Source organism: Manis javanica, chromosome 2 (assembly GCF_040802235.1).
Source record: "Manis javanica isolate MJ-LG chromosome 2, MJ_LKY, whole genome shotgun sequence".
NCBI lineage: Eukaryota > Metazoa > Chordata > Mammalia > Pholidota > Manidae > Manis > Manis javanica.
In genome coordinates this window covers 223983722-224099039 of record NC_133157.1, presented here as the reverse complement: position 1 = coordinate 224099039, position 115318 = coordinate 223983722, and the positions used below count along the sequence as shown (strand labels likewise).

Sequence of the window (115318 nt, the reverse complement as noted above, 5' to 3'; positions counted from 1 at the left end):
ATCTTAACCCATTTAAGCCTTATAGCAGCTCTAGGAGATAGTTATTACTATCACCCCATTTTACCAGTGAGGACACTGAGGACCAGAGAGGGTAACCAGCCCGATGGTGCAGAGCTAATAAGAGGCAGTGAGAGGTGAACTCAAGTGGCCCAGCTCCAGAGACCCCCTCATCCCTGCTACACTGCTGCCTCTGTTGGGGCCACTTCTTCAAACCGGAGAGCATCTGACCTGTACAGTATATTCCCTGGGTTCCTATTTTAAGGCTAAGCAGTGGCTGGGAGGAAATAGATAAGGAATTTGTGCTGCCTGGAGCCTGGATCTGCAGAACCTCCCATCAGCATGGATCGGGGCAACCCTGAGCAGCAGATGAGTGAAGTCTGAAAGAGGTCCAGGGGCCCCTGGGGCGGGCTCCCTTCCCATCTGCACACTGGCACGCGGAAACTACTGACTAGCCATCAAAATACACACGCCATGGAACCACATGGAATAGTCACGTGGAAACACACCACAAGAGGACCGGGCTCAAATGTAGCTACAAACCAAAGTCAGGCAGGTAGTCTAAGTCAGCGCCCTGCCACTGCCGCTTGCCCTGAAGGACGCACATGGCAGAGGGCCCAGTGCAGGAGGGAACAGAGTAGCTATTCAGAAGCACTTGCTCCTTTTTCTCTTAAATAATTAATGTGAGTTCAGTGAGCGGGTGTGTCTGGCCAGGGAAGCCTCCAAACCGGGGCCTTGTAACCCTGGCAGTGAAGGGCCTGCTGTCAGCTGCAGGAGCGTCCACACCCCGCCCGCTTCAGGGGACGGCCCGGCTCCGCCCAGCACCGGCTCAGTGGCCTCAACCCTCAGGACCCCTGTTTCCCCATCTGGCGTGAAGGGCCTGCGGGCATGTGGCAGCTGCTCCCCATCAAGACTGGTCGTCACTGTGGCCACAAGCTGTTCCTTCAGGTCTTGAGGGTGTACTGGCGTGTAGGGTGGGGTAGAATCTGGTCAGACTGGGGTGGGGGCAGAAGAAGAATTTCCAGCAGGGCCTCAGACTTGAGGGTTGTTTTCCAGGGGCCGGAGAGGCCAAGGAAACGCCGGGTGCCTTCCTGTGCTGGGCAAGCGCTCACAGACGCTGTGGTGCACACCTCTGGGGCCTGGCCCCCTAGCCTGCTCCTGCCGCCCTGATGGATGAGCAGGGCCATGCTCACAGGGTGCGGCCAGCCAGGCTCAGGCCCACCCTGTCTGGGCAGAGGGCCAGCTTCCTGGTCCCATCACAGAGGGCCTGAGCCCAGAAGGGGACCCTGTGATTGGGGTTCACTGATCTGCGGTCACCGTCTTGAAATTCTTAATAATTCTGTCTTCGAATCTGTGTTGATAAATGAAGTCCGGGCACAGTGCAGCACTCTTGACAGGGAGCTTGGAGCCTCTGCTGACACACGCCGTCCCCACTATCTCTTCCAGCTTCCTGCCTCCTCTCCCTGGGTCCAGTCAGCCTCTCCTCTGCAACCCCCTGGGGCTGCAGCCCTCCACCCTTGCCCTCCCAGACGGGCCACAACCTTCAACTGTCCCCCTGCAGGAGGCGACAGCTCTCCTGGGCCCCTTTGCCTTTCTTCAGAGCAACTGCATGGTATGGAGACCATGTGGCTCATGCCACAAAACCCCAGCCTCTGCTTGGACCCACGATCCACCAATGTCCACATGCAGAGGATATTTCCTAGAGGATATGGCAACGAAGCAGAATCTCCCAGGACAAGCAGGGCTGGGCACGGCGCTTTGTGCAGGAGAAACAGCCTTTGCTAAGATTCCTAAGCACTGAACTATCTTGATGTTCAGGGGATTTGGGTGTAGGGCAGGCTGAGAATGAAGGTTTGGCTGCAGCTGAGGGACTGGAGGAGAACAGGGCCAGAATAGCCTTGCACAAGAGCCACAGAAGTGTGCATTTTATCTTTTTGGCCAGCCCTCAAACTGTACAGGGCAGCCAAGAAAAGAGGCCCAAGTTGCTTTACTGAAGCAAGACATTTCCTTGAAGTGTCTTATCATCTCCTTACAATATATGTGAACAGCATTGTGCACGGGAGTCATGTTTAACTTTATGAAAATATTTCAGAAGACACCCAGGACCAGATGCTGATGCGTCCCTTCTTCTGTGAAACATCTTCTCCTAGGGCTGGTCCAGGGGGAGGAGCCCAGAGAAGGGCAGGGGAGGGAGGTGAATGAATGCTCGATCAGTTAGGAAGCAGTGCAGTCACAAACAGGCATTTTAAAACGCCTACACAGATGTGCAAAGATGTACAAGACACAGACCCCCCTTGGAACTCTCACTTCTAGTAAAGGAACAACCCCATGTATGCTGGTTCTGTTAGTTTCCACAGCTGCTCAACAGAGAGCCACAAATGTGGTGGCTTAAAACAATACGAATCTGTTCCCTTACAGGTCCAGGGGTCAGAGGTCTGACATGGATCCCATGGGCGGAAATCAAGGTGTTGGCAGAGCTGATCCCTTCTGGAGGCTCCAGGGGAGCATCTTTCCTCGGCCTTCCGGCCTCCAGAGGTGCCACCCTCCTTGGCTCACAGCCCCTCTTCTAACCCCAAAATGCATCCCCCAGCTTCCGATGCTGTCCTCACCTGCCCGCTCTGACTCTGGCCCTCTTGCCTCCGTCTTACAAGGACCCCTGTGACTACATGGGCACACTAGCTAAGCCAGGGTGATCTGCCCCTCAAGGTCCTTAATTTAATCACATCTGCAAGTCCCTTTGGCCATGGAAGGTCACACATTCACAGGATCCAGGGATTAGGGCATAGACAGCTTCAAGGGACCGTACTTTGTTTACCACACTCATCATTACAAGTCAAAGTGCCAAAGTGGGACAAAGGGATTTAGTGGTCCAAGAAGGGACAGGTGACATTTGGCTGTGGTGATCTGGTAGCGCCCCATCAAGGAGGTGGCACCTCAGCTGGGGTGACAGAGCGGGGAGCATTCCAGGCAGAAGGCAGCCACGAACAGAGGTGCTGAGGCAGGGAAGGCCAGCGTGCTGTGGGGGTTGAGGTGTTGACTGGTATATCGGGCATAGACACACCCATCATGGTGCCTGTACCCCCTTCCCTTCCCAGGGACACTGTCGCAGGTGCCCCTCACAGCAGGAGGGCCCTGGCCTCACCAAGGCCCCAGCTGGGGAGACAAGCCTGTGGGCTGGCCGTGCTGATGCCCTGGCTGTACCAGAGAAGCAGGGGGAGCCAGCACGATCGGCCAGCTGATCCATGCCAGGAATTTGGACTGGGATATACTGGAGAGAATCCTGGAGGTGCTGGTGGGAGCAGAAGTTCAGGGACACACAGGAAGAAGCCCTGAAGCAGGAGGGGCCAGGAGGGGCCAGGCTCGCAGAGGGGACAAGAGTTCTGAGCGGGCAAGAGGACACTGTGGGCAGCCCAAGTATGCGGAAGCCAAAGCTCCGAGCTGGCTGAGGGCTGCAGGCCCCCCGGGAGAGACCCTGAGTGCCCATGAGGCCAGGGACTGAGGAAGGGGGGACTGCTGGCCACGGACGGGGGAGTGGCCAACAGGTGGGCAGGGAGCAGCTGGCACGGGCCTCACCAGCTTGCCTCTCAGACAAGTCCCTTCCAGCTCCATCCAGTGACCCCCAGCTACCTCTCTGGACAGACTCTCCATATCAAAAATGGGCCAGTGAGCTTATGTACACCTCCTCGCCCACTCATCTGGCTCCTGGCTGTCCTCCACGCCTGGTAGCTGCAAGCAGTACCCCCAGAGTCAAGCAGCAGGAGCCAGCTGACCAGGCATCCCCCGAATAAAGTGTGAATGGGGACCTCGGGGATGCTTCAGAGCTGCCTTTTGTGGGTAATTATCACCATCCCCAAGTTACAGGCTAGGAAGTCGGGCTGGGCCACCTTCCCAAGGCCACATGGCAGGGAACAACTCTCCCTGCAACCAACCTGCTCTGAAACTCCACCACGATTTCAGAATACACCTAGTTGCTGATTTCTTTCTCCACTATTACTAGCACCTACAGTGAGCTGGTGTGGAGATAAATGCATGTCACATACACACTAGGGAGCTTGTGTAGATTGTTTCAGACCCTGCCAAGCCCTAGAAGGAAACAACATAGGGCCTTGTAATGGTGATGGACTGTAGGGGGTAGGTAGGGGTCAGGAAAAGTCTCTCTGAAAAGATAGCTTTCGAGCAGAAGCCAGAATGCTGAGAATGAGCCAGCCATGTGAACCTGCAGAGAGAACCTCACAGGCAGGCTGTTAGACATGTACACACTCACTTATTAGAGGCACAGTGTGAAAGGAGCAGCATTGAATTCCTGGGCTGCATGTACACTGACTCTGGGACAGTGGTAGGAAGTGGCTAGAAACGTTCGCGAAGGTGGATCGCACTGTAACACGGACACGTAAATGCATATACAATAGCACCAAAACTACTGGCTTCGGAGAGTTGCCAGCCCACCGCCTCCCCTACCCACTAGGGAGAATTCTCCCTTGGCCCATGCACTCTGCTCTCCTTCCCCACCCTCAAGGCAGATATTCTCTGACCAGGTGGAGCCCTTAAGGCTTTCCAGAGTCAGATGAAAATGAGAAGGGGATGCAGGAAGAGGCAGGCAGGCAGGAAGAGGGTTGAGCACAGGTAAACAACAGCCTCCGGGGTGAGCGCGGGAGAGGAGAGGCAAGAGAAAGTGGCTTTCAGAGGCGCAGCCAAGCGCTCTGGGGCACCTTCCTGCTACATGACAAATACAGGTAAATGGCTGTAGCGGAGTGAAACCGCCAGTGGAGGCTGGCCTATGCTCTTCCGGCCATGACGCACGTCTGCGACTGGGTTTGCGGGTCACAGCTTTGCAGATGGAGCCAGGGGAGGGAGTCTGGGTTGTATTTTGGAGGCAATTGCAGGCCATTGTAGAGGCCATGGAATGTAGGAGAGATGTAATGTCATTTGTGGTTTAAACACACAACCCGACCGCATGGGCGCTCTGGCTGCTGGGGAGGGGCAGGCATGGACGGTAGGAGCCTAGGCAGAAGGCCGACCATCTGCTCCCCTGCGCCTCTGGCCTGCACTGCTGAGGTCCCCGCATGCTGTGAGCCACCCCCACCCAATTTGCGCTATGCAAGATGTCCCTGTCCGCCCCAGCCCCCAGCGCAGGTGCAGAGCCCAGCCCCACCCGCCCACGTTCTGCAGCCTCCTTTATTCTCTCTGCCACAGTCTTCCCGCCTCCTCCTGCAAGGCTCTGGAGGGGTGCTCCAGAAGCGGGCGAGAAGCACGATTGTCTTGGCACATGCACCAACGCCATGGCAACGGCAACTCCGTGACAACAGCAACTCCGTGACAACAGCAAGTGAAGCCAGCCTCGAATCTGGCAGCCCAAAGCACCGCCCGTCTGTGAGGCTGCACAGAACTCTGCAAACATTGTCTGTTCTCAGCGCTCATCTCAGTCCGGCTTTGGCACACAGCAGAGGTGACACCTAAGTGACATAAGAACAGATCGTGGGTACACATGAAATCTCTTTGAAGTGTGTATTTTTCTTCCCCAAAGTGACCAAGGAAAAGAAGCTAAAGGACCTGGATGTGAGCTGGCGGGCGAGGTAAGTTTCAGTGATGGGACCGTTACATCATCCATTAGAGGACACAGCCTCATATGAAAAACAGTCCAGTTAGTTCACATCCATGGTTCCACTTTCAAACCCACCGATCTTTTAGAAGTCTACTTTGAAGAGAGGCAAAAATCTGTGTATATTTGAATCGAAGGCCTGGATCAATTTAACCCTCTAGGGCTTGAATTTTCATTGATTCGCCTTTCATTCTAATAATAATGATGATGATAGTTTTCCTACAGAATATATAACCTCTGCTAGGAACTGTGCTGAGCCCTTCGTGTGTATGATCTCATTTACTCTTTGCAACAAACTTAGAAGGAAGTAACACAATTGTTTTCTTTACAAGGAAGAGAAAAGGTGCTGAGAGATGTTAGGTGCCCAGGGTCCTCCAGCTAGCAGGTGATGCAGCCAGCCGACAGCTGTCCATCTTCACTAAAAGGTCAAAGCAGCCTGACTGATGCACTGGGTCAAATGCTGGCTCCCTCCTGTGAGCTCTATGGGGCTCTCACACTAGGTACTAGGTGCCACCCAGGGGGGTCTGCTCTGGTCCAGAGGTCTTGCAGGCTTGAAGCCCAGCCTAACAGACCATGAGGCCCTGGCACATATCGTAAAGGGTCAGAGCAAGAACGCTGTGGAGGAGGGTCGGCTGGAACACGTTCATGGCACGATCCCCAGCATTTGTTGCCCCAACGTTGTGCCGCAAGCTCCTTCTGCCCACCTGTCATTCTGCACACAGCTCTCCTGGAGCCCAAGGCCCAGGGCCTACGTGGAGTCTCTCCCATCACCTTTCTCTAGTCTGAGTCCTACTACCAGCTGCCCCGCTGAGAAGGGAAGAAGGTGAGAGGAAGATGCGAGCTCCAGGCTCAGTTTACTTCTTATGCAAAATGGGTGGGGGACCATCACAGGGGGAGAGTCACACTCCTCTGTGTGATCTTTGAATGCACTGTGACCCACCCACCGGGCATATGGCCCCGGACCTGAATGGGAGAAGCACTGCAGAGGGCCAGTCAACATATATGGAAACTGGACATCGAGGTTCAGAACAGGGGACTGAGAAGGACCTGGCCTCCCCTACCCCACCTGGAGGACGACCAGGGTCTGAGGTCAGGAAGTGTCCTGAGGGGTGTGGAGGTGGAGGAGCGTCTGGGGGGGCGTCCACCTCTGGGTGCCAAGTGTGGGTGGGACAGCCATCCAGAACCCCTTGGGGACCTGGGGCCCAATAGCCACTGCAGCGCCAAGTGAAGCCTGGGGGTCAAGGGTCATGAGAATCACAGGCTCAGAGCTTGATGGAGGCAGGAGAGAGAGAAATGAGTTTTCTTTTATCTGCTGCCTAAATCCACAAAGGCTTTGAGAGGACACTTGGGGGCACATGAAAGTAAAGCTCGAGACAAGGGTTAGAGGGAGGGCTGCCCTGAGGGTAGGGGGCAGGGCAGGGGCAGGCCCTGTCAGAAGGGCCAGTGACAGGGACAGGAGAATGAGGCTATGGATTTGGCTAAGGTGGCAGAGGGGACCAAGCCCACGGCCGTGCGTGTGCCCTGGGTGCTCAGGAGAGAGGTCAGATGTGGCCAGGAGCCATCGGTCCGAGGTGACGACAGGTGTTCTTGACAGATCTCTGAAGAACTCCTCTGGGACCTGCCCTGCCCCTCCAGGTGGGGTCAGTTGTCCCAGCCCCACGTCCCCAAGACACACTCATCATGTACGGGGCAGGCCTGGGCCTCTCTCCCTCCTCCCTGCCTGACCTGGAGCTCCTGGACCCCTTGGGCTGCACCCAGTCCATCTCTGCAACCCCAGCTCCTGGCTGGGCCACTGGCCGCAGCATGCACGGGGGCCTCTCCCAGGCACTGGGGCTCCCCAACAGCTCCTTGCTTCCGGCTCACCCAGGCCCGACCCATTCACTGCCTTAGCTCAGTGGCCGTCACAGAATGTCATAGCCTGGGCAGCTTAAAAACAGGTATTTATTTCTCACAGCTATGGGGGCTGGAAGGCCCCAAATCAACACTGTTAGCAGTGTTCGGCCTCTGGCGCGGGCCTCTTCCTGGCCTGCGGACAGCCCACTTCCCGCCATGTCCTCACAGGCAGAGAGAGCTCTGGGGTCTCTTCCTCTTCTTATGAAGACACTAGTGCTGTCAGGTCAGAGCTTGACTCGTATGACCTCTCTTAACTCTCTCATCTCCTTAAAGGCCCTGCCTCCACTGCATGGGGTTTAGGGCTCTACATGCGATTTTGAGGGGCACACAGTCAGCCCACGACTCCCCATCTAAGCAGTAATAAGTGCTGTTGGTCTGCCTCTCTGTTGGCAGCTGAAATGGTCCTCCAGGCACCTGTAAATGAGACCTTATTTGGAAATAGTATCTGCAGACCGAATCAGGTGGTTTGAGTAGGGTGGGTCCTGGTGCAGTATGACTGGTGTCCTTATAAGAGACTCAGATGCGCAGGGAGAATGTCATGTGACACCAGGGGCATAGGTTGGAGTGACACAGCTGTAAGCCAAGAAATGCCAGGGTTGTCACATGGCTGAAACTGGAAGAGGCAGGAAATGCCCCCCACCCCTACCCCACCCCCCGTGCACCCAGAGCCTTCAGCAGAGTGAGCACCTCCCTACCAACACCCACGTTTCATACTTATGGCCTCCAAAACTGTGAGACGATAAATTTCTGTTGTTTTAAGCAGCCAGGTGTGTGGCGCTTTGTTAGGGCAGCCCCAGGAGGTGGGGTAACCCACATCTGTTTCCATCCCCGCCCCAGAACTCCCCGCTGCAGCCAGGCCTTCCCTTTCTCCTTCCAACCTGCAACCCTGCAAGGCCTGCAGGCTGTCCCCTGGGCGCGCCCAAGGGCTCTGGGCTGTCCCACACCTTTGCCCACACTATTAACGCTGCCCTCCCTCTTGGAGAACTCCTTCTCATCCTTAAAAACCCAGAGCAAAGGTCATCTCCTTCCTGGGACCATGACTTAGGAGTAAAGCCCACCATTCCTGCCACAATCCCTCCTCTCAGCTCACCTCTTCCTTCACAGTTTTGTGCTGCAGTTTTTCTGCAGTTTAATTGCTCGTTTTTTCTATGTATCTCTTCCTCCGATTCTAAGCCTGGGACCCGAGAGCAAGGACTCCATCCCCTGGCGGGGCCTCTGTAACCTAGGTTGGTTGAATGCACAGAGGGCCAGCTGGCTGGTCAGATGACAGGAAACGCAGGGACCTCTCACAGCAAGTGGCTCTGTGAGCAGTGGGCTCTGTGCTGTGCCCTGGTATCAGCAGGGAGGGGGGACAGTGATCCGACCTAGCCTCCTGGAGGGAGGGAGGGGGGATGAGGAGGCACAGGGGGCCTAGCAGCTGCTCTGTGGCTGCAGGGGCTGGGGGGATGGGGCTCAATCCCCTTGCAGCAGCTACCCAGCCCAGAGAGAGCACACGTGGGGCCCACAAGCACATGGTCACCTGCCCAATGCCTTCACAATTTGAGGGAGGGTGTCCTTTAAGGAAAAGAATACAAAAGCGGGTATGGGGGTTTTAGCTGGGGTCTGCCTGAGTGAGGGGTGCTGCAGTTCCATCAGCATCAGGGCGTACTCACCTTGGGAAAGCAAAGTTGTGGGTTCAGTTGCAAGAGGAGTGCCCCAGAGGGCCCCAGGGCTGGTCACAGGCACTTAGCCACTGTCGCACCTCCCCACTTCCTCCTGGCTCTGACCGCTGACCGCAGAGAGCACTTTCCCCCCAAGATTGCTTCCCCTTGTGTTCGTGGGTCTGAGGAGGCGCAGCACGCGGCCTGAGCAGCCTGGCTTTCTCCGGGGCAGGGCTGCGGCCGCACCAGCCACAGCCTGCAGGGTGCACAATACCAGTCGCCCCTCCTTCTACTCGCCAAGGGCTGCCCCCTGGCCAGGGGGAAGGGATGCCAGAAGTGGAGGCGAGGAGTTCAGCGTGGCCCTAAGGAAGGACCGCCAACAGGGGCTTAAAACAGCAGGGAGGTCCTCTCCCTCAGCCCCAGGGGCCAGGCCTGGGCTGCCCGGGGGCTCTCGGGGGGGGGGGGGTCCTGCCCGCCCCTTCCAGCGCCTGCGGGCTCCTGGCTGTCCTCGGTCCTTGGCGTGGGGTGATGTCTTTCCCCCAGTCTCTGCCCCCATCCCCAGGTGGCTTCTCCTCTGTGTCCTCCCTCTTCTTACAGGGACACTTGTCACTGGATTTCAGTCTCACCCTGAACCCAGGACGATCTCACCTCCAGATCCTTAACTTACATCTGCAAAGACTTTTTCCAAATAAGGTCACTTTCACAGGAACTGGGGGTTGGGACCTGAACCTACTTTTGGGGGGACACAATTCTTCCCACTGCAAGGAGACAGCACTTGGACCTAGCCTCCTGGTTGGAGGAAGGGAGTGGGGTGGAGACTCAGGGGGGCCTCGTGGTTGCTCTGTGGCTGCAGGGGTTGGGGAGAAGGGGCTCGATCCCCCTGCAGCAGCTGCCCAACTCAGAGGGAGCACACTCAGGGGCCCACAGGCACGTGGTCACCTGCCCTGGAGGCCTGTCTGCCTCTTTCCTCCTGTGTGTCTGCGCAGGGAGCATCTCGCAGCGGCCGGCGTCCCCACCTCCACCTGGGCGCACAGGAGCCCCAGCCCCCAGCTGCTCCGGCTCTCACCTCGCCCCTCCTCCCTCCCTCAGGCTCACTAGGCGCTGCGTCCCTGGGCTCTCTCCCTTCTCTCCCCCTCCTCAGCTGCCCCACTCTTCCCTGTGCCCCAACATTTTCTGACTCCTCTTCCTGGCCGTTCCCCTCTTTCTAGCTCCAAGCAGAGGGTGGTGGTTATCTGCGAGGTTCCCTCTTGGGAGGACCCCTAAATGGCAGTGAAGGATGGCCAGAAAGCACCCCGTCCTGAGCCTCCGCCACAGAGGAGGCTACACCTGGTCGCCAGCTCCCTGGGATGACCCCATGTGGGGGCGAGCTCCCAGCCTGCCCCTCTGCCATCGGCTTGGCAGCTGCCACAGTGACCTCACGTCCTGCCTTAGTCTGCACACCAGTCCTCCATGGAGGCTCCTCCCTCGGTCCACACCCTCTCTCTGGAAAAGGCCCCTTGCACACCCCAGGTTCTGCCCTGTCGCCCTGTTCCCACCTCCCCCTGCCCCTGCCCCCTCCAGTCCTCAGCCCCCTGTTGCTGGTGGGAAGCCTCTCCCGGCTCCTCAGGGTCCATGGAGGCAAGTGATTCTGACATTGGGGTGTGGCCTGAGCGTCCCTCCACTGCCTTCCTGGGCAGCAGGCGCACGTGCTCCCCACTGGGGGCCCTAGGCAGACTCTCCTTCCCTGGGAGGTGGCTACGCAGAATGCAGGTGCGCTGTCTGGTTCTGACTCTGAACTGCCCCATCAGCTTCTCATTTCACTCTCCAGCAACAGAGGTGACATTTTGGTCCTTACCTGCCTCCTGACCTGATTTATAAATTGACTCAGAACACAGATGGGCAGGGGCAAGATAAATGCACACCCTCAACCGCCCCATGCTGGGATTCGGGGCGGCTTATTTTCGTTTGTCTTTGTTTATCATGGTCTTTCTCCACAGGAGAGCAATGAGGCAGTGAGGGTCTGCGTCTGGGTGGGTTGCACTGCCCTGGGCTCCTTGATGATTACGGAATGACAGACACGGAGGTTCAAGGCGCATGCCACAGGTGGGGAGCCGGGTGCAACAGCTCAAGGAGACAGGCCGGTTGGTCCCCCCCAAACCCGTGGCCTTTGGTGCCTAGGGGCCAATTGGCATGGAGGGGGTCCAGGACTCCCTTACCCCTGCCCTTCTCCTTCTCAGCCCCTCCCCCTCTGGCTCCTTTGGAAGCCCCTGCTGGGTATCACTTCCTGTGGAGGAAACCTCCATTGTCCCTGGAAGTGTAAACCTGGCTGGGAGCTGGCTGGCCTCTTGGGGGCTATTGTCTGGCACTTCCTTCCTGGCACTGGGCCCTGGTTCCAGAGCCACACCCACCGGCTCCTGCCTCCTCCCCTGCTGGGCTACCCAGGGTCTGGGCTCTCCCAGAGGCCCAGGGCTGGGATTGTACTGCAGAAGCAGCCAGACAGACAGTCAGATCCTCAAGGGGGCTCTGAGATCTCCATGACTCAGTTCCTGCCCCCAAGGAGGTATGGGTGTGGTGAGGCACCCCAGCCAGACCGCTCAGAACCACGCTGCTGGCCCTTCCTGAACTCCACACCACAGAAACTGAGAGGTAATGAAATAGCTGTGGTTTTTGTTTTAATTGTGGTAAAATACAAATAGCATGAAATGTACCATCTTAACCATGTTTTAAGAGCAGAGTTCTGTGGCATTAAGCACATTCACATACTTGTGTAGCCACTATCACCATCTTCTCCAAAATGTTATCTTCCCAAACCGAACTTCTGTCCCCATTAAACACCGACTCGCCAAGCCCTGGCACACATCCTTCTCCCTTCTGTCTATGAACCTGACTTCTCTAGGGACAGCATGTAAGTGGGATCAAACAGTATTCGTCCTGTTGCTGTTGTTGGGCAGCTGCGTCTGGGAAGGGCTCTCCCTGCACACCAGGTGGAACCTCAACCTGGGCAGGGGAGGGTTCCTGACTCTGAGCGAGAAAGAATTCTCAAGCAGGACAGAGGAGTGTAGGTGAAGAAGGAATTCATTAAAGCAAGAATATCAGAGAACGGCAGCAGCTGTGCAGGCAGCAGAGCGCCAGGAGGAGCTGAGGGAGGGGAGGGAAGCTCCCCGAGCTCCTGGTCAGCAGAGGGCAGATGCCCTGCCAACTCCTGAAGCCAGGCTCACCTGGTGTCCAGTGTCTGCTTGAATCTGCACAGTGTCAGAACAAAGTCCCTCCCACCCCAGGAGTTGGGGGAGCCACAGAGCACTGGATGGAGTGCGATTATGTTCTGAGAACTTACAAAGCGAAGAAAGGAGATGTTTGGGCAGGCCACTAAGGGGTATGATCGCACAGCCACAGTCCTGTGCAGGTCACCCGGTGATGGGGGAACCTGCAGGCCCAGATCGGAGCTCTCAGCAGCCCTTCCCTGCTTATCTGGACTAGAACAAAGACAGAGTGAAGGCTTGTGCTTAAGTCTAGGAAATAGAATGAAATAACAAAGTAACAAAGACATTGCTGGAAGAGCACAGAGACCAAATGCAGGAAGTTGAGCAGAGAGAAGTCTTTATTTAAGAAGTACACACTCGAAGAAAGGGGAGTGCGGGCAACCTCAAAGAGGAGGTGCACTTAAGGGTTTAGGATTCTGTCATTTAAGGCTCTCAAGAACGGGACACAGGGTGGGGGGGAGTTGTGGGCTTGACATGTGGTCTCATGATGTCTCTCCAGTGAGAGACATTATGTTACCATCCACAATCAGTCCCGTAGATAATTCTCTAAGATAAACAAAGAATTCACTGATCCTGTTCTTCTCCAAGATTTAGTTTCCCTCCAGCACTGGGAACACATCAGTTAGGGCTGCTTGCCCTGCCTTAACATAGGTCATTGGCTGATTACCAAAGAATATGTTAGGAATCTTACCTCCTAACCTCCTGGCTTTTAAAATGGAATCTTGGCCTTAAGATGGGGTCTCTCCTGTTCTTACCATACTGTTTATATCTCACATTTTTCATCAGAGGCAGGAAAAGTCAGTCATGATGCTTGTCCCATGTCCCCGTCCTGCCTCATTGTGACTGGCTTTTATCACTGAGCATAATGTCCACAAGTCTCCTCCATGTTGGAGCAGGTGTCAGAATGTCCCTCCTTTTTAAGGCTGAATAATATTCCTTCATGTAGATGGACCACGTGTGGTATTATCCATCCGTCCACAGACATGTGGGCTGCTTCCACCTTTAGCTACTGTGAATACTAAGGTTCTGAATGTGGGTGTGCAAATACCTCTTTCAGACTCTGCCGTTACTTCTTTTGAGTATATACCCATCAGCAGGACTGCTGGGTCTGAGGGGGAAATAGAGACAGAAACAAAGATGGAGAGAGAAACAGAGTAAGACACAGAGAGAGAAATGGACAGAGATGAATTAGAGATAGAGAAAGGGAGAGACATACACACACACAAACAGAAGAGAGACAGACAGGACACAGAGAGAGACAGACAGAGAGAAACACAGGCAGACAGATGGTGCCCTTCCTGTTGACTTGGGAGGTGATGGTGAGAGAATAATTTTAATATTAAAACCAGGCCTTGTTTGTACCTTAAGCTGGTAAAGTTGGTCAAAACTGTTTAGATAAATAAATACCTTACACGTTGGTATAAGAATTATTAATCAAAATGTGGAGAGTGTGAACCATCCCTGGCTCGAGGGGCACCCAGCAGACGTGTGTCCTTTCCATTGCTTCTCTCAGCCCCCACCAGCTGGAGAATCCGGTCTGCGCTCCCAGGGCCCAGCCACAGGCAGCCTGGGCCCTGACCATCTCCGAATCCAGTGGGGATGAGCTGGGGCCCTGGGTGCCCACCTGGAGCCAGCCTTGAGCCAGGCCTGGTTTTCGAGCTCCTGCCTGGCCCCAGGCGCAGAGAGAGAGGTGGTGGAAGAGGGAGGGAGACAGAGACCGGGCGCTGAGCAGTCCAAGAGGGACGGAGGGGGGCCTCTGCCCGCTCAGGGCCGTGCTCGTCAGCCTTGGTGGGAAGGACCTTTGGTTTTCAGCTCCTTCACTTGTTAAACTATAAAAAGACCCCATCTGTGCCTCTGGGGTGGGAGGCAGGGGTCTCAGTGTGGGATACAATGTGATGACACCAGGTTTGGTGCAGAGAAAACAACCTAGAGAAGCCAGCTGGGTGTCAGATCAGCACCAGGTCGTCACCTGTGAACCCTTGTGGCTAAGGTTTGAGCAGCTTCCACGGAACTCAAGTTGTTCGGCTTAAGAGATGTGCTCGTGCCTCTGTGCATGTGTGTGTGTGTGAGTGCATGGACTGTGCGAGATGTATGTGTGATGTGTGTGTTTGTGTGTAGAGCGAGTGAGTGCATGGCCTGTGTGCGTGTGAATGTGTGGTACGTGCGTATGTTATGGTGCTGTGTGTGGTGTGTGTATGTGTGGTGCGTGTGGCTGTTTGTGGCCCACAGGGCATAGCCAGGCTCTGATTCCACCCCACTCACCAGACACGTGGCAGCTCCCAGTAGGTGGGGCTTTCCCACGTCCAAACCCTTTCTGTGTTGATTACCTAACTGGAGCATCACAGCCTCAGGACATGGCTTTCATTGAGGGTTTGTGGATGGAGAACAGCAGCTTAAAGAGCTAGGTTCACATCATAGTGCTGGGACATGGCGGTCAGGCCGGGAGCACGAGCTTTGGAGTCCAGCTGCTCTTTCTTGCACACTATGCAGAAACATCCTTCCAGGTGCTCAGCTGAGAAACAGAGCAATGGATGGGTGCACCTGATTCTCTGGGAGACAGTGAGTGTTAACTGTGGCAAGGAGAGAGCCAACCCTGTGTAAGAACACAGAGCCCAGCTTGAATGTGCCAGGGAATCCAGGAAGGCTTGCTGAAGGAGGCGTCCTGTGAACTGGTCTTTGTGCTAATTAGGATTTCTGTCAGTTGCTGGTACCAGCAAGCAGTCATAGCAGCTTCACCAGTAGGGGTTTATCTTCCTCACAGAACAAGAAGGCTGGGAGGAGGCAGCCCAGGGAGGGAGCAACCACGTGGGGCGCTCACGGAGGCTCCATCTGGCTTCCTGCCCTGCCGTCTTCAGAGCATAGAGTTCGTCTTCATGGTTGCAAGATAGAAGCTCTGTCTCCAAGCTTTGTGTCCAGTCCAGGAAGGTAGAAGGGAAGTGTGGCTGTCAAAGAGCAGAAAGCGCATACAGTGGGGGTGGGGGGAGCCAGCACTTCCCGTCAGGAGCAAAGGGGTGCTTGGGGACCCCACAGCCACCTTCCAAACAGAGCCTGGCCACCCTTGCTGTGAAGGAGTTTTCTCTTGGCACATGGTCCCCCAGAAAGTGTCTGGGCCCCCTCAGTAAGGCAGAGGGGAGGGGGATATGGAGAGGGCATTGAAGGGTGAGTTGGGGGTACTCAGCAGTCAGTTGGCAGGTGACAGGCAGAGTCTGGAGCCCAGGTGACAGGAAAGGGAGGGGTGCAGGTGACTCCCTGGGAATAGGAGGTGGTTCACTGTGGTCAGAGGGATGGGCATTTCTGTGCATACACGAGCGTGAGTGTTTGCACACATGTGCATGTTGCCACGATGGGGTGGTGACTGGTGGGGATGAGGAATGATGAGCTCTGCTGTGAAGGCCTTGAGAGGGCAGGCTGATTCCATTCCGAGTGCCACCCACCATCTCAGGGGAGCTTCTCTGGGGGGCTGCAGGGGCAGCATGTGAGACTGAGACGAAGAGGAGCCTGCAGCCAGGAGACTGGTGAGGGGGCTGTTAGGATGGGGCAGGTCAGAGCCACAAACTGAATGCCACCAATAGCGCCCTCAGAAGTGTGGCTCCAGGTAGGAGGACCCAGGCGTCTTTCTTGCAGGTGGCCGGGGAGACAGGATGGCATGGCTGCCAAACCTGTGGCCTTGGGGTCAGGCTGCCTAGGTTCTGGTTGCAGCTCTACCACGTCATCCATGGCTAGTCATTTAATTCTCTCTGCCTTATTCTCTTCGTGTGCAAAGCAGAAGTAATCAGCTTGCCAACACACAGAGGATGCAGATGACATTACATGATCAGTGACTGGGCACCGAGCAAGCATTGAATAAACACTAGCATGATAAGAGGGATGCAAAGGCCCCGTTTTCACTCACGGTTTGTTTTGAGGCGCTGTCCTGCCTGCTCCTCTGCAGGCCCACGTGCATGCCGTATGCCCAGGCACAAGCTCGTGATCCCCCTCCTGCAGGCAGGATGAGTGAACCCTTGGGCCTGGGAATCCCTGAGCCACTGCTCTGAAGCTGGGGTGGCCGGCTGGACCCTGGTCAGAATGCCCTGAAAAGTCATTTCTAAGAGTCATTCATACAAAATCCAAGAGGCTGGCATGGTTGTACAGCATAAATGCAGTCAGCTGGGTGAGTGCCACAGTGGGGCTTGCTGGTAGGAGGGCGCCTAACCCAGCCTTAAGCTCAGAGGAGACTTCCTGAGGGACTCAGAGCCTGCCCCTAGGGGCCCAACAGTCCAGCGGGGGACGCAGGCGTCTACAACACTGTGTGGGGTAGCTTACATCAAAACAGCGCTCCTGAAGAGAACAACTATGAAGCCTGGAAAAAATACAAAATAAAATCGAGCTGAGAGCTGTGCAGCAGAACGAAGACCACATGGGATTCAGGGCCATGATCCTAGAAAGGGAGCAACATGCAAAAGTAGCGAGACCTTGTCCACTCCCCTGCCCCTGCCCCGGCATAAGCCAGTTCAAAGTGGGACACATTACGGTGGACATTACGCACCTACAGCTTCTGCAGCCTCATGATGGCACCGAGCCCAGGGCTACCAAGGCAGCTGGGGCTCAAAGAGCCCTGAGAAAAGGAAGCTGAAGAGAAACGAGCCTGACATTCCGTGTGGCTGTTGCTCTCAAGCCGAATCCTGAGCTGCTCGGAGGTGAGAGGCTAGGAAACCAGGAAAAAGGAGGCTGATAAGAGGCACAGAGGGTAAGCTGAGCTTTCGGCAGTCTCTAGATGCCGAGGGAGAAGAAAACGGAGTTTAAAGCCAATCGGGAAAGATGGGCCTTAGTGAACACTCCCAGTTTTCATTTCTGACCCCTGCAGAGGGGTCAGAGCCTGAATCCAATCTTAGTTTCTTTCAGTTCCTTATGGTACCAAGTGGTTTTGTCCTACTCTCACTGCCGGCCAGAAGAAAACCAAACCCTCTCTGGAGGAAAACAAAATCCTGCAGAGTCTCTGAGATATTTTCAAACATAAAGTCTGGCACTTAATACCAAAATAACCAGGCATAACATCATTGGTGAATGGACACTATGGAAGAAGAAACAAAGAAAGCAAAACAAGAAACGAAGGCAATAGCAAGAAACCCACAGGTGATGCAAATATTGGATTTGAAAATGTGATTAAAATTGTTGACATACAGATATCAACATGGAGAATTTCAGAAAACTGGAACTTGCAAAAAAGAACCAAGGAGAAGTCACAGAACTGAACAACATCATAACTAAAGCTAATGGGTCAATAGATTATTTAAAAGCAGGTAGATACAGCAGAAAATGAGTGAACAAGAATTTAGGTTTGTAGGAAATGCTCAGGCTGAAGCATAGAAGGAAGAAATAGGATGAATCCTATTTTACGGGGGCTCCGTTAAATCCCCAGCATATACTGAAGCCAAAAGAAAAGGACATTAGAGACATCCGAGGCCTGGTGTTAACAAATGTGAAATTGCACTCCTAAAAGGGAAGGAGAGAATACGCTGGAAGCATTACTTGAAGAAACGGCTGGGCATTTCCAAGCTGACAGAAGGCATCAAGCCACATATTCAAGAAATTCTAATAACCCAAATCAGGAGAATAAAAAGATGATCATACCTAGGCACATCATTGCCAAACTGGTGACATAAAATCAATGATAAAATTTTAAAAATAGCTAGTGAAAAAGGTATAATTACTTTAAATGGAACAAGAATAAAACAAGGGATGACTTCTCAAAAGGAATGATAGAAGCCAGAAGACAGTCTTCAGATTTCTGAAACCCAAGTATTTATAGGCTAGAGTGTTACAGTAGGCAGAAATATACTTCACAAGTGAATATGAAATAAAAATATTTTCAGATTAATAAAATCTGCCATGGTTTGTCACTAGCAGACCCACAATCAAAGAAACACTGAAGGTACTTCATCAGAAAGAAAGAAAATTATCCCAGATGAAGTAGCAATGTAGCAATGAATAAAGAGTGTTAGAACATGTAAATAAGTAAACAAAACTAAATAAATGTTAACTGTTTAAAATTATAGTAATAATTTCTCATGGAGTTTAAAAGATACATAGGATACAAATGATTAGAACAGTGTAAAAGTCAGGAAAGGGGCTCATGGAGTTAAAGTATAAGGTTCTTCTATTGTCTGGGAAGTGATACATGAAAAAATTATAGTGAACTCTAAAAAGTCCAAGATTCATGTTGTAATTTCTAGAGTAACTACTAAAAGGTAAATGGTAGAATTAATAATTAACATAATAAAGGAGAAATAAAATAATAAAAATATTTGAATAATCAAATCAAAGGCAAGAAAGGAGAAAAGGGGGAGAAAGAACAGGTGGGACAAATAGAAAACAAGTAATAATATGATAAATTTAAACTCAAATGTATCAGTAATTGCACTAAATGTAAATGAACTAAATACTCCAATGAAAAGACAAAGATTGCCAGACTAGATTTAAAAAAAGCTAAACTATAGGGCTACTTCTAAGAGACACATTTTAAATTTAAAGACAAAGATTGAAAGTAAAAAATGGAAAAGATATTCCATTCAAACACATACACATACAGAAAAAACAAAGAAGGTGGTGTAGTTAAACTATCAGACAGAAAGTTAAGCAGACTTGATTATGTTATCAATATTGGCCTTAAGAGATAAAGAGGGACATTTCAAGATAATAAAAGGGAGATTCCAACAATAAGATATAAAATCCTAAATTTTCACTTACTTGATAAGATAGCTTCAAAAGATATAAAGCAAAAACTGACAACTTACTGGGTTAAGGACTATAATATAGGTCAGAGGGGCCAGCAACTGATTACTGCTAGGAAGTTAACAGGGGCTTCACTGAAGAGGAGACATTTCAGTTGAGTCTTCAAGAATGAGTAGAAGTTTTCTAGGTGGAAACGGCAGCAGGAATAGTAAGAACCAGTATTTCCTGATTTCCTGAACTACCTCATTTCACTCAACTCTTACAACAATCCTATGATGTGGACTCCGTTAAATCCCCAGCATATACTGAGGCCAAAAGAGGTGAAGTAGTTTGACTAAGATGATAAAGCCGATGAATGATGGACCTGAGATTTGAACTCAGGCCTGTCTGCTTCCAAAGCCTGAGTTTTTACTAGGACCCCCTGACTCTTGTGGAGGCATCATGTTTCCTTATTAAGTTGCTTGGCTTGTGTCTGAAGTATTTATTTGAATACGACAAAAACGTAGCCTTGATTAGGTAATCAATTGTAATGTTCCCACTTTTAATGTATATCTGTATCTATAGATATAAATATAGATATGAGAACTTATATCTATATTTAGTAATATCTTATATCTTATATCTATCTGTAGTAAAAATCTTCTGAGACATGACAAAATGCATACCTCACAGAATAGTGATGTCCCTACTGCCACCTAGTGGCAGAATCTAATAATTGCAGAGAAAGTATAAACCGAGAAAGCTTACCAAGTGTAGTAGTCAAAGCTCTAAAGTTACAGGATGACAGTAGCCTAAATCTTTCTTGCTCAACAAACCTTTCTTGAATGAACTATTGCCAAGCTGTTCGGTAAGCTGCTATTGTCCCACATCTCCATGATTTTTTTCCTCTTATTTTAAAAGTAAAGTTGCTTTCCCTTGCTTTTAGAAATTAAAAAAGTAGAAAAAACAATCATCCATGGTTTAGTACTGTTTCCAGAATTAACCCTGGTTAACAATCTTATATGTCTTCTTTATATCTTTTTAAGGAAAAAAAGTCACATTAAAAAAGTTAAAGTGATACCTTTTGATTATAAAGAATTGAAAACATGCTGAAAATCCCAAAGATGGAAGTGAAAAACCAGCCCAAATCTCATCAGCCAGAAATAACCAGTAACATTAGGTGAACATCACTTTGCCGACCCTATATGCAAATGCACAAACAGAAGGATAGGTGAGGAGCGGATGGATAGAAATACTTTCATAAAAACAGAAGAATCCAATTTGGGATACTTTTTAAAATTTAATTTTACTTAAATTTAACAGAAGCAAAAAATGGAAGTTTGTGGAATTGCTGAATTCATATAAATATTTCTTCTATACAAGAGATATTTTCCCTGAAATACCCCTTCAAGTTTAGAAAAGAAACTGTAGGAATATAAAAAGGTTAAAGTCATTATGATTTTTTTCAAGAACTTATTTTTATTTTTTTTTATACAGACTGTTTGCTGTGAAAGATGAGTTAAATGGCCCAACTGCACTGGCATGAACATAGAGTTTTGAATATACTGAAATCCCACCGTACCAGTTGGCGAATACCAGCTTCTAGACTCTCTCCCCAGGGCTCTCCCTGATTCACCTGCCAGGACCAGCCCCAGTGGCCATCTCCCCAGGGTCCAGAGCTGCAGGGCAAAGGGTCTCTGGGCCCTTCCCTCAGGCCACCTTCACCATACCCTGCTTCAAGCAAAGTAGCTCAGCTTCTATCTGTCTGATTTACTGGACATCCACATAAGGGGCTGTTTGAAGAAACTATTAAGCAACCAGGGGGGTTGAACACAGTCTAAAGAGCACAGGTCCAGGTTAGCCCTCAGGCCCATGCAGTGTGTATGTCCTGAGTCTCAGAGAACAGAGACCCTGCTGCCTAAGCATGCAGAGCTCATTAAGACGTCAAAGTGCACGTCTGTAATCTCAGTACAATTAGCTTGATCTTCGTTGGCAGCGGACACACGGACCTTCGGGTATGGAAACTCCCCTGTGAGTTGGCTCCAAATAGGATGAGGCAGAAGGTGGCCCGCCCAGGCTCAGGGAGGCGGCGTGACAGAAGTGAGCTGTGCTGGGGCTCTGGCTCCCCACCTGCCCTGTGCCTGGACTTCCTCGGATACTGTGAGAGGCGTCCTCTGGCTCACAGGCAGGAAACCGAGGCTTACAGAAGCACGTGCTTGCCCGAGACCTCGGGCAACCTGGATGTGAGCCCAGGTGTGTCTTATTCCCCCTGCCTGTGGCAGGCCTCTGTAGGCACCCTGTTCTGCACGGAGGGGGCAGGGAAAGGCACAAGGGCCAGAGGCAGGGACTGGAGCCAGGGACACAGGGCACACCTTCATGCCGCCTCTTGGAGGCAAGCACCTGGAAACGTGACCCCATACCTTTGGGTCCCTGAGTGTGGTGAGCGGGGCACTGGAGGTTATGGGTGGATGAGTGGAGGAACTTTGGGGAGGATCAACCCCAGCCTGTGCTGACAGAGGCAGGGATGGTCCCCGCTCTGCCCCTTATCTCTGTGGCCTCAGGCGGATCACTGTCCTCTCAGAGCTTCAGCTTCGCTCTATACCATGGCAGTGGTTAGGGGGTGCATCCTGTACCCCCAGCAGGGACTCAGCCAGTGGCAATGGTCATTATTTTTTGAGCCTGGAAACTTGGCAAGTTGGGCTTCTGTTTACTCTTTTTCCCCAAGCTAAGCATGTGTGTGTGTGTGTGTGTGTGTGTGTGTGTGTGTGTGTGTGTGTGTGTGTGTGTCAGAGTGGGGAGGGGTGTCTAACTGCCCCACCCAGCAACCTCAGCTCTGGCCGTGAGTGTGGAAGGGGAGAAGCCCTGAGGCGGGATTTACCCAGAGAAACAGATACAAACAAGGGATGGTCACGGGCATCCGACCTCACCCAGCCAAGGGGGCAGCTGGCAGTCTCTGCGACACTGCCCTGAGTCTGATGCTGGAGCCCTACGCCCACAGGACAGGTAGTCTGGGAGGAACAAGGGGTGAGAGATGGGCCAGAGCAAGAAGCCAAACCCACAGCCCGAGCTGGAGCTTGGGGGGTGGGGCGCTAAAGCCCTGCAGCCTGTGACCTCAGTGGTGTGGGTCCCTGCAGAACCTGGGGGCACTCTCAAGTAGCCAAACACACCTATGTGGCCGGGGAGTGGGACGAGGGAAAAGAGGGCCAGTGGTGCCCAGCCATGCCTCACGCCCAGAAGGGAAGGTCTGCAGGTCGGGGGCAGCATGACTGAGACATCAGACGGCTCCCATGTGCCCTCCACCCCAGCTCCTCCGGGAGAGGCCCATCCCGCCGCAGTGATCCGGACACAGGTCATAGGCGACACAGTGCGGCCTTGAGCAGCAGACACATTCCAGGGGCACAAGAAACTGCGAGGTGGGCCTGGGACGGAGGAGCTCCAGGCAGGCCAGCACCCCATCCTGCCCGGACACAGGAGGCCCTGAGGTGGTGTCCCCTGAGCTGGCACAGAGGGGCAGAACTAGATGGCATGGTTCAGCCACTGGTCCCTGCCTGTCCCCAGCCTGGATGCTTCCCCCATGCTAGGCCCAGCCCAGCCCCTTCTCTCCACCCCCTCCTGCCCTACTCGGCCACCACGTCCTCCTCCCTGACCCCATCTCATTCTCACACTGGCTCAGCTGGACCCTGTCACTCTCCTGCTCTCACACTGTCAGTAACCCCCAGATTCAGCAGTCATGCCAACCCTGGGGTCCCTCAGAACCAGCTGGGAGCTTTTCAGTGCTGGTTTATGGGTCAGAGCCCAGAGGCAAAAGTCATGCCCTTGGTAAGCAAGCCCAAAATCATTGGCCCAAAGGAAAATCTGTGAGTCCCTAGCTTGGCATCCAGGCACTTTATGATTTGGGTTCCTCCCCCACATCTGGCCTGATCTACTGCCTCCAGCCCTGCCCCACACCCACATTTCACTGACCTCAAACTCCTCCTGGCACCTGGATCACATACCATATTGGAGCTCACACTCTTCCTGCCACCTGGACATCCTCTCCCTGCCACTTTCCTTCTGACAAACTCCTCTTCATGCTCCAAGGCCCTATTCAAAGGTCACATCCTCTGTGAAGCCCTCCCTGATTGCTCCCACATCCACACTCATACACCACATTGTTCCTCCGTACTGACCATTTTTTTATGTGGTGTGTGGTCCTCGCACCTGTCTTCCTATTAGATGGAAGCTTTCAGGGGGGCACAGGCCTCACACAGAGTACTGTACAAAGGAGTGACTGAATGGACACATGGCCACCTTCAAGAGCAGGGCCTGCCTGTGGGATGTGTTCACAAGGTGGGCTGAAGGCTGGCAGAAGATGGAGTTTCTGGGGGCTTTGTCACCACCACTCAGTGGTACAGAAGGTTCCAGGGAGGGCAGAGACCTTGGGGTCATCAGATAATAATTTTCTTTTCATTAAAAATGAAAAAATATGTATATATAATTCATGCACATGGTAAAAATTCATTAATCAGGGAATTGAGCCCTGTGAGCCCTTTGCATAGACAGTCCTGCCTACAATCCACTCTCTGGTTTCAGAAGTGACTCCACTGGGGATATTTGTTTTCAGTGGAAAGTTTTGGGAGCCTGACGGGTCTGACCGTTTTTCCCCCACTTGAGCTGGGGCGCAGCGTGTGGGGGCCATCAAGGGGAACAGGCAGTGACCTTTCTCCACAGCACCATTGCCCTCCAGCTGGGGTCCTCTCAGCCCTCTGTCCCGGCTGCCAGCCCCACACTTGCGGGCTCTGGGCACACTCTGCTCTGGGTGCCTGGCCCAGGCAGACTGGCCCCATGGCAGCACGGAGTCGGCCCAGGCCACCAACATCGCCTCCCTGACCCTCAGTCTCTTTAGTTCTTTCATCTGTAGCTCTTCAACTTGACTGCCAGGGTGGTCATGGGGCTGACTGAGGTGTGGGCATAAACACGCAGCTCAGGGCCTTGAGAAATATTCATACTTTACCCCCTTTATCCACCTCAACCCCACCCCAGGACAGGCTTAGAAGCAGGCCTGCCTATGCTCAGACTCCTGGAGAAGTTTCCATGAGTGATGTCATTATTAAAGATTCCTGAATCCAACAAGAACCTGTTGTTCATTAGTTTATTCATCCATCCATCCATCCATCCATCCAACCCTTTCCTCTGTCCTTCCCACCTCCCTGCCTGCCTTCCCTGTTTCCTTACTACCCGTGCTCTGATCACCCACTCTGGACCCTCAGAGAACAGAGCCCAGTGAGACGGACCCTGGGGAAGGGGCCTGTCATAGGCCAGGAGTCTGGTAGGCCACCCAGGGCTGGGGTCTGTGCTGGGGAGCCGGTGGCCAAGGGGGAGAGGTGCTGGGTCCGTTGTGAAGGCGGGAGGATGACCGTGCGGGCTCACATCTCATCAGCTCCCTCCCTTCTCTATTTACTGAGCATCTGCCTTGCCCAGGCACTGGGGACACAGGGGTGGAAAGGTGAAGTTTGTACCCCAAGACCTCACAGCCCCTGAGGGAGGGCACCAGGAAGAAGATGGCTGTAATGAGGGCAGCTGCAGAGTCCGGGGGCCCCGAAGACGCGGGGAAGGCTTCCCAGTGGGCTCAAAGCCAGAGTTGGGGCCCCAAGGCTGATGGAGGACATTCCAGGTGGAGGGAACTGCCTGAGAGGAGGCTCGGGGGCAGGGAAGCACCTGCCTGGTCTGAGAACAGCAGGGCCCTTCCCCGTGGGAGGGCGGAGGTCCAGGAAGCGGCTTGGGGGCTGGGGTCCAGTCACTCATTTCCTGCACCCTCTGCCTCCGTGTACTCTCCTGCTCCCGGCTGCTGACCTGGCCCTGGCCTCGGGCCACAGAAGGAGGCTTCAATGCTGGAGGGCGGGGCTGAGAGAGGAGGGGGAGGGCGTATTTTTGGATGTGACTCAGGAATCTGCCCCTCCTCCATCACGGCTGTCCCGCAGCCGCCCGCTGGGAGCCCCAGAGAGCTGCGGAGCTGAGGGTTCGCCCAGGGGGCAGATCTCTTGTTCACTTCCAGCTGCCCAGCCCAGCTCTGGCCCTGGGCAAGCCGCCCCCTGCTGGGAGCCTCAGTTCGGGCATCTGTCATGTGGGGTTACCATGCAGCACCAGCGGGACTGGAAGCTGCTGCCAGCCCAGGTCCTCGAAGCAGATGCCAGGCAGGATTACTCTCGGTTAGGGCTGGGACACTGTTTGGGGCTGGGCCAGCCTCCCGAAACCCTGCAGCCGCGGGTCCAGCAAGGCCGTGGGGAAGTCCTCGAGCCAGTGGCCCATCGGGGAGGCCTGCACCTCTCACCAGCAGGCCTTCCTGGCAGCTCAGTCACTGCCCGGGAGCACCCAGAGGAGAGAGGGCAGCGGCCGGAACGCAGGGACGGGTTCCAGGGCAGGTAGCCAGGGCCTTAGTCAGCACCCCTGGCTGGAGGTCTGAGTGGAGGTCCGGGGCCACCCCCCTGCACAAACCCCCCTCCCTCTGCCAACATACTTGGTCTCTGCTATTGCCAGAACTCAGCAAAGGGCTGAGGGGACATAAGGAAGGGGGCTGAGCCTTGTGTCTGTTAGCTGGGGCTGCTGTGAACACAACTGGCTTTTACAAAATAAGGAAATAGACTCTCCCCCAGTCCTGGGGGCCAGACTCTGAAATCGGGGTGTGGCAGGGCTGTGCTCCCTCCGCAGGCTCTAGGGGAGGGTCCTTCCTGCCTCTTCTAGCTTCTGGGGGCCCCAGGTGTCCCTTGGCTTATGGCCGCATCCTTCAATCTCTGCCTCCGTACTCACGGGGCCTCTCCCCACATCCCTGAGTCCCCTCTTCCTACCAGACACCAGCCATTGGAATAGGGACCCCCTACTCCAGGATGACCTCTTGGTGAATCACATCTGCAAAGAGCCTGTTTGCAGGGAAGGGCACATTCCGGGGTTGTGGTGAACATGAATTTTGGGGGACATCCTTCAACTCACACAAGCCGTTTGGACAGTTTGGGTGGGGAAGTGGGTTAGTGTTAAGAGAGGACCCTGGGGAGGGGTATTGGGGTGGCAATCAGGGGTCCCAGAGGCCTGGCTGGGTTTGTGGCCTCAGGTGGCTGTGGGTCAGTGTCGGGGAGAATCGGCAGAAGGCAGATGGTACTGAGCCTGGTGATCAGGGTCCCTGCTGCCCACCCCCCCCCCAAGTCTCAGTCCTGCTGTCCCTCTGGCCTTCTCTCAGGACCCAGTGCCTGCAGAAGGTCCTGCCCAGCATCCCTGGGCCTCAGAAATGTGGGCTTCCCTAGCCTGGTGGCCTCGGCACTCTCACCTGCACGGGGCGGATGGTGGGTGATGGGGTGAGGCTCCGTCTCAGCTGCGCTCTCACTGGTCCCCACCTGCCCTCTCGGAGTGTCAGTGGCTGCCTCAGAGAAATGGGGTAACCCAGCCGGCCACAAGGCTGTGAAGGGGCATGACTCCAGTGCTGGGCCCATGTGCTGTCCCCTGGCTCAGCCCAGGAGGGGCTAAGGTGGGATGGGCTATGAGGAATGAATGGCCGGAGAGCAGGGGTGGGGTTGCCCAGCTCCTGGGAGGAGGGGCAGAGCCCTGCACTGGGTTCCAGGGCCCCTCGGGCAAGCCTGACTTGCCCTGGAGTTGGCCTCCTGGCCGTGCACTCCACACACACCCGCTCACATACACACAGACTCACACTTCTTACACACTGTCAAACACACCCTTACATGCTCCCACCCACCTGCTCACCATTCCCTGTGGCCACACACACACACTGACCACTCCCTGGAGCCATTCAGGCCAGACCCCGAGGCAGCAAGTCTAGACACAGCCCTTTCCTGGACACCAGGCCTCCCTGCCCCTCCCCCCACCTCCTCCTCTCTGTCTGGGCCTCCCACCCTCTCCCTCTGCCCCAGTTTTTGGGTCATTCCAGTGGAGCTCTGAGAACAGGCAGGCCCACCCACCTGCCTTTTCCCAGAAGGTTGGGGAACCAGGTAGAGGGAGACCAGCGTGGAAGCAGGATGGAGCCGGGCAGAGACAGAGGCCCGCACACAGTGGTAGGGCCTCAGGGGCCCAGCTCTTGGCTGCCAGGCCCCTCCTGGGCTGAGTTTATTTGGGGAGGCAGGGGCGCCCCAGGTTCTAAGCAGGTGTCCCCTTGTCCCCTCCCCACTCCCTGTTCCTTCTGGACAGATGCTCCCTCCCCTGGTCAAGGGTCCTGGTTATCCTTCAATGAGCAGGACAGCAGCCTCACCAGATGTCTGCCATTCGGGCCCTGGGCCCACCACCATCCTGTGGGCTGGTGGCACCTTCTTGTCCTGAAAGCCACTCTCCATTGCTCCTGTGCAAGGAGGGATGGCCTGTGGAAGCCCAGGCCCAGGTCCCACTCCCACACCCACCTCTGAGCCCACATCCTGGTCATGGGGCAGTTGAGGCATTCTTCACCTGCAGGCACAGGACCCGGCAAACACCACGCCAGCCCGGGATGCCCTCTGTCCTCGTCCCGGGGTCTCCCCAGAAGAGCTGACTGAGCAAGGCAGCTCAAGGAGACAAAGGAAGGCACTCACAGTGACTTAGGAAAAGGATCTGATGAAATACAGTTCTGGTGGTTATACAGGAAAAGGTAACACTGCATAAAAACCAACTTGTTTTGATATTTGATTCAGACATCTGGGTCACATAAATTTCTCAGCCTCCAAGATGACCTCCAATTGTCCCTGCTTCCTGGTACTCACAGCCTGTAGTCTCATCCCACGTGGAGCAGGCTGACTACTCATCCGGTAGGATGCTGGGGAAATGACAGTGTGACTTCTAATGCTAAGGCATGACGTACCGGCTTTGTCTTGCTCTCCCACATCACGGCTCTTGGGGAAGCCAGCTGCCACGCTGTGAGGATGCTCATGCCTCTCTATGGAGAGGGCCACATGATGAGAAACTGAGGCCTCCTGCCAGCAGCCACGTGTGTGGGATGGCTTGAAAGAGGATCCTCCAGGCCCAGTTAGGCCTTCAGACGCTGCAGCCCTGCCTGACATCTTGACTCAACGCACGAGTGACCTTGAGCCAGGAGCACCCAATTGGGTTGCTCCCAAATTCCTGAATCTCAGAAATAGGAGATAAACGCTTATTGTTGGGGTAGTTTGTTACACAGCAACAGACAACTAATACATGTAGATTGCATTATCCCTTTTCCACTGTCCAGGAAAATTGTTCCTGAACAGTATTCCCCTGGATACAGCTCCCCAATGGGCTCACTTTCTGTGGGTGTCCACAAGAGAAACTGCTGTTATTCTTGTCTTCACTGTATTCTGATTTCAACTGGACCGAATGGTGGCTCTAAGCCAAGGAACCAAGAATAATCTGTTCTGCGACTGCCAGCGTGGTGTGGAGGTGCCCAGAGCATGCTGGGAGATGTTTGTCAGGGTCCTGGAGGCGGGGCCTGTGGCGCTGACCTGGGCACAGGCAGCTCTTGGCACCTGATCTCAGGGAGCAGGGGTGCAGAAGAACCAGGGTCCCGCGTGGCTGCATAGTGAGCGTCTGGGTCTCTGTCCAGCCGCAGCTCCCCTGGAGCCTCTGAATGCACCTGCTTGGGGACCAGGGGGCAGCATTTACCCACTGGCTTCTCCTCTGGCCAAGCGGTCAAGGGTGGCCACGTGCACACACCTCCCCTGAGCTTCTAGACTGACATGGGTCTAGTGATATGTGACATGCTTTGTATGGAGCTGGTCCCAAGGCCACCCACCCTGGAAGAAGCCTTGGGGAGGAAACAGGAGGCATGCAACCCGGGCCCAGGTGACGGGCTGTCAGATCACACCTTCAGGTGGGCACCTGCACAGGACTGGTCACCAGCAGTGGCCGGAGTGAGAGAGGCGGGGCTGAGATGTGAGCTGGCATCAGGAGAAGTCCAATCCAGTCACCCACCCCATCCCTACACTGCCGTGGCACATGTCCTGGTGAATGACCTTTAGGATACACGGGCTTGAACATCCTCCTTGCAGGAGGTACATGGAAAAGAATTCCACTTTTATCCAACTTTTTGCTGAAAGGATGTATTAAAGTATTTTTTTATTACAGTATCATTGATCTATAGTCTTATGAAGGTTTCACATAACAACATTGTGGTTTCAACATTCACCCATATAATCAAGTCCCCCACCCCACCCCATTACAGTCACTGTCCATCAGTGTAGTAAGATGCTGTTGAGTCACTACTTGTCTTCTCTGTGCTGTACTTCCTTCCCCATGACCTACCTATATTGTTTTAATGCCCCTTAATCCCCTTCTCCCTCCCTTCCCACCCGTCCTCCCCAATCCCTTTCCCTTTGGTAACCGTTAGTCCCTTCTTGGGTTCTGTGAGTCTGCTGCTGTTTTGTTCCTTCAGTTTTTTTTCTTTGTTCTTATACTCCACAGATGAGTGAAATCATTTGGTACTTGTCTTTCTCCGCCTGGCTTATTTCACTGAGCATAATACCCTCCAGCTCCATCCATGTTGTTGCAAATGGTAGGATTTGTTTTCTTCTTATTCCATTGTGTATATGTACCACATCTTCTTTATCCATTCATCTACTGATGGACACTTAGGTTGCTTCCATATCTTGGTTATGGTAAATAGTGCTGTGATATTGTAAACAGGGGTGCATATGTCTTTTCAAGTCAGGGATCTTGTTTTCTTGGGGTATATTCCTAGAGCTAGAAATGGGATTACTGGGTCAAATGGTATTTCTACTTTTAGTTTTTTGAGGAACCTCCATGTTGCTTTCCACAACGGTTGAACTAATCTACATTCCCACCAGCAGTGTAGGAGGGTTTCCCTTTCTCCACATCCTTGCCAGCATTTGCTGTGCATTAAAATATTTTTTATAGTAAAAAAGCCTTTGGAAAAAAATTGTCTAGTGAATTCTTTACCAGCTCAAGCTAACTAAGTGAGTTCAAATGCCTACTGTGGGGAAGGCACCTGTTTCACCTTGTGTACCAACTCTGACCTTTGCTGGCGGCTGCCCAGAGTGTGGGAGTAAGAAGGCTTCTGAGGCCACATGCAGGCTCAGCGGACCAAGCGCTGCGCTCTGTCACACAGGACAACCACAGGCAAGGGCGGCGCAGCCCTGCTCTGTGCGCTGTGGTAGGCTGGTGCCAGGCCCTAATCCCTGAAAGCTGTGAGCATTACCTTTAGCAAAAGAGACATGTAGATGTGATTCCGTTAAGGATCTTGAGCTGGGAGGATCATCCTAGATTGTCCAGACTGGCCTTAAATGCAATCTCAGGTATCCTCACAAGACACACCGGTGGGCACCTGACCCCAGGAAAAGCCTTCGTTCGGTGCATGGAGTCTGAACCGAGTCAGGCCCCTCATTGCGCCCCAGAGATGGACGGACACGCAGAAGCAGCCCGTGTGTATTCCAAAAGCCACATTACACGTTCAGTGGAGAATGCCCACTGACAGCTGCATCTTCGCGCCTGAGGTGAGGCCCAGCTCGGGTGGCCTCCATGTTCTGTTTCAGGGATGCTGCCTCTCCCATCGGCTCTTCTAAGTGGCATCTCACACTTGTCAGCAGTCCCTTTGCCAAAGTCCATCCAGAAAACCGTTTGCGCGTGCCGTCTACTTCCTGCTGGGACCATGAGGAGAGCAGAGGCCGGGCCCAGAGCCTGACGGAGGACGTGCAGAGGGGCACTGTCTGCAGCCCCGCAGGGCTCAAGGGAGCACAGAAGGGGGGCTGTGACTAGGGAGGGGAAGGCCCTTGGGGCAGGCAGGACACACAGAGTCACCCGCGCTCCCTTCAGGAGCACTGTGGCCCATTTTATAGGGGAGGCCACTGCAGCACAGAGAGGGAAAGTGACTTCCCTGAGAGCACACAGCAGGAAAGAGCAGAACTGGGAATGGAACCTGCCCTGCCCGTGGCCCGTGTGGCCTTTCCTGGTGATCTCTGGACAAGTGCTCGGGCACCTGCAGCTGCTCGCTCTGACGGCAGCACCCTCCCGCCCCCCAGCACAGATACAGGCCCTGTCATTACCTCAGTGCACCTCCTATCCCCTGGTCCCCCCAACCGCTGAGCGTGTGACCCTGACTTAACCTTCAGAGAGAGCCCGGTCAAATCAAGATAAGCCCTGTGTTCTGTCCTAACCGTTAGGGTTCAGAAGCACCAGGGCTCTGGGTTGGAGCATGCCTTGCCCCGGGCCCTGCAGGGGCCCCCCACCCTGGCACCCTCTCCCCCAGCCTGTGGCCTTGGAGGGGCCATGCTGTACCAGGGGCCTTCCCTCGCCGTCTGTGGTGTAGATGACAGAGCGCCATGATTCATTCTTTGTCTGGCTGCCGCCCGCCTTCCTTCCTTGGCAAATCTTTCTTTTTATACCTTGAAAAGAAAATTGATTGAGGGTTCTGCAAACCACCCAACTGATTTCCTGCACTAACTCGGTGAGTAATGGAACTGTGGGGCGGGGTGCCACCTGATGCCAGCTCCCTGACGTGGCTGGCCTCCGCAGCAGCGCCCCCTGGAGGGAGGACCTCCCTGAGTGCACAGAGCCCCCCAGGACTCCCTCTGCAGCCTGAAGGACCCTGCTGACCCCTGAACCCCGTCCTGTCCCCAGCTGTCCAAGTCCTGCCTATGGACCATGCGTCCTCAAGCCAGTCTGGGAGGGTAAGTGTGGAGGCCTGATAGACACAGGGGTGCTGATGCCAGGTGGGCACACAGCCCCCCAGAACCCCTTGAGCTGCGGACAGCCCTGGAAGGCACTGCTAGCTGCAGTGTAGTCACTGGGTAGAGAGTGGGCAGGACATGGGCTGAGGGGCTCTGACATTGACAGGTAGTGGGCCAGGATCCCTGGTGTGAGGATGGGTGCAGGGGAAGGGACTCGGAAGTGGGGGGACCCAAAGGAACCCAATCCAAAAGTGTCCTGTCGACATTCCAGGCTGAGCTCTGTGTGCTGGGGACCTCGGGGAAGTCACAGCAGGTGTAGCCAGAGCACAGAATCACCTGTAGGTGCCCACAGGTGCGGGGAGCTGCTGGTGGCTGGAGAGAGGGGCAGGGGGGTCAGGGCCACCTTACTTGGGGGTGCATGTGGCCTGCAAATTCGTCAGGGAAAGGGAGGAGGGGATGGTTGGTCATCCGAAAGGCACTGTAGCTGCCCCATGGACGGGAGGGCGAGGGGCAGGGTCCTGGGGCAGGACCCAGGGGAGGTAACAGGGGGCCTGAGTGAGGCCTGGCGATGGGATGCGGGGTAGGGTGGCAACGCATCCCACTTCCACTGAGGGCCCCACAGCCTGGGTTACAGCCCCCTGGGGTCGGATCTAGCTCCCCTGCTGGCACCCTGGTCAGATAGCTTACCTCTCAGTGCCCCAGTTTCCCTGTCAGTACCAAGGGGCTAATAACAGCACCAATGCCATGGGACTGCAGTGGGCCCAGATAAGTGACTGACTGAGAGCAGAGCTCTCTGCCATGCCCTCCTGTAAGGGTGGGTGCTGGCAGTTGTCCCCCTCTCCCTAGATGGAGGGACCTGAGCCACACCCGTGGGTCTGGCCCATGCCCATTCCCCATCTCTCCAAGGAAAGGGTCTGGGACATTCGAGACCTGCGTGTCGACACTATGCTGAGGCTGCTCCAGGCAGTGTCCAGCTGGCTCCGTGGCCAGGCGTGACCTTTGGGTCAGGAGGCCCGGGTGATGGGATCAGAACCGACATCGAGAGAGTCATGCTCACAGGAAGCCAAACTGGCTCTCTAGATCACCATGGTGACAAACCTCTAGCCAGGCTGACATCCCTGCTCCCCTAAGGCCTGGGATTCAGCTGGGTTCACCTGTGTACCGGGCACTATGAAGAGGGATGCCCGTCTCATAGGTGAGGGTGGGTGCTGGAGGGACATGGAGGAGGAGCCCTCAGGAGCAGCCTTCCTTCTGGCCAAGGAAGAACAGGCCCCCAACAGGCGCCCGGGCCGCGCCCCTCCACCTGCCCCACCCTCTAGGGTGTGCAAGCGCTGCCCCTTCTCAGTCTCGTTGACCTTCACAGCAGCCCTGGGAGGAGGCCACCAGCACCCCTGTGTCAGGGACAAGAGGCCAGGGAGGCCGGGCTGTCCCGAGGTCACAGGTCGAGTTCAGTCTTGGTCCTGGGGTCTGCCCATTTGCCCTTCGACTTTTGGATGAAAGCATTACTTTTAGCCATTCTCGGGGAAATTGATTTCTTGAAAAGGAAGAAGGCAGCTTCTGGACAAAGAAGCCGATGCATCAGGACCAGGAGATGGGAGGGGATAAAGGAGGAAGGCTGTCTTGGGGAGTATGCTTTGCGGAGAAGTGCCGTGCCGAGAAAGTTCCGGGCTGCACTGTTACCGCACCCTGGGTTCAAGTATTTGTTCTGCCACACAAGCGCGAGAGCCTGGGCACGTGTCCTCAGCTCTCCGTGGTCTCCATGCCTATGAAATGGGGTTTGCTTACTCAGCACAGTTTTAGATGTTGGGGTACAGCAGCAAGCAGGGCAAGAACAGACCCAGGCTCACAGTCCAGGGGGTGAGCACACTCAGTGTTCTGGGTGTTGTTACCTTTACCCTGAAAGGTACATATTATCTCCACTTTTCAGATGAGGAGATGGGTTTCAGAGAACTTAAATATTTTGCCCAGGGTCACACAGGTGCTAAGTTTTTAAAAAATGATCTGTTGCTGCGTAACAGACCACCACACAGCTCAGTGGCTTAAAACATTTCATAAGTCATTTTATTTTGTTCCCAAACCTGCAGTTGGGGCAAGACTCGCCTGTGCAGACTTCTGTTACTGGCCACCCAGGGAGGCTGGCCGGGGAGCCTGCTCGCAGTGGCCTGGGCCTTCTGCTGGCCTCTTCGCTGGCTTTCCTGCCTCCCTCTCCCAGGCCACAGGGAAGGTGCAAATGCACACCTGACCTTGCCAGTCCTGTGCTCAGCCCTCCGTGGTTCCCCTCGATCTGGCCCCTACTGGCCCTTGCACCCTCCTTCCTCTGAAGCTCCTCTGAACAACTGCCCCTCTGCCTGCCTGCCCACAAGCCCACACCTCTGGGCCTCTGTTCATGCAGTTCCCTTCCTCTCCCTTTCATCTGACAACTTCTGCTTGGGTATCACCCTGCCCAGCCGGGACGCCGGGGGGCTCCATCCCGGTGTAGGGCATGGCGGAGAGAGAGCGGCTGTTGCCACATCACCAGGGCTCTCGTCCCTCTGCCACTTCCAGCTGTGTGGCCTCGGGTGAGCTCCTGATGTCCCCTGTGTCTCCGTTCCCTCCTGGGCAGCAGGGGCTGCTGGGAGGATTGAGTGGGTCAATCCAGGACACGGGGAGATCTGAAAGGCAGGAGGTCCCATCACCATCAGAGCCGCATGGCCTTGGCTGGCACTGCCTGTGGCTCTGCAAGATGCCCCTGAACAGTGACCTCCCTGGGGGCAGAAACCAGAACCACCCAGCACGTCCCCGGAGCCTGGTCCTGGGCCTGCTCAGCCCGCAGCCTCCCAGCCCAGGCTGGCCCTGTCCTGGAGCTCTGCTGGGGCACCCGTGGGCAGTGGAGAGGCGGAGTGGGCCTCCTAGAGCAGCTGGCAGCACCCGGCGACCAGGCCTAGTCAGCCTCCTACCCACTTCAGGCCGCGTAATCAACCCGGCGCCGCTTTGCACCACCGAGGCTCCGCCTGCCGCTTCGGAGGCGGCGGTGTCCGCCCCCTGCTGGCCGGTGTCGTTACTGCAGGACGGAGAGCGGCAGCTCCTGCCCATCAAGTGCCCCCTGGAGCCCCCATTTCACAGGTACAGAACCAGGGCTCAGCACTTCCGGGCCGCTCCGCTGGAAAGCAGCAGAGCCTGGATCTGGAATCAAGACTGTGTCCCCAGCTGACGTGTTTCAACACAGCGTGGTCCCCAGGGACGGGCTCTCGTCCCCCTCTCCGCCCTCCCTCCTGTCAAGTGCTCCCAGCCCCAAGCCCCACCCACCCGGGGAAAAGACCTTTGAGTCACAAACCTTGGCTGGACATGTACCCGTTGAGCCTGGGACAGGGCTGCGAGGGGCTCCTGGGGACCAGGGGGCCCCACCACCAGAGAAAGATGAGGTTCTGTCCTGCCCCTGGGGCCACGTTCTGGTGAACAAGTCAGTGCAAAGGCTGCTCAGTAAATGCTTGTTGAGTGAATGCATGACTAAATAAATGTACTCAGTGAGTGGCCCTGTGAGTGGCTCTCTTTCCCTCTCTCCTTCCTCTGCACGCATCTCGATCCTTTTGACATCTCTGTCTCAGACTTCCAGCCTCCAGAACTGTGAGAAAGTGAATTTCTGTTGTTTAGCTGCCCCCACCCCAGCCTGTGATGGCAGCCCCAGCGGACCGACGGACACAGCTGCGTCTCATTGTGGTCTGTACTTACATTTCCTTGATGACTGTGATGTTGAGCATCTTTCCATGTGCTGTTTGCCATTTCCGTATCTTCTTTGAAGAAATGTATATTCAGATCCTTTGCCCATTTTTAAATTTGGTTACCTGCCTTTAAATTTTTTAATTTAAGTGTTCTTTATATGTTCTGGATGTAAGTCTTTATCAGATATATGGCTTGCGAATATTCTTTCCCTTTTTGCAGGTTGTTTTTTTACTTTCTTGATGATGTCCTTTGAAGAATAAAAGTTTTTACTTTTAATGAAGTCCCGTTTACCTATTCTTTTCTTTTATTACCTGTACTTTTGGGGTTAAGAACCTATCGCTGAGTCCAGTATCATAAAGATTCACCTCTATGTTTTCTTCTAAGAATTTTATAGTTTTAGCCCTTACTTTTAGATCTGTGATCCATTTTGAGCTAATTTTTGCATATGGTGTTAGGTAGGGGATCCAAGCTCATTCATTTGCATGTGGATACCCAGTAGCCCCAGCCCATTGGGTGAAGATCACTCTTTCCCTCATTCGACCGTTTTGGCACCCTTACCAAACCAACTGACCGCGAATGGGAGGCTTACCTCAGGGCTGCCAGTTCTGTTTCCTTGGCCTATTCCTCTCTCCTTATGCCAGTACCACACAGCCAGGATTACCGTAACTGTATAGTAACTGTTGAAATAGAGAATGTGTGTCCTTCTGTTTTCAAGATTGTTTTAGCTCTATTGGGTCACTTCAATTTCCATGTGAATTTTTGGATCAGCTTGTCAACGTCTGCAAAGAAGGTAGTTCTGGGAGGTGTGAGTTCCTAGCCATTTCTGATGTTCTACACGTGTAGGCAAAGCAGCCTCGGGGGCCAAAGGACTCCCTTGGCCGGGGGTTTTGAATAGCAACTGTATAGAATCTGTAGACCAACTCAGAGTGTTGCCATCCTAACAATGTTAAGTGGTCTGATCCATGTACCTGGCAAGATTGATTTTAGTGTCATCTTATTTTTTGAGTAGGTAAAAGGTATACATGGTGGAAATGTTTAAGAGAAAATATAGAAGGGTGACAAGGAGGTAAGTCCCTTGCCCTGTCCCTGCCTCCTGGGGCCTCCTGCAAAGGCAGCCACCAGTGTCAGAGTCACCGTGCTCCCTAGAAGCGAGCCGTTCCGGTATGTATTCAGCTGCCTTCCTCTGGGCCAGAGGGCATCTCCGCAGGTGGTTCCGCACTAGCGTGTTTCCCATAATGACTGTAACAGACAATATTGCTGCTCTGCCCCAGTCCCTTCAGACTGTGAGGTGTGTGCATGCACCCCTATTTGGCCTTGGGGTGCTTTCTCTCCCAGGAGCAGGCACCTGAGGCTCTTGTAGACCTGACCTTGGGCTACCAAGGTCAGCTTTGTGTCAGACGTGGCTAGGAAGCCACATGTCCCCAGAGCCACCCTTAGCCAATGACCAAGAGATGGGGGGACAAATACCCTGCTCCTTTGCCACAGGGGGAGCATGACTTACCCTGCTGAGTCCTTAGAGGGTCAGGACCGGCTTCCTCCTGCAGCCTGACCTGACAGCCCTCCCTGCAGGGTGCGCCCCTTCCCCTCTCCCAGGAATCCCCATCTAGGACGGCTGCTGGGACTGAGCTAAGACAACAACTCAGCACAGCTCCCTCCAGCCCAGTTCCAGAAGAGCTTGCTCACTTCTTCAGGCTGCCTAGCATTCCTGTTATATCCATTAGATCATTCGGCATCATTTATTTAATCAGTGGATAACATACCTATGTCAACTCACCATCTCACACATGTGTGCTTGAATGTGTTTAAATTGCTAGAAGTGGTATGTCAGGGTAAGGGGGCACGTGCCTGTGTAGCCAAACACGTTCTGTTACCTCTGCAGAGAACGCCTGGTAGGGAGAGACAAACAGGCAGAAACGGCTTCGTTAAGGGGCGCGGAGGTAACCGAGAGCCCTGAGGCCGGCTTCATGGGGGCCAGAGGTCCCCCCTGGAACCCTTTCCCTGGCTTCCTCTAGGGGGCGCACACAGCACGCTGCGCGGGAGAGCGGGTTGGGCTCCAGGGTTCCGGTTGTGGGAAGTCGAGGCCTGGAGCCTGGAAGGTCAGCAGGGCGGGGGGATGCACTTAGTTTTCACATGGGGAAACTGAGGCACAGGGTGAAGGGACTTCCTGTGTCTGTGTTCTGCTTTCCTGCACTGTCCACGCCTGTGACATGAGCCTCTTAACGTCACACGCAGCCCAGGCTGTTGTCTCTCCTGCAATGACCTTCCTGGCCTCCATCTTGACCTTGATCTCCTCAGTGTCCCCTCCAGGGTGTGCTGGTGGTGGGCTGTACGTGAGGCTGAGTGAACGAATGTGCAGAGGAATAGCCACAGCCACCATCGGTGGTCTGTTGTGAGTGAGCTAAAATGGTAAGAGCAGCCGGGTCTTCCTGCCCCCCAGGGGTGTCTGAACTCAGGGTCTGAGGGCTCGCGGGGGCTCGTCCCAGCCCTTTCACTCCTGCTGGCTTGGCATGGTGTTTTCGGTTTGCTAGTTAATGCCATTCTGTATTTAAAAAAAAACATTATTTAAAACTTATATCATTGGTATTTTGAATAAAAACTAATATAATTAATAATACTAATAAAACAAACTTTTGAATTTTGTTGCTCACCTTTATATCGTGTAGTGCCAGTTTTATATGCAAAGCATTTGGCTTGTATAAGGACTCACAGACTACACAGTTCATACTTGGTGGTTTGTACGCCTGGACACGCTCGGCTCGCAGCCGGGAGCAGATGACTGGCCCAACCCGGCTTGGCGCCCACCTGGACTCTCGCTGAGCTCCGACGCGCCGTGGGTGTGCCAGCCTCTGCTCTCCGTGGCATCATGTAGCCCATGCGCACATGGGGCATGGGCATTGCCCTGGTCTCCACTGTTCACATGCTCCTTCACTGTCCCATCAGTCTCTACATACAAAACACAAGTTTAAAGATAAATTATTGGCAATTTCATGATGGTGACAGCAGAGCATTAATCAAGCAGGGGGCCCTTCTGAGGGCGGGTCTGCATGACCACACACACTGGTGTCCATGCCACTGGCCCCACCCCTGCAATGTCCAGAGGGGCGGCCAACATTCCCAAGACAGAAGGTGCTGGGAGTCAGGGGAAGGCGCAGGGTAGGGATATAGATGTGGGATCCACTGACATCTAGACTCAGGGAAGGCAGGTAGGTTGCGTGTGTGTGAAGAAAGGCACAGAGCACAGAGAAACAGGAAGAGCCTGGACTTGAAGCCAGACCCTTGCCAGCTCGGCCACTGACAAGTCCTGAATAGGCGATTTAAACTCTCACCCATTTCCTCAACCACCCCTCTATCTACCGATTCACCTATCCCACCCGTCCACCCACTCATCCATCTATCCAGCATCTACCAGCCAGCCAGCGCCCCCCCACCTTTCCGTCCTTCCATCCATATCCATGCATCCATCATTGATCCATTCAGTCATCCACCCACCCATCCATCCCGTCTGTCCATCCATGCATCCAACCAATATTTTTTGAAGTCTACCAGGAGCCAGACATTGTGGTGACCGTGCGGTAAACGTGGTCTCGTCTGCAGGGACAGGAAGACTTACTTGTAACATTATAACAAGGTTACATTGGTAAGATGTCCGGCACACAGCAGGAGTTTGACATGTAATGGGCCCAAACTCCGAAGTTCTGCTCCACTTTTACCCTCTTCTCTCAAGTCACGAAGAGATAAAACAGGCACTACCATGATTCAAGCTGTGGGTGCTTGCTTCGTGAAAGAACAGCAGCTCAGGGCCCCCCCCCCTCTGCCACCAGGGGACTGGGGGAGGGAAAGGGCAGCAGAGGCTGGAGGCGGAGCTAGAGGCCCACGTGGGGGCAGGGGCTGGGGCTGAGGTCCCCTGGGCACAGCTGTCCATTGAAAGAGTGAGCCCCCTCAAGGACACTAGGGGGCGCCCTGCTGCCCTGCTGTGCCCACGTTATGGGTTGGGGGTTGCCCACAGCTGAGTGGCTGAGCTAAGACCTGGCCCAGGCCCAGGGATCCAGCCTTGTTTGCCGAGGACCCTCACTCACTCTGAGAGCCCTGAGGCCGGCTTCAGGGGACCAGAAGGTCCCTCCCTGGGGGCTGGGTGCTCCAGGCTCTGACCTCACTGACAGTAAACACACATCAGCAAAGTCTTGCTTAACCCTGCAAGCTGCCGGGCAGCAGAAAGGGAAGGAAATGAGGCCATCCCAGCACACGGCGGTGCCAGGCCCGGGGAGAGCAGCAGTCACTTCTCACGGCAGCCAGAGGTCTGGGCCATCACCCCTTTTTACAGACAGCAAACCGAGGCTCCAGGAGGCGAAGCGAGCTGCTCTGCAGTCCTGGCACCTCCACGCCCACTTCTGTGACCAGCCCCACCCTCACCACACCCACCTTCCTGAATTTGATCGATTGCCCCAGCAGTGTGATAACCAGAGGGAAACGAAAGAAGAAAGCCCCACCCCAGCCGCCCGGCCTGGTTCTTTCCAGGACCCATCCACAGGGTGGCCACTCGTAGATGTCATGCTGCTCAGTGTGGCCCCAGGGGAGGCTCACGGCTGCTTTCGGCCAAAAGCCCCTTCATTTCCCTGTGGACTGAAAAGGTTTTGAAATAACTGTTTTTTTTCCTTGTATTAGAAATTCTATATAATTATTGCAGAAAAATAAAAAAACAAGCAAAAAAAGTCACCTCTGTGCACCCCCAGCAGATATCCTTTGTTCATTTATTTGTTGAGCACCTACTGTGTGCCAGGCAATGTGAAACCCGGGGGATGAACATGAGCAAAACAAAAGTTTGCAGAGATGGACGAGCTTCATGCCTGAGGCTCCATCCCCTGCTCACCCCCAGCAAGTTGCGGTGTGGCTGTCTACACTGAGGTATCTCCAAATAGCACCCCTCCAGGGCGTCCCTCATGAATGCCATGTAGACAGGGGTAGAGAGGCTGTCCATACTGCAAATTTTCTGGCTGAGCCCATGAAATACATCCCTATATCCAGCCCAGAGCAGAAGCTTTGCTGCCAGGGTGAGTCTGGTGTGCAGCTGATGGGGGTGGACTGCCCACTCTCTGGGCCCCAGCTGCCCATCCTGGGCCCTTCCCTGCTCTGCCTACCGGAGGGGCACCGCCTCTCTTGCCTGGCCTGTTTCTGCGGCCAAGTGCTTCATCTCCACACACAGTGGGCTTCCTGGGCTCCCCCGGCAGAACAGTCCCTGGCTCAGCCCGGCAGGGTGGGCGTGGTGAAGGCCAGCCCTGAGGACCAAGGCTCTGGCAGATACCGGGGAGGCGGATGAACAAAGGGCAGCCGGGGAGGGGTGTGCAGTTTTTCTGGGTAGGAGGCAGCTTGTGTGCTTGTAGGGAGCCCCCCAGCCCCATGGCAACTTCTGAGTGAGGCACTTTGGTTCTCTCTTCACAGATGTAGACTTGGAGCCGGGGTCCTGAGTCCCTGACTGTATGGTCCCCCCCTGGGCTGATGCACCGCTGCCACCCCGTCTAGGAGAATGAATGAAAGGATGAACGAATGGGCCATCTCTGGGCCCGTCTGCGGGGACTCAGCAGGAAGATGGCAGTAGGAGAAGGACTCTCCTCGCCTCCTGTCACTCTGCACTGGTCACCATCCAACATGATATTTATTTCGTGTACATCACAGACTGTGGCTTCTAGTCCATGTGCCCTCAGGCCAGCCAGTTCCCAGTTTGGTGGTGGTGGTGGTAGACACTGAGGTGGGGACCTGTTCTCTGAGACCCTAGTCACATCACCCTACTTCCTCTGGCCCTGGAGTCCTCGTCTGTCACGTGGGCGTGACAAGGCTTCCTGGGCTCTCGGGAGGATTGAGTGGGACGCCTCCACGGCCCCAGCACAGTGCCCGGCGTGCAGGAGGCTCCGCAGATGCTTGCTGAGGTCTGGTGCTCATCGGTTCCCTTGCTGCCCAGGGTGGTCTCCAAGGGCCTGGCCAGGCCTCGTGGCTCCTGGGGCCAGAGGAGTAAGACAGAGGAGATTCGAACCTGCCTCACGTGCCGAGAAGGACCCCAGGTGCAACAAGTCAAGGCAAGTCCCCTGGGGAGCAGAGTCCAGCCCCAAGACCCACGCTCGGCAACGCATGCAGACACACATATATACACGTATGTATACTCACACACCCTTGGGGACACACATACATGTACACATAGACACAAATAGGTAACACGTATGTACACTCCCCTGTGCTGTGACTCTGCACTTGTCACCGTCCTGCACACTATTCATGTCATGCCAGTCACAGACTGGGTTCAGACTTCCCGGCTTTATTGCCTGGCTTGGCCACTGTCTCCGTCAGCTCACGCTGCTGCAATACAGGGGAGCCCTGGGCAGCTGAGACGACAAACATCTGTTCCTCACGGTCTGGAGGCTGGGTGCCAGTGGGGTGGGTTCTGATGAGAGCACCCTGGCTCCCAGTCTCCTCCTGTGTCTCAGGCAGTGGAGACAAGGGGCCGGCTTTTCCTCTTCCAGGTGTGAGGGTGGATGGGCCGCCCAGGGGTGCTACAGCAGGCGGAGGGAGGGGAGGGTGGGGGCTGTACGTCCTTCCCTTCTGGAATCCCTGGGAGGCAGGGCCTCTCAGAGCTCACCAGGCCTCAGTCCCACCCCCTGCTCCAGAGAGGGCCCAGGCCTCCCCAGGAAGTGTCCTCCCGACAGTGGCCAGCACCTTCTCTTGGCCTCAGAGCCCCTGGGGCTGTCCAGAACTTATTGCCACATCTGGACCAGCCAGGAGGGTGGCCTGGGGCTCATGGGCTAAGTTCTAGGCTCAGGGAATCCCTGGGTCAGACATCAGTGCCCCCACAATCTTGCTGGGCGACCTGAGGACATCGCTCAGCTTCTCGGTCTGTCAAGCACAGCAAGCCCACTCTTCTGTTTAACCAGAGGGGGTTTCTAGCTCTGCAAACCTTCGCCAGGCTCTAGAGCTCCAGAGCCTAACTGTCTGGCTTGCTCTCAGTTCCTCCGGGGCCACCCCTCTGTCTTGGGCTCTGTGCGGACCCAGGCTGTGGGCTGCATGGAGGTGGTGTCTGTGACCCTCCAGTCGTCCCCTGTCTGTGCTGACAGAGGTGGCCCATTCCCATCACATCTGGGCATCAGCTGTGCAGGGAATGGCTGTGTGCTCCGTCTTCCTGCTGGTCTGCCCGCTGCCGTGCCACTCTGGGGCCCGCGGGGAGCCTGCTCCGCCTCACCCTGATGCAGAGCTCTCCCTGAGGCTGTGCTGGGCCTGGAGTGGGGGCTCTAGTCCACCCTGTCCTCAATTTCTTCGAGCTGTGTGGGGTTCCATCCTCCTGCCCCACTGTCCCAGGGCACGTGGCTGGGGGGCAAGGGCAGGGCTGCCCTCCCTCTGTCGAGCACCGTGTGGGTGTGGGCTTGGAGCGTGGCAGGGGCTGCCTCTCATCGCAGGTCCCTACTGTAGCCTGGAGATGGGAAACTCTTGGATCCGGCTCTTCCGCTCTTTGAATTGCTCTGTCACCTCTCCCTGATCAGGAGCTCCTAACACTCACCCCCTCCGGGGCTGGATCTGGGAAGTGTTGTGGGCGGCAGCAAGTCTGGCGAAACCCACAGTAGCTCCTGTCTCAGGAACATCTACCCGCTCCGCACCCGCTCTGCTGTGGTCAGAGGGATAGAAGCGGGCGAGAGAGTCTGAACACCGGGCCAAGGCACCGGCCCGCTCCTGCCAGGGTGGGGAGCCCTGGAGGGCTCTGGCTGCTATGGGCTTGGGTGGGTGTCGGGAAAAGTGCGCGCATGATTCCATCCCGGGAGAGGTGGTGCAGACCCGAATCTGGGCAGCGGCGGTCAGCTGGGTGACTGCGTGCAGAATAGCCAGGTGGTGGGGGCCCCAGCCTGGGTGAATCGGAGCCTTCCCCACCCCCGCCGCAGCACAGCACCTGGCATGTGTGCGTGCTCAGCACGTGAGGGAGGCCGCTGCTCCCTGGTGTCAGTGCCTGTGCCAGGTGCCTTCACGGCGCAGGTGTCATCTCAGGAGACGGCCCCACCTGCCATGTCCCGGCACAGAGCCCTGGGCGAGCTTCTTCACTGCTCCAGCCTGTCACATGGTAAGATGATCCCAGCCTCCCGGGCTGCTGGGAAGCTGAAAGGGAAGAGGTGAGCAGACACAATGGTTTGGAGAGTTCTGGGAGGATGGCCGCTGTGAGGGCAGCACAGGTTAAGTACCCCTGAGTCCCTGCATAAGAAAGAACGAGTAGCAAAACCAGGAACAGCATTTATGACACAACTTGGCTAGAGGCACCCCATGAACCCCAAATACAAGGAGGTGGGGCTAAATCTAGGCTTTCAGGTTCTACCCAGGAAAGGGGCTCACGTCCCACTGATCCCAGTATCCCAAGTTACCCACCCACCTTTGTGGGCCTCGGCCTTCAGGGTGAGTAGGCCAGGCCGGGCCTCCCCAGGGAGTTTCAGACCTGCATGTCAGGTACCTACATCTGTGGGAGGCACCAAGTCACCCTGGGACAACGGAGGGACCCGAGACAGGAGAGCCCCAGGTGGCCACAGGGGTGCCCTGGCAGGATGGGCAGCCACCGACGGCCGCCTGGACTCACCCACTGGGAGGCGGTGTGTGCAGCGGCTGCAGGGAGGTGTCAGGGCTGAGACCCCGCAGATCCTCCAAACCACCAGGACAGGGCCCACAGTGGGAGGAGGGTGGGAGTAAAGTCAGAGTGGAGCAGGATACTGGTGACAGAGACAAGAAAGAGCAGGGCCGGGTAAAGGTGGGGGAGGGGGCCAGGGCCTGTAAATCGTAAAGTAAGCCGCCTGCACTGGAGCGGGAGCAGGGGACCAGCCCCACGGGGTGTCCCAGGCCCTCCGGCCCACTTCACCTGATGGCCTGCTGTTGACCCAAAGCCCTACTGATAACATTATTGATCAACACATACTTTGCATGTTGTATGTATTATATATCGTGTTCTTACAATAACATAAGCTAGAGAAAAGGGGTTTTCAAATTGTTGCAAATCTTCAAAAAATTTCCAATGCATTTATAATAAAAGTCCACTTTATGTGTCGCCAAGCGGTTCAAACCCATGTTATTCAAGTGTCAGCTGTGGAAAACAAAACCCAGTGAAGTTATGTCTGTAGAGGTTTGGGTCGCAGTCCTATAAGGTCACGTAGGGCCCTTCTGTCTTGCAGCACGTCGGGTGGCTCCAGGGGGACAGAGGGCGGTGAGGGGGCCGCTCCCTGACAGTCACGGCACTGAACTTGGGTTTGGTGTTTCTCTGCAGATGGGTTTTCATGTTACAGTACAAAGGTGACCAAGTAAAGGAATGACACGGGTAGATGCTCTTCCCCTTGGGAGAGGGTCGCTGCTCTAACAACTTCCAAGAACATTGGAAGACCTGATTGAAGGTCCATAGGAATAAATAATGACCGACAGCAGAGCAGGGGTGGCTTCCTGGAGGAGGTGGGATTGAAACAGGCTCTGCAGGGTGGATGGGCTTTGGTTTAGACCAGGTCTTCTCCCCCTTGACATGAAGAGAATTCTCTGTGGTGGGGGCCGCCCGCAAACTGCAGGATGTCCGACAGCGCCCTGGTCTGTATCCATCAGAGGCCAGTGGCGCTGCTCCCCCAGTGGCATAACTCTGGCTTCAGGAACCTTGAGAAGGTCAGAAATGAACTGACAGCCAGGACTTCTGGAGGGCCGCCTCTCCTTCCCTTAGATCCACAGCCAGGAAAGGTGGGGTGTAGGGGGTGCTGCAGGCCCAGGCCCCACAGGAGTCTGTTTCCTGCCTGACCCTGGGCCCTCCTGCAGGCTGCCAGAGCCCAGGCTGGGGCCCATCTCCTGTGAGACCCATGGCCCTGGCTGTGGCCAGAGTTCGGATGCAGGAGGGTCACCCAGTGTCAGAGTGCATGACCCCATCCTTGCCAGCTGGAGGGGAACCTGGCGGTGGAGGGAAGCGTCCTGCCTGCAGCCACACAGAGGCCAGCCAGAACCGGTACTCCTGACCCCCACCCCACAGAACCCGTGTATGACAGCAGGGAGCACAGCCTCTGTGCTGGAGGGCACTGAGCTCAGGCCCCTCATTTACTGGAGGGGAAACTGAGACGGGGGGGAAGCACCTGCTGGTTACCCCCAGAACTGACTCCTGTGCAAAATGGGACTCTGAATCATTATCAGGCACCTACTGTGTCCTAAGAAGTTTCTTCTGTTAGCCATTGTTGAACATCTCCAGCTGCTTAGCCCTGGGCTCAGACCAGTCTCTACACCACTTCACTGAATTCTGTTGAGCCCCATGTGGAGGTTCCTTGAAAGGGCAGCGGACCAGAGGGGAGGGTGACAGCACCCTGGACAGACTGCAGACCAGAGGTGGGCATGAAGTAGGTGGGAAGGTGACAGACAGCCAAGGCCCTTGCTGAGGTCATTGACGGTTTTAGGAGAGATGCACAAGACCAGACCAGGGAGAACTGTTTCCTCGGGGGCCCCCGTCCAAGGGCAGCCATGGCAGGAAGGGCACGGGAAGGTCACTCTGGTTCCCCACCCCAGTTCCACTTGGGTTAGCCTAAGATTTCATTTGAAACAAAGAATTCTATTGTTTAAAAAACTTCTCAAACCACAAATCTACATTATCTATGATTAAGGACCAAAAGGCATGCTTGTTAGAGCAAACAACTCCCTCGGGCCATCTGGCACATGAGGACACCTGGGGCAGGCGGGCAGAGGGAACCAGTATAATGGCTGGTGGCTGACCACCTGGGGCTGCACGCAAACCACCCAGAGCCAGCCACCGTGCTGCTATGCTCAGGGATTCTCAACTCTGCTGCATTACATCCGCAGTCTTGGCTGGGGCCTTGGCTGGGGCAACTCCAAAGACGGGGGACGGTTCAGACAGCTGAGGCTGCGACTGGAGGCCTTCTCCTCCCGGGCCTGCACCCGGGTTGGGGTGCCTTGAAGACGGCTCCGCTAGGACTGCTGGTTGGAGGCCCTCATGTGGGACTCCCTGTGGAGCCTGGGCTTCCTCACAACATGGCAGCCACATTCCACAGGGAGCACCCCAAGGGGAGCATTGAGAGCAGCGTGCCAGTGGCGTCCTGGCAGTTGCAGCCATGCAGCGTGACCTGTGCTGTGCAGCGGTCAGCGTGCTCACCAAGTAGCTGGATCCCAGGGGAGGGGATACAGGCCCCTGCTGCCAACAAGAGGGGTGCCAAAGATTCTGCAGTCATTTTTGCAAAACCACACGTTGACATTTATTGAACACCTGCTCTGTGCTAGACATTGCGTAATGCATGTCCTGCCTAATCCCAGGTCATGCTCACTGAAAGCACTGGAAGTGGTTTCTGAAAATGGTCCCATCTTGCAGAAGAGGGAACCATAGCACAGAGAGGTTAAGGATGGTCTAGAGCAAGGCTGGTAAAGAGAAGAGGCCATGTCCTGACCCACGTCACTCCCTTAGCTGAAAACCACCTATTTCTGCCCACTGCACTTAGAATAAAAGCAGCTCCCCTGCCCTGACCGGTAAGGCCTTGCATCATCTGGCCCTGCGGTCACTGGGCATAACTTGTCCCATTCCTTCTGCCCATCACAGTCTCCAGCCACACTGGACATGACAAGCGGCCCCTCAGGGTCTTTGCCCTGCAGATGCCCCCCCCCTTCTCATCCTCTTGGGTCACCTTGGGTGTCCCTCCCTTGGTCACTCCCCACTGCATCCCAGCCCTTGGCACGAACCAGATGACTTCCCTGACGTATTTGTTTGATTGTTGGCCTCTGCCGGCTGGGATGTGGGGTCCAGAAGAGAGGACACAGCGCCTTTCTCCCTCCTGGCAGTCCTTCAGCACCTCGCCCGGGGCCTGGTGCATAGTAGGTGCTCAGTGAATACAGGTGAGTGAGTGAGTGTGTGAGCATCTGACTCAGCGCCCAGCTGCTCTGCCACTGGGCGATTCTGCGCTTCTGCCCTGAGGGCCTCCATTCACTGCATGCCTACTGTGTACAGACCAGGGCGGAAGATTTATGTGTATTTGTTACTGGATTCAACTAGAACATGTATGGTTCTAGAGCTAGAGGGGCCTCCGGGCTCATGCTGTTGTTTCACTCTGGTCCAAGCCGCTGCAGCCCGTTCGCTCGCCAGATGGAGAGACCACGGCTGCGATTTACCTGAGGCTGGGGCGCTGATGAGCGGTGGCTCCAGGATCAACCCAGGGCCACCGGGGCCATGTGACTCGCTCTTCCTGATGGGACGTGCAGCTCCTGAGAGGCAAGCGACGTGCCCAGGCTCACTCGGCTTGTACGTGCAGAGATGGGGCTGCAATCTGTCCCCTCTCCGCTTCCCCAAAGCCCCTCGAGGCCTCCTGTCTGCAGGCCCTCCAGCCTTGGCTCCTTCCACTGCACGGAGGGCCCCCACCCCCACTGTGGGATGTGTTGACTGATGGGATCGGACCTCAAGGAGCAGCCCCCAAAGGCGGCCAGGTCTGCTTTAGAGGGAAAAGAAACCCTCTGAAAGGCCCGTGGGCCCCACACAAGCGTTTCCTGTCCCCGGGAAGCTAACCAGGGGCTGTGTCTGCGCCCTTCCGGAGCGGTAGCTGAGCACGGTGCTCCCAGGGGACGGGAGGGGCACCGGCCGCAGGCTCTGCACAAAGCAAGGAAGCGTGATGTCACCAGAGGGCGGCTGCAGAGGGACACTTCCTCTTCCGCAGGCTCCTGCCCATCCAGAGGGCTCTCAAACTACGGGAAAGTTTCCCTGCCAGCCTGGGTAGGGGCTTGGTTAGCTCTTCTGCGGTTTCCCACTTTCTGGGGAGGAGAAGGCGAAAAACAAAGCAGGTGGGAAGTCCTAGAGCAGATGGTGCTAGAATCCCAGAGGTGAGAACTGGGAGGGCTTTTGATGGCCGACACCAGCTCCACCCTACCCGACCCCACTTCATGGGTGAGAAAACCAAGCCTCACATGGTTTAACTGAGTCCTGAGCAGACGATCTGTAACCACGAAGAACAGACAAGCCCTCAACACTGTGGCTTTGGGTGGGGTCAGAAGGTTCTACTCACCCCCAAACTGTTTTCCCGCTGCTCTGTTGCAGAGGCCTGCATCTCCACCCCTGAACGTTTGCTCCTTGGGGCATCTGGGCTGGAGCAGGAAAGAAACTGAAGTTAGCAGAGCTTCAGTTCTCCTTGGCCATCTACTGCGGCAGGGTATTTGCCCTCTCTAACCTCAGTATCCTCCCCATCAAATGTGATAACGGCACCCACCTCCCAGAGCACAGTGAGGAATACTGAGACAGTAGATTTACAAACCCAGGTTAGAGACGGGCTCCTAGTAGTTACTCACTACTATTTTCTATAACATAGAGAGAAGGATTGTACCTTTTGCAGCCATCAGGAGTAGATTAGGCAACATATGACAGAAAACCTCAAATAACAGCAGCTTAAGCAAGATACAAATTTGTTTCTCTCTCACATTAGAAAGAGCTGGCACTATACAGTCCGGGGTTGGTGTGGAACTCCATAGTCACAGGTGCCCTCTATCTGTCTGCTCTGCCATCCTTATCACCTTATAATGCAAAATGGTTGCTAGAGACCCAGCCACTGCACCCCAGCTCTAGGAAACAGGAAGGAGGAAGAAGGAAGAGGGTAATGCCTACAAACTTTCCTAGAAGCCTCACCCAGTGGCTCCTCACTGACCCTTATTTTCAAGGAGGGCTGAGGAATGTCTCTTTTTTGCTGGGCACATTGCCAGCGCAGTAATATAAAGGTTCTGTGAATAAGGGAGAAGGGGGAAATGGATATTAGGTAGGACACCAACAGTCTCCTACACTCTCTCCCCACAGAGTGGTTTTTTGATTACCTGTGATCATTAATCAAATATAAGGCACTGTTACCTGGGTATCAGAAAAAGTAAAATGAAAATAGGTTTTATAAAGTGACCTCTTTTTCACAAAGATGGTGCTGCAAGTGAAGAAGGAAACCCCTGCCCCCAACCAAGGCTAAAGCCAAAGATGTGAAGGCCAAGAAGGCAGTGCTAAAAGGTGTCACGGCCACAAAGAGAAGGAAGATCTGTGTTACCCACCTCCAGCTGCCCAGAGATCCTTGGAAGGGAGCCCCAGGAGCAGCGAGCTTGAGTGCTGTGTCCTCATTATGCCTTCCCAGCCGCAGGGTTGGACGTGACGGAGACAGGGCTCACGTGCTCTGTTTGGGGCCGAGGCCGCCAGCCGTAGGTCACCCAGGCTGGAAGGTGCCCCGTGACCTCACGTGGCGGAGGCTGGCACCCTGAGAGAGAGAGGAGGCGCATGTTCCATCAAAGGAGACGTGTGCCCCATCAAGGGAGGTGCACATCCAACTGGCCCCAGACTGTGATGCTCTGGATGTTGCCGAAACGGGGATCGCCTGCACTGAGTCTAGACACATAAACCTTCACTGTAAGGAAAAGGCCCGACCTAAAGAGTTTGCAAGTGGCCCAGAAGAGTGGCGAGGCGAGGAGGTGACCTCTCCCAGCTTCCTGTCTGTTGGGACACCACCAGGCAGTGGTGGGAGCTACTGATGCCCACCCACATCCTGCCCACAGCCACGGTTCCCACCCCTGCCATCCCTCAAGCTTCCCCAGTGGAGGCCTTCTTCTTGCCAAAGGAGAGTCCTGACGCACAGTGGGTCAACAAATAAGGACAAAAGAGGCATACACGGCAGGGTCGTGAGGGGAGGGACTTTTGTGGAGTTGTTTTGAGGATTCAAGGAGACTCCTTCAGCTCCATCCTGAGAATTCTCACTGAGGGTCTATTGTGCTCCTGGTGCAGGGATGCTGGGGACACAGCCGAGAACAAGAGACCCAAATGACTGTCTTTTGGACCCTCTGGACAGGGAGACAGGTGACAAATGCAGTCCAGGAGTAATGGGCGGAGAGTGTGACACAGCCAGGGAAGGACACCACAGCGGGCACGGTCACGGAGGGTGAGGTGGCGAGGAGGTTGGGATTTTGGGTCGGGTGGTTCTGGAAAACATCCCTGAGCAGGTGACATTTGAGTAAAAGCAGAAGGAAGTGAGGGAGGGAAGCGTGCAGGAGTTAATGCATGGACAGCGTCCGGACAGAGACAACAGCATGTGCAGACCCCGAGGCGGGCCGACGGGGCGCCAGGAGGCCAGGGTGGCTAGGGCGGGGAGAGAGTGCTGGGCAGCCAGGGAGGAGGTAGTGATGCCCTTCTGGTCTTGCGCACTGCGGTGGGACAGCAGCTGGGAGGCCTTGCCAGACTCAAGGTGTAGGGGAGCGCCGGGCTGCACTCACCGGCCTTCTGCTCTGCTCGTCCGCACCAAGGGCCTCCTTCCTGTCTGCTAGCATGTGGCTGTCCAGGGGAAAACTGCTCCTAGGGGCCCCGGCCAACTCCCTGTGGCTACAGCGTCAGCTCAGGAGGGCAGTCGAGGTCAGGCCAAGGCCCCAGGCAGGGGGGTGCCAGGGTGGGCATGGAGGGCAGCCTGAGGGTGGTCACCAGTAGCCATGGACAAGAGGCTGGTAGGGGATCTCCCAGAAAGCTGGGACAACAGAGTTGCTCCAAGCTAAGGTGGTGGTGAGTGGTGGGGACCACGCTTTGGCAGCACAGGAGCCCCTGCAGTCGGGGGCTCACTGGAGCTCTTGGGAGGAGCCGACATGGGGGCTTGGCTCCCAGCTCCAGACCCACCGTGGGGCTCCTACAGGCCTGAGTTTTATAAGCAGGCCCAAGGGGAGTCCCAGCCCGAGGGCGTGGGAAGGCAATGGGGAGGCCTGGCCAGAGGTCCTCCAGCAAAGTAGGCATCTGGCACGCCTCGGCTGCTGCCGTCACTGCTGTAAGCTGCTGACCAGCTCTAGGCTTTCAGGTATTCATTCTTATCTCATCAAGTGTAGTTAGGATGAGGTAACAAAGCATGGAGATAATTCTGGAACTCAGCAAAGGGCACAACTGCCAATCTGCAGGTATCTCTGCAAATGCCAGCATTTAAAACAAGAGCTCTGCTAAGTTCTGCAAGTTGTGGGGAAGCTAAGTGCTGCCAGGCACGTCACTTATATGATTCTCTGGGTGTTTTTTTTTTTATGCAATTAGAAGCATCAATTGAGCATTTGTCAAATATATCAAGTATGGATGAGCCGGGAAGTCTAAGCCAGAATATGGATGTAGAGAGGGCAGGCGCTTGGTTTCTAGAGAAGGTGGTGAAAATCAGGCTGAGAATGAAAGTGCTCTCAGGGAAGCTGACCTCCCTCTGCCCCCCCATTTCAGCACATCATTGGGTGGTGGTGAGTATGGCAAATAACAGAATAGCCTTTCTGACTAGTTGGGGATGGATGCCTCGTGGGGAGATCAGGACACAAGACACACTTGGTCTATTCAAGGAAAGGTTCTTTTACATAAATGAATTTTAGTCTAAAGAAAGACATCTCATTAAGGGAAAGAACAGAATTACAAGTTGACTTAACATTTTCATTTGCATTTCTTTAAAAAGGGTTTAACAAAAATAGGTTCAAAATGAGTGTGAGAAAACCCCCACAGGACTTACTAAACCATAGACGTCCTCTTCATGAATCTACCTCCAACTTCCGTGTCTGGGGTGGGGTGGACTTGGAACCATGACCCCAGAGGCTGCTGGGTGTGTGACCCACCCCAGTTCAGTGTTCCCCTTGGTCACCCCGGGAATGACCACCCCTGTTTGACTTATACAGAAACACAGTGGCACAAGACGGTCCCTCAGGCAGAGGAGGAGAAGCAGCTGCCACCAAGCCCCATGCTGGGGTGGCTCCACGCACCGTGCCTCTCTGCACCAGTCACCCCAGAACAACATGTCTCCTCCGAGGACGATGGACACCCACGTTTAGGAAGCACACGGAACAGCTTCCCAGCTCAGGTGTGAGGCCTGCCTCCTGGCTACCATGGAGCATGACCTGGAGCAGGGTCCCTGACCTCTACAGTGGTCCCAGAGGGCCGAGCTCCTAACTTGTCTCTGCAGCCCCAACACATGGGAGATGCTCAGTAATGTCAGCGCAGGTGCACTTGTGAATTTGTCTCCTAGACTTCCCTTCCAAAGACCCATCAAAGATGGACTCGTGCTGTGCAAAAGAAAGCAAATGCAAGCCACAGATGTAATCTGAGCAGGCACGTTAAAAGAGTGAAAATAAATGGGTGAAACTAATTTTAGCAATACACTTAACTCAGTATATCTAAGATATTACCATGCTGGCATGTAATCAATGTGCACATCAGTCGAGATGCCACCCGTCCTTCTTGCCTGCTGTCTGAATGCAGAGCGTGGCCCCACCTGGGCCGGCCAGGCCAGTGCTGGCAGCCACGCATGTCAGGTTTCCCATGCTGGGCAGTGCGGGGCTAGGGTGTCCAGAGCTGAGCACCCAGGGAATGCTCTGCAAGGCTGGCAAGGCGCTGTGTGGACAGTGTGGCACGGTGCCTGGGGCTATGGCAGTGGGCTATGAGAGTGAGAAAAAGGCGAGTTTCCTGGGTGCCAGGTCATGGTTGGGGGAGATGGAATCCTGCCCCGGGGTGGGGTGGGGCGTGTGTGGGCGCAGCACTGGGCCAGGATGCCCACTGCATAGCGAGGCAGAGACACTGATGCATGGGTAGGGGGTGGCGGAGAAGCCCAGGCACTGGGGGTAGGAGGAAGCACCGGGCTGAATGGGCCTCACCTGCCCTGCCAGTGCTCTGGGCCCTGATTGTACACTGGGGCCTCCCTGCTCATCTGTGTGCCCAGGGCCCGGCTTCTGGGGCCCCCCAGCTGCTGAGTGAACGCATTGCTCCCGCTGTGACAGGCAGCGCTGCAGGGTGACAGGACTGCTTTCTCCCTCCCTCATCCCTTCCTTCCCCAAGCAATGCTATTAAGCATGGACCATCTGCGGAACCCCCAGGCAGCACGCCAGGGGTGGCAGCACCACAGCTCCAGGCAGGTCCTTCCAGGCCCTCCTGGCTTGTGCTGGCTTGGGGCGCCCCTCGGCTGGTGGCTGCAGCACCCCCATCTCTGCCCTGTCTTCACTGGCCTCTCCCCCGTGCCTCTCCTTTCCTCATGAGGAATCGTTGGATTTAGGGACCCCCCAATCCAGGATAATGTCTAAGCCCAGCTAATAAGATCTGCAAAGATGATCTTTCCAAATAAGGTCACAGTCTGGGGTTCTGGGGGATGCTACTCAGCCCAGCTCAGAGCCTGACAGGTCCCCCAGCCCCTGCACCCTATTACCTCACAGTCACCCCCCTGATGTATGTCTTGCCTGTTTGATCCCATCTGATGTTTGCTTCCCTAAGGGACCCAGGATGACACAGGAGCAGAGCTGTCAGGCCTGAGGGGCTGGGGCTGTGGGGATGGAGAGACTGGTGGGCAAGGGCACCCAGGAGTAGCTGGGTGCTGAGGCTGGCTGCCGGGTCAGGGGTGAGCAGGGGGTGGCAGCTGGGTCCATATGCATGGCTTGAACAGCCAGTAGGGAACCTGTGGTCACTGACCTGGGAACTCAGTGGGGGCAGGTTTGCAGGAAGGGATGCAACTAGGTTGGGGTGCTAAAGATGCCCAAGGAGATGTCCTGGGGACTGGGGGTCTTGCAGGAGACCGGGCTGGCCCCTGACCTCACAGTTCCCCAGTCTGGTGCCTGAGGTCCTGAAGGTGTACAGTGCCTGGGGCCACCTGGGGCCGGTTCCACTCTCCATGGGACCCGGATTGATGGTGCTGACCAAAGGCCAGGTGTGGAGGTCTGGGTCAGAACCAGGAACGGCCAGTGCAGCGGGGACTTGGGCAGGAGAGGAGCAGAGAAAGGTTAGGGCCAGTGGGGGTTGGCCAGAGGCGGAGACTATGCAGAGCTTTTGGGGGTAGAGCTGCAAGGACCCCCAAAGGATCCCATGCCCCCTGTGATGGGCACAGTCAGGGCAAGTAAAATAAGGTGTGAAGGGGAGCAGATAGACCCCACCCTGCCACGGTGCCCCACCTGGCAGGGGAGAATCCCAGCCTGGGCCGGTGGACAGGGCGCTGTGGCCCAGCGGCCCCCCCTTCTTCAGGTTGAGGCTCCCCTGCAGGGGCGCGAAAGAGTTCCTGGAACAGAAACCTCAGCTCTGACCCCATTCGCAGGGCGAGGGCTGTCTTTCAGGTAGTGAAAACGTCTGGGGCCCAAAGTCTGCGTTGTTTTAAAACAAATCCACCCTTGGCCGGCTCTCCCCACCAGGCCTTCCCGGATCCTCTGATGGGATTCGCCGAAGGCTGACATTAGCGTGTCCCCTGCAGGAATCTCGCCCCCCAGCCCCCAGCCTCCACTGCCAGTGCAAGTGTTCCTAGATGGGCCGGGAAGTGGGAGCGGCTCCTTCCTCTGTGGAGACTGCCGGCCGTTCTTGGAAAGCCTCTGACGCTTGAGAAGATGTCCCGACCTGTCCAGGTGAATGGGGAACCGGGGGCCACCCGGGTCCCAGGGCCTGCTCTGGCCCTGGCTCACGCCGTACCGGATGGCTCTCACCCCCGCCCCACCATGCTCACTCACTCACACACACGTGCCCACACACTGGACATGGCAGTTGGTGGCTCTGTTGGTGCCAGCTGGAAAGGAGCAGTGGGTAGGACAGCAGCTGGGCGTCCAGGCCGGTGCCCCTCCTTCACCCTTGGAGTGGGCCTGGCTTTGGCTTTGCAGGGGAAGAGGGACAGAGACAGGATGGGAGAGCCCAGCAGCTGCTCTGACCTGAGCTGGCCCGAGGGACCCAGATCACTTGCGGGAGAGGCCAGAGCTGCCTGGGCTGGCCCCCAGCCCCAGCCCCCAGCCCCACTACCCGGCTGGGGCCTCTGTGGGGCTGGGCCCTACTCTGTGGGGGGCGGGTGGGCTGCTCAGGACTGGCCTCCACAGAGCTCCTTCAAGGACGCTCAGAAGATTGTTCCCACTCTCAGAAATGTACTTTTGTAGTGGGAAGGTGGTGTTTTCACTCTGGCTTTGGGGGCACCCCCTGAGTCCCCGAGACCCCTCTGTATGATCAGAACCACTTGCACGGGGGTGATAGGGCTTGGTGAGGCAGGGTCCACACAGAGGCAGGGGGGCCCGCGGGGTGGCCTGTGCAGCCTGGGAGGCTCTGGTGGTGCTGGAGAAGCAGGCCTGCTGGGGGCTGGGCCTGGGCTTTGGCAGCAGACTGCCAGGTGGACATCTGTGTCCCCACACTGCTGTGGGCCCTTGGGTAAGTGGCTTACCTCGCTGAGCCTCAGGCCCTGAGGTGGCCCGTGATGACAGGGTTTTAGAGATGATCAATAGGAAAATACACAAAGCACCCACAGGTGAGCAATCAGCAGACACTGCGGTCATTAGTGTGGCCGGCCCCTCCCCTCTGTCTACCCTGGCCAGGCTTTGCAGCATGCAGAGGGGCCCAGGGCGGAGAGAGTCCAAGGCGAGGTGGAACAGGGACTGTCTGGAACCCCACACCACCCTCTCAGGGTCTGCTTGGCCCTCTGCCCCAGCAGCTGGTGAAGGGTGGAGCCGGGGTTTGTAGTGGGTCTTTTGGCCTCCAAAGCTGGTGCCTTTTACACCACAGGGGCATAGGGCAGGACCCTATTTCCTGAAAAGTACCCATGAGAGGGGGCCTGAGCTGAGGCTTGGGAGCAGACGTAAGCGAGGGATCAGGCTTGATGATAGGCTGGAGGCCCAAGGGCGGGCACAGAGGTCATGAGCCTCACAGTCAGAGGGACATGATAAGGGCCCACAAGGTGTGATGGGGTGGAGAGGGCCAGGCCAGTCTGGGTGGGGAAAGCAGGAAGACAGGTGAGGGAGGGCTTCCTGGAGGAGGTGATATCCAAGCTGGTTAGAGGTAAGTCAGAATTATTTGGGAGGAAAGGGGAAAGAGCACTCCAAGCCAGCAGGAACAGCAAGTGCAGAGGAAAACACCCTTGAACAACCTTGGGCTTCCCTCTTGGACCCTCGAGAGCAAGAGCGGTTTTGGTACCTAACTTCCCCTTTCCTGCCCATTTACTGTCAGCTGCCTCTTTTTATTTGTCTTGATTCCCAGTGTGCATGGTTAAGATAGTTCCCCTGCTTGTCTCCTTCCTCCCACCAGAGCACACAGCAGCACCCAGACCGCAGCTTCCTGTCTGGGGATGAGTGTGGCCACCCAACCCACGGGCCTGACCTTCGCCTCCCTGCCGCTCTGCCCTGAGGCTCCCACTGGCCCCCAGGCCACAAGTGTCTGCAGCTCCTGCTGCTAGGGGCCAAAGGGGCTGGGGGTCTCCCTCAGCCCTCAGCCTCTCCCTTTTGCCATCCTTCCCCTCCTAGAATTTTCTTTAAGTGAGACCCCTCTTAGGGGCAGTCGGTTTTCAGATCGGGCAGCCACTGAGTGGGGAGCAGCCCTGGTCAGAGACATTTTTCCAGCTGTCAGACCTCCAGGGACGGGCTACTTCCCATTTTCCTTGAAATCACGTGTTCTTTTGCACTGTCGCTCTCTCTCTGCCCGACTCTTTCCAGATCCAATCCATTTCTTGGGTATTGGGGTCAGGGACAACTGCTTGGTATTTGAAGTGGGGGAAGCTTCTTCACGCAATTGCATTGTTTTACACACAATCACGTTCCAGAAATAGATGAGACCGCTGCCTTTCTCTTTTTCTCTGATAAAATATTTCGCATTTACAAAGGATGGGCCTAAGTGCTGTAAGATGGACATCCTGCCCCACCCGCTGAAGGCTCTGAGGGCCTCTGCTCCTGTCTCGAACCTGGCATCACCATCCCCTACTGTTCCTTACTTATGTATGTTTTGTCCCAGCTTGGACTCTGTTAAATGGTTTCACAGTGTGTATTCTCCTATGACTTTATTTACTGAGTGTTAGGCTAGTGACCCACTGCTGAATAGCACCCTCTTCGAAGCTGACAGTGGAATTGATCTTTCTTCTTCATTCATACTTTGTGCCAGACACAGGCATGGGCCCTGGGAACTGACGTGCACAGAGTGCCGTGTGCCTGGGGTCTGTCAGCCTGCCAGGCTGCGTCAGGTCTATGTGGGGGCAGAGTGTCATTTCCGTCTGAATTCAACATCCCCACACACCAGAAATGTGGGGCTCGGCAGCGGCCCCCACGTGACAGGTGCTCCAGAGATGTTTGTTGAGCAGAACTATATGTTTTTATTGAGGGGAGGGAAGTACTATTCTGTTTTGCAACTGACAAAATGTAGCATGAGCCTCATGGTTTTGAAGACTGGCTTTTCCTTAGAATGGTCTGGGTTGCTGTGGGACCAGAGCTGCCCAGGCCCAGCCCTACACCGGGTCCTCCTTGCCCAGGGCAGGGCCTGGCAGAGGGGTTTGTGGAATCTGTGGCCAGTGTGCAGGCCCACTGTTTGCGCCTCTCAAAGTCCTGTGCAATACTGAGCTCAGAGACTGCCGTTTCCCCATGAGCCCTGGTTGGCATTTACCAACATGTAGCTTCCTCTTATTTATTAAATTTTTAAAGCAGAACAACTTCTAACAGTGGGGTTACAGCTGGTTAGGGCAGGGGTAGGCGGTTGGGGCAGTCTGAGGGCATTGGCCAAGGTGGCCCTCCCTTGGTGCGGCTCCTGGGACGTCTAGCAGCACCTGTGCCCTCTGCTGTGACATCACATTTCCGCCTCTCGGGATGACAGCTTGCGCTTGTCCCTTGATGCCCACTGCCCAGAGTTATGGACCATCTGGCTGCACTCTGGCTCTCTTACAGTTCCCCCATCCCTCCCCACCACAGGAGGAGGAAGGAAGAGCCCAGACCTAAACATGACAGTACACAGGCTGCTGAACACAGGCATGCGCGCGCACGCACACACACACACTCACGTGAGCACACAGAAGCAGCCTGAGGGGGTCCCATCTAGATGTCCACAGGCCTGTCAAGGCCATCATCCCTCTGAGGCCCCACTGCCCCCTGCCTGCCTGGTCCACACGGGATCTGCCTGTTCTGTGCTGGGCTCAGAGGGTTTCAGAATTCATGCAGTTTTCCCCCTCAGCCCCTACATTTTAAAAAACAATTTTATTCACTACCTAACGCCCTGGTAAAATGTGCAAAGGAGCACTGATATACTGCAGGGTGAGACTGGAGTCCTCATAAACTCCATTAAAAATAATTTGAGCTGAAATTCCATGGCATACAATTAACAATTTCAAAGAGAACAATTTAGTGTCACTTAGTATATTCACAGTGCCGTGCTTGTCCCTGAGTTCTGCCTCAGTGTTTCATGGTTTACAAACTGTTTTCATATCCATTTTCTCATTTGATCTTCACGGCTCTCCTGAGAGCCAGGCAGCGCAGCACACCTGCTCCACGCGGAGGGGAGGGTCTCTGCCGTGGGGGCCCGCGTGCGTGGGCGCTGCGCCTGCCTGTCCCGCAGTCTGTCCTGCAGCCGGTCTCAGCTTCGGTTCCCTGACTCTCCTGTGAGGTGTTTGTTGATGTCCCCTTGTTAGCCAGGCTCACGTACTCCCTCCTCTGGGTCCCCTGACACGCACCATCTGTCGCTAGGCGACCCTCGCCTGGCTTTTCCACCTGTAATTTTGATTTCTGCTTATCTCCACTTCCATCTCCAATCCTGTTAGCACTGCCTCAAGGGCGCGGCAAGGCTGGCTGTCCGCGCTTTTTAGGTCTCTGCATGGAGAGCTCTGGGGACTTACCAAGAAGCAGACAGGGGGGAGGTAGCAGTCCAGGGGAGGTCGTCTGGCCCCTCCCTAGTGGTCGGAGGGGGAGGGAGGGCTGGAGCAGGGGAACCCGCAGCCCGCACAGCTGGAGGCAGGCTGGGCCACACTCCTGCACTCCCTTCTTTAAGCCCTCCGCCTGCCTGCACTCCCTGGGCCTTACTGGGTCTCCACAGCGGGCGCTGCCCGGTGTTTACCTCCCTGAATCCTGACCACGCCTGCGGTGTTTGACACACAGGTAGCAGAGGCCCAGGGCGGTTGAGGAGCTTGGCGGTCCCAAGCCCACAGGAGTCAGACTTCAGGGTCTCTGCAAGCCTAAGGCCTTGCTACGTCTCAGGGAGTGGCTCATGCCTCCTACAGGCATCTGCGGGCCCCTCCTGGGCAGTGAGGCTGCCCAGGTGTCATCTCTGCCCTGCCTTCTGCAGAGGCCGCCAACAGCAAGGCCATAGTGGAGAGAGCCACACAAGTATGGGCAGATATGGTCTTGCCGCGGCTCACCAGTGTAAGCCACGGAGGCCAGTGGCCTTCAGACCTGAGCAAGGGCCAGCTGGGGCTCAAGATGGTTTGGTGACTTTCTAAGTGAACCAGAAATCCCGAGAGGCAGGATGCTGTCAGTGGGGCCCCACCTGCCTATAAAGGATGGTTTCTCTGGCCTCCAGACCCAGGCCCACCCCTTCCCCCTTTTGATTTGACATTGCTTTGTAGTTATTATTTATTTTCTTAGGCTGATGCACTAGTATTAAGCATTTAAGATTAAAAAAAAAATCAATCCTACAGTCCATCAGGATCAGGCCAGACCTGGAGCTGGTGGGGAAAGAGCCCTGTCCCCTCCGGCCCTCCTCACTCCTGCACTCCCAGGGCTCATCCCAGCGGCGCCCATCCCGCCCGGTTTCCTGCTGAATTTCGCTCAGCCTCTTGCTGGACACGGCTAGCCTTAGGTTAACCGGGCGGTTATTAACCAGGAATGGCTCTTTCCACCGCGCGGCCTTTCCTGCAGTCCACGGGCGGTCAACTTCGCGCGGCCCGGGGTGCCGAGGGCTTCCTGGAGGAGGCGGCAGTGGCTGGGGGCGCGCCCGGACTTGATCCCTCCACGCCCTCCCGGGTGGGCCCGGCTGCTGGCGGGAACAGGGGACCCTGCCGCCTCCGGGCCGGGGTGTTGGCTGCCAGCCCTCCTCCAGGGCCCGGGGAGGGGGCTGCAGGCCTGCCAGTAAGGCGGGGCCGATTGAAATGACCGCGCGTGCAGATGGCGTGCGCGCGTCTGGACCCGCGGGCAGGTTCGGAAGTGACGACCTCACGCGGGGCCCAGTGCCCGCCCCAGCAGGGACGGCTCCAAGGGAGCCCCACCCACGGGCCCGCCCCTTCAGGCCCCGCCCCGCCTCGCGACGGCGCTGGCTCGCGCCCGGCGGGCTGGCTGCGGGTTGCACGGCGCGGGCATCTGGAACCCTGCTCGGGGTCCGGGCGCCAAGCGGCCGGTGCGCCTGGAGGCGGCGGCAGGGCGGCCATGGCGGAGGAGGCGGCGCAGCGCCTGGCGCTGCCCGCGGGGCTCCTGGAGCTGTGCGCGCTGCTGGGGGCCTCCCGGGAGGGCCTCCGCCGTCCTGAGCAGGTAAGGCCGGGCTGGGAGACCGAGGCGGCCACGGCGGAGGCCGAGCCCGGAGCCACGCTCCTGGGCGTCTGCGGGGCGGGCGGGGCGCCCGCGGCCGGCCTGGCCGGCTCACTGCCCGCTCGGGGTCGCTCCCCTGCCTTGTGCGGCGTCCGGGCGCAGCGTCCGCGCGTCCCCCGAGCCTTGTCTCCGGGCCCCTGCGCCCCGAGGGCTCCTACCAGGTGAGCACGCGCCGGAGCGAGGGCGCGCGGCCGGCTCCCGCCGCTGCCGAGGGCGCTCCCGTGGGCAGAACAGAGCCACTGCCCCCAGGTGGTGGGCACGTTCTAGACACAGCCGGTGAGGCTGTTAAGTGCTAGGTTTAAGAGCGCCTTGCAGTATTCTGAATTCCGTGTTTTGCGATGAAACCTAGCTGTTTTCTCACTTGCGGTAAAGGCCTCCCCTCCCCCCACAACCCGGCCCGGTGTCTGCACCCTAGTAGCCAAAGCGACAAACTCAGGACCTTTTCTCTTCTTTCCCCGTGTTCTCACTTTTTCTCAGCCCTGGAGCCCGCCTGCTTGTGAGTCGCCGTGTGGCGCTCTTTCCCCCTTGGCCCGGGATGTGCGTGACTGTCTTGTTCCCCCGGTTAGCGGCAATGCCCGGAGAGTTCCCGATTCACCAACCGGCCATCCGGGCGCGTCCTTTGGGCTGGTTGCAGACGGCCGCAGGGAAGGGCGGAGGCAGGCATTCGAGTATCCGAGACGGCGGGGTGGGACGGACGTCCGTCAGAGAAGCTAAATGGCGCCAAGATTCACAGGACAGACGGCTGTGAATGCCTCGGTCGTCAGTACTCGGGCCCAGTGCAGAGCCAGTTCGTGTGGTCTCCGCCTTCCCTCCGGGTCTCCTACTCTCTGAACCCCCGTAATGCCAGATGCCCTTAGAGTTGTCTCTTCCAGCGCTCATGGATCGTCTCCCTGCCTCTCATTTGCCAAATGCCATTTCCTCCTTTTTCTTCTAATAGGAAATGACCTGGTTTCAGTTGCTTCTTGGGTGATTACGACACTATTAGCTGCCCCGATGTTTGACATGTCTTGAGGGCAGGATGAATCAGTGGGAATACTGACAGTGGTACTTCCCTAGACTAATCAGCCTGCAGCATTTTCCCTTAGGGAGTGGGCAGGTTGTTACTCTGTATTTTAACGTTTATCCCCCTGATTCTGTACTCCGATTCTGTAAGGGGCTTGGCAGACGGTGGAGAGAAAAACAAGTTGAAGGAGCAGGAAAATATAATTAGGACGAACCCCCTGGAGTGATCCTTTTAAGGTATATATTAATGTTACAATGAACCAAGGTAGGATTTGTTTAGTTTTATTATTATAGTAGTTCTATTTTGGATGTCCCAGGCTTTTTGATAACTTTTAATTGTACTTCTTAAAATCACCATTTCTGTGTGGTTCAGGCATTCTTCTTTGGTGGCACGTGGACATGGAAGCATGGAGATAGGAGAAATAACCCAACTTAATGTTAGGATACTGTAATGTCTTAACTTTTTGTATTGTTTCTCAGATGGCATTTTGTGAGAATAGTGGGAAGTCAAGAATGCCGTCCTGTCCCCGTGTGAGCTGTCCCCGTGTGAGCCGCTGTGGCTCTGTAATTTCCCTTCACTTCTAGGTTGCTATGGAGACCAGCCACAGGGTGTGAAGGGATCTGTAATTTCCCTCCACTTCTAGGTTGCTATGGAGACCAGCTACAGGGTGTAAAGGGATCTACCACATCCACTGCAGAGGAGTGGAAAGGTCACTAACATAATTCTCGTGTGTAAAGGCATGTTTTAATGGCTTTTTGTGGTGAGCATCCTAGCTTTCAATTGCCAGAGTAGCACCATCCAGCAGAACTTTCTGGATGGTGACAACCAGTGTTCTTTATCTGTGCATTCCAGTATGGAAGCCACTAGCCCCATATGGCTACTGGGTGTGTGAGGTGGAGCTAGTGCTGCTGAGGAACTGGATTTTACACTTCGTATAACTTTAATTAATTTAGATTTAAATAGCCACATGCAGCTACTGGCAGTTGTATTGGACGGTATAGTACGAGAGCATTTAAAAAGTATTTGTTTTATTTCACAAATGATGGCTGATCCTGTGAGATCGGTGCCTCTATATCATCTAACAGAAGTAAATCTGTGACTCAGATGAATTAGGTTGTGTTTTTTTTTGGTGGGACATGCAGGGCGTGATGTACAAATGGGAGGATTGGGTAGTTTCCTTTGTAACGTGACACTATGTTGTCGCTGAGGACCACATTAAAAAAACACGGCAGAACTCAACTGAAATGTGGCACAAATGTGACAACTTCCAGGCATGCCTTCAAGCACCTCCCTTAGGATGGTCCTGGGATCTCTAGACTTCAGTGTGAGGAGGATTACAATTCTTTGGAAGAATAAAAAGTTCACACTTTTGAAATTTCACAAAATTTTAAGGCCCAAACATAGTGGGTTCATTTCTCTTCACCTCCAGGGACAAATTTGCTTTACTCAGAACCACATTAAGCCTCTAGTTCAAAGCCCAAGCCAACCTTGTGACCTCCTGCATTGAAGTTCTTTCCATCGATTAAAGCCGACAGGGTCAGTTTGACGCCTGGTCGAAGGGTCTGAGTGTAACCCAGTCTGATCGGGCTGGCATTATTTACTTTAGCAGACAGAGAAGTTCTACAATCCAGCTTGTATTTAGCAGTGATGCCAAAACGGGTGTTACTGCCAGCCGTCCAAGCAGGGTTTATTGACATTTCTATCTTCTCATTAACCTTCTGGTAGATAACCCTCCAAATTCAGTGCCGTCGTTCGCGTGAGTGTGCAGCTGGAGATCTGCAGCCTTGCAACTCAGGGCAAAATTATTCTGAGACAGTCTGGAATTGGCTGTGTCAAAACTCATCTGATAGCCAGTTAGCCAGCCTTCAAAAGCTAACACAGCCCAGCCACAGATGGTTGGTCCAGAAAAATCTCTATCAGCATTACTGCCAAGACTGAAACACTCTCGCTTACAGGAAACCTTTAATTTCCCACTCTTCTTTCCTGTGTTCGGTACAAATATGGTATCAAGAGTCAGTTTCAACCCTTCAGCCACCTTATTCTCCAAAGAGATTTCTGTTCCAAGAGTATTGTCTGTGTTCCATTTTGGGTGAAGGGAAGTCCATAGTTGCAGACCTTATATTTGGTCTCTAGGTTGCCTGAAGTTTTCCCTGTATAAGTGTAGGCATGACGGGAAGTAGAAAATTCCACTCCACTACAAGGCTTGGTTTTCAGGTCTGTTCTAACCATGCCAAACCCATATCCTTTGTTGAGACATCCTTGGTGGCCTTTCCTAGGTCACAGTAAGTCGGTGCGTTACACAACTTATCTCCAACCAGAGGGCCTGACCCCTCTCGGCTAGAGAAACGCTGAAGGTCTTCCTCACACCAACGCCGTCCACGCCTGCGCGGCTTGCTCCCCCTGCAGTGCCTGCGTGTCCCCCACTGCCCGCTCTCCCCACCCCCGCCCGGTTTGTTGTGCTTTTAACTTTTTAATTAGCTCTGGGTTTTTTTGGGCAGAAATGGTGGTTATTGGGTGGGGGAGTTAGCAATCAGCATCCAGAAATAGCAAGAATTAACTAACCAGTCTGCAGAGCTGGATTTCATCCTACCCTGTAGGTGCGGGGCGTTCGCAGCAGGTACCAGAGAGTAACAGTACTGGGGTCCAGATCCAGCGTGACATGTAGGGGGTTTGCTCTAATTAAAGAGTTGGACATGTGCAAATCAGAGTAATCGTTGCTGCTTTTGCTCAGATTCAGCATGATACAGATTTGAGAGAAACCCAGCCGTCCCTCAGTAGGTGACGGGGCGAATTCATTATTGAATTGTCGTAGTGTGACACCATATAGCTGTGAACAGGGAAGTCAGCCACACTGTGTGTGGGTAGGCGCGGGGGGGGGGGGGGGGGGGAAACAAAGCTAGTGGGATAGGTTAGATAGGATGCTTGTATTTATGAAAAAAGAGTATATATGCGTAAAAATGGGAAGAATGTATCCCACACTGTGCAAAAGGTGTTTCCTTTGAGTCATGGAATTAAGGGGAGGGCCTTCCCTTTCTGTTACTAATTTCATTTATTATTTTTATGTTGTTATTTTAAAAAAATAGGACTGCTATTGCTTATCAAATTAGAAAAGGCAACAGGGCTATATTGAGAAAAAACATGTGTAATGAACTGCCAAGTGCCAAGTTGGCTGAATTTTAACCTCATCACTTTAAGTGACTAAAAATAAATAGAGGAAATGAGAAGCAGTTTATTGGCTTTAGTGTGAGGACCAGTATTCAGTGCCGGCTGACGGTGTCTAACAGAGATCCCCGGGGCCAGAGCGGCGTCCTCGGTGCTCAGTGTGGGGACACAGAGGAACACAGTACACCCTATCTCACCTCACCACACAACTCGGAAGGTGACGGCATTAGTGCTCCAGTGGGTGGGGGGCAGGGGAAGGGAGGGGAGGGGGTAGGGAAGGTAGGAGGTGGGGCTTCAGGAGGTGGGGGAGGGGAGGGGGAAGTGGGGGAGGGGAGGGGGAAGTGGGGAGGGGCTCCAGGAGGTGGGGGGAGGGGAGGTGGGAGGAGGGCGATAGGCGGGGTGTTGGGGGTGTCATTTCCCTGTGAGAAACTCAAGTGGGAGCATATAGTAGTAATGTCAACCTAGAAACCAGTGCCCTTTGGCCCTGTGGAGGGACATAGATGGCCTGTGGGCTCGTTTGGGCCCACGGAAGGGCCTGGTCTGCTCGGGTAGGGGGATGGCCCCGGAGGGCAGGAGCCACTGCCTGTGGGGGCAGGGGAGACAAGGTCATGTGTGCACCTTAGACAGGGATGCCCCTCTGTGAGAGTGGACAGAGATGCCTGTAGGGAACCCTGGACCAGGTGGGTGGAGGTGGGGTTCCCCAGCAGAAGCCTGGAAGGAAGCGTTAGTGGTGAATCCATGCCTACCTGAGCCTTAGGGCGTGCCAGTGTGGTGCATGGTGGTGGCAGGTGCTGAAGGGACAGTGGGGTGCTTTGGGTTAGCTGATGGGGCCCTGGGGCAGAGCCTGCAGCTCTGTGCCGTCTGCATTGCCCAGGAGCCTGCAGGCGGAAGGCTGAAACAGCACAGGATCCAGTTTTGAAGCTGGGTTATAGGGACCTGCTCAGGAGGCAGTTGGCTGTAGTCGTGTCAGGAAAGAGGTCTGAGCTGGGAGCAGGACTTCTGGACCTGGCCCCATGTGTGCCAGCAGAACCTCCACGTGGCCAGGCAGGTGGGTGGGTGAGCAGGGACTGGGGGCAAGGACTCAGCCCTGAGGGGTCACAGCCAGGAAGGTCTGCAGGGGGCTCAGGGAGGTGTCAGCAAGAGGGCCCATCTGCTGTCCGGGTGTCGCCTGGAGTCACTCATTTGTGCCTCCGACTGTAGTTTCTATCAGATTGTTCACAGTGTGGTCTTTGTGGATGTAACGTTCTACGTGAAGAAGAGACTGACCAGCACATTTTCACAGTTAATTAGGTCTGAGCTGCTGGATGTGATTAGGAAAATCTTAGAAAGTTTCATGTAACTAAAGAAAGGGATACCCTCCGTATATGATACACAGAAGGTCTTAAATTACACAACAATACGGATTTCCTGTGTTGGATCATGGTTCCTAGGGGTATTAAAATTTCCCCCCAGGTATAAATTAACCAAATAATACAGCATAAAAGTAAGCATATTGAGTTTGGGATGTATTTGCTGACAGAAAATGCTGTCACTGTGGAAGGCCTTTTAAAAGGGTGAGCTCCCCTTGGGTACCACTGGTTCTTATTGAAATGCTGATGTCAGCTGCTCCTTTCTGTGGTCAAGGTCTCATTTCTCTGGTGACAGTGGTGTCCTTCCTGATGCCCTTCTGAGGTCCCTCAAAGATCGTTGGTTCCCCTTGCCTACCCCACCTGGCTGCCTCTCTCCTCCCAAACCTTCTGTGCCCAGAGACTGTGTTAGATTTGTCTGTTTTCAGCCCGCTTGGCACTGAAGCCACTTCCTTCTCTCTCAGATTGTTCATGTTTCTTTGAAAGATCTGAAGTCATTCTGGTAGCAGAATGTGCTTTGCCCTAAGTCTGTAGCATGTAACTCGGGCACTGTAGTTAGAACAGAGATGGAAGGCAGAGCCCATGTTCTTTATCTTAGTTTAAGGGAAAATGAAAATACAAAGGTTTGAAAAAAATCTAGTATCAAGTTAAAGTGTAAAAGAATTCAAGCTAAATGACCCCCTTTTGTAGAGCCCAGGGGACCATTTGGTCGTGAGGAAGGATGCATCTCTTCTCAGAATCCACTCGTCTGCCCACGCTTCCTGAGCAGCGGTGGGCAGAACCAGCGTGCCAGTGTCCAGCCGGCGTGGAGCGCGTGACGGCGGCAGACGTGTCCGTCCGCTGTGACAACACTCAGAGCCCTTCGCTGCACTTGCCTTCCCCACAGCCTGTGAGGGGGTGCCGGGCTTCTGGGGGTGCAGCGTGTCTGCGCCCTTGCCCTGCATCTCTCCCCGCGCTCAGCCCTTGAGAGCGAAGCTCAGACGCAGCTGAGTCTGATCCCCACGGACCAGCTCTGGGCTGCCGCTCAGTGCCGGGGGGCAAGTTGCTGTCTGGGCACCTGGCACTGAGCCGTGTGTGACTTGCCGGAGCAGCATAGGGCTGGAGAAGTTCCCAACGGCACCTTCCGGGCGGTCCTCACCATCCCAAGCCCCACTGGTGGGGGAAGCCTTACACGTGGCAGAGCAAAACCGCTGGTGTTGTGTTTGCGGGTCAGAAGAGGGGACCATGAAAACGAATAGTAGATGCTCAAGACGGGTGGGATACAGCAGGACAAGGAGTGGCTTTAACACTACTCCTGCCTCTTCAGGTTGCCCAGAGGAAGGAAGTCAGAAGCCTTTCCTCTCTCGATCCGGAGGTCCTGTCTGTTTTTGTGCCTCCTTTCGTCAGTCAGGAGGACAGTCACGTGGCGGGGGCGAGCTGTGGGCATCTGAGCAAGGCCCACCGACTCTCCTTCAGAAAGAAGCGGGAGAAGCCCTGGGCGGAACCCAGGAAAGGCCTCCCGGTGGCCCCGAGAGGGACCGACTTCGCGGACGTCAGCATCCCCAATGGCGTGGACCTGCTTGCCCTGCCGCAGCTGTGCTTTCCAGGTACACCCTGCCCATGGGCCTCGGGGACCAGCGCTGGGTTCTAGAAATGGCACTCAAGAAAGTGCGACAGAGGCGGGCCAGCTGCCTGTCATGGGGTTGAGTTTTCTTAACTCGGGACTTCGGAAGCTAATGACAAGCATGCATAATTTAGTGCATTCCCTGCTTTTGGGAAAGCTCAGTCCTAGATGAGGGGCTGGGTTGCACCGTTTGTACATGGTGTTTTCCAAGGATTTAGCTTTGATTTACTCTCGTCTTCCAGAGGTTTGGCAGATGGGTTAAAAGTATGTCAGTTAGCCTGCCACGGTTCTGACCTGGAGACTGCTTCTCCTTGCTGCACCCTGTTTTCTGTGTTCCCAGGACCAGAAGCCCAGGCTTGTGATTTTTACCCAAACAGGCCTGTTCCTCATATGGGCAGGCTGGTCTTTTGGGGTTTCGTGTTTCAGCGGGCTTTCAGAGGTGATAAAGCAACTGGTGTAGGAAACCCAGGCTTGTTCTAAATGCCTGTCTGGTAGTTCCCCTGGAGAAATCGATGACGTTTCCTGGGCTCAGGGATTACAAACTGGGGATGGGCCTGGACACCCCTTGCCTCCTGCTGTATTTAAAAAAGTCACCACCTCTAGGTAAGGGTTTGTCTACAGGTGGTCCCCATGTTCCTCTCTAGATCCTTCAGAGCACAGACCCAGGGGATAGAGGTGGGTGGAGCTGGCAGGCCTGGATCCCAAGAATTAGCACATCTTGGCATCAAAATGCCACAGCTGACAGTCACAGGAATGTCTTGAATGCAGTGGAAGTTGGTTCACAGGTGGCTCAGGCCTTAAACTGGATACCATGTAACCGTGATCAGATTTCTTCTTTTCTCTTCTGTCTACAGGGGGCGTGTGTGTGGCCTCTGAACCCAAGGAGGATTGTGTCCATTTTCTGGTGCTGACTGATGTCTGTGGGAACAGAACGTATGGCGTGGTGGCTCAGTACTACCGGCCCCTGCATGTATGTGATTCCCATGGGTTGCCTCTGAAAGTAGCTTTAGGTATTTCTTTGTTGTGGTGAAATATGCATAATGTTAACAGTCCCCATTTTAACCATTTTAAAGTGTACAGTTCAGTGACATTGAGTGCATTCACAGTGCCGTGCAGCCCCTACCACTGTCTGTTTCTGAAAGATGTCTGTCTGTCATCTGAAAAGGATACCCCGTACGCGTCAGCAGTCGCCCCTGCCAGCCCTTGGCCCCCACTTGTCTGTGTTCTGCCTCCCCCAGACATTTCATATAAGTGGGAACATGCAGTGTGTGTCCTTCCATGTCTGGCTTCTTACATATAGTGTGATATTGAAAGCTCACCCACCCTGGAGCACGTGGCAGTGCTGTGTTCCTTCTCATGGCCAAGGAGCTTCCACGGTGTGTATAACCACAGTTGGTGATCTGGGGAGTGTCTCTGGGCAGGGCTGCTGTGTGTGAGCCAGCTGGCCTTTGAAGGAGCTTGTCAGGGAAGTGGTGGGCCTGAAGGTACAGGTGATCAGCTGCCTGTGTCCGCTGAGGGTTTCCAGAAGCTAAAGGCGAACTGGTGGACTTGACCTTGCACCCTGGTGGTGCATTGGGGGCGGTCCCCAAGCCCCACCAGAGAGAAGGGCTGCCTACATTCTCTCTGCATTGCCTTTGAGCCTGGGGCAGTTATTTTAGGGTAGAACACCCGAACATATATCACTTTAAGTGTTGGGAGGTAGAAGGTGTAATTAGATGGGTTTCTTCCCCTTATGCTTGTGGAGTAGGGGAAATACCTGCAGACGTCCTTTACGAATGTGCAGGAGTACCACTGTCTCCCTTACGTGCTCTGAGCGCACATCTACACCCTTCTGGACTAGGTCGCCCTCTGCAGTGTACGGAGAGCAGGGAGTCTGCGCCTTGCAGCCCGGTGTGCAGGCTGCTGCCTCTGGGACAGTGGTGCGCTGAGGGGCCAGCGGTGACGGCCTGGCTTCCCTCCTGGGTCGTGCTGGGTGGGAGGCAGGAGAGAGCAGAGCTCCTGCCCCCACATAACCAACGCTTTCAGCTGAGGAAGGACCCAGAAATGTTGGATCATTCAGAAAAGTACTTCTGCAATTTGTGAAATACCTGTTATAAGGAGAAATGTGCATGTTATTTTTATTATTATTAAATATATTTAAAAACAAAGCAAGAGCTCAATTTTGCATTACATCACCAGGTGTGGTGCATAATGTTAACAGTCCCCATTTTAACCATTTTAAAGTGTACAGTTCAGTGACATTGAGTGCATTCACAGTGCCGTGCTGTTCCCTGTACATCTCCCTGTCTGGGGTGTGCATGGCCCCTTTCCTGCCCGTCCCCGTGCCTGCACAGTTTTGGGTGTGCCCTGTGCCCCACATGTGCACTGCTCCTTCCTCTTGGGTATCCTGCTGCTCACTTGGTCTGTTCTGACTGAGGCCCACCCTGCCCTTTACCTGTCCTTTCACTGACTCTCTGACCCAGCCCCTCCTGGGAAGCAGGGATTGTAGTAATCATAACAGCAGCCCACGTTTGTAAGCCACAGGTCCAGTACCACACTAACGCATATGCACAGCAAGTGAGTCTGGGAACTGTTAGCGTCATCCTGTTTTACAGATGAGAAGGCAGTGGCAGAGAGAGGTAAAGTGACTCGCCTAAGGTCACAGCAGCCACTGGGGAGCCGTGGGCATTCATGGACTGGTGGTGGGGCGACTGTGATGCAGCCTGCTATTTCCGGGGTCTCCTTTAACCTGCCTGGCTCACAAAGACCCAAAGGTCACACAGTCCTCAGCTGAAGCTATCGTCAGGCTGTGAAGCACCCCACAGAGTCCCCCACTGGGGTCCGGATTGGGGGCCCTGCAGCAAGCTGTGCCTTCTGCTTGGGTCCGACCGTTCCATTGGGGGTGCTGCATCTCCCGGGCTGCAGGCCGCCCTGTGGCGGGGATATGGCCTATCATCTGTCAGCTCAGTGCCCAGAGCGGAGCAGGCACGTGGTGGGGCTCCTCGGCCTTGAGGGAAAGGCCCGCTGCTCCTCGTGGCGAGGAACCTACCTGGGGGAGCGTGGTCGGGCATGTGGGGGGCAAGGGCTCTGCCAAGCCCCTGCAGCCCCCCTGCCTGGATGCCGGCACCTCGGAGGGTGGGCGGGGGGGTCTCCCGGCTCAGGAGCTGACGAGTGGTCTCTCTCGCAGGACGAGTGCTGCTTCTACAATGGCAGCGTGCACCGGGAGATGCTGCAGCCGCCTCCAGGCGTGGTGGGCGGCTTTGTGCCCTTCGCGGTGTGCGTGGTCTCCAGGTCCCCCTACTACAGCGCCCTCAAGGACTGCCTCTCCTGGTGAGCCACCGCCGGGCGCCCTCTCGGTCCTTGGCCGCCACCTGCAGTGGGGGAGCGGGCGGGCCTGGGTTTGGCGCAGCAGCTCTTGTGAAAACCCAGACTCTTCTGGAAATAATGCTGCAGGGAACGGGTAGACAGGAAAGGAAAGATGAAGTCAGACCATTGGCCGCGAAGTTCGTGTGTGGATGGTTTAATTGTTGCTTTAGGTGATGTAAATCAGGAAAAGTTATTTTCCTGGATGAGCAAGTCAGAGGCTGCTATGTTACTCTAATGAGTTTATTCACATTTTCTGGGTAGAATTTTTAACTGTCTAAATGCTGATACTAAGTAGAGGGCCTGAGGCTGTAGAGAATTTTTAAAAACTTGGGAACGTTGCACTGAACCCGAGCAACTCCTATTGTCTGGGGTGTGATTGTAATGTCGGGGAGTGTGATTGTGGTGTTTTGGGGTGTGATTGTGATACCATTTGGGGTGTGTGGCTGTGGTCTTGGAGTCTGGGTGTGGTGTCAGAGGGTGATGGCGGTGCTGTCGGGTGTGATTGTGGCCTGTTGGGGGTGTGGTTGCGGCACATGGAGGCCCCCAGGACAGACACGGTCCAGCCCCACTGGGTGTGTGCTCTGCCCTCTGGTTCTCACAGGGAGCGGTCTCAGCTTGTGGTGGGTGGATTAAAGAGGAGGGCAGGCAGCAGAGGGTCCTCTTGCTGCCGTGACCCGACGACGGCCACGGCCGCTGCCCCGCAGAGGACGATCCTGTTGGACCTCACGTCTTGGTCGCAGGGGTGGGCAGATAACCAAGTGAACCGAGCGGGAGTCCTTCCTGATCCGACTGACAAGCTGAAAGTCAAATTCCAGCCTCGAAAGGTTTTATTTTTGAAAACGTGGCTGGCGTTTTGACATAGTTTTGGTGTAGTCTGTGTTTTCTTGACATAGACCTGCAAGATCTGGGAGAACAGAGCTGACATGGTCCTGCTCCGGAGGGAGTTGACCCCGGGTTAGCCCAGGCTTTATCAAATGCAATGAATGGGGAAGAGCCAGGTGGCTTCCGCCCTCACCAGGCAGGTGGGATGGAGGCAGCTGCCCACCTTCCTGGTCTTTCTGAAATGTGCTCATTCAGTGACTGACCTTTTGTAGTGTGATTGGCAGCAGACATCTTCCTGCATGACATTATTGCAAACGTATATTTAACTTGAAAAGTGTGTTAATTTTTCGTGTTTCTCGAGTTTTTTCTCTTTTAACGGTCACTGCTAAATAATCAGGACTAGAAAATTCTGCTAGAGAACTGCAATGGCAGAAATTATAAGTGCCATAAAGAAACATAAACTATATGCTTTCAAAAATTCAGTCCACTATAGTGATAATGTATAAACTATGCCTCCCTAATGTCAAAAATTGGGAAAGAATGTATTTAGTCTTTTGGGGAATTAGATCAGCAGATTTTTTTCCTTTTAAAACTTATCTTCATGCTATTATATTTTTATAATAGATGCAGATATGGAGGACTCTGTGTGCTGGGCATGTTTTTCATTGTCTCCTGCTGGGGGTGGCGGCCGTGTCCGGTCTACCTTGGGAGGAGTGAAAGGCGGGGGTCCTGGGCAGCCGCTGGGACTGCCTGACCGGGGGGTCTGCTGGGCCTTCTGTCAGTTCCATGGCTGCCCTGGGCGGGCACGGTGGCAGCGTCCAGCCTAGTGCGCCCCTCCTTCCCCATCTGGACTCCCTGGCTGAGGGATGAGCTGCATCTCATTGGCCCCCATTGCCCCGGACCCCAGGGCCAGCCCAGGACCTGCCATATATAGTAAATCGTCAAAAATATCTGTCAGGTGAACAATTAAGGCAAATGAGTGAACAAATAATTTTTTTGGAGAACGCACAAGACCATCTGCTTTTGTAATCTTAGAAAAGTAGTGTTCGTAGGGCTTTTCCTTTATGTGTGTGCACACTTTCACGTGTACTTTCACATTTAAAGTCCTAAAAATCACCTGTACTGAGGTGTAATTGACATTCAGTAGAACCCACCCACTTTGAGTGTATGCTTGGCTGCTTCACCAACCAAAGACAAGGTGAGGAACCTCACCGCCCTCAAGATATGGGGCATTTCATCACCCCCCAAGGGTCCCTCACGTCCCCTTTGAGTTCCCAGTCCCTCTGCCCCCAGGCCACCACTCACCCACTGTGTTTTAAAATTTATATACGTAAAAAGTCAACACATTGTAGAAACAGATTTTCTCATACACTTTGAAATGTTTACTTCCTATTGAAGTATGACACATGTAGTAAAGTGTGTCAATTTCAGTGACTCTGCAAATTGAATGCACCTTTGTAAACATCTAGCTTAGGAAGCAGAACGGGCAGCACTCCACCCCCGACCCCTCTGCCCCTCTGTCCCCAGCAGCCACGCTCCTGTAAGTCTGACATCCAGATTTTTCTGCCATTCATGGAAAATCCAGCATTGCTGGTGTGGCCCCTTACAGAGGTTTCAGCTTTGATTAGAAGTCCTACGGATGATAACTGGATTCTAACATCTTATTTCGTGTTTTTTTTTTTTCTTTTAAAATTTCAGTTTATTGACTCATCTGAAGTTCTGTAAAGATTTTGAAGTTGACAATCATATCAGAGATTTTGCTGCAAAATTATCTCTCATACCTAGCCCGCCCCCTGGACCGCTGCATCTGGTAATTAAATCTGGAATTATGTTTTTCTTTGCTAATAGTGAGAGTGATACGATGAAGATGGTTTAAGTGTTTTAAACTATTTCTTAAGTTCTAGCTTTGCTTAAATTACTCTTATCAAATTCCTGAGAGAGGCATTTTATATGCTTTTCTTTTTCTGAAGGTGAAGAGTCAAATGTGTAGGCTTGAGTTCTGCGGAATGCCTCATGATAGATACGCGTGAGTAGTAATAGGCCTTTTAGTGGTTAACATGTCAGTTCATTACTTGGTAAGTGGAAAACACACAGAATTCACTTGAATTATGAATTTACCTTTTGTTTATTTGTCTGGAATATTGGGAATTATATTTAATTTGTTAGTATTTTCTCCTGTCCAGTGTGATTCTTGAAAAGTATCTGGTTTTATATCTTTTGTTGCCACAGCACCGCTGTGATATTTAATTAATGAATGAGTATTTCCCAAACTGGGCCTCGTGGAAGACTGGTGCTCAGCTGTTCCTGGCTGTTCACAACACGAGGGCTTTAGGGTCAAGGAAAGTCAGAGAAAAAGTCAGCCCACATACCCCTTTTAAGTAACAGGTCAGACGGCTAAGCTGTGTGATGGAACATGCTTTGCTCAACATTTTCCAAACTAGCTTAACCACAGGATGCTTCCATTTTTAAAGATCAGACACCCATTAAATAAACACTGAAATGTATAGTAATTGTTGAGTTGGTTTCATTACCTTAGTCCCTTCTGGAGGATTCTACATATAAATCTTGGTTCTCTACACTTTATTATTGGCAGTTGAAACATTAATTTTCTTTATCAGGAGATATGTGATAAGCACTTAAAATGTGTATTTTAAATATTACCTTAAACCCTGAAGTCCTTGGGGGGAGCATCCTGCCAGATGCGTTCTAGGCCCAGGGTCAGAGCAGGTTGCCTGCCCACATGGCTCCACTCCCAGAAGCCTGTGTAGGAAACATTGGATTCTTGTTTTGCGTGAGGTACACAACTTTATTATGTGGATAACTGGTAATTTTTTACTGTGCAGTGAAGTCATCACAATTTGCATTCTTGCTCTGTAAAGTTGGCAAGTGTCCACTGAGTGCCCGATGTAGCGGGGAGCACCCCGGAGGTCTGAGTGGTTTTGGGGTGACTGATGTGTTGGGGTCTGCCTTTGAACATAAGTAATGGTGCCAGCTTTCTGTATCTCAAATCTTGAATTACTATTTGGTCCCTTCCTCTCTCACATCCCCAGTTGGAAAGTTCACTGGGGGTCGCTCCTGACCCCCTTCTCTTCACTCCACGCTCACCCCACTGCTCCCATGGGACCGACCTACCTCCAGCATTTACTTCCAGTGCTCATGGCCACTGCCCCCACGTGTTCTGGCTGCCAGCTTCTCCCACATGCGTGACTGGGGGAGCCGCTGCTCTGTCCACTTCCACTCCTGACCTTTCATTAGTTCATCGTTTGCACAGTGGCCGGAAAGATTATTAAATCTACCAGTTGGGCTCTCCTTTTATGCCTAACACCCCACAGTGGTTCTCGCTGTGTGCCTTCACCCAGCCCTGTGCCCCTGGCCCTGTCACCATGCAGCTCTGTGTTGGGTCGCTCACCCCTTGCTCACTGTTCTCGGGGCGCATGGGCGGCTGTGAGTCCCTCACAGGTGCTGGTGTGCGGCTCTTGCGCGTGTTCCCAGAAGGGACCACCCTGCTCGTTTTCTCATGGCCGGCTCCTCGTCTCCCGGACCATCTGCCTCCTGTTCTTGGAAAGGCCTCTGAGCCGTCTCCCACCCCCACTCCCCACCCAGCGCTGTCCTGCACACTCGGCGCAGTCTGTAGTTAAGGCTTGTGTTTGTGTTTTTGTTCAATGTCCGTTTTCTTCATTGAACACTGAGCTGCACGAGGGCAGAGACTCTTCGGAGCTGTGCATCTGGGGCTTTCTACCGTGGCCGGCACGTGACCGCTCCAGCAGCTGTTCAGCGAGTGGGTGAAAAGTCGAACCAGGCTTCAGTATTAGCCAGTAGCGTTCATTAAATCCGACTCTGCACGTAGGTCTGGTCAGTCGGTCTGAATGAGCCGGGTCTGGGTCAGCTTGTCACAGTGACCCTTTCTTGAGAAGCCCAGTCAGCTGTTGGGTCCAAGTTGATATAATGGTCACGATCTGTTTTAGGGGATATTGTGTAATAGCTGTTTACTGTTTTGAAGACATCTGTGAGGTCAGTGGAAGCCAAGGTCCTCATCTGATCAGGAGCCCGTTCAGCAGTATTTCCCAGAGCCCCCGGAAACGAATGTCCATTTAGAGGCCGTCGTAGAGAACGGTCCTGAGTTCTGGCGTCTGCCCAGCGTGCACGCGCCCTGCTGCAGCGCTGTTACCTCCCATTCCAGGTCGTCGCCGACGGCGCTGACGGGGGTGAGGGGCCCAGTTCAGCACGACAGCAAAGGCATCCGGGCCCCTCGTCCCTGGGCCTCTCTGCTTGCCTGCCCACTAACGGTCTGATTCTCCTTGCTCCCCAGGCACGGGCACTGCTGGCTGTGCCCCATGAGACGCACACCTCCCCTCTTACTGTGCCTCAGCCATTTCTATGTTGCTTTGTATGTGGACCTGTTATTTTTCTGGGGCTCCAGTCAAGCTGAAATTTGGAAAGTATTTACCTGAAAGATGTCCCTCTTCTCAGTTTTTCTGTCTGTGAAGTGGGTGGAACAATGGAACCCATCTCAGAGGGTGTGCGTCTTCATGCCGTGAACACCACCCCTGGGTCCGAGCTGTCCAGGGCTTGCCGGCGTCCCACGTTGGTGGTGAGCTCCCGTGCTTGGTTCTTATCTTTGATTGGGTGACTGGCAGGCACATTTACTTTTGAAATGTTGAGGAGGGTTTTTCATTAAACTTCACATTTATAAATAGTTCATCACAACTTGGACATTTAACTCTATTTTGTTTTATTTTTGAATATAAAGAATCTCATTGTTGAGTGACTCCGCCTGCCTTTCCACGTTTCTTATTTCTGTAGGCAAATGGGTAACAAGGAGGCAGCGAGGCCCCAGGTATGCTAGGAGGCCCTTGGAAGCGTCCTTGCTATTGGAAAGCATATTCTGTTGTTTTCAGTATGTTTTTGGCATGAAAATACACTTAGAACCATGCCTTGGCAGACCGTGAGGATGTGTGAGCAGTGAGTGTGGCGCTCGGTAGCCTGCACCCCGGGGCTCTGTCTCTCTGGGGAGGGCCACCCACCCGCAGGCGGCTGGCCCGGGCTCTCCCTTCCCTTCCTTCCCCCCAGTGCTGTGCCCCCACTGAGCTCACTCCCCTCTGCCCGCTCTGGGCGGTCCAGGGCTGGGCGGGCCCCGGGGCGTCAGCCTGCTGCCCCAGCTCTGGCCCCTGATCCGGCCCCTCTGCGGAGGGGCCTCTGCGCCCTTGAACATGGAGCCTGTTCTGTGGGTACCAAATTTGAAGTGTCATCTTAAAATAGTATCATTTAGAAAAATCAAGTGCCTTTCTTCAAATTTTTGTGAATTACATGTTTTTAAGGAGCTCTATTAAATTGAAAATACTTAGAGAATACATAAGTAGTAACTGAGAATAATGTATACCAGCTAAGATGAATTTGAACAGGCTTGATGTAGAATTTGTGCTAATTGGGACGTATTATCTAGGTGTCATTTTTTCTTTGTTTTGCCAACAAACAGTTTGCTAATTAATGGAAGAATTTAAGGAAGTTTGGCTGAAAAAGATGTGAAGCACTTTATGTATGAACCATACTTGGCAGCTCTGTGTCTCTAGACTGTTTGATTATTCTGTGACTTACAAGGCAACAGCACGCATCTTCAAAAAAGTTTTCTAAGTCAGGTGCTTTCTGTGTCCAAATAGTGAATGTTAGTGCGTTTCAGCCTCCACTGGAACTAATTATGGAAATTGGCCATGGCAGATATTCAACATGAAACCACTACAGATCGTGTTTCCCTCAAGGGCGGACCCCGAAAGCCCGATCATCGACCTGGACCTCCACCTGCCGCTGCTGTGTCTCAGCGCCGAGAAGGTGCTGCAGGTAGGCACCCCCCCCACCCAAGAGCGCCTCATGCTGCCGTCTCACTGGGGCATCAGAGCTCCTGTCATGTTAGAGGGGAGTCACATGCAGGCATGCCCCACAGGGTACAGTGTACCGGGGATGTTTATTGTTTTGCTTAAAGTTGATGTCCACTGCCAGTGTGCACTGTTTGTGAACAGGGTTTTCTGTGGGGCAGGGTGGTCTTCATTTGGCAGGTGGAGTGGGGAGAGCAGGGTGACGCCTGCAGGGCTCCTGGTCTTGCTGGTGGCACACTGCAGGGGTGCCTGGAGTGTGCACATGGTCTCATTGGCCCCCCAGGTCCTCACCTGCCTTCTCACGGAGCAGCGGGTCGTGTTCTTCTCCTGCAGCTGGGCACTGCTGACACTGGTGGCCGAGTGCTTCATGGTCTACCTGCACCCTCTGCAGTGGCAGCACACCTTTGTGCCCATCCTGTCCCGGCAGATGCTGGACTTCGTCATGGCGCCCACGTCCTTCCTCATGGGCTGCCACCTTGACCACTTTGAGGAGGTCAGCAAGGTGAGGCGTTGCCATTGGGGTTACGACGTTAGGTTCTTGTGAGTGCCTGGCGAAACTGCTGGGTGTTTACTTGGAGGTGCCCCGAAGGGACGTGGGGAGAGGGCAGTCAGAGTGCCTTCGTGCTCCAGGCGCCACACGCACGTGGCAGAGCATCTCCTTGTCCCTGTACCATTCCCGGTGGGTCGTGGCGGGGGTGTTCACGGCCGTGGCCTCCTGAGGGCCAGCGCCCCGTGTCGCTCAGTCCACTTAAATTCACCCCAGCTCGCACGGCTTCCTGCACATTTTCAGTGAGGAGGCTGCAGGGGTCAGAGTGCGTGGACCCGGCTTCAAGCCTCGCCCCCACCGCTTCCTGGGTCTGCAGCCCTGAGTGAGTTACTCGCTGAGCCTCTGTGGCTGCCTCTGTGAAGTGGGCCTGGCATGTCCTCTTGGGCAGTACTGTGAGCCGAGGGCGGCCACTGCTAATGCTCGGCACACGGCTGGGGCATGGTGGATGCAGCTGCTTCGGTACAGTCTCATATTTTTCTTTCCTTTTTTCTTGATGACGCTTCTGCTGTTCATTAATACCGTGGACTGCCTTCCTCCCGGGACACGTGTGGACGTGCAGTCTGTTGTCAGCTTGTGGGTCCTGCCGCCTTCAGTGGCTGTCTACTCCCTGTCTACTCCCTGGGATCATATTAAACCCTTCAGTGTCCCAGTCATAAGAGGGCATACAGTTGATCCTTGAACCAGCTGTAGGGTCAGGGACTGACCCATGTGGCCGAACATCGGCATATAACTTCAGACTCCCCAGACACTTACCTCTAATAGCCTGCTGTTGCCCGGAAGCCTTACTGATGCCACACATAGCTGAAGAACACGTATTTTGCATGTTATATGTATTGTGTACTGTATTCTTACAGTTAAGCTAAAGAAAATGTCAAGAAAATCATAAGGAAGAGAAAATACATTTATAGTATCTGTACAGTATTTACTGAAAACAGTCCACGTGTAAGTGGACCCGTGCAGTGTGCCAGCGTGGTTAATAGGGCAAGGATTGGAGGAGTCGGGACAGCACCTGGCATACAGTAAGTACTTAGTAAGTGGCAGCTGTTCTACTGTAAAGATGACTGGAGGTGGCATACATTTAGATGGTGGGCTGATATCATGGGTTGGTAGTAAATATTGTGATTTTGCAGCAGGCAGAGCACGTTTGGTTTTTTACAGTAGCTTTATTCACAAGGTATACATGACAGAGTTTACTCCATTAAAATGGACAGTTCAGTGGCTTTTCGTACTTTATACAGGTGTGTCAACCAATTTTAGATTATTTTCATCAGCCCACAAAGAAACCCTGTGTACACTGGTGGTCACCCCGTTCTGTCCTCCCCCAACGCCTGGAACCAAGACTACTTTCTGTCTCTGGGTGTGTCTGTTCCATATACGTGGAATTTATGTGAATGGGGCCATCCAATATGTAGCCTTTTGTGTCTGGCGTCTTTCATGTAGCATACTATTTTTGAGCAAGTAGCAGGACTTTATGTTGCTGAATAGGTTCCGATCATATGAATCTGCCATTTTGTTTATCCCTTCATCAGCGGGTGGACATTTGAGTTCTTTCTGCCTCTTGACTGTTGGAATGCAGCTGTGAGCATTCATGTACAAGTTCTTGTGTGGATATATGTTTTGTTTACCTCGGGTACATACCTAGGAATGGAACAGCTGGGCCCGGTGGCTGCCCGGTGCTGAAGGGTCTGAGAAGTGGCTACACTGTTTTACAGCAGCTGCACCATTTTACATTCCCACTAGCAATGTAGGAGAGTTCTGACCTCTACACCTCCTTAGCAACACTTGTTATTATCTGTTTTTGACTCTAGCTGTCCTGGGATGTGAGAGGTGGTATCTTGTAATTTGGATGTGTGTTTTCCCAGTGACAGCAAGGGTGAGGACCTTTCCGTGTGCTGTTGGCAGTTCCGAGTAGCTTTTCATTGTGAAAATTTCTAAGTGAGCACAAACATGAGAGGCACACACACGGTCTCCCAACTTCTGCCATCATCAGTCATCAGGTGCAGCCCCGCTGGCCCCGGAGCATTTTAGAGCAAATCCCTGGAGCAGTGGGGAGCTCTGTGCTTGGCGCAGGGCCCCTGCTGCGGAGGAGCCGGGCTTCTCCCTGTTCTTGCCACAGTGAGTGACTCACCAAGCGACAAACCGGGAAGAGGCTGTTCAGCCCTTTATGGAAGGAAGGGAAAAACACGACCCCCTCTGCTTTGCAAATGAGGAAAATGCAGGCCATGCTCTGAGGTTTAAAACTGTGTCTCTTCTTTTAGTCATTAGGGAGAAAGCCATCTTGTTTCAGGTCCTCCGGAAGGCAAACTGTTGGGCACATGTGCAGCTCCAGCCAGCAGTTAGAAGGGGAGCCTTTTCAGGGATTTACCTGTTCTGGTAGATTTCAGGACAAGCCACAGACTTGTGTGGGCTTTGGGGTTTGGAGGTTTTCGTCGGTGGTACTGGGATCTTGGAGGTGCCCTGTAGGGTGTTTGTGCCAGACTTGCTTTACGAGGCAGGCCGTGCGCCTTGCCCAGGTGGCGGTCTGTGTGTTCGCGCATCAGGGATGAAGTGGGCAATGGAGGCCTTCAGAGAGGCACCAGTGTCACATTCCGGGAACTGTTGGATTACAGAACTCAAGTGTGTGACTTACGTGTATTTTGTCATAGATAAGACCTTACAAGTAACCCATATATATTTAAAAAATGCCAAGTGTGTGTGGTCACCAGTTCTTAGAGGGGTGGAGCTGGCTGGGTAGCTAAGTAGACATGCTAAGTGTTGAAAGTCAGGGGTGCTCTCACTGGAGTTCTGGAATGTTCTCTCCAGGCTCCCTCAAGTAGTATGCGCAGTGTGTTTGCACCAGGGTAATTGAGAGCCTGACAGCATGCATTGGAATCCTGACTCAAAGAAATGTTATTTAATCAAATTTATCTTGTTAACCTAACTCAAGGTATGTACTGCATGGTTTAGCAGAGATAGGACAAGGCTTTGTGTGCATATTACATAGGGTGATTTAATTAATAGTGACACTATTTTTGTCATTGCAAAATGTGTTTTCAAACACATATGCAAATTTAGAGTCTTCCATCAATCTTTACAAACTTATTTTTTAGGAAGCCGATGGTTTAATTATGATAAATATCGATAATGGAAGCATCAGCTGCTCCAGTGACGATGACATTGGCATTCCTGACATCCCCCTCACGGCAGCACAGACGTTCATTCAGAGGTAAATGCAGAAGTGGTGTGTGTGTGGCAGTGTCTCTTCAGTTCTGAGGCTCTTTTCCAATCTTATGTTGCTCATAGGTGCTTTGTGTATTTACCATTTTGGAAATTACTTGTGAATGTTTAAAAATAAAAGTCATTTGTCTTCACTTTGATCTTTTCTAAATACTGATTACGACCCCACAGAGTCAGGTGGCAGTCACATGCCCTGAGAAACCTCCCGTGCCAACTGTGCCCCAGGATCCCAGGTCTGGGACCTGCTCTCCCCCGGGGCAGGACAGTGGGACAAGGCGGCTCTGCCGGGAGCCCTCAGCCGGCCCTGAGGGAGAGCGCCTCTGTCCTGTTGTCCCTCCGCCCTCCAGGGCTCCGTTGGAGCTCTGACTCTCCTGTCTCACCTCACACCGTTCGGTGCTCCATCCCCACTGCTAGGCTTCATTGGCCCTAACCAGGCATCAGCAGACTTCTTCCAAAGGGCCAGGCTGGGCTGCTTTCCCTGGAGGAGGGCGATGACCTGCTCAGCCTGGCGAGATGGGCCCTGGGGCTGCTCCGCAGGCACTGTCCCCGTGGGAATCCGATCTGATAGTGGGGGAGAGCCTGCTTTCAGGCCTCCCTGGCACTGCAGACGGCCTGGCGGTCTGCACGGGGATACCCGAGGTCCTGGGCCTGGCCTGAAGGCTGCTCGTGGCGTTCCCCGCCCAGCGGCTGTGCTGTTCCGGGAGACGCCTGGATGCCGTTTGGAGCGCATCAGCAAATGACCTTTTCCTTCATTGCTTGTTGGGGGATCAGGTGAGGGAGCCGAGGAAGCCCCCAAGGATGGGCAAGCTGTAGACAGGCTTGCAGGCTTCCCTTTTCTGATCTCTGACACCTCTGTGTTAGTCAGCTGGGGGCAGTTGACACAAACACCACTGAAACACAGTGCTGGAGGCTGGGGGCCCAGGTCAGGCCGGGGCAGGGCCTGCTCCCCCGAGGCCTTGCTCCTTGGTGGCAGGTGGCATATTCTCCCATGTCCTCCACTGCTCATCCCTCTGGGCGGGTCTGTGTTCTGATCTCTTCTCGTAAGGGCACCAGGCAGAGTGGGTCAGGGTCGCCCATGTGACCTCAGTTCCCTTAATCATCTCTGTGAAGACTCCCTCTCCACACATAGTGCTGGGGGCTAGGACTCAACATATGAATTTGGGGGACACAACTCGGCCCATAACCCCTTGCTATCTATTCTGCCTGGATGATTTCTGCAAATTATATAGAAGTGCAACCTTTATTGTGCCTCCCATCTTAAAAAAATTCACGAGGCCACACAGCCAGAGCACAGGTGCGAGGCCTGTCCTCCCGCGGGCGTGGGCGTGGAGCGCACAGGGTCTCCTCTGTGGCCGCTTGCTGGCTTGTGCTCAGGGGACCCGCGCAGGGCGTCCTGGTAGGAATGCCTCCCTGCATGAACTTCGAAGGTGAAACCTGCATTCCTGTTGCCTGTTTACTTTCTGATAAGCGTGGGTGTCCCGCCTGACTCTGGGAGTGTGACGTTCTAGAGCTGGTGCTTGGCAGCATCTGGTGCCACTTGTCAAGTGCTCGCGTGGTGGGGCGTCCCCAGTAAGACGGGGGTCTCGCTTTGTCCATGGTTAGTGTTAGCAGTTGAGAATATGCACAGCGGGTTGTATTCCCACTGGCGAGACCCCACAATGGTGGGTGTTGTGTCTTACTGTCTCGCCTGGGAGACTGTTTTATAAACATGAACTAGCCCGTGTGCAGTCAGGGGCGTGGCTGTAAAAGGCCGAGACTGTGACCCAGGCACAGCCAGTGTCCACTCCCACGTGGTGTCTGGCTGGAGGGACAGGGAGCCCTGCCCCTCTTCCTGGTAGGAATGTCTGCCTCCATGAACTTAGAAGGTGAAACCTGCATGCTTGTGCACTCCACGCCCACCATCCTGCTCCCTGTCACCCTCTCTGCGGTCTCTGCCTCAGCTGGATCACAAGTGTGTTGGCTGGGTCCTCCCTGCCCTTCCCGACCCGAGGCGGCAGGGACAGGGACCCTTGCCGCTGACGGGCAGAGGCCAGCTCAGGCTGCCTGGCTGAGTGCGCAGGTGGGAGGGAAGCAGGGCTCCAGGCAGAGGACAGCCATCAGCTGATGGATTGTCCCCAGTTCAGTGGCGTTTCACTGAAGCCCAGTCCCCATGGCATCCTGTGTTCTGCAGGTGAGTGACCAGCGGGGGCTGAGAGAGAGCATTGCAGTGGCTCACACTGCCCCCAGCGAGCGGTCACCTGAACTGGTCTCGGCTGAGACATCCTGGTGCCAGCGGCAGCTTCCCTGTTCCAGCCAGTTGGGCCCAGCAAGCCTGCCAGCACCCACCCCGTCTGCTTATGGGCCTGTGGGCCCTGCTTTTCACCTGTCAGGTCTAGGGTCCTCGGCGCGGGCCTCTCCACCCACCAGCCTGGCCATTTCTGAGCCGTCTCCCTGCCTCCCCTCCCCATTATGTCACAGTGTGTGCATTTTCTGCTTTTCTGTTTCTTCTGTTCAGATGCAAGCCCCACACCGGGACTTTGCATGTTTGCTTTTCATCCCACACCCGGACAGTGCCTGGCATGTAGCAGGGGCTCAGGAAATACTGGTGGGAGGGATATGAGCTGGGCGTGTTTATTTGTGTGTTTAAAACTGCAGACCTGTTTGCTGGCTTCTGGAGTCTCGTCTGAAGGTGTGGCTGTGGGTAGTGCTGGGAGGCTGGGCTCTGTTAGGTGCTGGCTCATGGTTACAGAGGTAGCTGGATCCCTGTCTCCAAGTACCTCCCGAAGAGTAAGTGGCCGTCCCCTGGTGGGTCAAGAATGGTGACACAGGACGCTTGGTACATCAGGTCCTGCCTGCAGGGCGTGGGCACAGGAAGCTGCTGGGGAGAGGCACCATCCTTCTGGGGCAGCCTGACCTTGCCAGCTGAGAGGTGGCCCCAGCTAGAAACTCGTGGCTGTCCTGGAAGCCCAGTTAGAGCAAGGGGGGTGGAATGATTCAGCCCTGATAAAAATGTGCATGGTCCAAAGTCAAGACCTTTGTGATTTCTGCACCAATAAGCTGTTTACACTGGGGGGTGGATGCCTTTTTATGAACCCCCAAAAGTTATGGAAAGGTACCTGAGCCTCCTGAAAGTGCCGACCTGCCTGGTGAGAGCGAGTTCCCTTCCCAGCGTTCCCTGCCAGTAAACTGGTCCCGTAACATAGTGCCTGTGGTCAGCATCTGTGTGCCCCTTCCCAGGGTCCAGAGCCTGCAGCTGCACCATGAGCTGGATCTTGCCCACCTCTGTGCCAGCACGGATCCAAACAGTGGGCGAGCCCGTAGGCGGGCCTGGCAGCAGCGCCTCAACGGCCAGATACAGCAGATCACCCTGCAGCTGCTGGTCAGCATCCTCAGGTATGTGCGGCCATTTCTAGTGTCTGTGAAAGGTACCCAGCCGACTCGCAGCTCCACGGTGGTGCAGCCCCCGAAGCTCAGGGAACCAGGAGGCGAGAGGCGCCCCCACCACCGCCAGTTCTTTCCTTGTGATGGTCGCATATCAGCAGGTCACCGGGAGCCTGTACTTACTCGGACCCTGCCCAGGCCTCTCCCGCAGGTGACCCCTTGTGGGTGACGGTGCTGTGGAAGGCCAGGCGGTCCAGGGTGGGGGGTGGACAGACCATTTCGGGAATGAAGTGCACCCCAGGGAGAGCCGCTGGGCTGGGGATCTCAGGATGCAGCCCGTCGGACAGATGTTTCTTTCTCCGGATTCCTGTGGTTTTCATTGTCTGCTGTCTCCTGTCTGCCGTGCGCTGTCGGGAGCTTACATTCATGCTAGAGTCGGTTAAGGAGCTAGTAAAGTGTGTTTATTTCAGTGACTGACTCGCTATTTCTGGCCTAAATACACAGTCATTTAAGGAACGTATGAGAATGTGTAACTTTGGTGAAGTCAGTCTTAGGAAGAAGCCTTCGGTCTGCCCCGTCCTTCCCGGCTGCCTTCTCCCCGAGCCTGCGGGGGGGGCACTGCAGGGACCCTCCACCTGCGAGCTTAGACCCTTACTTGCTGACCTGATGGCACTGTGACTATTCTAAGTCCCAGACTTTAGTGGCTGCATTCTTTTGGTGTATATACTTACATAAAGCAAATAACTAGGAAAAAATGGAGTGTATTACACACAGGCTGTGTTATCTCTTCTCAAAACAGTGTAATTTGTGTGGATGTAAATATGTTTTCCTTTTCTTTAAAAAAAAGCTCACCAGCAAGTTTTTTTTTTGGACACTTTACAAGCTTGGTGAATTCATTGAAAAGCAGGAAATATGTTTATAGATTATAAAACTTGATCTCCCTTCGATGCAATACTTTTTCCCTCCTGACCGACGGAAAACAGTGACGAGTCACACACTGAATAAGCCCTGTAAGGTTGCTGATTCGGATTTCAGACCATCAATCTAGATCTGGGAGACCACAGGTTGGCCGAAGTGCCCAGAGATTTACAGATAAGTAAATGGGATGCAAAGAGGTGAAGTGGGCCGTGGGGGTCAGGCCGGCTGCCGAGCAGCACAGCCCTCGGGTCCAGCTGCCCCTTCACGTCGGCACCCTGGACTCTACATTTCATTTGTACGAGTGGTTGTTGATTATTGCATTTCCATTGATGTAAAGAGCTGGAGGGCCTGGAGAGAAGACAACAGTGATGTTCCTTCTGGAAGAGCTGTGCTCGAAGTAACAAAACAGCCCGCCCCAAATGTGCCCAAACCGTGCCACTCAGGGGCTCAGAATGATCTGTCTGCAGAACAGGGCTCTGCAAAGTGCGTGCTTCCCATCATTTGTCTGCTAATATGTTTTCATGTATTTCAACAGTAGGATGTCTTTCTCTTTGTCAGGGAAGTAAAGAATCACCTGAATTATGAACACAGAGTATTTAATAGTGAAGAGTTTCTCAAAACAAGAGCTCCAGGGGACCAGCCGTTCTATAAACAGGTAGGAGGCGTGTGGGGTTTGTGTGTGTGTTCTGTCCTTTATGCTTCTCTGTATTTAAACCACGGAGTATTCTCGGCATCTGTTAATGTCTCATTAAGTGTATTAGCTTTCCAAAGTCTGTTTCAGTGTGTCTCCTTCTGATCCCCTAGCCATCTCTCATTTTTTTAATCAGCTTTTTAGAGTGTGATTTTCACGCAGTAAAATGCACGCATTGTAAGTATAGAGTGCTGTCAGTTTTGATAACGGTTTGTGCCTGGGTAACCACCTCGTCTGGATCTAGAGCCTGCCATCACCCACAGCAGCTGGCGTGCCCTCCCGTCGCCGGGGCTGTCTGCCCTGCTGGCCTGTGCTGGCACTCTGCTCCTTTTCTTGGCCAGTCGCCTCCAGGGTTGGGAGGTGGCGCCCTTGTTTCTGTCCCTGTGATGGATGCTCTGGGGGTGTGTGTGTGTGGGGGGTTTCAGTTCTTGTCTAGGAGCGTCAGCGTTCCAGGACTTTGTTTTGGCAGGTGGCTCAGCCACGTGCAGAGCTTGGTCGGTGGGGCTGTTCTTACGCTTTCTGGTGGGCGACAGCAGCCTTTTCTTGAGGCTGGCTTGGCCTCCCACTGTGTGACAGTGACCCTGGGCTGCAGGCGACTCCACGTGGGCTGTGCCGGGCTCACCCATCTCCCGGCAGTCGGGGAGCTCCTCGGTCGTCTCTGCCTGCTCTGTGTGCTTTCACCACATGTGCCTCAGCTCAGCAGGGGCGTGAGCACCCTGTGCAGACTTCCAGAACTCTGCAGGAGGCTCTCCCTCTGGAACCCTGCCCGTGACTCCCGGCGGCCCAGGCCTGAGAGCTCTGGGCTGTGTCCTCGCCCGGGGTCTCCTCCCCACCCCGGAGCCTGCCTGCAGGCAGAGCTGGGCCGCCTCGTCCAGGGGCGGTCTCCCCTAGCCTCCCTGTAGGCTATGGCGGGGAAGGGCCTGGGGACCCATCTGAGCCGTCCTGGCCGTGCGGTAGTGCGAGTCCCCTAATGCAGGTGTAAAGTGGAGCAGCCACTGGCTTCCCGCCTGTCTGTGTCACCTCCTCTGTGGCCTCCTCCCACATTTATGGTTTGCCTTCTGGATTCCACACCTCCCCCACTCCTGCAGACCTAGGCAGGTGCCTGTGCCTGTGAATGACCATCAGCACTGCGAGTGGTGCCTGTCAGGTGTCAGCAGCATGCACCCCACCCCATGGAGGCCCGGCAGAGGAGCCCCAGGACTCCAGGCTGCGGGGTGGGGACACCAGGTCAGAGAAATGTCCGGAACACAGCTCCGGCCTGTTGAATGATGTGCCAGGCCTGCCTGGGCTTCTGGGTCACCTCCTCCTTCTGGTTGGCTCTGTGACCTGCCTCCCGTGATGCCCACAGTGTTCCCACGCCTGGCCCCCCTCTCCTGCTGGGCTGCTCCCCACACGCAGGAATCATGATGGAAACAGGCTGGCTGTCAGGAGTTCACTTTTTGAAATGAGAAGCCAGCAGCTGAGGGTAACGGAGAAGCCAGGCTGCCCAGAAGCAGTCGGTAGCAGACAGGATGTGTGGCCTGGAGGACTGAGGTCCCCAGAGGCGCAAGAGTCCGTGATGAAACTCAGATCATGGCTGCCGCTGTCGTGAGGGGGAAGGTGGTTTGGGCTTTTGAATTTTCTGTGATTTTCAAAGTGCAGAGAGTGGCTGATTTCTTCTGATTGGCTGGTGAGGAACTGGAGGAGGGTCTTGGTGGCTTACGAGGAATCAGAAAGCTACCTGTGTTTAGGAGCTTCTGTCCCGAGGCCAGTGTTGGTGAGAGGCTTTGAGGTCGTGCCGCAGCCCTGCAGCCAGGGGAACGTGCCCATCGTGGTCACCTGCCTCTGTCGTCTGTTCCAGGTTTTGGGCACCTACATGTTTCACTCTTTTCTCAAAGCCCGGCTCAGCAGAAGGATGGACGCCTTCGCTCAGGCGGACCTTAACATGCAGGCGGAGGAGGACAGGTACTCTGGTTGCTGCTTTTCGGACGCACCAATCCTTGGGGCCCCACATGCTCCCGGGAGCATAGTTTTATTTGGGGGGAAAAGCTCCCTGTTTAGAAACCTCTGAGTGGGCCCCTCCGTGTCCTTCTGCTTGGGGTGCTCTGGACGCTCGCCAGGCCGCAGGCCCCGGGGCTGTGCTGCCCTCTCTCTGCCACGTGTTCTCCTGTCCTCGAGGCCTCTTCCTGCCCACCTCCTCTGGGGCGCTTTTCCTGACACTCCTCGCATGGCCTTTATGCCGTGGTTTCTTCTGGGGGCACAGACTGTCTCCTTCAGCCTCCAGCTACACGTGGGGACACTCGGACACGCCCTGTCATCCATGTGTGCACGAGAATATCGGATGCCAGTCACATCAGGGATGATGCCCACTCGAGGCTCACTCTCCAATCATTATTGTAACTGTAAGATAAAGCCTTGGTTTCTCTTCTCGCACCAGAATAAATGGGATACCCATAAGTCCAAGAAGACCAACCACTGAGAAAACGGTCTCGCGAAAACCTTCGCCCTTGCAAGTCGCCCACAGGCGCATGGTGGTCAGCATGCCCAACCTGCAGGGCATCACGGTGCCCGACCTGCTGCCCAGGAACTTGTCACTTCGGGAAGTAGATACTGTGGAGTATGGGGGCGGCACAGTTGGTAAAATCACCCGTTTCTCTGCTGTTTCCCCCCCAGAACTTGGTTCTAATGTTGCAAGTCATTGAAAGAAACCATATCTGTAGAAGGACTGGGTTTTTTTTAGCAGTTTAATAATTTGAAACATTTTTAGAATATTTATTTTGCAAACTATGTTCGTTATAGAAAATTGTTTCTTATCCGTGTTTTCCATCGTCCCATCTCACCACTAAAGACAATAGCTATACAGGTTTGGTGTCCTTCACCTGTACATGTGTGTGTCTGTGTACACGTATGTATCTATGTGCATACATATAATACCTGTGTCCAGATACCACCATCTAATGGGATACGCTGGCTCTGAGGCCCCCAGTGAGTGCAAGCTCTTTCTAGGTCCTGGGGGCAAAGGAGCCCAGGAGCTGACATTGTTGGGATGAAGGGAGGTGATAGACATGGCACCTGGGGTCATTCAGGGTCTTGGCAGGAAGGCAGCAGGGTCCGGGGTGGCAATGGGGCTCTGGGTGTGGACGCGACATGTCTGCAGAGGAGCGGGTGAACACTGAGGCTGCGCGCTGGGGCAGGCGTGTTCCAGGCGGGGCTGGCGAGAGCCCCTCCTGTGTTGAGAGGTGTGGCTGACCTGTGGCATGTTGGCTTGGAGCTCCTCAGCACAGAAATGGCTCTAAAACATGCCTCGGTGTGTGTTGCTCACGTCTCATTTCCACGGGGGCTGCAGCAAAGCACCTCACATGTATCGTCAGTTTTTTATATTCAGGGCCCTTCACCCTGCAGTTCCTGACCCTGGGGTGGGAGAAGTGGTGGGGAGATGTGGGCCCCCCGTGGCTGCTGACTGGTGCCTCCTGCTGAATGAGGAGCGCACCCTGCTGGCTCCAGGAAGGGCCCTGGGTTTAAACAAAGGCCTGAAGACGGGAAACATCCTGGAGGCCACTGCTGGGTCCGAGTCCCCTGCACAGCCACTTTATGGCTGTGTGACCCTGGGTGGGTCGTGTCACCCCTCTGAGCTCACTGCTTTTCTGTAAAACCCAGGGATGCCCTCTCCTCTCATGCTCACTACGGTGGGCATGCCTTCTGCTCTCTGCCCTCTGAGCCTTCTGCTGGAGCCCCCCTGCCCCTCCCAGGACCCTCCCGCTCCATCCAGGCTTCCTGGCTGAGACCCCACCCGCCAGGATGAACTGCAACCTGCAGGCCTGGCCTGTGGTCTCCTGGCTTCCTAGAGGCCCTCAGGTGGTATTTGGTGCAGGGATTGATGGGACACACCTGGCTGAGGTTTGGCTCTGGCACTTAATAGCTGTGTGCCTGGACAAGCAGAAGCCTGAGTTTGCACGTCTGTAAGATGGGAGTGACAACAGCACCCACCTCGTGGAGATGCTGTTCTATGTAAATGATGGGGAAACGAGCCAGTGACTGCGCAGACTCAGCCGTGCCTACCGAGACTCCCTGGCTTAGGTTAATAGCTTAGCGCTCTCACAACCAAATGTTTCAAGTTAGCATGAATAGTTTTAGCAAGTAAACTTAGTCAGCCTTCTCCGGGAGCCATGGAAGCGAAGTGAGGCCCCCGTTCAGCTGGAGGCCTGGTGCTTTCTGGGGGAGGTGCTCAGGTTCTCCCTGTGCGGTGCGCCCAAGGCACAGGAACGCTGAGCGGGACGAGATGATGGTGGGGGACCCGTGTTTATTTTTAGGTCTGTGCTGCTGATACGCTTTCCTTGCCTTAACTCCTCAGACCCTAGTGTGACTCGTCAAGCGACGTACACCTTCAGGATCCCGGAGGTCCACTTTCCCCTGGTGAGCCAGTGCGTGCAGGCCTACTATGCTGACTGCATTTCCCTGCTCAGCAAAGCCATGAGCTTCCTGGCGCCCGACAACTCGGTGCTCCTGGCGAGGTACTTCTACCTGCGCGGCCTCATCCGCCTGATGGAGGGGCAGCTGCTGGAAGCCCTCCTGGATTTCCAGAGTCTGTACAAAACCGACATAAGCATCTTCCCTGCCGATCTCGTGAGGAGGACCGTGGGGTCCCTGTCGGCCCCCCAGCGCGCCCAGGCCGAGCAAAAACCCGAGCTGAGGCGGCTCATCAGCGAGGTCACGGACAAGCCCGGGGAGGCGCCCAAGGCCGACGACCGCGTGAAGAACTTTGAGCTCCCAAAGACGCACATGCGGCTGGACGACTTTGTGAAGAGGGTTCAGGAATCGGGCATCGTGAAGGACGCCCGCACCATAAACCGGCTGTTCGAGGCACTGACTGTGGGTAAGAGGCAGGCGCCAGGGTCACGTGACTTACACGCCTAAGGACAAGTCAGCCAGCGGTCTGGGGAGGTGGGTGAGCGAGGGCTGCCCACCTCTCTGGGCGTCTGCAGGAACCGGAGCAGGCACCCAACCCCAGGTCAGCCTTGCGAACCGTGTGGATGCCCGCCCTGGCTGCCCGCCACAAACCATGCTCTCGGGCCAGGAGACCAGGAAGCTGCCGCAGGGCCTCCCCTGTCCGCTGGGCTCCGTCCCCGCGATCTCTTCCCCTGCGCGCAGGGCTGTGGCATCTGTTGGATGCTTCAGACACCGCCTCGTCCTAACACAGGCTGGAGGGGTCGTGCTGGAGTGTGGGTGGCAGGGTGCCAAGTGAGCAGTTGGCATTTTTGTGCAGAATTGGAGACAAATGGAGAATGGGTGTTGTGGATGTGTGCAGTGGCCACAGGTGAGTGTGGGTGGCCGTGGGTGTGCACGGCAGCCTCTCGGGTTTGCACTGCTCAGTTCTGCAGCGGCCTGGGGGTGCCGTGCCCACAGCCAGCTGGAGTGCAGTGGACATAGTTTCCCTGAAGGGGTGTCCCTGCTCTCTGCCCTCCACTACCGGGGCTTTCTGGCACCCTTCAGCCGCCTCACGTCCGAGGCCCTGCACGTCTGAGGGTGCTGTCCCGGCTCTGCTGACATGCTTCGCTTTGTGTGGCTTCAGCGATCCTGCCAGGGCCCGGGAGCAGGAGGGTTTGTCCGGAGTGGCAGAGGGGACAGGACACTTGGGTCAGCCCTCGACTGCAGCGTCAGGAGTAACGGGTGTGTGCCTCTCCCTGGAGACCTTTCCTTGTGTGGTGGTCCGATGAGAACTGAGGTGGCAAATGCTTTCATGGGAGCACCGTCACCCAGAACCACCAAGAAGTCAGGCTCAAAGCTGGGCAGGATGGCTACGTTGCGTGGCATTTCCGCCAACAGCTGTGTGAGGTCAGGCGCACAACCTGCACCCTCTCTGGTGCTGGCTGCCCAGCGCAGGGGACCCAGGCCCCGTCCACCAGGGTGTACGCCTGTGCTGCTTCAGTGACTGATCACGCAGGTACATACGGATATCTCACATTGTGTTTCTGTTTGGACCCAGTGACTTTAAAGCTTTAAGCAAATATGCAGTCATCGTAAACTGACTAGGAAGTACAGATGAGTGACGCTAAAGAACTATCCCAGAGGCCTGCCACCAGCTGGAGACACGCTGCAAGGGGTGTGTGCGTGGCTTGGCAGCCGCCTGGTCAGGATAACAACTTTCTCAGGGAAGGCTGCCCAGGTGTTTCCTCGGGTCCTGAAGGATGGGCAGTTTCCTGGCCTGAGCGCTGTGGTCTGATGTGGGCGGAGCCATGCAACCTGGCCTGTTTCAGGACACTCTTGGTGTGCCTGGAATGTGGGGATGTGCAGGTGAAGGTGGGTCCTGGAGGAATGTGGGGCCTGGTGTAGAGCAGAAGCCTGAAATCCCTGAACAAGGGAGAAAGAGCCCACACTGTGTCTTAGAAAGGTCACCAGGCAAGCAGGCTGCGAGCAGGGGTGGCCCTGAAGGTAGGGCCATTTAGGGCTGTCTTCCTGTGCAGGATGGAGGGCAGAGAGAGGACAGATGGATGCAGGATGTGGAGCAGCAGAGCAGGGCCAAGGCAGGAGCAGGCACAGGGGAACACTGGGGCGGGAAAGGGCTGGCTGGCTGGCAGGTGTGTGCAGGTGGGGGCCCCACCTCTGTTCACAGATAAGGAAGTGGGGCCACTGCTTCGCCCGAAGTCACGTCAGTCACCTGAGCAGAGCTGGGTCTCGCACCTGGTGTCTGTGCACCTCTGGAGCCCACAAATATTGGCTGTTTGGGAGGGTTACTGCTTCAGTTAAGGTCATCTTGGTTACAAATAATAAAGGAATTTGCTCATGTAACCAAAGAATACTGATAACTGGCTTCAGGCGAGTCTTGGCCCAGTGGTAAGCATCCCCAAGCATCGCCCAAGAACTGGCTCCCCTCGTGGCCCCAGGAGGCTGCCACCAGGAATGAGCGTCCTTGTCCGGCGCTCCCACCTGCGTTCTAAGCCGGTATGACGACCTGGCGTAAGTCACACAGCCATCCGAATCCCAGAGTCCGGCTGGAGAGGGCAGACGGGCCCTGCCCAGATCAGGGGCCGGGCTGGCCAGTGCCTCTCCGGATCTCCCACCCGGGGAGTGTGTGCTGGCGCCACCTGCTGCCTCCGTCGGGCAGTGCGCGGCCCCTCCCAGTAATGCGAGCTCTGACTCCGCTGTGAATGTGGCTTTGAGAAATCTCTTTTTTCTTTGTAATTCTAAGGACAACAGAAACAAATCGACCCGGAGACATTCAGAGAGTTCTACAACTGCTGGAAGGAGGCAGAAGCGGAGGCCCAAGAGGTTAGCCTGCCTTCGTCGGTGACGGAACACCTGGATAAAAATGAGTGTGTTTATAAGCTGTCTAGCTCTGTCAAGACGAACCGTGGTGTGGGCAAGATCGCTCTGACCCAGAAGCGCCTGTTCCTCCTCACCGAAGGGAGACCTGGATACGTGGAGATTTCCACCTTCAGAAACATAGAGGTGAGAGGCTCACAGCCATCTGGCACACCCTGTTCGCTTCACAACAGCGTCAGACACCTGTTCTTCTCTAAAGGTGGTCCCTTCCCCATGGAGGAAATCTGCCCTGTCGCTGTGACTCATCTTAAGCCTTATGTTCAAGAGGCATGTTAGTGGCGTCCAGACTGAACGAGGGAAGGAGAGGCCGTGAGGCTGAGGGGGCCCCGTGGGAGCTGGGCTGCTGGATCCCACCGCGGGCTGCTCAGCTGGCCCCCGCCACCTGCGTAGCTGCTGACAGCATGTTCCTCTGGTCTGCCAGGAAGGCCCGCAGCTCTGACTCCGTTTGATGTTTCTGAGACCAGAGTCACATGGAGACCCCCGTGGCCCCGTTCCTCTCCTCCCACCTGGGACACGGCTCAGCTTTGGGTCACCCAGGGTCTCCCCGTGTCCTGTTGGGACCCTCCACCTCCGCCCTGCTGCACCCCGACCTGCCCCAGCTCTGGGCCCGGCACCAGGGGCTCTGTCCGGGCTCCCGGGGACAGCATCCCATTCCTCATGTGAGGACACTGGCCGCGTGCCCTCGTAGCCCCGAGCCTGCTCTGCTGCCCGTGGCTCATGAGGATGGACAGCAGAGGCCGGGTCCTTCGCTGCGGCCTTGCCTTGCGCACCTGTGCCCTTCAGGGTGTCACTGCAGTGACCTTCGTCTTTCTCTGCCTCTTCCAGGAAGTCAGAAGTACCACAGTAGCTTTTCTGCTCCTGAGAATACCCACCTTAAAAATCAAAGTGGCGTCCAAGAAAGAAACCTTTGAAGCTAATCTAAAAACGGAGTGTGACCTGTGGCACCTGCTGGTGAAGGAGATGTGGGCTGGGCGGAAGCTGGCCGATGACCACAAGGTCTGGGGCCTGGGGCTGCCCTTCCTTCTCGCCCAAAGCTCGTCTCGCCGCACACCTGCCCCTGTAGTGATGCTCAGCCCTTGGTGCTCAGGGAACTTGGGGGTCCTGGGAGCAGAATGAGTGGAAGTAGATGAGGTCTGCCTGTGGGTGTTTGGGGAGGCCATGGTGAGCAAGCCAGCAGGGCCACGTTGGGGGGCGAGGGGGTGGCCACCATGTCCCCAGCAGGGCAGTGGTGGGGCCGAGGGGGGGCTGCTGTGCCCTTTCCGTTCTGGTGGCATGCCACGGTGGACGGGTAGTGGCCGGGCCCTGCCAGTGTGCGTGGGTGTCCAGACAAACCCCGCCCTGGCTCTCCACTCCACCACTTGATGGGATGAGTGTGTTGGCAAGGGGTATGTCAGATTCCTTCGGCTGGGTTTACGTTTATAACCTAGGGGCTTCTGTACTTTCAAGTACTGTGAGCCAAGCCAAGATTCAGATGTGAAGGACACCATGGGCAGTCAGACAGTGGTCAGGATGAGGGGTGTAGTGCGGGGTATCTGAGTGGCAGGTGAGGCAGGGGGCCTCGTAACAGGACTCTCACCATTAGAGGTACCCCCCGAACCTCCAGAGGGTGCAGGAGGAGCACCCCCGACGGTGGCAGATGTTAGGCCAGCCTGCCTGGCGGCCAGACAGCTCCCCTGGGGGCGGGAGCCCCGCTGCGGGAGGGGCCCGAGGTGTGGGCACTGACTGAGCGCGGCTGCTGTTGGGAGGGGGAGGGGTGCCGGGTCCTTCCTGACGCTCTGGCATTCTGTGACCTCTGGACCAGCTGTCTGGTCTTGTGCGCCCTGGTTTATTTAGCACAACCCTGCCTGCAGACCGCCCCGTATGGGAGGCTTTGTCGCCCACATCTGCGCCCACTGGTTACACAGGTCTGCAGCTGCCTTCAAGCTGTGTGGTCGCAGTAAAGGTCGTATGGCCCACAGAGCCTCTAGTACTTCCTACCCGGCCCTTTACAAAAATGTTTGCTGACCTCTGGCTTAAATGACAACATTTATCATAACCGAGAAAAATGATGATGACATCAAATCCAAACTTTTCCTAGTGCTTTGGAAAAACATGCATCTTTTAAAATATTGTTAAAAAAATAAGAATGAGAAAAGCAATGTTTGACGTATCGTAATAGAGGCTGACAGTAAAGTGAGTTCAGTGACTGGTCTTGTTAAAGTGGAACTTGTCTCTCCGGCAGGACCCTCAGTATGTCCAGCAGGCGCTGACCCACGTCTTGTTGATGGACGCTGTCGTTGGCACACTGCAGTCGCCTGGCGCCATTTATGCTGCTTCCAAATTATCGTATTTTGATAAGATGAAGAATGAAAGTAAGATAAGCACCTACTTGACAAAGTCACGGGTCTTAAATACCTCCTGATTTTTATCCGGTTGATAATTTATCAATTAGAACCAATCCCAAATTTCTCAAACGTTTTTCTCTGATGCTTTTAAATTTACATATGAATGTCACATGTTGTCCTGCATCTGCCCTTTCTCACACCTCGGAGCTCTCTGCTAAGCAGGGACGTGGAGGTCTGCACAGCTGTGACGTCTGAGTGACAGTCCACTTAACGCTGCACAGCGCTTGTCATGATTCTTCGTGGCCACAACAGCGTTTCCACTTGCTGGTTTGAGTGGAATAGAAATCTGTGGAAGGCTGTTGAGTGGCCCGTGGACTCTCTGGCACGGTCCCTGGGCCATGGTCACTCCGACCGCAGGCAGGCACCCCTCCCCCCAGGGAGAGCTGTAGGGGCCTGTGCACAGCGGGCCTGTTGACAGCTGGGTGTCCTGATTGTTGTCATCCTTTCTTGATTTGGTCAGTTTTCCCCGTGGGAGTTCCTTGATTTCCTTCATATACTTTAAATCTGGCCTCCACTGTGGGAGCCGTACAGAGGCTGGTGGAGAGCTCAGGTCGAGGAAATGGCAATGGGTAAGGGTGACTTTATGCATCACTGTGGCTACTTCTGTTTTGTTTCGACTTTTAAGCGACCTCCTAAAACTATTTGTCTTTGATTTGCATAATGAAGTGGGGAATGTAGGGGACTTGCCACTATTAACATTACCGCCAGTTAGTGGGTCAGTACTTGCATATCCATTCAAAGGGCAGCCGTCAGCACCGTGGATTCTAGAGCATTGTCATTGCCCCCAGCCCCTGAGCAGCCCCTGACCTCCTCCGTGCGCCCTGGCGGGGCCGCCCGCCCTGGGCTCTTCACGCAGGTGGATCCTATGGTGTGTGTCGTCTTGTGGCAGGCTTCCTTCACTTAGCGCCGTGTCAGAGGTCCCCCCGGCGGCAGAGCCCACACCGCACTTCTCTCTGCGGCCGGACAGCATCCCCGAGTGGCTGCAGGGTGTGTTTACTCACCCACTGGGCGGCTCTCTGATGGTTTCTGCTCTTTGGTTACTAATTATGCTGCTGTGAACACTTACAGGCTTTGGTTTAGAGAGATGTTTTCATTTCTTGTGGATACACAGCTAGGAGACTCTGGTTTTTAAATTTTTTCCCAGAATTAGGAAAAACGAACCTCAACTACATGTTCAGTCACTTGAGCATGTTTTGCTTTTTTTCACATCTGTCACTGTTGAGATCCCTGATGCTTCCTGGTCCCACCCCTCTTCCCGTGTCCCACACCCCGTGTCTCACACCCCCTCCCCTGTGTCCTACACCCTGTGTCCCACGCCCCATGTCCCATACCCCATATCCTCTTCCGTGTCCCACATCCATGTCCCACCCTCCTCTTGTGTCCCCACCCCCATCGTGTCCCTCCCCACCTCCCCCCGTGTCCCTCCCCACCTCCCCCCGTGTCCCCCTCTCTCCGAGCGGTCAGGATGCTTCACTAACAAGACCTGCCGGGAGGATTTGGGATAGCTCTCGTCAGCAGTCCTGGAAACAGGTGTTGATTGTTGTTTTTTTTCCCTTAATTAGGAACAAAATTAAACACTACACTTCAGCTGTTTGCATCACTCCAAACTCATACCTAATCTTTGTCAGAGTTCACAGAGAAGCCTTCTAACTCCCCTGTAAATGGTGCAGACACCCTGGTGGCACCTGAAAGTGACAGCCACTTGTAACTGCCATCCACCTGTTGCAAAGCGGGGGTGGTCTGAGCTCTGTTCTGATCCCTTGTGTGCTGTGAAGCCTCACGAGGTAAAGGTGCACACAGCTTGGGCTCAGTTTAAAGCTTAGGGCTAGTTCATGACAGATGGCCTAAAATTAGACTTCTGAAGTTTTGCACCCCATCCTGATGGGAGGCATTTGGCAATGCCTGGAGACATATTTGCTCGTGTTGAGGGGGCTACTGGTATCTACTGGGTAAGGCCAGGGATGCCGCTAAAAATCCTGCAGAGCACAGGACAGACACCCTACGGTGGCTGCGGCCAGACGTCCAGCGCCTAAGCCAGGACCTGCGTTCGTGGGTCAGTCCTTCCAGTTTCGTCCTGGGAATATTCAGCTGACAGATGGCTCGCATCTTCTCTGCCAGGATGCACGGGAGGACCGGGTGTGAGGAGGGTCAGGCCGTACATCTGCCTCGTGAGAAGAGGGCCTGATGCCTGTAAATGCTCATCCCCGCCAGGGCTTTGCTCAACAGACGGGAGCGGGAGAAGGGACGCCGAACAGGCACGGCCTTGCTTTGAGGTCGGGTTTCAAAGAGAAACCAATTAGGTTTCACCAATTCACCTCTTCACCAATTAGGAAGTCCTGCCTCAGCACTAGAAATGAACGCAGCACGTAGGAGGCTGCGGAGCTGCGTGGGCCTCCCGGGGTCCGGGAGGCTGACCGTCGGTGTGCTTGCCCCCCAGCGCCCATGGCAGTTCCAAAGACGACCTCGGAGACGCTGAAGCACAGGATCAACCCCTCGGCGGGAGAGACGGCCCCGCGGGCTGTGGACGTCCTGCTGTACACGCCGGGTAGGTGATGCCCCCACGTTGGCCGCTGCTGTGTACAGCAGTGTGCTGAGCTCGGGCTGGCTGCAGTCAGCCAGGGTGCGGAAGGGGACATGGGCTGGTGTAGGGTGATGGGGTACCCGGTGGGCTTCTGCCTTCTGAGACCCCAGGCGGTGCAGGCGGCTGCCAGCGCCAGGCCGTGCAGACCCCCAGATGAGCCGCCAGTTCATAGGGTGCTGCACCTGCCTTGCCCCATATGGGTGTTTGATCCCGTGGTCACCGCAGGAAAGCACCCCTCGAGATCTCGTGCTAAAAACCAGGGGCCCGGGGCCTCCCACTGGGGTGGGCGGCAGCCCTCCTCCCAGCTCTTGGCTCCCCGGCCCGCGGGTGGGTGAGGGCCAGGAGGGGCCTGGCACGGCCTGCAAGTCGCAGCTCTGAAAATGCCCTGGCGCTACTCGGCTGTGGCTTTGAAGAGCTGCCGCAGGGTGGTTCTGAGGGCCCGCAGCGCGGAGAGCCGAGACGTGCTTCCGGGCGGAAGAGCCTCAGACCCTGCGGCTTTGCTGCGGCCTCACCGGTGGTGCTGGCAGCCACTGCCAGGGGGTGCCCCGGGGGGCCGTCCTCACCCGCACTCGGGGTCACGGCTTCGCGCAGCCTCAGCTCGCAGCCCGGCAGCCCACAGTTCAGATGGCCCATCGACGCCCTGCCGCAAAGCCGCTCGCCCGCCGGAGGACAGCCTTGCCTCCTGAGAGACTGTCCTGGGGCCCCGGGCACACTCACCCTGGCACGCGCCTCGTCTGTTCGACCAGGATGGCTTGTCAGCTCGCTAGGTGGCGACCCCCAGACCAGGACACTTTTCATCGTGGCATCTGAATATGTGATTCTTTCTAAATCTGAATTCGTTTCCTGTAGATTAAAACTGCTGAGACCTGGGCTGCCTGTCATGATGGGCTAGGGAACCAAGGCCAGCCATCCTCTGACAACGTCAGAGGGGCCAAAGTAAAGAACCGCCGTGAGGATGGGGGGCCCTCCTGTGGGGCGGCTGCCAGCTCTGGAAGATGTGGCCGAGAAGCTCCGCTGAGCAGAGCTCTGGCCAGCCCTGTGGAGTCAGACGGAAAACCAGTCAGGCCCCTTGGCACCGGGCCCAGGGATCAGAGGACCGGCCCTCAGGCACTCGCGGCCCCTTCGGAGCCTCTGGGTCTGGTGGGGCTGAGGGGTGCATCTCGGTGGGGCAGGATCTCCCCCTAGGGGGCCAGGAGACCACGGAGTAAACATCCTGGGAGACTCTGATCCATACTCTCTGATCCATGGCTGGGCGGGGTGGGGTGGGGGTGGCTACCACACGGCAGGCGTGCAGGGGAAGGACAATCTTTACTGTAAATGGCTCTGGGCCACTGCATCCGCTTGGAGAAAGTGAAGCTGGCCTTGCCTCCAATCACAGCACCGTCACTTCCAAGTGGACTGAAATCTAAAGGTGAAGGCAGAGGCCGAAACAAGGGCAAATGAATGAAGCATGTGAACTCCTAGGAGATAGTCTAGGATGACGTCTTCATGACCTCAGGACAAAGAAAAAAATTATATGAAAAATATACCACGCATAAAGAAAAGATTGATGAATTTGACTATAATAAGGATTTTAAAGACACTTAGAAGAGAATGAAAGTGGCAGCCACAGACTGGGAAAGGTTATTGGCAACGCAACGAGGAGCTCCTATCAACAGACACAGAAGGGCTACAAATCAAGGCAGCCCGACTCCAAATGACAGGAGACACAGACAGCTCACAGCAGAGGATGTCCACACGGCCAGTTAAAGCATCAGCCTCACAAGCACTTTGGGAAATGCAATCAAATCACAGTTAAAAAGCCAAAAACTTCATACCCTTAGAATGGCCAAAATGAGAGACAACAGCCCTACACGCTGGTGCAGGTGTGGAGTCGGGCTCTCGCCCGCGCTCCCGGGGTTGTGGTGGGGGGTGGGTGCCTTGTCCAAGCACCGGGGCTCCTCTCCCAGTCTGCATGCTGAGCTCCTGGCCGGGCACCCTCCAGAGGGCACGGTTCTCTGATCGGAGCCAGCCTGCTCCCAAGGCTGTTAGCTCCAGGGAGCACCGCGGCTCCCGTGTGCTCACCTTTGTGTTCCAGGCCCCCAGCCGGTACCCAGGTGGGGTCTGAGTGACAGCAGGCATCACATGCTTTTGTGTTGAAGGGTTTCCGTTAAACATGTTTGCATTCTTGCCTCTCCAGGGCATCTTGATCCAGCGGAGAGGGCTGGCGACGCCCACCCGAAGCTGTGGTGCGCTCTAAGCCAAGGTAAAGTGGCCGTGTTCGACGCTTCCTCCTGGACTGCTCACCAGCACTGCATTAAAGTGGGCGCCTCCAAACTGGTGAGTGAGCAGTGTAAGCTTCCAGATTAAGCTGTGCTTTTGGGAAAATGATGAACATGTCAATCTGTATGCAGTACGGGCTAACAGGTTCCATGCGAGTCCACAGCATGTATCTGGAAAGCAATTCTGTAAATAGTGGGTCTTTAATTTTTATCTTGAGTTTTTAAATTAAATGTAAGCTTGTTCTGTCTTTTACTTAAAAGTCCTCAAGTGAGTAGGTAATGGTTTTAGCCACTCTGCCCTCTGAAACACAAAAATGGATTTCTGTAAAGTGAAGTACAGGGCTGTAGTCTCACATTTACCCGTCCTGACCTAAAACAGATACTTGTAATTATTTTAACATATTTGTTGGAAACTATGAACATTGTAACTCAGATTTGCTTGATGGATTACCTTGTGGTTGAGAAATCTTAATTCTTTGAGCTTTTAGACTGATTGCTTTTTTTTTTTTTGGATATCCCTAGGGACAGAAGCCTGGGAAGGGCATTTGTTCCCAGACACCAGGCTACAAAGAAGCCACGTAGATAGAAATAAGGGCAGGGGTGCGTGAGGAAGGCAGAAATGATAACCAGGGAGCAGGTGCTGGGACTAGTAGACTGAGAGGATGCAGCTCCCTGCAGAGCCCCGGGGTCAGGGCCCCTGAGGGGGTGGGAGTGGCCAGGTGAGGCAAGGGGCTGCCTAGGGCCCACCACTTGATTGATCGCAGGACCTGATGATGCTGGGGTTCTTGTTTGCAGAGTCGAAGAATGAACTTAGCAAACACCCAAGGCAGGAGAGCAAGGTACAGGCTTTTATTTAGAAATAAAGTGACAGGACAGAGCTCCCGGCTCACGCCAGGAGGGGACAAGAGAGCCCCTAGACTGATTGCTTTTTTAAGTCAACTACATTTGTGCAAAACAACTCCCCCCGCCCCCCACAACGCCCACAAATCCAGGGTCGTATTGTAGACCTGTGACCGTCAGACCTATGGCATGACATATGCTCTAGGGACATCAGCTCACTGCTATCTGGAGACTTCTTAAGGCTTGACACTGCCTTGTGAAAACCACTTCCCATGTTCCAGCCCACGTGTCAGTTACCCCCCCCTCACCAGGGCCTCAAAATGAACCATGCTGGAATGTTCTACGTGAATGCTGGTGTTTCCAGGCAGGAGGTAACCTGGGACCAGGAGGTATGGCCTTTCTGGCAGGGCTACCTCACCTTCAACTCAGTGACTCGGGGCATCTTTTATTACGATGTCATCCTGTGATTCAAAACTTTTCACATGTACCCTCTGGTGGGCTTCATCCTGTTTAAGACCCTCTGAGGGTATAAAAAGTCACTGTCTCAAGGGGTCATGCTCAAGAAATCCTCAGGCCCAACTCCTTTAACGTGAAACTGTTTCTTTCATGTTTAATATCTCCTGAAGTTCCCACACCTAAGTGTCAGCATCAGCTTCGACGGCTGTGTTCCATCATCTAAAAACAATGTGACAATCTGTGGTACAGTTTATGCTTTCAAAACTGCTTTGAAACACATACTGTGAATTCAAACACATGTTGCTGGGAGGATAGGGGTCACTCTTAAATGCCTGCATGGCGGACTTTACATGTCAGCAAGATAGTAAGTCCTTAAATCATTTTCTCCCATATTCAAATAATGAGCCTCAGGTGATGAAGCAATGGAACCCAAGATCCGTTAAGTGAAGAAATATACAGAAATCTAATAATGCTTTAGGCCAAACAAAAAAACAGGGAGAAGTTAAGGAAGTCATTCTCAATTTAGTTTTCTTCTGTTGATTCTCAGTTACTAGCATCACTAAGACTTTAATAATAGAATAACTTAAAACCCCGGTTGACGTAAAATAAAAAAAGCTGCATTTGCTGGCCATCGCTGCTGCCCCCCAGTTAGGCAAGGTAACATTTAATTAAAGCAACGAGTTATCTCACTTACATGAAAATACCTACTAGTTTCACAGAGGTGTTTTTTACCAATGAACAAGACAGTTGGATAATTATATCAAGAAAATGCTGCCTCTGAATAATCTACAAGTTCTTGGGGCCACCAAACTAAAATTACACTCATTCTCAAATAGATGCCTCAAAAGAAAGTGCTTTTCTAAATGATTCATTCATTCTGGAATTAGCAAGTTAGCATCTTTTTCTAACTTACGGGAATACTCCTTGGTAAAATCAGAAACGTCCCCGTTTATAAGATCTTTCTTCTGACTTGAAGTCATGCTCCACCACCGACCACACCGATGAGTCTGCATTAGACTAGCCTCGGCTCTTCAACCCACAGACCTTTTAACTCTTTGAAACTTTGTATTTGCAAATCGGAGACATTTGTTCAGTTACCAGGAAAATGTCCGCATCATAGGTGAGGACAGGAAAGACGGTCATAAAACAAAATGAAGTGGCTCACTGGCAAGTGTCAGGTAGGGAAGGTGTCGGAGCGCCGTCTTAGTGACGCGGTGGGGTTATGATGGACAGACAGCGGGGCTGGGTTCCACACACTGTGTGCTTCTGTGCCTCCTCAGTGTTCGAACCCCTAATTTCCGGTTTCACAAAGTCTATAGATAATCGCTGCGGGGCTCCCTGGGACTCTGGCCCCAGATCCCTGGCAGTCTTGTTTGCTGTCTGCCCTCGGCATTCGCAGGCTCCATATTGCCAGATTTGCCTACTTGCTAAAATGTATTTGTAACTCCAAAACCACCTCTCACCGTGCTTTCACGGTCATCCAGACGCATGCACGCTAGCAGGGAGGCCGAGCGGCCCCGGCTGAGGGTGGACGAGGCCACGCCCGCCGTGCTGCTTGAGTCTGTACTGCAGGAAGTGTCCTCTCCGCGGCCTGTTCAGCACATGCTGTTCACCTTCGGGCCCCCCCGGAGCAGAGCTGAGGTGCTGTCTAGGCTCGCGTTCTAAGCGCACGAAGCCTGTGCCAGGCCTCGCCAAGGAAACGGTTAAGAGGAGCTCCGCTCAGGCACGGTGCCGTTCAACGTTACGGTACGTGTGAGATGTCTTTAAGCAAAAACACCTTGAACATGAAACAAGATTCATGTGACCGGGGGCTTTTGTAACTCCTCAGAGTTCGAACCCGTAATTTCCAGTTTCAGGACCTACCCCTGGATGTCCCCATGGAGCCAGGGCCAGGATTTGCCGACTCAGTACTTGCGGTGACTTTATAGGACATACCGGCCACGAATACGGAGGCCTGACGGTGGCTCTCGTTTTCCTGCCCCCGTCAGAACTGTATGGTGATGGTGGAGCGGAACCAGGTGTGGGCCGGCTCGGAGGACTCAGTCATCTACATCATCAGCACCCACAGCATGTCCTGCAACAAGCAGCTCACCGACCACCGCTCCAGCGTCACGGGCCTGGCTGTGCGGGACAGGACGCGGGCACCCAGGTGTGGGCGCGCCCCTGGGGGGAGGGACCGCATGGCTGGGGGGCCTGGTTCCAGAGGGAAGGGCTCCCGTGGCTGTGAGTGAGCACTTGCAGGGGCCAGGCAGGCACTAGAGTAAGTCAGCTGAGGTTCTCGTCTGTCTCCGGTCATGGGTGCAGAGGGGCGTCTGCAGGCCCAGGTAAGTGTGCTCGTCGGGGCGGCTGGCACTCAGCCTTCCTGCCTGGCCCCCAGTCCTTGGCCCGCAGACGCTCTCACATGGTGTCCCCCACCCCCTGTGTGCTGCTTGTCCACATGTCCCCTTCCGATAAAGGTGCCAGGCAGAGTGGATTCGGTCCACCATGCAGTCCTCATTTTAACCAGATTTCTGTAAAGGCCGAACTTCCAAATAAGGCTGCACTCACGGGACTGGGGCCTGGACCCCAGCAGGGCTTTTTCTGGGCACCGTTCAGGCTGTACAGCGCGTCTGCCTCATTCGCCCACTCCTTTACCATACGAAGACTGTCAGCTCCCTGGGGGCAGGCAGCGTATCTGTTCCGCTCTCTGCTGTGCACCCCACACTTAGAACCGAGCCTGGCCCACAGTAGGTGCCCAGGGGAGACGAGGGGGAGGTTGGTCCCCGTTTCCCTCTGTTGAGGAAGCTCAGAGTGTTGAGAGGCTCAGAGTGTGGGGACGGGCCGCCCCAGCCCTGGATGAGGGGGCATGGCTCTGAAGAGTTCCTGTGGCCCCCAAGCTGCCTCCCTTCCCCTTCCCCCTGGCGTCACGGCACCTTCTGTGCTCAGCCTGGCGGTTCAGGAGGATGTAAGGTGCTGACCCGGAAATGACGGTCAGAGGGGGAGGGAGCGACACGCTGCACTGGCTGCAGCCCTCCCCTGCAGCCGCCAGCCCCCTGCTGCAGACTTGTCCTGCCTGGGGAGCACCCGTGTGAGCGGCCGGACCTTAGCCAGCAGTCCCTACGTTCACACTCCGCTCGCCGGCGTGAAGGGGCGCGGGCAGCAAACCGTGCTTGGGAGACGAGGGGCGCCCTCAGGACCTTGTCTCTCCTGCCGTCTGGGCTGTTCCTAGTGCAGCCTTGTTCTCGCGGCGGTGACAGTGTTTGCATGTCCCTTACTGTCCACACTGGGGATGCTGTGGCTGACGGTAACTTTGTTCTTCTCTGGATTAAGGTGTGCAGTTTTCAGGAGCCAAAATTAAATGTGTGTGTTTGCACCACCAGTGAGGTGTACTCGTGCAGTGCGGATGGGATGGTCCTGGTGTGGAACGTGCGCACGCTGCGGGTGACCAGCAGGCTCCAGCTGCCGAGCGGGCGGCTTTCGTCCCTCAGACTGCACAGTGGCCACTTGTGGTGCTGTAAGTCCTCTGCCCTCCGCCATCAAAGCGGGAACCTGACCCCTGCCCTGCTCTGAAAGCCCGTTCCCGCTGCTGTACCCATTTCTTACTTCGTGCTCCCCACTCCATGCTCCCCTCCTGAGTGGGCTGCCTCCCCAGTCCCACAGCCAGTGGGGTGCCTGCCATCCTGCACGTGCCAGCCCTCCTCATGGTGGCTGTCACTGCCCTGCTCGCACGCAGCCCGGATGGCCCCTGAGCTGTCGTTGCTCCTTCTGGGAGGTCCCTGTGGGCCCGTGCCTGACGATGCAGGCTCTGCACTTCTGAGCCTCCTAGAGTGCCGCAGCGGACCACACGCGGAGGTCTCCCTGGTGTGTGCCAGGTCACACGGGTAATGGTCACGAGTACATTTTTTAATTGAAGCATATTTCATGTTACAATGCACAAGCATCAGTGCACAGTTTGTTGTTTTGGTGAAAGCATGCGGTGGCGGGGGCCATCCAGGGCCCAGATGAGCATGTGCAGACAGCTGAGAGCTCCCGCGTGCCTCTGCGGCCCCACCGAAGGCGTGCTCCGAGGGTTCAGAGTGCCGTCGCCGTGCATTTGTGTGCCTGTTCCTGGACGCTCGGGGGGCAGATGCTACAGTGTGTGCTCTCTGTCCGGTTCTCCCCAGCCCACAGTGTTCTCAGGACCCATCTGATACTTGCGTGCCAGCAGCTCTTTCATCTTATCGCTGAGCAGTACCTCACTGTATGACTATGCTATGGTTTGGTTAGCTGTTCTCCCGTGGGAGGACGCAGGTTAACGGCTGACCCATGTGAGAAACCGCCAGGCCCTTTTCCAGGCTGCACTGCACCACGTTCCCACCAGCAGCGTGCGAGGTTCCTGTCCCTCCCCGACACTCAGGATCGGGGTTGTGCTGCAGCAGCCCTGGCAGTTGTGACGTGGTGCCACGGGTCTGACTGCGCTGCCCCGGGACCCATGGTGGCGTCAGTCTCTGTGTCCTCTCTGCAGGAGTGTCTGCTCAGACCCTTTCCCTGCCTACTCACTTCTAATGCCACTAATGACATGGTGGCTATAATCCTTATTTCTTTTCCATTTTCCTCATCTGTTCTTGTTTTCTCTTCTTCTGCCTTCTTTTGGACTATTTTTATACTCAATTTAATTTCCTCTGTTGTCTTTTTGGCTGTACATTCGGCCCTAACCACGGCCCGCCTCTGCTGTCATGTAGGCCGCTTGCGACAGCACAGTTAGTTCCATTTTCCTTTCTGCTCCTGTGCTGGTGTCAAATGTTAGCATTTTATTTCTACAACTATGAGAGGCTTCATAAAATTTTTGCTCATGCAGTCAATGGTCTTTCAAGGAAATGAAACAATTTTTGCCCATATAATTACCATTCCTGTGAGCACCATTCCTTCTTAAAATCCAGGCTTCCCTCTTGCATCGTTTCCCCTCAGCCCTAGGAATTTCCCGTAGTGATTCTTACTCTGAGTCTGCTGCACACAGTCCTAGGCTGAGGGTTTTATTCCTCCCACATGCTTTAGAAATACTACCCCACTGTCTTCTGGCGTTGTTCCTGGTGAGAAGCCCACCCCAGCCCTTAGTGCTGGGCTGAACACAAGGTCTCTGGTTTCCCTGGATGTTTGTAAGGTTCAGTCTTGGGTTTTTGTGAGTTGGACTACAGTGTGCTTAGCTAGGAAGGCGTTTGTGTTTACCTTGATTCTGGTTTACTTTCATGAATTTGGGGCACACTTCGAACCAGTCTGTCCTCCAGTATCTCTTCCTCTGCACGTCTCCTGGGGTTCTCATTATATATGCCAGGCCATTTAGTGATGCCCACAGGTCACAGGCACGGCTATCATCTCTTCATTCTTTCCTCTCTGGCTGTAGTCTGGCTAAGATCTGAATCTTTCTTCATCTGCTGTTAAATCTATCAAACAAATTTCCACTTTAGGTCTAGAACCTCTATTTATTTAACTTTAAAAAAAAATTTCCATTTCTCCCCTAATTTCTTCATCTCTTTACCCATCCCCTCCCTCTCCTCCTTTAAGTTTTAACAATTATTTGTAACTGTTGGCCTAAAGTCGTAGTCTGCTGGACATGGGACCATCTGTGGCTCTACTTCTGTCTGCTGTTTTTTCTCTTGGTTTTCAGTCGCATCTTATGCTTCAAGGGTTTGATTTTACTGGGTCCTGTGCATGTTGGTGACACATCAAGGAGACTGTCCTTTAAAGGACATCATGTTTTTTTCTAGAAGGCCATTAAATTACCGGCTGGGCATCTTGATTGTGTGTAGAGACTTGGCTTTGGGCTTTTTTGCAGTGAGAGTATGTCAGTTTTGACCTCGATCCTAGAGCGTGACCCCTAGTTCTGCGGTGCCTCTGCTGCAATAGCATCACCCTCCTGGGGTTTTAAGGGCACGCCTGAGGTATATGCAGCCCTTTGCAGCGAGATGAGTTAGAGCTCTGTAACTCCTCTCTCTGGCCCTGAGGCGCTGACATCTCTCCTTGAACAGTCCAGTTCCTTGTGTTACACACAGCTTAGGATTCAGCCAGAGTTGAGGAGAATTTATACATAAAATCTGGGGGTACTTCCCTTCTTTCCAGCCATGCTGGCAGCCTCAGCCAAGCTGGACGGCCACGTCCTGCTGTGACTTTTGCTGCTTGGTGCCCCACAGACCTGGAAGTACTGTTGGGGAAAACGGTGCTGGGGCAGCCTGCTGGGTTTCTTTGCCTTCAAAAACCAGCTTTGGTTTGTCTTTCAGCGGTCGGATGAGCCTGTGGGGTGGGGGGTGGGGTGGTGCCCCTGTGGACACCTTGTGTGCTCACAGAGCCAACCAAACCCTGGGCTAAGAAGGGCCCGTTGAACAGAGCAGGGGAGACCACCGAGGTTAGAATGGGAGTGGGTAGCTGTGCTGTAAGGGTGGGGAGTCCCTTTTATTTCACAAGGTAATAGAAAATGGTAAGTTGTCTTCCTGCTGAACAATGAGAAATGCAAGAGGAAAGTAGGGTTTCCCCAGGTGACAAAGAACTGCCTGTTCAGTACTGTGGGAGTCCTTCTGTCAGCAGGCAAACCCTGGTCACTCAAAGATCTCATTAGTCCAGACGTTGGGATCCCACCGGGTTTCTCGCTTCCCACCCAGATGTCTGTGGGCACAGCCTGAAGGAGTGCGTGGGGTGTGCTGGGCAGTGCCTCTAGGTCCTCCCATGGAGAGGTGAGCTGGGGGCCCCCGACTTGCCAGTCCAGCCGTGCTGTTCCAGGGCTGGCCGGGATGCTGTGCTGGCTCGGGCCGCCGGCCGGAGTGCCCTTCAGGATGTGAGCCTGGGTTTCCTAGGAGGGAAGTGGAGCCCTGCTCCCTGCATCTGTGGTCAGGGGTTCACATCTGTGAGGTTGCATGTGTGCCCGTGGCTCAGGCTGTGGCCTTGGGGTGCATTAGGCTTCAAATCCAGGCTTTGTTGCCAGACAGTTGGTCGCTGTGGGCTTGTTCTCATGCTCTCGGAGTCTCTTCACGTGGAAGGTGAGATGGAGTGCCACCCTTCCCGTGGGAGAGGCCACTCACAGCGAAGAACTGCAAGAGGCAAATCCCCCTTCTCACTGCTGACCTGCATGTGGCCAGCAGCAGTAGCCCTGTGGCAGGGCTGGCCCAGACAGGCGGGTGTGAACGGGGGTGGGCAGTGGGGCAGCAGGGGAGCGCCACGCCCACGGGGACTGCCTGGACAGGATCCAGGTCCTTCCACATGAGGCGGGGGCCTCGCCTCCACCAGAGGGGAGCCCCTTCCCCTGGGGGCTGGGCCCACGTCAGGGACAGCGGTCAGACCCCTATGTTTGCACCACCACAGTCGGTATTTGAACTCTGCCAGTGGGGCCAGGTGGGCTTGCTTAGTGTGTCTGGTGCACTTGGTGGGGCCTGGAGCGGCTTGGAGCCATGGGCAGCCCCATGGGCCCAGGGGCAGAGGTGCTCCGTGGGGAGAGCTTCTGCTTTGCTGACACTCAGCAGCATGTGGAGGGGCTGTTGGCTAGTGCAGGCAGACAGTGGCACACACATCTGGATAAAGAGCTTCATGCAGGATGCTTAGTGTTTGCCGTTGGGTCTCAGGAAAAGCCCCACTTAGCCGGGCATGGGCATAGGGAGATGTGGCAGGCGCTTGCTTTCCGTGACTGAGAACCAGCTGGCACGCCGCTGACCCATCCGTGTGGCCAGCACTCTCTGAAGACAGGCTGTGTTGTCCGTCCTTGTCCCCACGACACTGGTGAGCCGGCTTTAGTGTCTGGGTGTGGGGTCTGGGCGTGGGGCATGTGCCAGGACACCAGGACGGACAGCCGCTGGTGTCCGCAGTCTGCCTGCCGCGCAGACCTGGCTGTGCAGCTCTCTGGGCACCAGCGTTGCGGCTGTAGCTCTCATGGCATGGAACTGTTGGCTTGCAGAGTGCTTCCCTCGAGCGGCCGACAGGAGCAGACGGAGCACGGTGCTCGACACGCATCCACAGGGGCAGGTCTGCCACCTCGAGTTCAGTGGCCACCCACGGGGTCAGGCCACCGTTGCTTCCAGCAATAGAAAATCCAGAATGACTGTGCAGGGAGCACCCTGAAGGCAGCCGTGCCCCGTGAAGCCTCAGCGAGGGGTTTGCTCTGTGGCATGAGCATGGCCATAGGGACAGGTGGGGAGTGGCTGGAAGCACCACATGGCTCTCCGGGTCCACATGCCAGCATCTCGGCCAGAGCCTGGGGAGGGAGCCGGGGGCCGTGTCAGTCTCTGTGATTTTTCCAGGCATCTCATTCCTACACCACGAACCCGGCTGCCTGTCCCTCATTCCAGCTGCTTTTTACTGCAGGTACCAGCGACAGTATTGTGGTAGTAACAACGGATGGACTTCTTCATCAAGAACTGAAGCTGAATGAGAACTTTAAAGAGCAGAGCACCTCCTTCCTCAGCTTCCAGCTCCTCCCCGAGGTATCCCAGTGCCTGTCAGTGCCGCACGCGTGGCCCCAGGCCAGCAGCGCCTGCATTGTCATTTCTGTTGCAGCAGGAGCAGCTCTGGGTAGCGCGTGCCGGCTGCGAGGACATCTGCGTCTGGAGCCTGCGGGACCTGGCCCAGCCCCCGACGAGGATTCGCCTTCAGGACTGCTCCGCAGTCAGCTGCCTGATCAGGGTGAAGAGGCAGGTACGGCAAGGCGCCCCGCCTCCCCACACAGTGTGCCCGTCTGGCTCGGGTCCTCTGCTGGCCCTGCCCACCAGAGGCCCTGTCCTGGCTGGCAGCCCTGTCTGGGAGGGACTTGGGTTTGGGGGTGCGTCACCCCACCCAGGACATGGGTCAAGCTCAGCACACCTACAAGGGGCCCCCTTTCCCAGGCTGAGTGAGGCTGTGTGGCTGATGCCCCGTTTCTCCTCGGCAGATCTGGGTGGGCGGCACAGGGCTGTCGCAGGGGAAATCAAAAGGGAAAATCTACGTGATTGATGCTGAGAGGAAGACGGTGGAGAAGGAGCTGGTGGCCCACCTGGACGCAGTGAAGACTCTCTGTTCGGCGGAGGACAGATACGTGCTGAGTGGGTCAGGCAGTGAGGAAGGAAAGGTCGCCATCTGGAAAGTTGAATAACTGTGGGTGAATTGTGAACGGTGCTGTGCTGAGAGAGACCGCATGCCTGCAGCCGGCCATCCCAGTGGGGTGGGGTCGGAGACAGTCAGCCACGGGTGGGGGACCCCTGCAGGTGTATGGGCTTCCGGATTCAGTTAAGAAACCGACAATAAGGCCCTTCCTCTCCTGGACTCACCTGATCAAACTGTACCAACAGTGTTTCAGGTTGGGTGTGTCTCAGGCGGGCAGCTGGATCAGCTGTGTGATAACCTCTGCTGAGGAGTCACCCTGTGTGTTGTCTAGAAAGTTCCAGAATCCATGTCCAGGGACCAGCACCGCAGCCAGCTGGAAGCAACGCTGCCTAATCACACGTGACCACAGACCTCAGGACTCTGGTTTAGCCTTTCCTCTACTCCGTTCATTGAACAAATGTGCATGAAGCTCCAGGCTTGCAGAAAAGGGCATTTTAAAGTGGCCACTTGTGGCTGGACACATTTGCACCTGCCCTTGCTGTCCCCCATCAGAGCAGGTGACCAAGGCCTGCCCAGGGAAGGGGACAACAGTGTGACTGACTGGACAGCGAGGCTGTCTGGACAGGGGTTGGGCCAGCTGCGTGAGCTCTGTCTTCTGTTCTTTTTAATCAGTGTAGAATTTTTATAATGAAGACACCTAGGAAGACTTTTTCAGCCAAAGATCACAGATGTGTGACCTAGTTTTCCAGTAAAGTTGCTGCTACATAAAGCCCCTTGCCAGATATGATGTCCATTCCAGCCACGCTTGCTCCTGTGTGCACACCCCATGTTTTTGTAGGTAGTGCCTTATCATCAACCAAAGATGATCTTACTGGCTATAAATAACTAAATATTGGTAAGAGGAGACCTTTTGCACATTTTTACTACATTGAGATTTCATTTCCTAACTGCTCAGCAAGGAATGTCCAGTGGGCTTGCTGGATGTGGTGGTGGGGGGCACCCTGCTAAGCACACGTGGGGGCTCGGGGCCTGTGGCCCCCCTATAAGCTCAGCTGCAGAGGGGCTGCTGGGCCTGCCCTGGGTTTCCAGGATTTAGAGACACCATGCCAGGCCTTGCTCACCCTGAGAGATCTCTTGAGGGGTTCTGTCTGGCCCCCCGGCAGGGCCAACCTTCCCAAAGCCTCTTCATTGTCTCCAGAAGTGGCTTTGGCCCTGCATGGGGCCAAGCATTTTGAGAGGTGCAGATGGGACGTTTCAGGGTGTTCTCGGAATGCAGTGTGGAGGACAGCCAGGCGCCTGATCCCCCCGGTCTGTGCTTTGGAGGGTCTGTAAGGAAGCGGAGCCAGCAGCAGAGGGGGTGGGTTGGATTCTGCTTTTGTAAACACATGAAAAGTTAGAGTAAAAGGCATACACATCCTTATTTAATGCCAGTCCACAGGTAACCAGGTATTTTCCCTCGTCAATAATAAAGAATTTTTTTAGTTTCAGTTAATTCAGTTTAGTAAATAACACCGTCCACTTTCCTTACTTTACCCAATGTTAACTGGTGGGAGAGATCCTTACGGCAATGCAGGACCTGGATTTGCCTGTGGTTCATTTCAGGTGCCCATCAACTGTAAGGTACACTTTTCCTTTTGTGAATACCCTGATCCATTTGACAGTGACCGCATTGAAAACAGTGCTTTTAGGAAATGGCCATTTATATACTGAACGCGGGAGTGGTAAGCAGTGGCATTAGGAGGGGGCAGCAGGCCAGGCAGGGCATTGCACACAGTGGCTGGCCAGTGGGGCTTGTGGAAACGCAAAGGGCACTTTCATACCATCAGCACTTCCTCCAGGATGGATGATTTGTCATGGGAAGACCCCGAATGTGCCAGAATTCATTACATAGATGACGCCTTCCTTGCCTCAGCTTCAGAAACCTGAATTAAACTGGTACCAAAAAGGTGTTTATCTTGAACTAGAAGCCAACCTAACACTGTTTCAGCTCTCCAGCTGTTTCATACAACAGGAAAGAAAACTTGCTTTTGGGTCCTGGTGCCACTCCACAGTGCCAGTCAAAGCCCCCATCCCCATTATCACTGCTAAGTCATAATGATGATCACAGGGCACTGTTTTTATGGTTTGTTCTCAGAAGACATGAATGCATTACTGCTCTCAAATGTTGTTCTTGGCATTGAATGTGATTGTAACATCTGAATTAAAAGTGCGTGACTCTTGTCCACTTCTAGAAGATTCGTAGGAAGGTGGAGCGCTTCCTCCACATGGCTGGGAAAAGCATGACTGGAAGCCAGGCAGAGGTGCCCACTGTCTGCCGCCTGCAGATGTTTGTCTCCTGCAGGGATGCCTTGGGATCCCCGGAGGTGAGGCAGAGGCTTGTGCACACTTGAGAGCTGGTTTCTCACTCTTGCTGCAGCTCAGCTGCCATGAGACCTTGAGCGTGCACAGGACTCCGGGAGCTCTGGGTTTCTATGCCCTGGAACAGAGGCAGCCTGGGGCTCTGCATGAGGCAGGGGGCTGGCGCCCAAGGCAGGCGTAGCTGGAGACCTGCCCATGTGACCTGACCCCCTGTGAGGTGGAGATGGTTCCTTCCTACGGGGGTGGCTTGGAGAAAGAGCAGAGCGCCCCACCGCCAGGCCTGGCAGAGCTCAGAGTACATCCCATCCCCAGCCAGGCCTGCTGGGCTCTTGTGAGAACATAAAGAAAGGGCAGATAAAGGTGTGTGAGTGGCTGCAGAGGGCTGCCCAGTGGCTGCAAGGCCGGGAGCCACCTCCGACTGCAGATCATGACCTTCCTGCTCCCAAAATGAGATTACCCAGGATTAGGGTGGACCCTAAGGCCGATGACAAGTGTCCTTAGAAGAAGAGAAGACAACAAGACAACACTGGGGGACATACCAAATTACATGTCACCTACAGTAGATGCACTTTAAATATCAAAATACAAATGGGACAAAAGGATGAAAACCAGTGTGCCATGCAAACAATAAGCATTAACAAGCTGGTATAGCTGTTGGTGTCAGCCAGGAAACAAACGGGGATTACAAATAATGCTAAGAAGTCCAGTTCATCAGGAAAATGACATCCCATATGTAAATGTACGTAATAGAGAATCAAGGTCAATGAAGCGAATCTGGTAGGACTACAGGAGAAGGGGGACAAATGCACACTCGTAGTTGGAGATTCCAACACCTTTCTCACTAACAAGTAACAAAAAACTAGCAAGGATCTGGAAGATCCGCACTGCCAGTGGCCGTGGCCTCATGTCATAGGAGACGGCCCTGCAGGCCCGCTACGCGGCAAGCACATTGTCCAAGTGCACACAGGAGTGTCCGTCCAGCTAGACCATGTGCTGGGCCATAAAATAAGCTTGAAAAGATTGAAATCTTACAGGATATGCCCTCAGGCCATACCACAGACTAGAAATCAACAGCAACAATCACCTAAAATTCCCCAAATGAAAATTATGTTGAAAATGAAACATCCTTCCAAATAATTGAAGGGTCACATAAAAAAATCACAAGGGAAATTAGAAAACAATTTGTGGGATGCAGTTGATGCAGTGCTTAGAAGAAAAATTATATTTTTAACTGCCTCTGTTAGAAAAAAGGGTTAAAATCAGTAAATTTCCATCATAGAATATAGAAAAGTAAAAGCACATTTAATCCAAAATAAGTAAAGAAGAGAAATGATAAAGACCAATAATCAGTGAAATGGAAAACAACAAAGCCAAATACTTGTTCTTTAAAGTAATCCGTAAACTCTAGCAAGATTGGTCACGGAAAAAAAAAGAACAGAAATTATCAATATCAGCAGTGAGAGGACAACTTAATGGCAATAAATGTGACAGCTTAGTTGAAATGTACATGTTTCTTAAAAAACTACTTCATGAAGCCAGTGCAAGAGGAAGGAGAAGTTCCGCAGTCCTTTGTCTATTAAGGAAATTCATTTTAGTCATAAATCTTCCCACAAAGAAAATCCTAGGCCAAGTCGATTTCATTAATG

General features: G+C 54.6%; 1 protein-coding gene, 2 long non-coding RNA genes and 1 pseudogene across 5 annotated transcripts; 2 read left to right on the top strand and 2 right to left on the bottom strand.

The window, feature by feature from the left end:
* Positions 1-47148: 47148 nt before the first annotated feature.
* Positions 47149-52482, top strand: LOC140848059 (uncharacterized). Its single transcript, XR_012128614.1, has 3 exons — positions 47149-47224; positions 47447-47597; positions 52010-52482. It is a non-coding gene; the product is annotated as an uncharacterized lncRNA (long non-coding RNA).
* On the bottom strand, positions 47501-49755 carry LOC108396478 (uncharacterized). Its single transcript, XR_005062608.2, has 3 exons — positions 49400-49755; positions 48382-48460; positions 47501-47590 (listed from the first exon to the last, which is right to left on the bottom strand). It is a non-coding gene; the product is annotated as an uncharacterized lncRNA (long non-coding RNA).
* A 4997-nt stretch (positions 52483-57479) lies between the features above and the next one.
* On the bottom strand, positions 57480-64462 carry LOC140848058 (non-selective voltage-gated ion channel VDAC3 pseudogene; annotated as a pseudogene).
* Positions 60305-113534, top strand: DENND3 (DENN domain containing 3). Of its 3 annotated transcripts, none has more exons than XM_073230258.1 (23): positions 60305-60538; positions 67413-67692; positions 68564-68679; positions 70876-71018; positions 73575-73686; positions 77592-77711; positions 78030-78248; positions 81383-81498; positions 84726-84881; positions 86346-86442; positions 88319-88422; positions 88895-89094; positions 90809-91330; positions 93644-93903; positions 94603-94773; positions 95999-96128; positions 98599-98706; positions 100922-101061; positions 104288-104448; positions 105659-105792; positions 110601-110719; positions 110796-110930; positions 111163-113534. In XM_073230258.1, exons 1-23 carry the CDS (start codon positions 60437-60439, stop codon positions 111361-111363), a joined length of 3846 nt encoding a protein of 1281 aa, XP_073086359.1. In that variant the 5' UTR covers positions 60305-60436; the 3' UTR covers positions 111364-113534. The 3 variants fall into 3 exon arrangements, with proteins under 3 accessions (XP_073086359.1, XP_073086358.1, XP_073086360.1); XM_073230257.1 differs by having other exon boundaries at positions 60306-60538; positions 110793-110930; XM_073230259.1 differs by lacking the exons at positions 60305-60538; positions 67413-67692; positions 68564-68679; positions 70876-71018 and adding an exon at positions 73847-73902 and having other exon boundaries at positions 73619-73686; positions 110793-110930.
* Positions 113535-115318: the final 1784 nt, after the last annotated feature.

What these genes read in the sequence shown, in the direction of transcription:
- DENND3 (XM_073230257.1), top strand. Translation starts at nt 60,437, where the DNA reads ATGGCGGAGGAGGCGGCGCAGCGCCTGGCGCTGCCCGCGGGGCTCCTG. An exon ending in GCTTCCAGCTCCTCCCCGAG is followed by an intron (nt 110,720 to 110,792) that starts GTATCCCAGTGC and finishes TTTCTGTTGCAG; the next exon opens with CAGGAGCAGCTCTGGGTAGC. An exon ending in TGATCAGGGTGAAGAGGCAG is followed by an intron (nt 110,931 to 111,162) that starts GTACGGCAAGGC and finishes TCTCCTCGGCAG; the next exon opens with ATCTGGGTGGGCGGCACAGG.